The sequence below is a fragment of the Diabrotica undecimpunctata genome, chromosome 3, assembly GCF_040954645.1.
Source record: "Diabrotica undecimpunctata isolate CICGRU chromosome 3, icDiaUnde3, whole genome shotgun sequence".
Lineage (NCBI taxonomy): Eukaryota > Metazoa > Arthropoda > Insecta > Coleoptera > Chrysomelidae > Diabrotica > Diabrotica undecimpunctata.
The window spans coordinates 872,947-1,005,143 of record NC_092805.1 but is presented as its reverse complement, the minus strand read 5'-3'; the positions used below and the strand labels follow the sequence as shown (position 1 = coordinate 1,005,143).

The 132,197-nt window shown below is 33.0% G+C and overlaps 6 protein-coding genes across 6 annotated transcripts; 3 read left to right on the top strand and 3 right to left on the bottom strand.

Moving 5' to 3' along the window:
* Positions 1–22,443: 22,443 nt before the first annotated feature.
* Tsen54 (tRNA splicing endonuclease subunit 54) lies at positions 22,444–24,051 on the bottom strand. The gene is made up of 5 exons (XM_072525067.1): positions 23,873–24,051; positions 23,655–23,816; positions 23,435–23,582; positions 22,815–23,275; positions 22,444–22,746 (listed from the first exon to the last, which is right to left on the bottom strand). Exons 1-5 carry the CDS (start codon positions 23,896–23,898, stop codon positions 22,626–22,628), a joined length of 918 nt encoding a protein of 305 aa, XP_072381168.1. The 5' UTR covers positions 23,899–24,051; the 3' UTR covers positions 22,444–22,625.
* Positions 24,052–24,365: 314 nt separating this feature from the next.
* LOC140436340 (ribosomal L1 domain-containing protein 1) lies at positions 24,366–26,165 on the top strand. Its single transcript, XM_072525066.1, has 2 exons — positions 24,366–25,335; positions 25,608–26,165. The coding sequence occupies exons 1-2, from the start codon at positions 24,462–24,464 to the stop codon at positions 26,108–26,110; spliced, it is 1,377 nt and encodes a 458-aa protein (XP_072381167.1). The 5' UTR covers positions 24,366–24,461; the 3' UTR covers positions 26,111–26,165.
* Positions 26,166–27,362: 1,197 nt separating this feature from the next.
* On the bottom strand, positions 27,363–28,891 carry LOC140435448 (ankyrin repeat domain-containing protein 40-like). Its single transcript, XM_072524180.1, has 3 exons — positions 28,489–28,891; positions 27,980–28,272; positions 27,363–27,716 (listed from the first exon to the last, which is right to left on the bottom strand). The coding sequence occupies exons 1-3, from the start codon at positions 28,653–28,655 to the stop codon at positions 27,466–27,468; spliced, it is 711 nt and encodes a 236-aa protein (XP_072380281.1). The 5' UTR covers positions 28,656–28,891; the 3' UTR covers positions 27,363–27,465.
* Positions 28,892–31,111: 2,220 nt separating this feature from the next.
* On the top strand, positions 31,112–31,849 carry LOC140437929 (uncharacterized). The gene has a single exon (XM_072527715.1). The coding sequence runs from the start codon at positions 31,112–31,114 to the stop codon at positions 31,847–31,849; it is 738 nt and encodes a 245-aa protein (XP_072383816.1).
* Positions 31,850–44,536: 12,687 nt separating this feature from the next.
* LOC140436339 (uncharacterized) lies at positions 44,537–117,597 on the bottom strand. The gene is made up of 2 exons (XM_072525065.1): positions 117,331–117,597; positions 44,537–45,150 (listed from the first exon to the last, which is right to left on the bottom strand). Exon 2 carries the CDS (start codon positions 45,148–45,150, stop codon positions 44,542–44,544), a length of 609 nt encoding a protein of 202 aa, XP_072381166.1. The 5' UTR covers positions 117,331–117,597; the 3' UTR covers positions 44,537–44,541.
* LOC140435447 (SUN domain-containing protein 2-like) lies at positions 65,724–66,690 on the top strand. The gene has a single exon (XM_072524179.1). The coding sequence runs from the start codon at positions 65,794–65,796 to the stop codon at positions 66,610–66,612; it is 819 nt and encodes a 272-aa protein (XP_072380280.1). The 5' UTR covers positions 65,724–65,793; the 3' UTR covers positions 66,613–66,690.
* Positions 117,598–132,197: the final 14,600 nt, after the last annotated feature.

Here is a 132,197-nt window from a genome sequence, read left to right as displayed (position 1 = left end):
AGGAATGTTAGGTAGCATTTCTTTATAAAGTTGAATTCTTATAGGAGATTTAAGAAATACTTTTTTGACACTGGATATCATGGTATTTACAAGAGGAAACTTTTTTCGTATTTCCTCTGCAACTCTGTTTAATCCATGCGCTACACAAGTAACATGTATTAAATCTGGGAAAAATATTTTTAAATTTTGTCCTGCTGTCACCATATAAGGAGCAGCATCCGATAAAATAAGCAGTAATTTATTAGAAGGAATAGTTGTCGGAAGAAAAAAAGTTGCTAATGTTTCTTGTATAAAACGCGAAATTGTTAAAGCATTTGTTTTCTCAAGTTGCTGGCATGAAATAAGATGAGATTTTGGTAAGGTATTTTCTTTAAGAACACCAATCAATAAATGAGCAATATACTTTCCTGAGGAATCAGTGGTTTCATCTACAGATATGTAAAAATAATTATTTGCAATTTCTTCCTTAATATTAATTAACACCGACGAGTATAGCCCGTTCACATTATTTCTTCTTAGAGACCGATCACTTGGAACATTAAGTTTGCAATATTTTTTTAGAAACGAACTAAAATTTACATTTACTAATTTTGAAAGCGGTATGTTTGCAGACACTAATGCGCGACACAAGTCTTCATTAAAAGTTTCTTGCTCATCTAATTTTTTTGAAGTAGATTGGAAACATTTAGCCATTGAAGTTTGATGTTTTCCTCCTATTTTTCCTTTTTTTGCAATGTGTGAAGCAGTTCTCACATGTTGGTCTATCTGAAATTTCTTCTCACATGCTATCTATAAATAAAAATAAAAACCTTTATTTTAACCCAACCTTTAAAATATAAAAATATACAAGGTGTGGGGTATTAACAAACAAATGTACTATTACAAATTAATAGTACTTAATTAACAGAACTATTCCTTCGGTAACTCTGGCGAGAAAATGGACTTTTCCTCATTGGTGCAAATAATTATTAAAATTTAAATGGTTGCAATAAACAATCAAAAACAATTTATAGGTTTAGGTAAAACTAGGTAAAAACTTACCGCTGGGTCTAATTACCAGGGTTTGCACTACAAAACAACGAACGAAATCAATTCAATATGCGTGCATGGGTTCCCGTGCCGGGTTGCGTCTTTTCTTTTCAACGACTGGTGCTCTTCTCTCTCAAAGGGACGCATTCCACGAGCCCGATGGCGGTACTTATAGGGATCGTAGGAATACAGGGAGGACAAATGTATTGATTAATTTATACAACCATATTTGAATTTAAACATTCTCCCCCCTTTAAAGGCCATAAGGTCTTTAAAAAACAAAACGAATTCCAAATACTATCATTACTTAAACAACTAAAACGATAATTAATACAAACAATTCCTATACAAATCTTACACAAATATTCAAAACTTAAACTACAATAAAAAAAATTAAAATTAAAATGGTGGTTTCGTCGCGGTTATATTGACAAAAGCCGAACAAAACAAAATTAATAAAAACGTTGTAAAGCGGCCAAAAAAGTTTCCGAGGTCAAATCACTAGCTACTTCAAGATTTAAAGCCTTTGTAGCGCAACATACAAATAGACACAAATAGGGCTTTTGAGTTCTAACTCCCCTGTAACGAGACATGGTTATCGAAAACGGTCCACCATAATCTAATCCACAAATCGAAAAGGGTTTAATGGCACCGAGACGAAATTTAGGCAAATTACCCATAGGGGGTTGTAAGTTTTTAGGATATTGTTTCCAACATCTAATACATTTGGACAATACCGAATTAACGGCTTGTTTAGAAGACATTATCCAAAACCTTTGACTAACCAAAAACTGAGTACTCTTAAATCCAGCATGTAAATACTTCTCATGATAATGACGAACTAGAAGAGTAGTAAGGCGAGATTTTTTTGGTAACAAAAACGGGTGTTTTGCTTCATACGATAACGAAGACTGAGATAGACGACCACCTACTCTTAAACACTGAGTACTATCATCTAAAAATACTCCCAACTTACGAAATTGTTTTGGAAAAGAATTTGATTGAAGATGTTCTTCAAAATACTTTTCTTGTGTAAATCTGACGAGGATAATCAACGAGTCTTCTAATTCTACGAAAGTCAAGGGTCCTGACCGGTTCGACCTTTTATAACGAGAGTTGTGCGCGAATCGCAACATAAAAGCCAAAATTCTTTGGATCGAGGTAAAAGACGATTTATTTTTCAGCAAACAAGACAGAAAATGTTCCTCACGAGTAGAAACAAACACTAAAGCTTTCTTTATCTCTTCCAAAGAGGATTTTTCCTGCAATGAGGGAGGAACCTCTGGAAAAATTAATGGAATATTATACAAAAACGAAGGACCTGTTAACCAGTCTAATTTTGATAGAAAAGCTGCCGGTAGCATGCCTCGCGAAGGCGCATCGGCTGCATTATTTCGAGATTCGATATAATGCCAAGAATAATTTTGACTATGGGACTGGATATACGAAATGCGATTTGCGACGAAAGTTTTGAATCTCGAATGGGAGCTTTTAATCCAGTGCAATACGATTTGAGAATCTAGCCAAGCATATACATTTTGAAATATTATATGCTTCCACGACTCTAACACAAACGACATAAGTTTTACCAAATGAACAGCAGCTAACAATTCTAATCGAGGTATAGTAATCTGTTTTATAGGAGCTACTTTCGATTTGGCACACAGTAAATTAACTTGAACTAGGTTACGAGTATCAATACTACGAATATAAACGACACAAGCATATCCCTTTTCACTAGCATCGGCAAATCCATGAAGCTCTAAGATGGGACATGAGGAAATATTCAAAAAACGAGGAATTTCGAACTGTGAAATAAGAGATAGTTCGCTCTTATATTGTTCCCATACCCGAATTATTTCCGAAGGAGGACAATCATCCCATTTAAGACCGGTTGCCCAAAGTTGTTGGATTAAATGTTTAATGAAAAAGGTAATAGGTGTTAAGTAACCACAAGGATCATAAATTCGAGCTAATTCGGACAAAAACGATCTTTTGGTACAAGGGACGTCTTGCAATTTGACTGAAAATTGAAAGACGTCGGACTGTGCAATCCACTTCAAACCAAGGATTTTTAATGAAGGACCATTTGCTTCTGGATCAAAATTAATGGAGTGAGGATTAATATGGGATTCAGGAAATTGCGACAACAATTTGGATTCATTCGAACACCATTTCCGTAATTCAAAGCCTCCTAACTTTAACAAAGCGACTAATTCGTCAACTAAAGTTTGTGCTTCTTCGAAAGTCGAAGCACCAAAAACAAAATCATCAATATACGAAGCATGACGAATAAGCGAGACGGCTTTAGGAAAACGAGAGCCTTCGTCTAATGCTAATTGTTGGAGAGTTCTTAAAGCGAGATACGGCGAAGATACTATTCCAAAAGTAACAGTTAATAAACGATATTCCTGAATTTCCTCAGCGCTAGAAAATCTCCATAACACGCGTTGATAATCCGTGTGTTCAGGAGCGACTAAAATATTACGATACATCTGACGAATGTCCGCACACAGCGCAAAACGATTAAGTCTAAAATTCAACAACAGCGAGACTATGTTCTGTTGCAGCTTAGGACCGACCAGTAAATAGTCGTTTAAAGATTTACCGCGACTGGGACTTTTCTGAGACGCATTATATACAACTCGAATTTTACTTGAAACACTATCTGGTTTCACAACGCAATGATGTGGAATATAATACTTTCCCCTTTTCTTTTCGGCATTAGGGACTAACTCCATATGACCTAAATCAAGATACTCCTGCATATGAAAAGAATATTCTTTTTTCAAACTTGGTTGAGATAAGCGTCGTTCTAATGATAGCAATCTATTTAAAGCAATATCATAGCTATCTTGCAAACAAGGTGGCGATTCACGAAAAGGCAAAGACACAACATATTTACCCGAGACGTCCCGATTATGCGTTTCCAGATAAATGTTCTCACACAGAACGTCTTCTGGTTCTGAAACTGGCTTTTCCGGTACGTTTTCCAGTTCCCAAAATTTCGTTAACGAAGAATTTAGTGGGTCTTCAATATTTAAAAGACAAACAAGCGAAGTCGACGAAAGGTTAGGTGTGCTAGTAGGTCCTAACAAAAATATAACCAAAAACGGTATTTAGGGCATCTGGTTGTCCCGCTTTACCTTCAATTTTACCTTCTAACAACACCTTCGAAAATATGCTACAACCAATTAACAAATCTATAGATTGACTACAGTTAAATTCGGGATCGGCTAACTTCAAATTTTTAATATAATTCCACGTCGATATGTCAATTTTGGTGCTCGGCAAATCCGAGCAAACCCGATCTGTAATAATAGCCTCCAAGTGAAACACCGGTGACTCCTGATGACGAGGTTGGATAGAAAAACTTATTTGACCTTGATTCAGTTTCGTTTGCATCGAATTGAGTCCGTTAACTTCAAATGAACAAGGAGTTTTAGGCCAACCTAATCTACTGGCAGCTTTACGACTAATGAACGAACTCATTGAACCTGAATCTAGCAGACATCTCAAGGGCTGTTTACACCCCTTACTATCAATCGCGTGAACTAAAACGGTACCGAGCAAAATTTCCTTTTTTGTCTCGTTTTTCTTCCCTATAAAACTAGCAGCACAATGTGATATTTCAGGCGAATTTTGTTCGACTCCCGATGCCCCTGGATTATTAGTATTTTCTATGGACGACTGACTATTGGAACGATTTCTATCAAAGTGTAACAAACTATTATGAAGGTGACTATTACATTTACTACATTTAAAGGCCTTTGGACACGACTTGACAGAATGATTAGCCTGATTAAGACACCTAAAACACGAGGAAGATTCTTTACAAAATTGGTATCTTTCTTTTGGAGATTTTTTCAAAAACAACGAGCAATGGTTAAGAAAATGACTTTGTTTACATAAAGCACAACATATTGACGACGAATTTGTAACAAAGAATGAACTACTATTATGCCTTGACTCATTGGAATGTTTATAATTACACTTTGACTCCGTATAAGTTGGAGCCCTCGACGATTTCTTAGATTCACTTAAGCTACTATTCAAATTATCGTAAGCAATGTACTGAGTTTCAATAAACTCTACCAATTTTTGAAATGACGGGATTTTATTCGATTTATTTTCTAACTCAAATAACTTTACTGAATCCGCGTCTAATTTCGACAAAAGTAAATTAAACATAATAAAATCCCAATGTTCTGTCGGAAGACCTAATGTTTTCAATGCGGCTAAATTTTCTAAAAACGTATCTACTAATTTAGCCAGATTTTTCGAATTAACTACCGATATTTTCTGTACGCCCAAGATCGCATCCCAATGCGCGGTCGCACAACGACGAACATTTGTGTACCGTTTAACAATTAGATCGTAAGCAATTTGATAATTATCGCTATTTATTGACAAATTACGAATCAAACTAAGTGGAGTCCCTTCTAAACATCCTTTCAAATACTTAAACTTTTCTACGTCTGCTAGGCCTGCGTTATTATGTACAACCGAATTATATAAGTCTAAAAACGAACTAAACTCCTTAAAATCACCCTTAAATTTAGGCAGCTCTATTTTAGGCAAGCGAATATTAGATTGTGGAACTACTACTGATCTAAACGGTTCTGGAGTTTCAAATTGTGGCTCAGATAATTCCGCACTAAATAGTTTTATTTTATAAAATTGTTCCAAAAATAATTCCCGAACATTTTCTTCAACCCTCGTATCCGCGTCTGGTACAGAAAGAATATTACTAATAATATTAGTGTGATGTTTTAAGAACTCTTCGCGAATCGAATCTAATTCTTCTAGTCTAATTTTAAATAAAGGGCGAATAGAAACGTCTGAAAGGGCCTTAAAACCTAAATCGAAAATTAACTGAATATCATTTAACGCAGTTTTTCTTAAAAATTTGAGCTTCCTATTCTTTTCTTCAAGTTTTTCCATTTTAAATTCCTATCAAGTTCCAATAATATTATACAAACGAAAATGTACAAAATGTGGTCTAAAACCCCGAAATTACCAATTTGTAATTCGATACTTTATTAAAACGACGATAATTCCCTTCTAAAAAGTCCCATATGGTCGACTTTACAAAAAGGTCATAAATTATTCTCGAGCCCCGACAAGAGACGCAAACTTAAGATAAGAACCCTCAAAACGATAAAAAATACGACGAGACGAAACCAACCATTCAAATTTAAATATAACAAAAAATATTTTTTCAATAAATGAGTTCAAATCCGGCTAGATAGGCCAATGTGGGGTATTAACAAACAAATGTACTATTACAAATTAATAGTACTTAATTAACAGAACTATTCCTTCGGTAACTCTGGCGAGAAAATGGACTTTTCCTCATTGGTGCAAATAATTATTAAAATTTAAATGGTTGCAATAAACAATCAAAAACAATTTATAGGTTTAGGTAAAACTAGGTAAAAACTTACCGCTGGGTCTAATTACCAGGGTTTGCACTACAAAACAACGAACGAAATCAATTCAATATGCGTGCATGGGTTCCCGTGCCGGGTTGCGTCTTTTCTTTTCAACGACTGGTGCTCTTCTCTCTCAAAGGGACGCATTCCACGAGCCCGATGGCGGTACTTATAGGGATCGTAGGAATACAGGGAGGACAAATGTATTGATTAATTTATACAACCATATTTGAATTTAAACACAAGGTGTTTTTGGTTAATCAAATAACTGGTTTGGAAAAAAAACACTCGCTAAGTGTTTTAAATGCAGTATTAATCCACAAATTAGTTTTTGTTACTAACCATTAGTACATCATATAACTTATTTTAAAATTCAACAAAAGTTTTTTTTTGTTAATTCAATTACAATAAAAATAATTGTGTTTTAGAATAGCTGACTTCATAAAAAAAAGTAAAGGTGAAAAATTTTTCTAAATACACACCATTGTATTGTACCATGGACAATTTTTTCTCACTAAAGGAAGCTATTTTTCATTTAAAAACAACCTACGAGTACTAAATTTCAAGTAAATACGTTTATTGGTTTTAAAGTTATTGTTGTTATTAACTAAAAGAATTTAATTTTTTTTAATTTTAACACCCTGTATCTCGAAAAGTAAATAAGTTTGACTCCTCATTAACCATATCGTTTTGTTCAATTTTTCGAGAAGTATCTACAGTCAAACGTTGTAAGTGTCATTTGGAAACACCCTGTATGTATGAAATATTAGATATTTAATAGAAAATATTAGATACTTACAATTTTGCCACAGACTGAACAGTAGATTTTTCCCATATCCATAGACAGCTCTTTATAAGGTTTAATCCAAGTTGAAGCACTGGTTGTTTTAGGCATTATAAAATCACAATCTTCCTTTTTGTTACGCACAACGAGTGTTTACGCTTTGAATATCAAAACAAAAATGATTTACAAATCTGAGCATCAAATTAGAAATGTTTAGGTACCTAATTCAATAAACTGGGAGATTTTGGAAAATCCCTAAATTAGGAACAAAACTATTAGCCTTTTACCTGCTGTTAAGATACAATAAATTGTAGATAGATTTGGGGATTAGATCATAAAATGCAAATGAGCGAACCCTTAGCGATTATCCAATAACTGAATGCCTCGGTGACCGAGACTTTCTAAGAATGTTGAGGGCTACTTAAATTAATCTTCTTTGAAATTGTAAATGTTTTGTACCTGTAGAGATTACGTACTTAGATCATTTCTTGATTAAAATGACTACAAAATTTTATACAAGAATTGAAATAAATTGGTATGTTTAAAAATTTTCAAATACAGTATAAAAATCTGAACTTTTATGCACTTTATGCAAACTTTTATACAAATATGCCAAAATATGAAATATTTGCATAAAATATGCACAATATGCAATATGCATGCATATTTGCCGAAGTCTATATATATATATATATATATATATATATATATATATATATATATATATATATATATATATATATATATATATATAAACTATTGTACACTTTTATGTTTGTTATACAAACTTGTTTCATTTGTTTAAATTTATGTGTTTCGCATTATTTCGAAATTATTTTATAAAACGATCATTTCGATCTATATATTGGTACGGTATTCTATAGGTTCAATGATGAAGTGAACTAACTTTACTTAATTCAAAAACTCACTTAATTACAAATATCACTGTTACTAAAGTAAATTCAACTTCAAGCTACGGGCGATGTAAACAAATGCACGCTGGAAACACGCGTTTGTTCAGGGCCGGACTACTAAATTAAAGATACAATATAAAACAGACAACTTTGACAGATACAGATTATAGTAGGGGAGACCGGGGAGAGTTCGGACACAGGGAGACATCGGACACATTTGAATTTCGCACATTTTTGAAGATGCACTGTTGTCATTTGGTAAACACAACCTTATTTGTACATAATTATAGGTTATGTATTGACAGCTGTGATTTCGGTCGTAGTCACAGAGTTATCTATTGTGAAGTGTTTTGTCGAGTTTTGTTCTAAAAATATCGGTGCAATCCAGAAGATATATTTTAAAATACATAGACTTACCACGTATAAAACTTTGGTGCTGTAATCTACTATACTTATTTCATTAATTTGCGTTTATGTTGTTGCAATATTTAGGTAAGTTTTTTTATAAACCCATTGTATTACCAATGTTTGCATTAGGGGAGAGTTCGGACACAGTGTCCGAACTCTCCCCTGTGTGTCCGAAGTCTCCCCTGATCTGTAGTTATTCTATTTTTCTCTTACAGCTCATAATGCCCCGTACATATACAAGGGTAACAGAACGACAATTTTCTGCAGACACTATGAAAAATGCCACATCAGAGGTGCTTGACGGCAAATTGAGCATTCGGAATAGCGCCAAAACCTACGGCGTTCCTAAATCTAGTCTTCTAGATTACATAAAGAAAGCTAGAGCTGTGGGTATAGACAACGTAACATTCTCTCCAAATTTCAAGCAATCTCAAGTGTTTACCGATATAATGGAAAAAATGCTTGAAAAATATTTATTAGATTGTTCTTCCATGTTTCATGGACTAACGCCTAAAGCTGCAAGACGTTTAGCTTTTGAATTTGCCAAGAAAAACCATGTTAAAATGCCTACTACATGGAGCGAAAATGAAGAAGCTGGAACAGACTGGTTTTCAGGTTTCATGAAACGTCATCCTGTACTATCTATTAGAACACCTGAAGCCACTAGTCTCGCTAGAATGACGAGTTTTAACAAAGTTACTGTTGAGACGTTTCAAAATAAATTAGAAGAAGTTTTACGTCGTCATTCTTTTGGATCTTCAGCGATTTTCAATTTAGATGAAGTGAGTCAATTAACAATTTTGTTTAGTTATTTTGATAATTAATATCACTTATTTTTTAGACTGGGGTTACTACAGTTCAGCGTGTACCTAAAATAATTGGAAGAAAAGGTCAACATCAAATAGGGCAGGTGACCTCACGTGAACGTGGAGAATTAGTTACACAAGTGGGCATAATTTCTGCTGATGGAAAAGCATTGCCTCCTATATGGGTATTCCCACGGCAACGTTTTGATGAAAACCGCATGATGAAAGGGGTTCCTCAAGTTGCTTTAGGATTAGTATCTCCTTCAGGATGGATGACAAGTGATAATTTTTTGAAAGTACTTAAACATGTTGTCAAAAATACACTCTGCTCTGATACTAATAAAATTTTACTAATCATGGATAACCACGAGTCCCATCTCTCAGTGGAGGGACTTGATTACTGCAAAGAAAATGGAATTACTGTTTTGACACTACCACCTCATACTTCTAATAAGTTACAACCTTTGGACCGAACAGTGTTTGGTCCTTTCAAAAAGTTTTTTAATGATGGTGCTAATTCCTGGATGTTGTCTAATCCTGGTCAGACACTTTCTATATATGACTTGCCTGCTATTTGTTCTTCTGCTTGGGACAGAGCTGCCAATCCAGTTAATATTAAAAGTGGTTTCAAGTGTACAGGTATTTGGCCTTTTGACAGGAATATATTCGGAGAAGAAGAGTTCTTATCTTCTTACGTGACAGATAGACCAATGCCTACTACAGAACCGGAACTCGGAAAAAGAGATTTTGATAGCTTGTCCAAACCGGGGCCAAGCAAAGTTTTAGTTTCTCCGAGTCACTCAACTTCTCCAAACATCATTTCTCCAGAAATGGTTAGACCGTTTCCCAAGGCGCCAGAACGTAAAACATCAAATAGAGGGAGGCCTAAGGGCAAATGTATCATTGCCACGGATACTCCAGAAAAAGACGAAATTGCCAACAGGAAACTAAAACGATCTGTTACAAGGAAAGTAAATCCTAAAAAAAGACAGAAAGTCACTAAAAAAATTGTTGAAACATCTTCTTCTTCTTCCTCTGAAGACATAATGAGCAATGAAAAATCCTCTGACTTCATAGAGCAAGATGACGAAGTGGATACAGAAGAAACAAATATTGCAAATGGTCAGTTTATAATTGCCAGAGTTTATGGAAAAACACCAGCTACATTTCGGCACTATGTTGCAGAAATTCAGGAAAAACAGATAAAAGGATACGACGTAAAATTTTATAAAAAACATGCCACTTCTAATCGGTTTATCTCCACTGAAGAAGATGCTTTTGTTATATTTGAAGACATAAAATGTATTTTACCGAAGCCCTTGAAAGATACACGTCAAAGATATGAAAATATGATCTATTTTAATACAGATTTAGAAGATTATTCATTGCATTAATTTTTTAATATCTAAACATGTCTATTTTTTTTAAATACATTTTTATAAGTAACATATGTTGTACTGTCCGAAGTCTCCCAGTACTGTCCGAAGTCTCCCAGTTCCTAGTCCGAAGTCTCCCCGTTTCTGGGGAGACTTCGGACAAATGACCCCCTGCAATATTTTTTTATTTTTGTTGTTAATTTATTGATTTGATATATTCTGCTCTTGATTGGTTATGCCTGAACCTTGGAAGCTTAAGTTAACTACTTTAAAAGGTAAATATATCAATACACTTTTCTAATAAAAATTAATTTTTAAAAATGGTCCGAACTCTCCCCGGTCTCCCCTACACCAATTTTTTAAATATAAAAATGATTTACAAGATCGAGAGCTATTAACCAGAAAATAAAGTATGTATGCAGAAAAAAGAACGTTTACAAAATTACCGTATTTGCGTTATTAACTTTCAGAATCTGATGTACGTCTGTCATCATTAATGTTAATAATGAGAGGCTCAATTTGGGCTTCCAATAAATTGTCCAACTCACACATTTTTGGCTCTACTTCTTCTTTTACATGTCTGACGCAGTTTTTCCATTTTCCATGGTTACAGTAGATACATCTTCATGGAATAAATTTTTATGTCAGCAAATTTAAATGTTGTGTTATTGGCAGCAACATAATTCTTGAATTGCGCCCATACAAGCTCTATTGGATTGAGTTCGCAGTGGTACGGTGGCAACCTTAACACTATTCTATTTGTGCTTATTACTAGTTCATCTATTATGTACTTATTATATTCGTCTTTGTTTTTTAACGATTTCTAAAAGTTGCACTTTTAACAGCGTTTCTTCAAATGGAATGTTTTTTGAGCGAAGCCAATTTTGAATATCTGCCTTTTTTGTAGCAATAATGGGAATTTTTTCCAATTTTTTGAAATGATAAGCGGCATTGTGCATCACAATGTTGGTAAAATCTTTTGGAACCAACTTTCAAATAACTTCCTATCCATCTTTTCATGGTAGTCTCCACTTTTGCTCGATTCAAAATCCCACAGTGCATCTGAAACAAAACCATTCTCATTAGATCTCAAAGATTATCAATCTTTTACCTTTTCCTAAAAGTGATATAAAAGATAATAATAAAAAAAGATTTTTTAAGCCTGTCGACAGCCAATCCAAAAATGCACGTCTTAGTAGCAAACTGTTTCTTTCACGTTTTTGAAATTTAAAATTTAATTTTCGCAAGAGTTTGTAAAACGTGGTTCTCTTAAAATTTGGTAAGTCATTATCATTATTTATATCTCTTAGGACTTTGTCAATTGTAGGAACTTCATTACGGAAGAACTATTGATGAACTTTTCTTCTTATAGCTGACTTATCAAAATTATCTGCAGCATTCATTGATTTTGAACGATTTTGATTTGTTTTGGGTGCAGATAATGTGTGGGTACTTTTATACTCTTTAATGACATTGAAGACACTTTTCGAACAACTTTATCTGCAACCTTTTGTTGAATGCCCGTTAACGCTATAGTATAATTATCTACTAATTCACATTTATATGTATTAACCATTATTTCTTTGGTTCTTATATCTATGTGATTCTTTTTAGCTCTTTTCCTAGGAGGACTTGGTGATAACAGTTGCCCATTTTCATCTGCAAATTCCGTATTAGACATTTTTTATAAATGTAATTATTATACTTTTTCCAACTAAAATAAAGTGAGCATTTTCAAAATTTACTCTTACAGTAAAGGATCCAATATAAGGTCTACCTGCATCGATGTGTTTAATGGATAAAAATTATAAAATAGAAGGGGTGCCGGTATAATTTTGTCCTGACTATAATTAATTAATAATTAAAAAATGACTTTGTTTTATTTGTAACAAATTTTTCATCGGTTCTTGATGTGCTGGGGCTTTCATCATCTCCAACGTCTTCCCGACCACCTTATACCACTCGTAAACACTTGTGTTTTTCATAGCATGTTTACCATATGCCTTAGTTAACATTTCACACAGTTTGTTACACTTTATTGTATTTTTTACGGAAAATTTAATACAAATTCTTTGATCCATTTTTTTAAATAAATAAAAATTGCCGAGGTCATAAAAACCGTCGAACTTTAGTGGCTGCCACAGACAAGGTAAACAATTAATACAGCTGCAAATTTTGTCATACTTTAAGAGCATGCATCATCATCATCCAGCCTTTATTTATCACGTCCACTGCTTGACATATGCCTCCTTTAAACTACTCCATTCTTTACGATTTTGTGTTCTTTGTACCCAATTTTTAGTGATACGCCTGATGTCGTCAGCCCAACGTGTAGGTGGTCTTCCTCTACTACGTTTGTCTGCTCTTGCCCTCCAATTTGTAATTTTGCTCGTCCATCGTGTCATGCATTCTCGCTAGATGGCCTGACCAGTTCCATTTCAGTTCCGCTACACGTTCCACAACGTCAGCAATACTCGTCCTTCTTCGCATATCTTCGTTTCTTATTCGGTCCCGCAACGTCACTCCCAGCATAGACCATTCCATTCGTTTCTGAGCTACTCTCAATTTCGAAGCCGTAGTCTTGGTTAAACTCATAGTTTCCTCCCCATAGGTCATGACCGGTAATACGCATCGGTCAAATACTTTTCTTTTGAGGCTAATTGGTGTGTTGGCCCTAACTGTGTCTCGCAGTTTTCCAAAGGCTGACCACGCTAAATGGATTTCGCATGTTTGGTTATCCCTGCTGATTCTTATTTTATGACCCAAATACGTATATTTCTCCACCAGTTCTACCACTTTTTCTTGAATAGTTCAATGGTTATTTGGGAGCATATTTGTCATGAACTTAGTTTTGGTCAAGTTCATTCTAAAGCCCACTTCATTTAACATATCTGTGACTTCTCCTAAATTATCTGTGATAAGGACAATGTCATCTGCGAAACGGAGATGGTTAAGCTTTTCGCCTTCTACTGTTACTCTTCTGTGGTCCCAATTGACCATCTTAAACGCATACTCTAATAATTTCGGTGACAATGTATCTCCTTGCCTTATCCCACGTTTTATTTTTATTGGTCGATTTTTATCATGTATCTTAACAGTCATAGTGGCATTTTTCTAAATATTGTAAATAAGTTCTCTATACCTATGGTCAATCCTGCTGTCATTCATTGCTTCTATAAGGCTGTCTATTGTGATCGTGTCGAACGCTTTATGAAAGTCTATGAAAATGAAGACAAGAGGTTTGTTGTAATCTATAGATTTTTCAATGAATGTCTACTGTATAGAGGCGATAGTTGGTACCATAATTTGATCGGAATCCTGCCTGCTCTCTCCTAGTGAAGAGCTTGTATATTTGGTTCAACAGGCTAATTGGTCTCTAATTTTCTAGGTCCGTTATATCTCTTTTTTTACGTAAAAGGATGGTTACAGCATTGTTCCATTCTTTGGGCACACCTCTCTTTGCTGCAAATATAGATTAAATAGTTTCCTTAATTTATTTAATAGCATATTTCCTCCATCTACGATAGCTTCTATTACAATTCCATCCTCTCCTGGTGCTTTGTTATTTTACATTTTTCTTAAAGCTTGTCGAATCTCATCTACCTTTATCTCTGGCATTAGTTCGGAACCTTGATTCATGATCTTCTTTAAAATGGCTGTTTGTACTCCTGTTTTATCTTCCCGTCTACTTCCGTATAATTCCTCGTAAAACGTTTAATATTATCGGTTTTAAATTTCCTTAAATCTCTACCGATTGCCTTCGAAACAGTTTTATTCATTTCTCTTAGAGTGTGGCTGTCTTCATTCTTATCGCTTCATTTGTTTTCTTTGATCCTGCAGCGTTTCAGTATATGAACTTATTTTACTATCTGATTTTCTTTTAGGACAGTGCACTCGGTGACTTACTTGTAAAGCGTTTATGATGCAATTATTCAAGTCGTTAAGATCGTTCTCGGAGGTTTCATGTAGTAGCTTATTATTGATATGTGCCTGATATTGGTTGATATCTAATGGGGGTGTCCAGATGAGATGTTCCTTTCTCTTTTTATGTTGATTTGGATTTTCGCTCGTATCATTCTGTGGTCACTGCTTGTGGTGAACTCGTTGAGTACTGTTACATCTTGAATTATTTGTTTATTGTCACTTATGATGTAGTCGATTTCGTTCCTCGTGCTACTGAGCGGCATGTATACCAGCATAATAAAAAAAAATTTGACGATTGGATTCTCTAAAGCCGCGAAATTTAAAAATTCCGGGTGTTTTTTGAACACGCCGGGTATGTTAGTCTTAGGTCGAAACCCCACCGCGCAACTGTTTGAAACTACGGTCTGAAACCGATTGTACTCGCAACTGTTTTTTTTTAATGAGAAACAAGTATTTCACTAGTTTTCAACCATTATTTTAAAACATGTATGTATACCTTAATGTCACGTCGCCAACTAGTTTTTCCATATATAACAGATTGAAATGATCGTTTAAAAGGTAACAACTAACCTACATGTTACCCGTTTTATTGGTGGTGATGCTGTAAACCATTTTTTGTGATATCTCTTATAATATCAAGGAGTACCTAATTACCGCACTGTGTAGAATTTAGATACGGTTTACTACTAACAGTCAATTTAATAATTGTATACCTCTAGACTACAAAGAATACAGTTACGAAAGCTTTAACGAGATAGCTAGTTAGATATATGATAATTACGCTACTTTTGAAAAGAAAATAGTAAATTTTGCAAAGGACGATTATGTAACCATTAGATATAGTGTTTTTTGATATCGTTTATATGTGTGTATTAACTAAAAATCGCTAATACACTTGTCAAAATTAGGAACGACTTTGAAAATTACAATCGGTACGCCCACTTGATGCGCAGAAAAATTACCGGAAATTATCTTAGAGAAGTGAACTAAGTTTAAAAATAGTAGTCTAGTCGCGGTGTTCATCCATCTCTTTCTCTCCGAATACTTTCTCTGTCTGATCTTAAAATTTCGAAAAGTCATTCCTAGTCTTGACGAGTAATACTTAGTTAATAACTTTGTTTTTATAATTACTTTTGCTCTTTTTGGAGCCGGCCGTACACGTTGATCAATTTTGATGCTTCTGTATTTAAATTTTTTGTTTTTTTTTTTCTACGTTTCATCCAGTAATATTCATTTTTTGGCTAAATCTGGTGAATGCAATACGTTGTCAATCGAGTGTATCGCCATTGGTGTAATTTTGACTGTACAGCTTACATTATAAGCAAACAAGACAAGAAATAGTAAATTCAAGAATATTGGTCATAACCAATAACAAAATCTTTGGTTATACCCATTTTTACATCTTCTTTTTAGGGTGCCTGTCGCTTCCGGACGTTGGCGATCATTCTGGCTATGTTGACTTTGTTGGTTACTATACAGAATGACTGTGTTGAGGTTTTTCTATCCCATGCTCTTAGGTTAGCAAGCTAGGATATTCTTCTTCGCCCCGGGGCCCTTTTTCCTTCAATTTTATCTTGCAAAATGCACTAGAGTAGCTTATATCTGCCTTGATTTCTCATTATATGTCCCAAGTACTGCAGCTTACGGCCCTTCACGATGTTGACCAAATCCGCGGTTGTGTATATCGTCCATAGTACTTCTTCATTGGTGACTTTGTCCATGGTATCTTCAGGATCCTTCTATATTACCATAGCTCAAAAGCCTGAAGTTTTGCTAGAGTTTCTGGCTTTAATACTGTGAGACACGTACAATTCTCATTTGGTTCACATACAGATTTTTTTCCAGTTATGTTTTCCTTGCTGATGATCATTAGCTTGGTTTTGCTGGTGTTTAGATCCAGTCCATATGTTCTACTTGTTTCCGTTGTTTTGTTCATTAAGTTTTGCAGCCCTTCTATGGTATTGAAAACACTATTGTATCATCTGCATACCTGAGGTTATTGAGCTTGACTTCATTTATTGAGATAGGATCTAGTATAGATCCTGGTAGGATTTCGCGACCTGAATTTTCTTCAATGGTGGGTTCTTGTATTGTTCTAAGGCCGTGGAAAGTTTCTTCAAGTATTCTTCGCATACTTTCTTTTTATCTTCTTTGGTTATGGCAAGATTGCCTTCATCATCTGTATTTTTCCGCTGTTGCATTTTCGTAACTTTCCAGCTATTTCCTTCACCTTTCGATGACCATTGAAGTTATCATATCGACTCTGATACTCCTCTATTTCTTGACATTGTTCTGTTTTTTGTTTCTCTTTGGCTTCTCTTATCTTTCTTCTGACGATGGTATGCATTCTCTTATATTCTTGGAGATTTTCTTTGTTTTTTTTTCTCTGCTCCATAAGTTCAAGTATTTCATCGGTCGTCTTGGTCGTCTCTTGTCTGATGTTTAGACTTTTCTGTATAGTTCCTGCATTTTAGCACCTTCGTATTGAGGTCTTCACTCACCTTCAGTCGAACATTGGGATCTTTCAGTTTTCTAACATCATACTTCATCGACTTACTTGTTATCTTCTTCATTCTGACTTTGAAAATACCTACAACTGGTACATGATCAGAATTTATGTCTGTCCCCGGGTATGTTTTGACAGATGTACAGCTGTTCCTATACCTCTTATTTACTAGCATGTAATCAATCTGATTTCTTACAATTCTTTCCATAGAATCCTGCGGAGATTTCCAGGTATACATTTTTCTTGGGTGTAGCTTAAACCACATGTTCATTATTACTAATTGATTTGCTTCCGCAAAAATCTCCAATATATCTCCCCGATCGTTCCGGTTTCCTAGTCCAAATGGTCCAACTGCAGATGATGTTTTGCTGGTCCCAACTTTGGCGTTGAAGTCACCAATGACAATTGTTAGGTCTTGCTGTTTCAACCTTTTCACGACTTGATTAATGCTATGGTATAGCTATTTTTACATAATTTGTACAAAAATCCTTTTTGAGAACGGTTTCTGGAGTGGAAATCGAAGCGTCAAATATTAGTTAATTAAAAATATGATTTTCATCACAACCAATAATTGTGGCTTAACCCCATGAAAATATAATATTTAACAAATACTGATTTCGAAAATTAACCAGTTGGTTGAGATCAACCAACAACAAACAAACAACTTGACAATTTACAGTTTCTGTAAGCATAGCTTGCTCTGTGACTGACTGACTCTAACTAAAAATTTGTACCCTAATCCACGAACCCAATGGACATGTTTCTGACTGATCATGTATCGCTTAGAAAAACTCCGCGAACATCAAACTTTCTGTCAAAGTTACATATTTTTAACACCTAGATCGCTTAAAATGCAGTACGCATGCGCATTAGTCAGAAACCAGTCATGAATTTGTCTCCGTGAACAAGGCTTATCAGGTGCGCATAGTTTTCAATTCTGTGACAGTTTACGTCGAATTAGAGTTTAAAATCTTCCAAAAGTTTATTTTTAACATTACACGAATTATAATAAACTAAAAATTTTTAGTTAATACGCACAATCGTTAATTATTTTTGCTCTTCAACTCGCAACAAACACAGTTTGCTCACAAATTTTAATCGATTGCTTTTAAACCAACGTTGCGATGAAGAGTATTAAATAATTTTATTATTACCAAAGTATATTTACCAAATAGCCAAATAGAATGCATTTATAGTTTTAAATGAAAGAAGATACACATTTGTTATCATTTTCTTATCGTCTACTTCGTTTTCTCTTTCTCGTTTTGCTTTTAATCAGTTCTGTATTAAAGTACTGTTGACAAAAATGATTTCCGTTACTAAAATCGTAATTTTTATAAAATGCGACAATCTTAATCATTTAAAACTGTGAATGTTGCGTATAGTATGCGTTCGAGTAAATTTGAAGATACTTTATAAATAATATTTATGAAGTTACTATAATTATCGTAGTATGCTCTAAAATTCATTAGTATTTATAATCAGTGGGGCACAGAAGATCAACGAAATCAGACGATATGTTACCAAACAAAAAATATCTACATATTTTCCAAAAAAAAACTGTCATATTCACGATAAACAACTAATAGCTCATGTGTTGTTGGGAAGTATAGTATTTTTCACAGTAAAATCATTTCACGTCACAACTTATACAAACTAACGTCACTTACGGAGTTGCTCAATCTTTCATAGGCGTAAACATGGTAAAGAAAAATGTAATCGTGATTATGTTGGCAATTTTAGAATTATATTGAGTAAATAATAGTAAATATACAAAAACATGTATTATTAAAAATATAAATTTTATGCAACAATTGTTCAAGTTTAATAATTTCAAAATAATTCTTCTAATCGTACGCCGGTGATACGGGTGTAAACGAAACTCAAATGACATTTGAATGTGTGGCCAGAATGCCGACAGCATTGTCGATAATTTTATTTACAATCTTGTAGTAAGAATTCTGTTTGTTTCCTTTCATTTATGTCTCAATTTGATTCGGATTATGTAATTTTAATAAACTCTAATCATAAAGTATAACCTGCCACGTCCGGATCAATTTTCAAGTTGTATTTCTGTTCTTATAAACAAAAATTAAACGTTTATAAACTTAATACATACATACTGTATGCTCCATACTAAAAACAAAAGGTTACAAAACTTACACATTAGTTTTTGAAAAAATTAGTTATTTTTTGCTGTTTTCCACACTGTACACGTTTTTTTGAAGCCATGTCTCTAATCCTTTTTAAGAGCATCACGTCACTTGCACAAGTATTTTCTTGACTTTCAACGTAGCGTAGCAGAGCTTCGAACGACTTGAATGCTTTGGAGTGGCTCATTACGACCGGATTTTTGTCAGTGCTTTCATCCCCTTCGTTGTCTGAGTATATATATATCCTTCTTGCACACCATGTTCAATATATCGCCCTATGTTAATTCGTTCTGTTTGTCTGGACTCAACCGCTTGTTAACATCGTCTTCCTTCATTTTTTCACATCCCCGCAGGTTCTTTACCAGTTCAGCGATCTCTTCTTCGTTGAAAGTTTCATTGGTACCTGCTTCTGGTTTTTCTCCCGTCCACTCATCAGATGTTTTGTGGTCTAACAGCTTCCTCCATGACCTTACCATTGTTGTTGAATTTATGTCATCCCATGCTTGTGCCACCGACATCACCACATCCAACATGCCCACTTTTTTAGAGTCTCTGTAACGTTTTCTCGTTCATCAGTAACTTTCGTCAATAGACAAGTTTTATAGATTCTATAACACCTTGGTCCATAGGCTGACAGAGGATGTCACATTTGGGGGCAAAAAAGACACTTTATTTCGCCATCTTTTAGTTCTTCTGGGTCGGGATGAGAGGGTGCGTTGTCCAACACCTGACTGCCTTTCTCAGTAGATTATTTTTTGCTGAATGTTTTTCAACCTTTGGTACAAATTGATTGTGAAACCACTCATTGAATAGAAGACTGTTCATCCAATCACTCTTTTGATGACGGTATAAAACTTGCAGGGAAGAAAAGTCTCTAAAGTTTTTGAAAGCCCTAGGTTTTTTTGACTTTCCGATAAATCCTAGAGAGAGTTTATGAGATCCTGTAGCGTTGCTGCAGAGTAAAATTGTCACTCTTTTCTTTTTCTTGAATCCTGGTGCACTGTCTTCTTGTTTTGAGGCCAGAGGATAGGTCGGCAGCATTTTATAATTGAGACCTGTTTCGTCACAATTGTAAAGCTGGTTTCCGGTACTAGTAAGCTGTGCAAGGTCTTTTTGAAGACTTCGACAACTTCTGGGCCAGCAGACAGTTTCTCACCACATATCTGTAGTTTCCGCACACCGTACCGATTTTTCCAACTCCAACCATCCTTTTTACTTGCCTTGAAATCATTATCATCTCCAATTTCTTTGTTGAAGTGTACCACTTTTTCTTTTAATATAGGCCCTGAGATTGGTAATCCCTGCCCCCTCCTTTTGGATAACCAAAGATACAAACACTCATTGAAATGGTTGTTAGGACCGTTTTTCATAATTTTCAGTTTCTTTATCCCAGTTGTTTAAATCTGCGATGAGCACCATTTTTCAATTTTGTTTCTAGATTTTTTCCAGTCACTCACAGTGCTAGTCCCTACACCCATGTCAACAGCAATCTTCTTAGCCGTTTCACCAGCATCTAGCCTGTTGAACGCATAAAACTTTTCTTTCCATTGTTACACATTTTTCTTCCTTTTCTCGGCCATATCATATTACCACAAAAACGATGGACAAACAACGATCAACGAGAACTGAGAGAAAACACAGACCCACAGTCGGAGAAAGTCAAAACGGTAGAGAGTCATTTAAGGTCATATACTACGCTAGAAATACACCCTTTCATAGAGAACTACATAGGCGCGGAGCCGTTCATATCTTCGAAAAATTTGTTCCGCGGACTGTCCGGATGTGGCGGGTTAGACTATATATACATATTAAATATAGCTTAATAGCTTTAAAAACTAATTATTGTTGTGTATTGTGATTGTCTTTGAAAAATGCCAAAACAACTGAATAGTCGCTGTAGAGAGCTGGTGGCTAATTATACATTTTTATGTGATCTTTTATTATGAATTAAACATATCTCGTTTTTTACATTGTTGAAAAGTGAAGAAAACGTTTTGAAAACGTGATTATTTTCTTCATTTTAAAAATCCAATTGGCTAGTTTATTCTTAAATAGTGGCCATTTTGAAACTTGCTCAATTATTAACTGTTCTGATGTTTTGACAACGCTGTGGGGTTCTGACGTTATAAATCTTGAATGACGTGAATTGATTTTTGTGTGAAAAATTCTATGATTACACCATTTTAAAAATATAAAATATCTCCAAATAAAAATTCACTTAGTGCATGTATTAAGACGGTTATACCTTTGTTATATATTTATTTGTTGATAAAAGCAAGAAACTAAGATCATTTTAATTGATGACAGATTTGAAAGTCCCGCCAAATATCAGTCTTGTATTTGGAAAGCTAATAGTAAAATCTGTCTGTTTATTAAGCCAAAAATTCGTTATTTCACTGTCAATGTCGATATGTTCAAAAAAATTTACACATTTAACATTTTCATGTAAACATTCATTTTACACATCTATGAACATGTTGATTTTGAAAAAAAGTACTTAAAAATGAATCTCTTGCTCATAGTGTTGTTGTAGTTTAAGCAATATGTTGTTTTTTATGTTTATATTGAATAAAAGGTATTGAAATAAACAAACATTTTGTAATTCTTGTTTTATTGCAACTTGTTACATTACAAACATTGTGTACTGAACTAATCATCTTAAAGACATCTCCAGTGTGATTTGTGGGAACTAAAATAGAACTCTTTAGTTAATCATCTTGTCATCTAATCATAATTCTAACACACAAGCTTATGTTTTGCATTATTACATTTACTCCAGTAAATGACCATTTTGGAGTGTGATTTTCATTGTTATGAGATTTGCATTAAAATTTGGATTCAGGTTCTTCTTACCCTCGTTGAGACAGGTTTCGTCGTAATTAATTATGGAATTAGGTTGGATATCTTTCAAGGTATCCTGGAGATTATCAAAATATAAATTCACAGACTCGTGAGAAACACCTGCACAGGCCCTCTTGATATTTTCACAGAGCCTCTGCGTTAGGGCATTCTTATGTCAAAATAAAAAAGAATGGACCCAGTAAATTGTTCTTAAATAGTCTCATTTTAATGCCTTGAATGAAAAAAGGGGATAGAAAAAGAGCAAAAAACACTATCAATAATATTAATTGGTTAGAACACATATACAGATACAGTAAACTGAATAATTTACTATTATAATAAATTGAAGTTTTCATTGTGTATATTCATTTGAAATATTAGTCCCGGAAATGTCCCTTTTTTATTTTTGAGTAAGTAGGTACACTCTTCATCTCACACTTATTTTTTCTTCAAAGATGTGGTAAATAAACTTGGCCCATTCTATAAAATGCTATATTGTCACCACTGCAAATGGCATATAATTCTGGTTTAGTTGAGTTTTTATTTGTACAGTTTATGGCATCTGATTCACTAAAAAGCAAAAAGGTTGGTATTTATTGTCTAAATTCTACTCAAACAACAAAAAATGTAGAACTTACCATATATACAAGTTAAAATCCCATTCAACTCGACTGCTGTTATTTTTTATAAATACACAATAATCTGGACTGGTTTCTAAAGCCTCTTTGGAACTATACTGCTTTGGACAACTATTTCTCAAATTCTCGAATATTCTTCTAATATATTCAACTGCTCTTTCGTCAGTTTCAGAATCATCCGACTCTTCTGACCTAATTCTTTTCTCTTGTACCTGATCATTTTCATCTTCTAATTTTCTTTTCCTGGTATCTGCGTCACAGATATTTGAATTTTCTTTTGGCATTTTTCCGTTATTTCTTTTCCTTACAATTTCAGTATATCTTATTACCCTGTTACCTTGTAGGACAAGTTTTTTATAAGCCTGGTATTTGGTTAGGGTCATATTTGGTACATTTAGAACTATATCAAAGCATTCTTGAACAGTCAGTGGGACATTGTTCACAAAAACTTCCATTTTATTCTACAAATCAAGTCATTGATTTTAATATACAACATATTATCAAAAATGTAAAGAATTTTAAACTAGTGTATGGACCAGAGAAAAACATTTTAGGAGTTAATTTAAAAAAGGTCTTCTGAATAATAACTAGCTGTACTAGACTTTGTTTTCATATCATACCATTTCAACTAAGTATAACATTTCTTCAGGATACACATAAATTCCACTTTTATCTTGGTAACCAAAGGTCTCTAAAAGTCCTTTTACAACTTTCTCTACTTTGGCTAGCTTAAGAGATGCAACCCATTCAGCTTTGGCTCTAGCACATCTAAAACAGTACACAGAAATAACAAATTTCTTATATGGTTAATTATGAGTTGGTGATACCTTTTTTAGTTACCTTTTGTCTACTTTTTTGTGTTTTAATGCAAATTCTAAAACTTGCAAGTTTTTTGTTACTAGTTCCTGCCTTTCCGCGGAGGTATCCTTAAAGAACTGCTTGGGACCAAGAAAATTTATTTTAGTTAAAGGATGTTTGTGATCATTTACTATAACTTTAGCCCTGAAAATCATATAGTTATCAATCGTTTATAAATAAAGTATTTATTTGCAGCTTACTCTTCTTCTATAGTAAGATCGTACATTGTAATATCTATTTAATATTAACTTATTTTTTTTATTTTAATAATATTTAATGCATTAGTGATGGTAATATGTGCTAGCTAGACAAAATTAAAAATTAGAAAATATTGTGTAAATTTAAGCCATAAGTAGGGTTATGTTATGATAACCTCTACTTCTACTTTCACAGAATATTGACAGGATGAAAAAAATGTGATAGGTAACGGGAAAAACCTTAAAATAAAATAAATTTATATTAATCCTAATATTAAAATTCATATATTTTGTGTAATTAAAAATTTTTAACCTATTTGATGAACGATTTAAATAAAATTTAATTAAAAAACCAGCAAATTATTTTATCTTTTTAACTATTATTTCAGAACCTGTAATAAATTATAAATATCTCCGCCTATGCAACTTAAAAACAATATACATTATTTACGATCCTGTGAAGTAATTAAGGTGTCATTTGAGATTCTTCTTCTTCTTCTTTCGTTCATACAACGATTATGAAACCATAACCTAATATTTTACATGCTTCTTTTATAGTTAATTGTTGGTGCAATTCCTTGTTTTTATAAACATGGTAAAAGTAAAGAAACCCTCGTCACACGCGTCTAATCAGATTAAAAAAGTTACTAAGGTAAAAAGTGACAATAAAATAAGCAAGAAACCAAGAGATGAAAAATTAAAGAAGTTACAAAAATTCCTTTTGGAAGAAAAGTTTAATATAAATGTTCAGGATGTGGAGAATGCCGTATCCGGTGCTATTAAGTTACATTTAAATAATCCTAAGATTAAGAACCAATTGTTTAACGAAGATAAGTTTGCAATAAACTTAAAGCTAAACTGTCACAGAATTCCTAGAGGATATCCAAAAATATTAAGAGTTCCCTTAAAACATTCTCTATTAAGTCCCGAAGATGATGTTTGCCTTATTGTGTCTGAAATTAAAGGTATAGGTAACAAAGAGCATGACAAACATGTTGATCACTATGAAAAACTTCTAGCAGAGAAGAATGTCACCAACATTAAGAAAATAATGACTGTACATGAGCTGAACACTGAACACGAAACTTTTGAGCAAAAAATCAGACTTGCAGATTTATACGATGCATTTTTAGTGTGTGGAAAAGTTAGTGGCAAAGTTGTACATAAATGCGGCAAAATCTTTTACAAAAAGAGGAAAGTTCCAACATCGATTAATCTTAAAGCTACGAAATTAAAAGAACATATTGATAGAAACTTATCAAAATCATTTCTTCATCTCCATTTAAAGGGTGATACTTATAATCTTCAGTTTGGGCACAGTAAGATGAGTGTAGCAGAAATTATAGATAACTTTATATCTTCAATGGAATATTTACAGAGGGAATTTCCTGGAGGATTTGAAAATATTAAGGGATTACATGTATGTACACCAAGAAGTACATCTATTCCTGTATATGTATCTGCAAGTGAGTATTTATTTAAAAGTGTATGAATGTTACAGCTTCATACATTATTCTAGAAATTGTATAGGGTAAATGAAGTTTACCCTTTGATAAGTTTGTTTACATCATGCATCTGTGTTTAAATTAATTGTGTATATGTTTTGAACAATTTTAAATTTATGCTGAACATTATGACTACAGTATTTTATTTGCATTACTGTATATAGTCATGTTGTGTTAAGTAGAATTGGCAACTATAACAATGCATTTTTTGATTTGTAATTTTTGTGTTACAGAGAATCCAAAGGATCTTCAAGATGTCAGAGTAAAGACTACTAACAAATATGTACCTAAGGCAGTTCAAGATGAATTAACAACACTTCCTAATGCTCAGGTTCTTGTTAAACCAAGTGGACAAATTATTGTTGTAAATGTGAAGGATGAAGAAGAAGATGATGATAAAGAAGAAGATAATGATATAGAAGAAGATGATGATGCAGAAGGTGATGATAAAATAACCTTAAAAGATATTCTAGATGATATCAAGAATAGCAAACATGTGCAAAAGGATAATGAACAAGACGAATCAAGGAAGAAATTAAAAAGCAGGAAAAAAGCTAAGAAAAACCTACCGAGTGACTGGAAAGAAGAAATATTAGATTCAGAGGATGTATCTGTTGAACCTTTGATTAAAAAGAAAAAACAGAAAAGTGCTGAACCTGAAAATCTTGACAAGAAAAACTTAAATGTGAAAGTTCATAGTAAAAATAAAAATAAGGTAAAGAGGAAGAAAGCGTAATTTTTTTTATTATGACATAAATAATTTGTAAGAATATAATAAATAGTTTATGGTTGTTGTTGTTTTTCTTTTAAGTTTAAGTTTCTTTTAAATCAAGATTTGTTAACTTTTGTTACCTAATTCATTGGCAAATTGAGTGCACTACATTATTGGACTATGATAACTGTAAGAACCTCTGAAGGTCTGTGGTTTCTTGGTATAATAAAGTTGGTTGAATATGTTTTCTGGAACAATATTGTTTTTTGTGCTTATTAGTGGCATGACAGCCACTAACTATGATATTTGTTTTTAATTTCATTCAACCTTGCCATGTTTTTCTTATATAATTATGCCAGTACTAATGATGAAAACAGATGATATTTCAGTGCTTTTAGAAATAACATCTTAATTTTGGAGGTAAGTTTTTCCCAGTATATATCCACCTTTCTGTCGTATCAGTGACTTTATTTTATTATACACAAACATTCAAGATATTTTTATCTAGATATGACTGTCTGTTTTTCAATGTGCCTCAATAAGTTGTAGTTCCATCCTTTTGTGGTCTTCCTATTGGTGAACTGTCTTTACTACACTATTTGTTGTCATCCTGATGATATGATCGTTCAATTCCATTCTTCTCTTTCTTATCCAGTACTTAATGTTCTCCACTTTGCACCTCTGCATATCTATAGTTCTGTCTCACAGCGTTAGTATCAATGCTAAGGGTTTTAATCTCTGCTATTTTTAGCACTTTTGTTCTCTGTGCCAGGTACTCTTTCTGCGGCATATGTCATTATTGGTCTGATAATTATGTAAATTCTGGCTTTCACTTCATCTTGCATTTACGTTTCAAGCTTTTCAGAGCTAGATAGTGTAATTCCCAGATATTGAAACTCTTAGGTTCAATAGAGGGCTCAGATAATCTTATAGTCTTATATCATTGCCAGCTTCAATTGGGATATCTCTCTTGCATAAAAAAGTCTATAAAATTCTTTAATTTGACCCTATCAAATGCCTTCTTTAAGTCCATGAAACATAAATATGCCAGTTTGTTGTATTCTTCTTGCACTTACCTTTCAAGATAATTTTACTAATATTTTGAGATTTCTGTAGCATTTCAACTGTTCCAGTGTTCCAGATGGTTCTCTATGTATATATCTGAATGAGGACTTCATTGCTGGGTGTAACAGATGATAAATCTCCTAATTTATAGCTTTACACAAGAAGTGAATTCACATCATTATTGATATCAAAGGATGCAAAGAAAAACAAATTAAAAATATAAACATATATTCAAAAATTTCAAAATACAATGAATGGATAACAACAGTCAGATCAAAATATAACAATAATTAAATATGAATTGCATAAAAGATTTACTCTCGATGTAAAGGTGACGTAAGCACAACTTCCAATAAGTGATGTGATCGTAGCCTTTTAACGTCATTGTCATTCCTTAATCTGATATTTGGAAGTTTTCTTACTCTCTCTACTTGACTTTCAAGAATTCCCAGTTCTTGGCAGCATACTCTCAGCAAATTTGCATAGGTCAGGTTTGATTTAATGATTTCAATTTCTATAAAATCTGGGTCTGAAGATGAAAATATCTTAACTGGTAACACTAAAACTAAATTAATCATATTGAAACTTTATTTGGTATTAAATAGAATAATTTAGCACTTTGACATACCCCATACTGCTACAAACTAAACCCAATTGAACTTGTAGGAGTTTTGTAGCAAAGAAAAATACACAATGTGAGATATTCATAAATACTTTGGATAGGTACTAAGACATAAACATTTAAAAGTTATTCCCACAATGAAGTGAATATTTCAGCCGAATAAATGATTATATTTACAGTACAAATAAAAATTAAACAAAAACTACCTTCTTCCTCTGATGAAGATGTTGGAACTGGTGCATTCCTACAGTCTGTAGTTTTTTGTTTTTTATGACCTGTTCCAAGATCAACACTTAACGGAGGATTCTTCAAATAATTTGGTACATAATTCAGTCCATCATCAGATGATTTATCTTTGGAATTTAAGTCAACATAGTAAGGACTTACTTCTTGAGGAGTTTGTCCTTTGGAGTTTCTTACATCTCCATTTGCACCGTGATCAATAAGAAGTTTTATCAGATGATTGTTTCCTCTCTTGTAAGCCCAATGAAGGGCTGTCCTAAAAAATATTTTTTTTTAGGCTTTTGAGACGAAATTCCATGAGAAATAATCAAAGACCGAAAAACGATGTACCATTTCAAAACACAGACAGTGAAAATGTAATTTTTTTGAAAAGTGCATTGTCAGCTTATATACAGACTTGATAAGTTATGCAAAGTTACCTATTGAACACATTAAAATACAGTCATGTCTTGTAGTTAGTTAAAAATATTACCATCCGTTCATATTGTTTTGAGAATTTACGTTGATTTTTTGAGATAACAGTAGGTTAACTGATTCTACATCTCCAATACTAACAGCTTCCCTTAGTTTTTCTTCTAGTATATTTGCCATCTTTATCGAATCGCCTGATAAACCCACTTTAAAAATTGTCATGTACATTTACTAGTTTTTCTTTGATTTCTCTTTTATACATAAACATACATACAATATATACATATCTACATTAATAATAGAAAAAGAGAACAGAAAAACGTTAAGGTTATGTCATTGTTTTATACATCGGTTTTATATCAATCAAATATGTAATCAATCAAGATTTATCAATGAAAATGAATAAAAAATTCATTGGTTTTACAGAATTAAAAAAACCCCTTTTATTTATTGTATCATTGTGTATCTGACCTATAATCCTATAAAATACGCCAATTCATTGGTGTCATTTTTATTAAATCTGAATCATAGATAAAGAATATAATATTACTGAATAACAAGTCATTTAGTTAATGCGATGATCAACAGGTGGCGGTATGTGTACTGAAGAAATTCAAATCTGGTTAGCTCAGGGAAATAAGCTTTTGTTTTGACTTTGATTTATTTTGACTTTTTTTAAATCCAGGTTATTAAGGAATAAAGAAGATTAAAGAAAGGCTTTACGTTTACTGCAAATATTTCGGCGTTATTTTTTAATTACTTATATGATCATCCGTGGCTTTACACAGCATATTTTGTTTGCTGGTTAGCACATCCCAATCGCCATAACTTTCTTGAGAGGTGGATAGGCAGACGAGGAAAAATTGTTTGGCCACCGCGAACACCGGAATTCTCCAAAATTGATTTTTTCATGTGGGGCTATATAGAAGACCTTGTATACCAGAAATCTCCAACAACGCAAGATGATATGAAAAATAGAATAAGAGAAGCTTTTAATAAAATTGACTTACAAATGTTAAGAAATGTGGCTCGGTCATTTGAATATATCGGTTACAAACTTGTATAGACGTTGAAGGTGGACATTTTGAATATTTACTTTAGACTTATTTCTTTAATATCATATTAATTGTTACATTCATCATATTATTATGGTTTATATTTTTTTGTTAGTTATTTATTGAATAAAAATAATTTTGTTATATTATCACTCAATATTCTACTTACAAAAATTGAAATATTCCCAAAATTTAAAGAAAATTTAAAATGTTTTAAAAAATGAGTTTACGTATAGGGAATGCTATATAAAAATGAAAGAGAAATTATTTAAAAAAATTGAGAAAATCGTAATTTTGTTTTGTAGTTCACTCTGTATACAAACTTTAGTCAGTGATTTCAATTAAACTTAATTTAAAAACTACCATATATTGTTTACTTTATTATATAAAATAAATAATTGTTTATGCATTACTTCTGTACTTATATACATGGTGTTGCTTTCATAGGGATTTCGAAATAAAAATGGTCATAACTTGGTAAAAATGAAATCTGTAGAGTAATGCAAAGCCCAATATTATAATAACAAGAGGGTGTTCCATTTAAAAAATTGTATGTTCGCTTAGTTATTAATCATCCTGTAGAATTCCACATATTTTCCAGTGTTTGGAGAACATCATTGGCTACATTTTTTCTAGTTTTTTTTTGGATATCTTGTACCACAATGGAATTATCGCCCGATGTCGTACTAAAACCTCATCCTGTATATAGAGGAGAAGAGGGAGACTTGATCATATTATGGGAGACTTGATCACTCTTTAAAATTTCAGTAAATAAACAGCCTAGAATTATAAAACCGGCAACATAGCGTAGCTGTTAGTATGGCAGTAGATCCCATCAAATCCCATGTCACGATACACTCAACTAAATCCCATGTATAATTTAGTTTTCGTTAGAATACACAACGAAGAGCAAGTGTTCATTACAATTATTTTGTCCCTACCTAGAAATGTTTTCAGAATTATTTCAAGTTGATTTTCTTTACTATTTGTTTAGGTGAGTGTTTCGTATAATTTTTATTTAACACCATAATCATTTAGTTTACGTTTTACCATTTTGCATAGTTTGCAGTGAGTTTTAGTTTGTTGTCATATTTTTATAGACTAAAATGTTAAAATGGCCTCTTATGGAAGACTTGATTCCTTCTGGAAGATATGATCTCGGGATCAAGTCTCCCAGAAACTTCTTATAGATGAATGTTTTTTATTTTATAGATATGCCACGTGAATACAAAAGGAGGGAAGGATCCAAGAAAAGAACAACAGTCTACAGCCAGAGGTTAAAAGAAGCTGTTTAGACGTTATTAATAACGATACGTCTCTCAAGGAAATGCCAATCGTTTTCAAATAAATATTCTGACATTAAAACGATACGTTTGCAGACAACGATCCAAAAATGTTGAAATATCCTTCTCTCCTGATTACAAGAAGGCTAAAATATTTACAAATGCAGAGTAAAATATGTTTAAAAATTATTTAGATGTTGCCAACAAATTACACCATCGCCTTACAAGAAAACAAGCAAAAGAATATGCGTACGAGTTTGCCGTAAGAAATAGTAAAAAAATACCTGCTTCGTGGAATATACAGAAGCAAGCCAGTTACGACTAGTTATACGGATTTCTGAAGAGCATGAAGACCTTATCACTACGCTCTCCGGAAGCAACTAGTCTTTCTAGAGCAACTAGTTTCAACAGAAATAATGTATCAAAATTTTTTGGAAATTTAAAGACAGTTCTTGAAAACCATGGAATTGGACCAGAAGTAATTTGGAGCGTGGACGAAACTGGACTTTCCACTGTCCATGAAGGTGAAAAGCACGTTGGTAAAATTACGTCAGGGCAACGTGAAGCAACAATAACTGTTTGTTGTGTAATCAATTCAATTGGAAACCATATACCGCCTTTTATGGTTTTCCCTCGAAAACTTTGGCAAGATCGCATCATTGATAATAGCCCACCAGGGACCACCGGCGTAGTTTATGAAAGTGGATGGATGACTGCTTCTAATTTTGTCAAATTTTTGGAACATTTTCAAAAACATGTAAAGGTGACTACCGACAATAAATGTTTAATCATAATGGACAATCATAATAGCCACGTTACTCTCGAAGCCATAACGTATGCCAAAGAACACGGAATAATTCTTCTTAACATACCACCACACACGTCGCATAAGCTCCAGGCGTTAGACAAGAGTGTATTTCGCCCTCTCAAGAGTTTCTATAATACTGCCTGTGATGATTGGATGTTGACCCACCCAGGAAGGACAATTACAATATACGAAGTTGAAGGATGCTTAGCTTACGCTTTCCCGTTAGCATTTACTCCACATAATATTGAAAGCGGATTCAGAGTTACGGGTATATGACCTTTTAATTCCAATATTTTTACCAATGAAGGTTTTATGTCGGCGTATGTTACTGATGGCGAAGATCCGAAAAATAATTTCACTTTATCTCAGTTTGATGTTGCAACACCAGTAATAGATAACAATAACGAACCCTCCACTTCTACTGGCACTTTCACCACCCCTGAAATAATTAGACCATCTTTCTCAACTGGATCGATTTCACATAATCAACAACTACGACGAACACTAATAAAGGACAAAAACCAGCCTTCTACTTCTACTGGTACTTTTACCACACCTCAAATATTTAGATCACATCCTGTAAATGGAGATACTTCACAAAATGATCAGCTACAACAAACATCAATGGAGCACAATAACCAGCCTTTCACTTCTGCCACTTTTAGTAGCCCAGAAATGATCAGACTCATCCTAAAGTCGGGCCCAGGACTTAAAAAAGGGTAGAAAGCGAGCAACTACGAAAATTCTCACAGCTACATCAGAAAAACTTGCGCTTGAAGCTAAAGTTAGAGCTAAAAAAGAAAAAAATTAGAAAATGAGCAAAAGGCCAAAGTAAGAGCACTTAAAAAATAACTGAACAAAACTTAAGGATTTGAGGGAATCTTCAAGTTTGGGGGGCATTGTGACATTATGCTACCTTCGTCAGAGTCTGAATATGATCCTAATGATGAAATGCAAGTAGAGACAGATACTGAATGTGAATCAGAAGCAGAAGGTGACGAGTTTTAATTAAGTGTGCAAGATTGGGTAATTGTAAGCTTTATCTCCGAAAGAACCTTAGTCCATCGTTACGTAGGATAGATAACGGGAAGAAAGAACGAGGATTTTAAAATCAAATTTACCCAAAAAAGAGATGACAAAACCTTTAAGTGGCCAGAAAAAAAGACATGGGTGAAGTCGCACGTGATCAAATTTTAAAAAAGTTACCAAGCCCGACTTTTAGGAGCTACAGTAAGCGCATAGGATGTTTTGTCTTTCCTAAATCACTGAGAATGTTTAATATTCAACAATATTTTTTTTTTCACTTTTATAACTTCTTGAATATAATTTTCTGCCAGAAAGTATTTCTATTTTTAATAATATTATTTGTTATGTCATGATTAAGTAAAGTTAGTTTTCATCCAAATTTTGGTTTTATTTTAATATTGTAAATCTGGGAAGGTATAATCAAGTCACCCATACACAAGGATCAAGTCTCCCGAAGTACGGGGAGACATGATTAGTTTTTCTCTATTACTAGATTCTACAAAAACTCGTTATTTATTAGCAGTATATTTTTCGGGTGTATAACACCCAAAACTTTGATAAATTTGTAATGTTCCACTAAATTATCAAGGTTCTAGATCGGGTATAAAAAAAGTTATCTGAAAAAATGTAACGGTGGGATCAAGTCATCCCTTCTCCCCTATATATATATATATATATATATATATATATATATATATATATATATATATATATATATATATATATATGTATATGTTGATACGAAATACGAAATGTTAACGAATTTTTGAGGAAAACAATAACGAAACATTTTTTTTTCAATATTTAATAAATACAAAAATAAATATTACAATATTACAACGTATCGAAAATATTTACAACAGTTACTTTTTATGTCGTACACTATAAAGGCAATAAATTACTAGAATATTTTTACTTATTTAGAAATATTCAAATCGTTCCGTTATAAAATTGGCAGAATCGAAATTCCAACACCCATTTAAACAAGTTTATATAAAAGTATAAGTAACTTAACGCAATAACCTAGTTAATATTTTTTTAAAATGTGTAGTTTATTGAACACACAGACTTATCTCACAGTTCCAAATTCCACATAATTCTAGCTAAAATATTGCTCTGAAATATATAAAATTCACTATCATATTCCGTTATAATGGAAACCGGAATTGACTTTCTCTTTTTTAATGAAATTTCCTATGTTATCATTTTATTTTAAGATATGCTTAAGTTTTGTATAAAGAATTAGGCATCTGTGAAGGCGCAAAACCTTCTACTTGAGCCTATACAAGTTCGCAGTGGCAGAAAGATAGTATAGTTGCGGTAACATATTGTAGCACGCTTTAATGCGGCACTTGATTTCTACGACGAGGAAACCCCCGATGGAGTACAATAAAAGTTTTTTCACCTCTGCTCATTTGAACTTGCTTGGTAAGGCAATGAGGCCGTAAACTGCAGGATTCACGTTTTTTAGAAGGAATTTGATGTTATGGGAGAATTTACGGGCCGAATTGAACACAACAGAATTTTTGTAAGATAAGAAATTCATCATACAAAGATTTATGCCCAGTTAGATTATTTTTGAAATTAATGGAAAAAAGGGGACCAAAGATTTTATCAGACAGACTTTTTCTTACAGTTCACCTAACTGAAAGAATGGATTTTTGTTCAAAAACTGTCCACTTGGAATCAATACCGTATCTAAGTGGACAAAAATGATAGCTGAAAAAATTGGAATAGATCTTATCGAATATCATTCGAGAGAATATTATTTACTTCTGGTTTTATTCAATGTTCCCTTTGGCAATTTTCGCTTATGACATTTTGACAAAATCACTGTCACTGATTTAACTGTCAAAATTTAAATCGGGAAAATTGCCAGGCAACAAAAATTTCTCTCTTATTATATACAAAAATTTTTAAGAATATTTTTTTGATAATAGTACAAATCTATCGCCTATATAGAAGCATACATGTCGACGTGAACTCCCGATTTAAATTCCCAATTGTCTGTATTTATTTTTTTTAGATCTCTAATTATTGTAGATCTGATTTACATATAAATTTAATAAAACCTCTCGTAACAGATGCTGTGTTTACGTCGAATGATGATTCACAAGATTCGAATCGCGAAATTAATTCAAAGGTAGCGGTACAAATGAGCATTAAGGAGTATTTTAATCTGAAATCTGATATTGAATTTCAATTAGAAATAGTTTTTACAGTTTGAGATGACATTTTTATGTACACTTTAATTAAAATAAACCAACATCGCAATGTAGAGATGCCTGGTGTTTTCTGTTTTCCCACATTTCAACGGTGCTTGAATTTATCATAGAAAAATTCAATTACAAGATTATTTGAGTAAATAAAAGTTTATAAAATAAAAGTACAGTCTTTCTTTTATGATTAAATTTCTAAAGTTTGAATGTTGTTAAAATCAATGATGTATTGAATGACATTAAAGTTTTTCATTCTATAAATTTCCTTTGTGTTAAATATTGAAACCTACAATTCAAAGGACTCTATAATAATTCATTACTGTAACCTGTTCTTCTCTAACAGCAGATTATTATACCTCAGGTATTGAGGAAGGTACTATAATTTAGATAAAATTTTGTTTGATAATTTAATTAACCTTAACAAATATTGTATTGATTAGCATTTCGAAATAAGCAGTATTTCAGTTAAAGCATAGATATTTAAATAAAAGTTAGTTTTTAAAACACTTTCTTTGAATCCTTATGCCCGGATTACACAAGGCTAGTTTTTCAAGCTAGGATAGCAAGCTAGATATCCCGGTATCCTAGCCTAAGTTACTGTCGTAATAGATCAACAAATCCACTCACAATCATAAATATTTCTAAAAAAAAAAACAATGTTCGACTGAAACAAAACTGTGTCAAATTGCATTGGATGAATTAACAGAAGCTTTATAGGAAAAACGCGTTTGGACAAGACCATGGACTTTAAAAAGGAATGAACGTGAACAATGAAGACTTAAAAGAGTATATCAGTATTTTACGAATGATGTTAGATGTGTTTGATATTCTGTTGAGTCTTGTGATGCCAAAAATTAAACGACACCATACTATTATGAGAGAGGCTTTACCAGCAAGAGTAAAATTCGAGATCACTTTAGATTTTCTTTCATCCGGCATTAGTTACAGAAGACAGTCACTTTTATCGGGTTTCAAAGTGTTCCATATCTAAATTCATTCCAGAGGTATGTGAATAAATCTTCAAATCATTGAAAGAAAACATAAAGGTTAGTACTATTAACTTTATATTTGTATTGATCACAAAATTACAAATAAGATAATAAAAATAGCCTAATTAGCCAGTAGCTAGTACTATTGTGAGATCAATAGAGCAAGAAATCGACTGAAAATGCTAAAAAAAGCAATGTTTGACTGAAAGAGTTACTTCGGAAAATGTGTCAAATTGCATTGGATGAATTAACAGAAGCTTTATAGGAAAAACGCCTTTGGACAAGACCATGGACTTTAAAAAGGAATAAACGTGGATCATCCGCACTGGTTTTAGAAGAACTTTGCAATGAAGACTTAAAAGAGTATATCAGTATTTGACGAATAATGCTAGATGTGTTTGATATTTTGTTGAGTCTTGTGATGCCAAACATTTAACGACGCCATACTATTATGAGAGAGGCTTTACCAGCAAGAGTAAAGTTGGAGATCACTTTAGATTTTCTTTCATCCGGCATTAGTTAGAGAAGACGACTTTTATCAGGTTTCAAAGTGTTCCATATCTAAATTCATACCAGAGGTATGTGAAGAAATCTTCAAGGCATTGAAAGAAAACATAAAGGTTAGTACTAATATTGACTTTATATTTGTATTGATCACAAAATTACAAATAAGATAATAAAAATAGCCTAATTAGCCAGTAGCTAGTACTATTGTGAGATCAATAGAGCAAGAAATCCACTGAAAATGCTAAAAAAAGCAATGTTCGACTGAAACAGTTACTTCGGAAACTGTGTCAAATTGCATTGGATGAATTAACAGAAGCTTTATAGGAAAAACGCGTTTAGACAAGACCATGGACTTTAAAAAGGAATAAACGTGGATCATCCGCACTGGTTTTAGAAGAACTTCTCAATGAAGACTTAAAAGAGTATATCAGTATGTTACGAACGACGCCAGATGTGTTTGATATTCTGTTGAGTCTTGTGATGCCAAAAATTCAACGACACCATACTGTTATGAGAGAGGCTTTACCAGCAAGAGTAAAGTTGGAGATCACTTTAGATTTTCTTCCATTTGGCATTAGTTACAGAAGACTAAGTTACTTTTATCGGGTTTCAAGGTGATCCATATCTAAATTTACAATTACAATATCATAGATCAAATTTATTTTTTCTTGAACAAGATATTGTAAGTATTGAAGATTTGCTTTTCGATGTGATATCAAATTCTGATTTTGATCAAATTATTTTTAGTTTACATATAGTATAATATGAAAATTCATATATTAAACAAAGAGATATACATTTAAATAAATTTAATATTCTATTAGAACAAAACAGTATACACACTTTAGATAACCTAAATAGAAATAATGACATGTTAGATGTTAGCGACAGTTGTCAATCTATCAAATAGACATTTAAATGCAACGGAGAATTTAATACTGTCAAAGGGTCTAAACTTTGCTGTTACTCAGCCATCAATTCCTAAATTAATCTCGTCGACTGGATTTTGTCGTTGATAATTATTAGCTTAATTTTCTGTAATTATTGACAGATCCAATTCTGCTGATGTAAGTGGCAATGGTATAGTATTAATTGTTGTATGTGAATCTAAAAAGGCGTCTGGTATATGTGGTGTTTACGTAGTTTAGATCTTCCATGCGAAATTGAGATAATATGGCATTGATTTTGCCCCGAGCCATAATAACTCGTGCAGTAGATAACATTTTCAGTTGGCGATTCACAAAAGTTCCAAAAATATCATGCTCATTTTCTAGTGGTGTAGAATGCTCATCCATAGATGTACCTACTATTTAAAGCATTCTTTATCGACTTTATTTCCCTAACCAAAGATGCCACTTCTGAAATTTTTTTCTTTTTCGGAGTTGGGGCTGACATTTTATCGTTTGATTTACTAGTAGATTTCGCAGTTGGCGTCGCAGACTCGTTGCGTTATGGTTTATTACCTGTCGCAGATGTAGATGGTCGTGATGAACAATTTTCAGAATTTGAAACGACTTCACTGTTATCACTATTGTCATTGCAGCTGTTGTCTGTAAAATTATGGTAAACAGCTATAACTATTTCCATCTTAAAATCTAAAAAAACCACCAAAAAGCAGATTCTTATTTTCCTATGTCTTTAACTTGGTCTAAAAAGAGTGGTTTTCAATTTGCTTCACCTAAAACTGGCTGCATCATATTCCCAAAGACACCAAAGCAGATAAAGTAATTATCTACTTTAAAATTTGGGAATCAGAGACTTAAATATGTAAAAACAATTAAATATATATGTTTAATATCTGATCAAGCTCTTACCTGGAGGAATCACACTAAATATATTTTAGCAATATTAACTGAAATATTTAATGAAATATACTAGGCAGGAAAAGTACCAGTAGAGTGGCTCAAATCGGAGTTCGTAACATTGCCCAAAAAACCAGGAGCAAAAGTTTGTGAAGACTATAGGACCATAAACCTAATAAGCGATCTGCTGAAGATGTCTTTAAAAGTCATCCACAGAAGAATTTACCGGAAATGCGAGGAACAAATTGCGCCCAATCAGTTTGGATTTGTGAACGCCGTTGGTACGAGAGAACCTTTATTTAGCATACAGGTACTGTTTCAGAAATATATAGATGTCAGCCGAAATGTTTTTGCATGCCTGATTGACTACAAGAAGGCTTTCGATAGAGTCAGGCATGAACAATTGATGAAAGTGCTGAAGAGGACAGGGATTGACGGAAGAGAACTAAAAATAACAGTAAACCTGTATTGGAATCAATCAGCGGTGCTCCGAATAGATGGAGAATATAGAGATCAGGTCAATATCTTAAGGAGAGTGAGACAGGCGTGCATAATTTCACCACTGATATTCAATCTGTACTCGGAGCATCTTTTTGAAGAGGCTCTAAAAGGTATTGATGAAGGCATCTCAATAAATGGAGTCAAGCTCAATAACCTGCAGTATGCAGATGATACAATAGTGTTTCCAATACTATAGAAGGGCTGCAAAACTTACTAAACAAAATAACGGAAACAAGTTGAATATATGGACTGGATATAAACACCAGCAAAACCAAGCTAATGATCATCAGCAAGGAAAACATAACTGGAGCAAATCTGTATGTGAACCAAATGAGAATTGAACGTGTCTTACAGTATAACTACTTGGGAACTACAATCAATGAGTCGTGGGACAATACCCAAGAGATTAAATGTCGCATCCGAAAGGCAAAAAGTGCATTCTTGACTATGAGCTCTGTGTTCAAGAGCCATGACCTCGCCCTAGAAACAAAAATAAGGCTCCTTAAATGTTACGTGTACTGAGTGCTTCTGTACGGAGTAGAAATTTGGACATTAAAGGCGAAAACTCAGGCTTTTAAGCTATGGTTATACAGAAGGATCCTGAAGATACCATGGACAGACATAGTCACCAATGAAGAAGTACTACGGAGGATGAACGCAACCGTGGATTTGGTCAACATCGTGAAGGGCCGTAAGCTGCAGTACTTGGGACATATAATGAGAAATCATGGCAGGTACGAGCTACTCCGATGCATTTTGCAAGGTAAAATTGAAGGAAAAAGTGCCCCAGGACGAAGAAGAATATCCTCGCTTGAGAGCATGGTATAGAAAGACCTCAACACAGCTATTCAGTATAGAAACCAACAAAGTAATCATAACCAGAATGATCGCTAACGTTCGGAACGGACAGGCACACTTCTTCTTAAAGTTCCATCTCCTATCGGAGGTTGGATATCATAACAGCTATGGTCACTTTGTTGGCTGCTGCTCTGAAAAGTTGTAGTGAACTACAGTTAAACCATTCTCTAAGGTTCTTCAGCCAGGAGATGCGTCTTCTTCCTATGCTTCTTCTTCCTTGGATCCTTCCTTGCATAATAATTCTCAGCAGCTCATATTTTTCTCCTCTGGTTATGTGACCCAAATATTCTAATTTTCTTCTTTTTATGCTGTTTATAATTTCTAACTCCTTATTTAGACGTCGTAGTACCTCAGCATTGGTAATCCTTTGAACCCACTGAATTTTTAATATTCTTCTGTAACACCACATTTCGAACGCTTCTATTTTCCTTATGTGTTTTTTCTTCAATGTCCAAGCTTCCATTCCGTATAGTAAGATAGAAAATATGTAACATCTTAGAGCCCCCAATCTGAGATGCAACTGAAGGTCTCTGTTGGTAAGCATTGTCTTCATTTTCACAAATGCTTGCCTTGCAGTTTCGATTCGGACTTTGATTTCTCTGCTTTGGTCATTTTTGTCATCAACCCAGGTTCCCAGATATTTATATGTCTCTACTATTTCTATTTGGGTTTGCTCTATCAATAATCTTTCATTTCCATGTTGCGTTTTTGAGACAATCATAAATTTAGTTTTTCTCTTATTTATTTTTAGTCCGTATCTAATGCAATAATCGTTAATTCTATTTACCAATTCTTGTAGCGATTCCAGGGTGTCTGCCATTATAACGGTGTCATCAGCGAATCTTATGTTATTTACTATTCTTCCGTTTACAGAGATTCCATCACCCAGATCCGCTATCGCTTCCTGGAATATGGCTTCACTGTACACGTTAAACAGTAATGGTGACAAAACACAGCCCTGTCTTACTCCTCTCTTTATATCTATATTTTCGGACTTTTGTTCTTCTATCTTTATATTGGCCTTTTGATTCCAATACAGACTGATAATGATTCGTAAGTCTCGTCTGTCTATATCTTTGTTTCTCAGTATTTCTATTAGTTTTTCATGTCGGACCCTGTCGAATGCCTTCTCGAAGTCGATGAAACAGGAATAAATATCTAGGTTCATATCTAAGCATCTTTGAGAGAGGACATTAAAAGCAAACAATGCCTCTCTCGTTCCCAAACCCTTGCGGAACCCAAACTGAGTATCATCCATATCATCTTCTAGTTTTCTATATAATCTTCCATGAATCACCTTTAGAAATATTTTATAAATATTTTGACACACAGGCACACTATGAAGAAAAATATATCAAAAAGGACTAAACTTCTTGAAATGTCGTTCTGGTACGAACTAGGGAGTGGATGGTAGAACTATACTCACATTATATAAAAATCTCATCCGCTCCAAGATCCATTATGAATACCATGCTTACCTACCCATCTGCACTAAATTTTGAAGCCTCCGAAATCTATCTCAGCAAGATTACAACTCACTCACCTTGGTTAATATTTCTCGTCTTATAAATTTGGATCTATTGTTAGAAAATAAGAAAGAAATCAATCATCATCTAATTAATTCTAAACCTCAAATCTTAATTTCTCACTTTTCCTCCTTCAAACAATTATTTACCGATGAATCTAAGACGGAATATTGTTGATTTTTTTTTAATTTCTTGTAGTTTTTGGCTTTTGTAGTAGTATATCGATAATATCATTCCATTTACGTTGATTTTATAAGGATTTTTGTCATTTTTATGATTTTATTAACTTTAATTCATTGTATATATTCTTATACTAACATACCTTGAGGAATAGTACTAATTAAAGATTTACCATTTTATATTATTACTAGCGGACCAACTCGACATCGAGTTTTTTAAATGAAATTTTTGTTTTGCGAGAAAAATTAAGAGATCAATACAAACAAGCAAGAATATACATAACATTCATCAATAATAATGCAAGTAAAAAGTGTATTAAATACCACGAAATATTTCGTCGAAAACAATGTTTTTTGTTACAATGTTATCATTTAGGAGTTAATTTTGCATGCTGATCACGAATCCGGTGTCAGATTTGCTCTATCTTGACGTTTTATGCGCGTTTCAGGTCACTTCCGGTGTCAGATCGCAACCGGAAGTACATATTTAGATTCGTCTCAACGAGACCTTTCGATCCATATATACATTGTGGGGTCTAAAACTTAAAGTAAATTTTAACTTCCGGTCATCTCAAAACCGGAAGGTAATTTTTGTACCAAAAGTATATCTTGACAATCTCATACGTAATACTAATAATATTCCGAAAAAATATTTTAATTATCTAATATGGTTTTTGAGTAAAGTGGTGGACAAGAAAAGGGCTTAGCGTTTTAGTATATAAGATGTTGAAACAGAAACAACTTTACTACTTTTTGATTTTCCCACAGCCCGTTTTTACGTATATAGAAGTAATTAAAATAAATTAAATAAAATACTTAACCAAATATTGACACTACCTTGTGAGAATCGATTACTATTATTAATTAGTGATATAGTGTCAATTAAAGTTCATTCTTCCGCAAGTGTAAGTGCCTAAAATATATATATTTATTTAGGTAAACTCCTAAAAACTATTTCATTACTGTAAGAATACTACATATCGTGTAAAGACAACGAAAAATTTTTCATTATAAAAATTATAATCAGTAAATAAATTGGGTGTTGGAGTTTGCTATTTTCATTCATAAAATTGTATAGTTACTCCATCTAAAAAATAATATTTTATGTGTAGAATGTTATTAATCACGTATGAAAATTTAAAAAATATACAATGGGTGTAATAACATGGAACCAATACAAATAAACATGTACAGATGACGGTACTTTCAGCAGACATCTACGATAAAATGAAGAGACTGAAGGATATTTGAACGGAAGAGATAGAAAATATGAAGATGGAAATACAAGAAGAAAAGAGCAAGATAGTAATAAGAAATATTAAAGACTAAACACAGAATAACAAACATAGAAATCAAGAAGACGGAATTGAAAATAATAGAATTATATGATTACCGACGGACCAAAATTTCTAATGATGGAAAATAAAGTTATATATACCAAAAAGACAAATGAAGGCAACTAGCATAGATTATATATTAAATAAAACATGAAAATAATGAATTAAATACAAGATTTTAACATATGGTTTTTTATAAAACAATGGTCCCATCTATTATATTACGAATGAACCATTTACATTATAGAAAAAAGAAGAAACACAAGTAAAATCTATGGAAATGAAATATATATGAATATATGCAAGAATTATTCGAAGATGTAGCCCGAAGTCCGACGGAAATTAAGCGGATTAAAGATGGGAAATCACCAGGACCTGATGAGCTGCCTGGTGAAATTTTAAATTTATTAGAGGCACACCAAATCACAGCTTTTACGAAACTATTCAACTACATCTTTATTACCAAAAGACTGCTACTATCAAAATTCATTCCACTTCCTAAAAAGCCAACGCTAGAAAATGGGAAGAACATAGAGTAATTAGTTTGAAGAGCCATGCACGTAAAGTACTCCTTACTGTCATTCACTCGCGCATAAAAACCAAATTAGAAGAACACCTGAGTGAAGTTCAATTTGGATTCAGAGCAGCACTCGTAAGGAGGAAAGCACTTTTTAGTTTGCAAGTTCTAATATAGAGAGCCAGGGATGTCAACTGCGATGTGTATGCATGTTTCATTGATTTCGATAAGGCATTTGATATAGTCCCACATCTATGTGATCTATGAAACTAATCGATATCCTAAAAACATCGATGGTAAGGATATAAGACTGATCTCAAACTTATATCTCCAACAAAAAGCAACACAGTGTTGCTGGCAGATAGTGCGCGGGGGCTCCAAGGGATGATAAATAACGTTGTAGAAACATTTAACAAATACGGCCTAAAACTAAATTGCAAGAAGACAAAAATAATGATCATTAGTAAGAACACCAACATAAACGCCCAAATTACCATAGGCGATACACCGTTAGAAATAGTGGAAAAAAATATTCTATTTTCATCCTCACATTTAGAGGAAAAAGAAGGAAATGAAATACCTTAGACGAATTGCTGGGAAAAAGAAAATGCATAGATACGAAAATAAAGAAATTAGACAACATGTAAATCAAGAACGTCCACCAGAATAAAATTGGGAGAAATCAGTTGGGTTTGTACCGACATCTAGTAAGTAAAAATCAGACCAATTTAACTAAGAAGATAGTAGATGACGGCCCAAGAAAAATAGATTAAATAGAATTAACGGAATTGGACAAAACGTGACCATTAAATAAATGGGAGCAATGCGAGAAATGGGAAAAAATAATAAAATAAACAATCTAACACTAAAAGGCATAAAGATTTACTCGAAGAAGAAAATAAATGTATTAGTTTCGCATTTTGCGTTACGTTTTCTTAATTTGATACAGATGAGAAGAATAACATTGTAATTTAACATTTTGAGCTCCAGTTTCCAACCCATAAACGATTGGTCAATGTTTTTATATTTAAGAAGAAGATAAAAATAATAATAGTTTCTTATGAACATTCTTGTAACTTAACACGTTCGCTACCAAGCGACTCATCATATATGAGCCACATCGATTTTTCCAAGAGACCAGTGTCTCATCCTTCACTCCGGGGATCGTACTGCACATACCGGCAATTTAAGGGAACTAAATATTCATATCCAGTTTTATATAAATTACAAAGAGGTAAAGGTTTTTTTCAAATATTTGACATAACGTATACATGGTCTATAAGGACGAAACTTAAGTAACTGCTTGTTAGCGAACGTGTTAATATACTATATACTCTTCTGTAAGAATAACAATAATTATTATGAAAATCACATAAAAATATTATTTTTTAAAAAGAAATATACAAGTGCTCCATCCATCTCATTTATCATCAAATTTTAAACAAAATATTTGTTATTAAATTAAATAAATATCTTATATCACACACTTTCGTTCAAAGATTCGACTTCAAGGATACACATTCTGCAATACGTCATTATAGAGCGAGTTGTAGGAGTCCCTTAAAACGTAGATGTCTTCAGGTTTTCCATTAAAAGCAAAACTTCCTGGTAATTTGTGTATCGGGGAATCAGTCAACGGTTTCTTCGTGGGTTTTTGCGGTTTGGGCGTCACGGTGTAGGTGGGGAACTGAGTCGGAGCTGGCGTAGGGAAGCCGCCGAAGTTTCCAGACCACTGGTAAATAGCGTTCGGTTTACCGTTGGACACAAAGGAGACGGGCACGTTCAAGAACTGAGATACCTGTGGCGTCATTGGTTGAGAAACGTATCCTAATCCTGAGACGAACATGTAAGGCTGTGGTGGTATTCTAATGTAGTAAATCGGGGAATTATATTGGTGTTTTCTTGAAGGTATGGCTCTACTCAAGGGATTTTCTCCTAAAGCCAAGGACATGTAGTTGTCGTTTTCTAGTTCAAGATTGTTGTAGTCTACATCGGGCTGCATGTAGTCTAAGTAGCCTAGGGATTTTCCTTTGCGTGCGTTACTGCTTTCGACTGGATAGCATTGTATCCATTTGACTATTAGGAATGCTGTGAGTGTATGTAAAATCAGCTTCATCTGAAACAAAGATGATAATTAGTTTTTGGAAAAACTTACGTTAAATACAAAAACAGTATTAAAACATTATTAAACGTATAGTTTCAAGAACAAAATATGATTGACTCACTAGACTGAAATGTCAGTTGGTAGTTCAGATTTCTTTCCTAAGTATATGTGTATGTGAAAGATATGGCATGTAATCAAGTCCATCGGCCACAGAATGTTTTACTTACATTTAAAGATATTTTTTTGTTCTTGTTTGTTTTTATTTTTTAGATATATGAATAAGTGACTGAAGTTATACTAATTTATATTTCTACTTTTACATCAATTATAAAATTTGATGATTAGCGACAAGACCTGTGTCTAGCCGTGGACAAAAGAATCGTAGACCTATATAGAGCATTCGAGGAAATAATCTTAGACCTATGTGCAGCACTGGAGGAAAGAATCGTAGGCCTATGTAGAGTACTGGACAAAAAATCTGGGTCGATCACTAGACGAAAGAATGCAAGCTTATATGTAGCAGTGTATAAAATATTAAGTTCCCCTGTCAAGCAGTGGACGTTCAATAAGTAAATAGAAGAACGTGACATGAGACGAAAAATAGATCAGCTGACGAAAAGAAGAAATGACTCGACTTCACGTCAGTGAGCGTGACGTCACTCGAACACCTGAGCAGGTGTAAACATCAAAGGATGCCGCTTTTTTCCACGGTCGGTAAAATTTTCCCAGCCCCAACCGCCGCAACATCTACGAAGATAATATTCTATTTCAACAAGTGTGCGAATTAATTTAGTAGATTTTTCTAAATATTTGTTGCAGCCAAAAAAATATGGTTACAATCTCCGTAAAAACTTTGTAGTATTTTCGGTTTACCCCGTATATTTATTAAAACACCGAAAAACATTCTTAATCTTTTTGGGTCTCTAAGGTTGGTAATGTAAGCATTTTCGAGTCTGTTTATAATAATTTAAATTGTTCTTTCGATAGATCTTGATTCCACCTAGATATTTACGCTAGAAATAAACAACAATTTTTCCACTGATGCATACAAGAGAATGATTTTTGAGGATGAAATCACTCCTCGATCCGCCAGAGCAGTCAATTTCATTGTTTGAGTCCGGGTTTGGTCATTCAGTTTTCTGATATTTGGGTAGAGAGTAGACTTACGATATCGTATGTTAATAAGAAACTTTTGACTTAGGTATTCTCTTCTATAGTCCAAAGGATTTTCTAGTATGTTTTAACTTTAAATGAACAAAGTTTCTGTATTGATAACATCAATGATTTATGGAATAACCTAAAAATTTTTCATTATTTTGCATATTGTGTTTCTTCTTTTCATTTGCCTTCTTCGTTCGTATGATTTTTAGAACTCTCTGACGACTGAACTATTAATAAAAATACATTTTTATTAGGTATTAGGTCAGTTTGAATACTATTTAAGAAAAAAATATATTTATAAACACGTTGTAAATATAAAAAGGTTCTGAAACAATTTTCCTGTGGTATGTCTAAGTTAAATATAAAAATAACATAATTTAATTCATTGTCAGTGTCTTTTAACAATATTGTTATTGATTATAAATCATTGTTTTAATTACTTTAAATAAACCAAAAGGTAAATTTATGATCCACGATTTTATAATAAATTACATCATTATTCTCGGGTTACTACAGATATTTAAAATTGATGTCATTTTTACACATTTCAATGATTTTGTCGTATTTGCATTTATATTTTAAAACGAAAATAATTAGTAAGACCTTTACCGTTTATTGACCAAATAAATTCTAAGATATTTATTTTGTGTGGCACTGATTTCTAGTTAATTGCTTCCACATTGCTCAATTTTATTTGATGAATTAACTATTATAACTTTGTCATTGAGGTTTTGTTGAGTACTATTTTTAGCAATTTAGATTTTTGGGTATTAAGTTTTTATTAAGAATATCTCTTAATATCCTGATGTATACATGAACTCGTATAGCGTTTTACTGGTTATAAAAGATGGGCTTTTTGAAGTTTGTACAACTCTTCCAAGGAGTACGAGATCGATAAAAATAGTGCAGATACATATATATCTCTGTATTAAATTTTTTAATAATACATTATCGAATTAATTTCCCGGTAGTTAGGACATCTATTTTTATTTTTACATGACTGTAGCTTCAAGCGTTGTTTGTGAGAGAACTGTTCATTCTACACAAAAACTGCTAATAAACATTTTTGTTTAAAATTATCACATTTTTTATTTAAATCAGTTTTTTTCTACGGTGATGTCCCAAAATTAATATTCTCTGCAAAATTCAGCTTGTTTGTATGATTTTTAGAGATTCAGTGGCATTTTCGTCTTTGACGACTGGAGTATAACATTTCCTATATATTTAACATTAACTTTCAAATTTAATAAAACATTCCATCTATTCCGTTCGTAAGTTGTGCCGCACATGCTCTTCCTCGACGGTTGTCGGAAACGCGAAAAGAGATTCAAGTAGATATCTAATCAATATTCATCCACAGTTGCACTTATGAAAATTGTATGGGAAGTTAACGAACCCACTATGAATAAACACGGATGAATCGGTTGAGAACTACTACCTAAAAACACTTTCCGGGAAATTGTAAGAATATTTGCTTTAAGTAGTCGGTTGACTGAATAAATCGCAAGCAGCGATTCGTTTGTCAATATTATTTTGAAGGTTTTGTTTAAAGAGTCTATTTAAACATAACACTAAAGGACAAATATTAATTCAGCATGACCGCGCATTATTAAGATGCTATTATGTATTGTTTGATTATTATAAGGAGTTTTTGGGGATATAAAATTACATCAGAACCTCAATAACGCGAATTTCAAGGGAAATGCAAAAATTCATTACATATTTTGTCAAATCATTTGACCTTCTTCTCTAAACTTTTTGTATTTGACGGTGAATGGAATTGGTACTATACCTATCTACATATTGATGGATTTATTTTAAAAACTTTCTTTTAGGTCAATAAAGGAAAAAAGCTGAAAAAATCATACAGGTTTCTAAAGGCTCTAAAAGATATATGAGGGATAGCTAATAACAAATCCTTGAAGATGTACAACTGATTTTGCTTTGTTTTTTTAAACAATCATAAAAATTGAAAAAAAATTTTTAGAGAAAAATAGTTTAAATCATGTACTTATTTCTTTAATGGTCTGTAGAAATAAAAAGGGTCAATTAGCTCCACTTTATATTAATTATAAATCTCAAAAACTGTGCAATACTTTCACTAAAAATGGGCCTTTAAATGCACGATATAATAGGTCAGCTTCAGGGTGGTTTGATTATCAAGTTTTTGAGGACTGGTTTTTACAACTACTACTTCCAATATTAAAACGATAAGAGGGCCGAAAGACAATCATAAGCTACAATATAAGTTCACATTTCAATTAGCAGGTCATTCAAGAATGTGAAGCTAAGGATATTCGTTTTATAGCATTACCAACTAATACCACGCATTTGCTCCAGCCACTAGACGTAGCATTTTTCCACCCTATGAAGGAGAAATTGCGAAAAATCTTGAACACATGAAAGACAAGTAGTCACAGTAGCAGACTTTCTTCTATACCAAAAAATGAGTTTCCCAATCTTTGAAAAAAATCTAATTAACCAATTAGAAATCTGGATTTACAAAGATTTGAATTTTTCTTTTAGATCACCATGAAGTATCAGATCGTTAATGTAACCGTATTGTAACAGCAGATGCCCAAATATCTGAGATTGTTGGCAATAGTTTTATTAAACATTTAACAAATATAATATTGTTTTAAAGCTATTTTCTTGTGGTATTTTAAATTGTGGTTAAATAGTAATAACAATTATAAGAACCGAAACTATCAAAGGAAATATGGAGCTACATAAGAGGTCAAAGAACGGAGGTAAAGAAACTAATAAAACCAAAACACATAAAAAAACACACTAAAACAATAGTAGTCAGCAAAGAACCAACCAGATGTAAAATAGAAATTGATGGCATCAGTATTGAATAAGTAATGGAAATAAAATATCTGGGAATTACACTGTCCAGCAGTGGAGATCTGGACAAAGAAGTGAGAGATCAAGTAAAAAATGCAAATAGACTGGCTGGATGCCTTACTAACACTATATGAGGAACAGACTCATTAACACTGAGATACAAGTCAAGAATTTATAAGGCCAGTGTAAGACCAATAATGACATATGTCTCAGAATCAAGACCCGACACAGCCACAACACAAAGGCTACTGTTAACGGCAGTGATGAGAGTACTGAGAAGAATTACAGGAAATACGCTGCGAGATCGAATGAAAAGAAAAGACATTAGAAGAAAATGTAGCGTACATTATATAAATGAATGGACACAAAATAGAAAAAAAAACGGGTGTGGCAGTCCAGTGGGACTGCCGGTAGAAGTTATACTTCTATACACGCGTTCGCCGTTAAAAATTTATATAGGAGTCAATCTGCACAATTATTACATGTGTAATGCTATAGGTAAGAGAGAGCAGAAAAAAAAAGAATTAGTTATATAGGTATATAGTGCATCGTTTGCTGTATATAAACATTTGACCTTTAATAGGAGTATAGTAAATAAAGGATTGTATCAATATTTTAATGAAAATATATATTTTTATTTTTATATAAAATATGTATAAAAGGAGTTGAATGCAAAAAAAAATTTACACATACTCTGCAGTAAAATTCATTGTTTATTTTGTTATTAATATAAAAATTACAATACAATAAATACACTGCAACATAATTTAATATAATAATACAATATAAATTAAAATGTAATATTCATAAGTATTTAAAACTGCCAATATACATAACTTACTTTACGAAGATAAAAATAAAAAACCAACAACTCGGATTATGTTGTAAATTTTCATTTTATTTTAAAATTTATTTTTTTTGCGTATATTACATATATTTAATAAGATTAAAGTGAGGTTTTTAAATAATATTTCAAAAATAAAAAAGTAAATTCATAATGGGGATTCGAACTCACAACCACCAGCGTATGAACCAAACACGTAAAGGATTTGCCAATTAGACATGACACTAACGGATTTCAAAATTGACAGTTCTCGGTAAAACAGTGATTATTTTGAAATACAAAAGCCTGAAATAATTATAAACGTTTAATTTTAAATAATACAAAACATATCACATAAATAATAATATTAATACATATTATATTATATATAATATTATATATATATACAATATTATATATATAATATTAAATATATATACAAAAGGAACATTTTTATTCTGGAGAGAGAAAGAGCGAGAAAATATATCTCCTGTCTCTCTCTTACTCATTATCTTACATATGTAATGGTTTCACAGATTCACTCTTATGCAAATTTCCAACACCGACCGTGCGTATAGAAGTATAACTTCAAAAAAAGAATGGAGTAACGATATAAACAGAATGGGGGAGACCCGTGTCGTCGAAATAGAGCAAGAGATAAGTCACCAATCGGTAAAAGAAGTATCGAACGACCGCACAAAAGATTGAGTGACAACCTTTCATAGAGATATTATTCCGCCAATGAATAAGCAGAATTGCTTATAAAGAGGAAGAAGAAACTACCAAAGGAAGGCAAATAAGAAGAAAAAATGTTTGAATATGGAACCAGGAAAAAGTATAAGCAGTAGTGACTTTAACAATGATATTGCCACTGCTGTAAATACAAAAAGGATGATACACATCAGCCTGGAACCTCTGACAATCAACAAAAAACGCTAGAGAAATAGTTCAGATGACCCAGATTCTGTTAGTGAGGATGAATACGAACCTAAATGTATGAAAAGTAACGATAGTTCATGGGATGAACATCTTTCTCGTGTTAAAAACGAACATTCTTCAGGAGAAGATTTTTTAGTACCCAAAGTAGTAGATAAGTCAGTGGGAAAGTACACAGTCGTACAATTCGAAGAAAAATATTTTCTTAGTCAACTCACCAATGTCTTCAAAACAGGAACAATGGTTAATGTAATGAAACGTGTTGAAAAACAATGGAAGTGGCCTAAAAAAAAGGATGAAGTATTTTACAAAAACGACGGAATTATGATGCTCATAAAGGCTCTAGTGCAAAGTGGAAAGCGAGCTTTGTTTGACATTCCAGAATTAAATGATACCTATCCTTGAATAATCCCTAGGTGGTTTATAAAGTTTAGTAATAGTTCTTAGCTACTAACTAAATTACCTACCTACATAATCTTGAGTATTTTTAAAACCTTAAAAACTTTAAAGATTTTTTTTAATTTTCTTCCTCTTTACTTACCTAATACCCTATTTATCTGGGATAAGTGAATATTCTCTTAGAACAAGTGAGAGCCTCACTCAGATTTAACTCGATAATTATAATGAATTAGACGTTCATAAAAATCGTTTCAATCTGCATTTCCGCTTCCTATAGCTCCCGGTATATATTGTACCAATAAAATGTAACTGTATATACAAGTAGAACAATTACATTTTTTTCACATTACCTCAAAGCTTATAATAAACCGTATGTGAAATATAACCAGATGAAAAACGAAACATATGTAACGCTACGTATAACCATTATTAACAAAATGTGAGTACAGAAGTACTTCACAGGTAGTACTTCAAACAATAGAAATTACAGTTTATTAAAATGTTGCATTATACGCTGTGAAATCTCTTACGTGCTTAAACTACCAGAATGGAGCATTTGTTTTATTATAGCAGGTGGAGATCGCCAGATTACACTTGCGTAGAATTCAATTTCACTTTGGGCGAATTAGTTTATATACCTTTATGTCTATTATTTTGCTTTATTACGCAGATTCATAAGCGTGGCTAGTTATTTTTAGTCTGGGTTCCAATGCTGAAAATTGCACCCTACATCCCCCATTTACTTTTGTTTTTAATTTTCAGCAATGATATTTTTATATATGAAAAAGAGTTTACAATTTTTTGAAATAATTTTGCTTACTGCATAAATATATTTTTTTTATTCTTCCAAATTTAAGTCGATGTTTTAGTCGTCAAATTTACCATTTAATGACTAAATTATTTGGTCTAAAAGCAGATTAAATACAAAGAGTTTCCCTTTTTTTATAGTTGATTGTAAATGCATTTGCTGCCTGGCAAAGTTCAAATGAGCAAAGGCGAAAAAACTTTTTTTGTGCTCCATCGGGGGTTTCCTCGTCGTACCTTCGGATGATTTTTAATAGTTCTTCGGTGGATAATGCTTTTGAGCTGAGTTTTCTTTTTTCTTGAACACTTTGAAGCTGCCTCCGCTTGGTATCTATGGCCAATCTTGCACATTTGAAATTTGATATATCTGTGAAAGAGTTTTTTTATGCCGTACTCTGTAAAATATTTTTCTTGTACCATTTTTGCTGTAGTAATACACATTGACTTTACAGAAGACTCCTCATAGTCTTTGCCATTGCCTTTTTTCTTGTAAAGGCATAATCTTTGAGAACTTTTGCTAGTTCCGTTATGGTAGTACATCTTTCAAGCGTAAAATTTCTCACCCGTAGGAACTCCGAAAATTTGGTCCAAATAGAGCTTTTGGACCTCTGCGTGTTCAATGGGACATTTTCCGAAATCAATTTTTTTATTTCTTTACCTGACTGATTTTTCATCATCCAAATCTTGATTTTTTGTCTGAATTCATTATATCTGTCCAAAATTGATTACGCCTCAATAACGTTTGTCAAACTGACAACAATATAATTACCAGACACCTTCGTGACGGATCTGTCATAATTTTGTAGATGATAGATCAAGGACAGGAAGGAGTTTTGTCAGTAGGAAACGTGGCGTTGCCATGACGTTTTATCAGTTAAAAATAGTTTAGTGAAATAGTCACCATTATAGCATTATTATCTAATCTAGTAGCAACTGTACGTTTTCTCGGAGTAGGAATGTCAATTTGAAGCTTATAACAAGTGTCTTTTACTTAGAAATAAATATTATAAAATATAGATGGTTCAATCCTTAGTTATTCCAAAGCAAGGTTAAGTTTGAAACTTCTTCTATAGCCTCACAAATTTATATGTCTGGTGATTGAAGTTACTTACTAACTTTGAAAGCCACTTGCATAATCGTACGTAGAAGAATTTTATTTGATATAGTATCCATTTACCTTTAGCTCCAGCTATTGCATCAGTTGCGTCCTCAACTTTCTCTTCAATGACTTCTATAATTACTTCAAGCTGCTCTTTGATTACAGTAACTGCCTCAGCACGACAAGCCCATTGTGTTTCAGATAAAGATTTCAAAGTTTTTATCTTATTTTGTAAACTTTAAAATCTCTCCATAAAAAAGCATGCTTTTTTAGACTGCCTTCCATATAAGAATAAATCAATTGTGTTACACCAAAAAACACAAAGTCTTTAGATTTTCAATATGATTAGTGCAAGAGGCTACCAATGCTAAATTAAGACAATGAGCAAAGGAGTGAATGAACATAATACATATTAGTATTTTTCTCTTTACATCTTTTCTGTACATAGTTAAGTTTTTTGACATCGCGGAAGCTCCGTCAAAGCATACAGCTTCAACTCCTCCCACGAAAGATTTATATTATGCAAAGCAGAATTTACTGTTTTAAAAATGGTTTCTGCATCGGTTAAATTTAAACGTTTCAATGCGCTATCCTTTCAACTTTCAACTGAAAACGTACTACCTTTTTATGATTTTTAACTTATTTATTACAAAAGTTCAACTTTTTGGATATACTAAGATATGGAGAATATCATTGCCTACATTTTTTTTTTCTGCATCCAAGAAATAAAAATTTTCCTCGACGAGAAGAAAATTGATGTTATGCTTGTATCAGAAGCTCATCTAACAGACAAAAACTATATCAAAATTCCAAAATACATTGTCTACTACACAAAACATCCAAATGACAAGGCACACGGTGGCACAGCTATTATTATCAAATCTAATATAAAACACCATGAGTTAAATAAGCTCAGTGAAAAGTACCTGCAATCAACTAGCATTGTCATCGAAGACTGGCTAGGCAACCTTACATTATCTGCGGTCTACTGTCCTCCTGGTCAACCAATCAACGAAAACAACTTTAGCACCTATTTCAGTTCTCTTGGACACAAATTCATAGCAGGAGGAGACTTTAACTGTAAACATCATCACTGGGGCTCTAGGTTAATTACAACAAGGGGTAGACAACTGCTGAAGTCAATAACAGGAAACAACCTACAATACATATCTACAGGAGAACCAACTTATTGGCCTACAGATCCAAATAAAACACCAGATCTCTTAGACTTCTGTGTGATTAAAGGTATCTCTCTTAACTATTTAGCAATAGAATCATGCTGGGACCTCTCTTCAGACCATTCTCCCATTCTAATTGACCTAGACTCCAAAATCATACTCAGAAATAAGCCTCCAGTCCTAACCAATAATCAAACAAATTGGAAAATATTCCGAAGCGCACTAGCAGAACAAATACCAACGAACTTGCCACTTAAAACAGAATTACAAATTGAAAATGCGGTACAACAACTTACTACCTCCATACAAAAGGCAGGTTGGATTTCTACTCCTGAACAAACAACATGGAAGGAAAGCATAAACTGTTCGCAAAGTGCAAAAAACCTGATCGATGAGAAAAGAAAACTTAGGAAAAAGTGGCAAAACACACACGCTCCTATTGACAAACAAAATTTAAACAGAATTACCAGAAGACTCAAAAATCTATTAAAAGAAGAGAAAAACAGGGGGATCCAAACTTACTTAGAAAATTTGACTCCGTCCAAAGACACCAATTATTCTCTATGGAAGGCGACGAGAAAGGTAAAAGGTCCACAAGACGCCATACCTCCTCTAAAAAATGTCAAAGGTAAATGGGCAAGAACAGACACAGAAAAATCTGAGACATTCGCTGAACATCTTTCTACAGTATTTAGTCCATTTAACAGAGTAGTGCCATTAGAACAAGAAGAACCATTTAATTCTTTTCTTAAGGCTCCATATCAAATGGATCTACCAATCACCAAGTTTAATATTAAAGAAGTAAAACAGATAATAAAGAATGAGATACAACCCAATAAGGCTCCGGGATTCGACCTCATAACGGGTAAGATCCTCCAGGAACTAACCAATGACTGTTACAGAATAATCACTATGATCTTCAATGCCATGCTTAGTCTGCATTACTTCCCTCTGCAATGGAAAGTGGCACAGATTATACTCATTCAAAAACCTGGTAAAGATCCAAAAGATGTCAACTCATACCGACCGATTAGTCTACTCCCAGTCATTTCTAAGGTCTTCGAAAAACTTCTACTACGAAAAATCAAACCAATATTGGACGAAAAGTGTCTCATACCTGACCATCAATTCGGTTTTCGTAACCAACATGGTACAATAGAACAAGTTCACAGACTATACACAACAATAAGAAGTAGTCTCGAGAACAAGCAATATTGTACTGCAGCCTTTCTAGACGCCTCTCAAGCTTTTGACAAGGTGTGGCATACAGGACTTCTGTACAAATTAAAGAAAAATTTACCTTACCCTTACTTTAAACTGCTTCAATCATACCTTACAGAAAGGAGATATCTGGTAAAATATAGTGAAGCCTATACAAAACTCTACCCCATCCTGTCTGGTGTACCTCAGGGTAGTGTGCTCGGACCGATTCTGTACCTGATATATACGGCTGACTTGCCAATAAGCAATAACCTAACGCTTGCAACATTCGCAGATGATACTGCTTTCTTGGCCTCTCATAGCAACCCAATAATAGCATCAGAGAGACTGCAACTACATCTGAACAAAACAAATGAACGGCTTAAACTCTGGAGAATTAGAGTAAACCCCTCAAAATCTACACAAATTACATTCACTCTAAGAAGAGGTACATGTCCACAAGTTAACCTAAATGGACACCCTTTGCCCCAAAAGCATGACGTAAAATACTTAGGTATTCACCTTGACAAACGTCTAACTTGGACCAAACATATATGGACGAAAAGGCTTCAATTGGGAATTTTATACAGAAAACTTTACTGGATGTTGGGAAAAAACTCTCACCTATCGATTGACAACAAGCTACTGATATACAATACAATAATAAAACCCATTTGGACATATGGCTCACAGCTCTGGGGTTCAGCTAGCAAATCTAATATTATGATAATACAAAGATTCCAATCCAAAACTCTGAGAACAATCGCTAATGCACCTTGGTATATCCAGAATGATGCAATACATAGAGATCTTCAGGTACTAACAGTCTCTGAATAGTGCAAAAAAACTTCTGAACAATATCAAAACAGGTTGCGGGCGCATCCTAATACCCTGGCACACAATCTTCTCAACAACCAACAAGCGAAGAGATTGAAGCGACATGACCCCTTGGACTTACCTCACCTATCCTGACAGAGCCTACAGCAGTGGGAGTTACGCCTTCAACAACACCCAGCCATTGTGATCAGTGCCGCTTTTAGTGCTCGCGTATCAGTGTATGTGCGCATCCTACCGGTAAAAAGCCAATTTGTGTCGTGATGATTTGGTCACTGGACCTTACATCTCTCTGTCATGTAAAGACAAAAAATTTTACTTATTGTTTTCACTGCAAAACAGATTGTAAAAATCTTAAATGTTAATAAAAAAAAAAAAAAAAACATTTTTTCTAATTAAGTTTTTTGGATATTCTATACCATAATGGAATTATCAACCGATGTCGCACTAAAAACTCACCCTGTATAATAATATATACTAAGTGACACGCATAACGAAGAGGCGGTCACCGTGTATACATTTTTAATTCCTTTTAGTCTTTAACATTACTCTAATTATTGTAAAACAATGGTTGACGAAAACGGTAACCATACGAGATAAAACATCTTATCCATTCCTGAGATATCTGCACTTCAATTTCATGTTAATTTATTACGGGAATAATTAGTATCAACAATGCCCAATTAAGCAATAACAAAAACCGGGAAAAGTAGATCATTAAGTTCTGATTCCGTTTCATTAAGCTCTAGATCAGGGCCGTTTCAGTAATTAAAATAAACGATTATAAGGATAGTTTTGTTTTTATTAAGTTATGGTATTTTTAACACAAAATTTGACAAAAAATGTTTATTTAATTATTAGGGAACTTGTTAGATTTGTCGTCTTTTGCCTAACTTCAGTTTTTCTGTTAATCTGTATAATAAAAGTTTTTTCATTATTTTTGACATCCTTGGTGGTAGATTTGTAAGAACTAACTTGTATTCTGATTTTCCTGGCTTGGCAATCATAATCATCTGAGCGTATTTTGATTGCTTTGGGAAATATTCAATGCTTTGATTGCTTTGTGAGAATGGTGCCGATTTCTGACAAATCAAAGCAATTTTGGATTTTTTAAGAACAGCAATTAAAGAAAAACTATTTAACTGTCATTAAAAATTGTTTAGTATGATTTTTATTGTGTTGGCGTTTCTAAAAAAATTATACGATGAATGCTATATTAGATTGAATTGAGAACGGTTCTGTCTGAATCATTTTTAAATAATCAATTTTTACGATCGTTGTAGTAGGTTTAAGTATAATTGCGATATTATCTTTATTATGCATTAATGAATAAAATTATCAGATTTCATTTTTCCTAAGCCAGATAAAATTTTAATTCAACCTTTGAACCTCAAATTATATGAACTCCCAAGAAAAATCTAAAGTATTATATAATTATTGATGAGTATCTTCAATAGTGATGCGATTCGTAATTTAACGAGAAAAAACTACAATAAAACATCATTGACATATTAAAATAATACATTTTTTTGTAAAAATGACCTAATTAGAGAAGATAGGAGGGAATAATATTAAGAATTGTGCAAATACTATAATTTGTGTACTGATGACGAAAAAATTCAATAGTACGTACTATATGCATGTGGATTACAAGAATGCTTTATTAGCGAATTATATCCGAGGAGAAGCATACACGCGCTTTCAACTTAATAGCAACTATGGAGTGCTCCAATGGATGAGTACTAACACCAACACTGTGATACATAGAAATCCACAAGCCAAGTAGCCAAAATGTCTGGGTTCATATGCATTATGCCCTATAGTAGATAGAAACACTGTTCCTGAAAGAAGACCTACCCATTAACTCTTCCAACACCAACTTAGTTACCGAATAGACTAAAAGCTGCTGGGATTAAGTGGGCTGAGTTTGTTTGGGAGGGAACTAATTAACACTTCTTTTTCATGTGCCATCTCCTCTAAGAAGGTTGGCAACCATCATGGCAATTCGCACTTTCGATAACGCTGCTCTAAAGAGGTCAGCAGAAGTGCAGTTAAACCAAGCTCTCAAATTGTTTAACCAGTAGATGCGTCTTCTTCCGCGACTCCTTCTACCCTGTATTCCTCTTTAAACCTCTTTAAAACTCCCTAAAACCTCTTTATCTTTTCCTATTCTTCTCAACACCTTGACATTCGTGACTCTATCCACCCAACTTATTCTTAATATCCTTCTGTAGGCCCATAACTCGAAGGCTTCTAATCTGTCCGAAACATTTTTCTTTAATGTCCAACCCTCCAACCCATAAAATAATACGGAGAACACGTAGCATCTCAGAAGTCTTACCTTTAAAGACATTGAATTGTCCCTGCTGCAGAGTACTTTTTTCAGTTTGTTGAAAGAATTTCTTGCCTGTCCTATTCTTGCCTTAATCTCTCCTGTGTACTCGTTATTTTCGTTAATTATTGTACCCAAATATTTATATTTTTCAACTTTTTTAATTTGTTCTCCATGTGTTGTTATGTTTTCTTGGCGCTGTTGGGCTTGTGTAACTACCATAAATTGTGTCTTTTTTGTGTTTAGGGACAGTCCGTTTTCTTCACTGACTTTTACCTCTCTGTCAACCATTTGATGTAAATCCTTTGATTAGCACTAGTGAGGTTAAATATCTCGGAGTAACTTTGAATTCTACGCTCGCAGAGAAAATTGATATTAATGTCACTAACAGGCCTAAGCAATTATTCTAGAGTTGCCAAATAGCCATAGGTAAAATCTAGACTATTATAGATGTGTAAAAAATATAGATGAGCATTTGAACTGGTCTGAAAATACGTCCTTTGAAGAAAGTTATACTAACATAACAGAAAATATACGCAAAATAGCGCAGGAAGAATTATTCATTACATGTTTAAATAAATTATCGAATATTGAATTTAATTCAAATAAGATTTTAGTAAGTTTTGACATAAATAGTTTATTTACAAATGTGCCAATAGATTAGACTTTAAATATAATCAAAACAAAATTAAAGAATGGTGATACCTTTCCAACTAGAACAATACTAAATGTATCAGCTATAATGGAGTTATTCACATTATGTACTGATAATACATATTTTCAACTAAATAATGAATTCTATAAACATAATTTTGATCTAGCAATGGGCTCTAGTTTATCTCCATTATTAGCTACTATATTTATGGAATTGCTATTTTTATTGGGAATAAGCCACAATTTAACTTTAAAATAAGTTTTTTTGACGTTTCGATTTCAAATTCGGAAATCATTCTCAAAATACAAAATATTAATAAACAAAAAAATATTTGTTTTTTGTTACTTGCTTAAACGTTCTTCTAATAATTTAATTTTATCTGACTCATTTATATTGACAATTCAAACATATATTATACATTTTAAAGTAGACGACTTTAAAATGATATTGCCTATATTGCTATGACTTTAAAATGATATTACCAATATTGCTGAGTTTCTGGGACGACTTTATTGGAAGATATTTCATTCGATTACATGAAATCAACTTTAACTTGAGAATATCTGCCAGTAAAAATCATAGCATGTGATTCGTCTTTAAAAAGACAACCGCATACCAATGATGACACTTAAATTCTCCTGTTAGTGATCTAATAGTAAATCATAAAAACTTCACATTCACAGGAAGATGAAGAAGAAATTATTGAAGAGAGTAAAAATCATCTTGGATCATCTTTTGGTAACTAAAAACAAAAATCATAAATGCCGCATGGTAGTTGATTACTCTTAAACAATAAATATATTAAAATTACTTGATGCTTATTCTTTGCAGAATATCGATTCGTAGTGTCTAAGATATTAAAATATAACATTTTAGCTCACTTGATTTAAAATTCGAGTATCATCAAATACTAATTCAGGAATCTGACAAACCATTTACAACTTTCTAGGCAATGAATGCCTCTACCAATTCCGTTGTATTCCTTTTGGGGTTACCTGTGTAGTATTATGTTTTCAGAGAGCCATTGATTCTACCATTAAAAAAGAAAATCTACAGGGTGTTAACGCTTATTTAGATGACGTAACAGTTGGTGGTGTGAATCAAAAGAGCCATGATTTAAATTTAATATAATAGATAGGCTTTGGGATAGCGAAAATGGGTTTGATGATGATGATGATGATACTGTCGATCCAGATTTCTTACCTGATGAACAACTTATACATATGTACATATGATGAGTCTGATACTGAGGATTCTGAAGACACTAATATAGTTAATAGCACTGTAGAGGAGGAGCCTCCAAAAACTCTGGTTTACTCCAAGGGCAAAGGTATACTTATTATACAATCAATTTGTGATCAAAAATACTAGATGTTTTTTTTATTTTTAGATATTATATGGAGACAAAAAAATTTTAACTTATCCTAACAGCAACTGAAATTTAGAGGAAATCAGACTCTTTCAAACTATATTATACAACTAGAAAGTATATATGAATATTTTAATTTATCCTTCATATATAGCCTTTTACACAAAATTGTGGAGGAGTCAAATTTATATGCCATACAGCAGAATCCTAACAAACCACTGAATATTACACGAAGAAAAATAAAAAAAGTTTATTGGAATTATAATATATGTATATATCCTTGTTTATTTGCACAATACAAGGGTATATTGGTCAGAAGAAATTGATTGTGAGAAAATAAAAAGTGCTATGTTAGACAGCAGGTACGAAAAACTCAGACAATTTTTACATTTCAATAATAACGAGAATGTTTTATCCCGTAACAATCGAAACTACGATAGAGTTTATAAAATTAGACCAATAATTGATCACCTCAATGAAGCATTTTCAAACGAAATTCCATTGGAACAATATTTGTCCGTCAATGAGCAAAGTTCTACCAAAGTTAGGCACTACATGAAGCACTACCTACCAAACAAGCCACATAAATGGGGTTTTAAATTTTTCGTCTTATGCACTAGCTCTGGATATGCGTATCGTATAAAATTATATACCGGACGAGAGAATGATCAAAAAACGAGACCTACTTTTGAACCTGAACTTGTGGTGAGATTGGCTAGAATTATTCCTAGGAATATGAGTCACAGGTTTTATTTTGACAATTATTACTCTTCTATATCCCTCCTTGTATATCTTTCCAAACAAGGTATTTACATTTTATGAACTGTAAGAAGGAATAGGATTCCAAATGTACGCTTCCGGATGAAAGGGCTATGAAAAATGAAGAAACATGAACTAGTGTAGAGGTTGTTGGTACTTGCGATGGTGTGAAAATAAGTAGCTTAGTATGAAAAGATAACAAATTAGCCACGTTTCTATCGACTTTCGCTGACGAAGTTCCTAAAACTACTTCCAAGAGATATGACAAGAAAGAAAAGAGAACAAAAAAGTAAGTTGTCCATATCTTGTACAAGAATACAACCGTCATATAGGCGGTGTTGATTTGTTGGATAGCAATATGGGACGAAATAAAATTATTCTAAGAAGTGAAAAATGGTATTTTAGAATATTTTACCATCTACTAGATCTAGCCGTTGCTAACAGTTGGATTCTTTACAAGAATTCAACTGAACATAGAACTGGCGCGAAGTATAAAGTTACACACGCTCAGTTTAGGACACAACTGAACTAAAGAATATCTTTATTTTCCCGTTTTTTAATTAAAATTGATAAATAATTTACAGAGATATTTGCAAAAAAGCAGTTTTTTTGCACTAATTTATAAATTTTATTAATTTTTTTATTAACAAAATAAAATGGTATTAATACATTTAAACATCCAGGAATTACCATCTTTTAGATTTGTGCGAAATTTCCCCCTGATCAGTCAAATATTTTATGTTATTTAATTTGTTTATCCCTGAGGCTAATTATTTAAACTATTGAGCTTGCCCTATGCATGATGCTAGACACATTCAGCAAATTTCATAGGTTTTTTTAAGACTTAGACTATCTCAGAAGTTAAATGCATATTGAGTTTTCATCGAAATTATTTACAAAATAAACGTTTGAAAAAGGGGTATGTTTTTACTTATAAACAATTGTAATAACTTCTATATTTTTCAAGCTACAGATTTGTACGTACAACCATTGGATAGCTGCTATAAAAGCTCACATTAAAAAATAAAAAACCTTCTATGACCAATAGGAACGAAGTTAGTGACTATTTTTAAAAAAATCATATCTCCATTGTTCATAAACATTAAGAAGTAAAATTTGCACAAATTTTGAATGAAAATCTAAACTTCATATTGAAACTTATAGCTATAAAATTTATCTAAGTTTTCGAAAGGACGGTACTTTCGAAAGATCGACATAGGAAAGTGGAGAGGATATCAGTTTCAGCTCCGTTTTTTTTTTCGGCATCGGAACTTCAAATTGCAACACGTAGGAAAAATTTACATTATCTCGGCTTTCTTTGCAGCTGCAAGCCTCTTTTTTTTATTCTGGGGTAGCTCGTCGAAATATGAATAACTACATAGTTTTCACTGGCCGGAAAATATGGGAAAACTCGGAAACATTGAGTCCATTTGAAATTCACCCTAAATACTTACCTTTTTTTAATTTGCTCGAATAGTCTGTCGCAGTATTAATATTGATCACATAATTTTCACCCCCCATAAATCTCGGAAAATCCCGGAAAATCAACATATTTTTTTTCATTTTATATCAATGATGTAATAATACTTATATATTTTATAAATTAAATTTCAGGTAATTTTTTACACATTATATTATTATATTCCTTATATTAATTATAATTGTTTGTATTTTTATAATTAACAATATTGATTTTTATTCTATTTTTCTTACAAATATGATATACAATATTAATCTAATCTGCCTTACTTCTTTGATAAAATAAGTTTTATCATTTCATTTTTTCTTCAATTGCCTTATTAAATTTTGCAATGTTTATTGAACTTTACTTTTTTTATTTTCTTTACATACATTGGTTGAAAAGTTAAAATTTGGTTCATTTATTCGACTTTACTGTCAGGTCTGAACCTTTTTGTTGCAGGTTGTTTGTCTTCACTGATTAAGTCAGTCTTTCCATACATTAACATATTAATGGGCGATCTTAATGCCAAGGTGGATCAAGGTAAGGTAGGAGAACAAGTAGGAAAATATGGGCTTGGAAACAGAACTGACAGAGGAGATAGATTGATTCAATTTTGCCAAAGTGAAGACTTCGTAATAACAAATACCTTTTTTAAATTACCTCCTCGACGGTTATATACATGGACATCTCCACAACATACCAAAGAAAAAATAGTGAGAAATCAAATAGACTACATTATGATAGCAAGGAGGTATCATAATGCTGTTAAATGTACTAAGACGTACCCAGGAGCTGATATAGGCTCAGATCATAACCCGGTAGTTACTGTGATGGAGGCGAGACCAAAAAAGATTAGAAGACCACACAGAAAGTCACTAGATTTAAATAAACTTAGAAACAAAAATATACGACAAGAAACAGGAGAAGAAATAAATGATAACCTCCGTTCAGTGCAGCAACAAATTAACGATACAAACAACGTTAACCAAAAATTAAAGTACCTACATAAATACAGCTATACAAACAGCAGGAAAGAAACATCTTACAAAAACAACAACAAAGAATAAGGGGTGGATGACACAAGATATACTAGACTTGATGGAACAAAGAAGAAAGATGAAGAATTACCCAGACAAATACAAAGAAATAAATAAACACATAAAAAAGAAAATAAAAGAAGCCAAAGAGGAGTGGATTAAAGAACAATGTGAAGAAATGGAAACCTATGAGAAAAAGTACGATGCGTTCAATATGCACAAAAAGTAAAAGAGATAACAGAAAGCATAAAGAAAGGCCAAATAGGTAAACTTAAAGACAAAGATGGAAATCTTATTGTAGATCTAGACAATAAAATAAAAAGATGGACAGAATACCTAAATGAATTATTTGAAGACGATAGAAACAACTTAACTCAGATAATCAATGCAACTGGGCCAGACATATTGAAAGAAGAAGTAGAATACGCAATAAGAAACGCTAAAAATGGAAAAGCAAATGAACCTGATGAAATTCCTACAGAACTGTTGAAGCTTTTGAATGATAAATCCGTAACCATAATATTAAATTTTGCAGCGAGGAGCTAAAACAGTTTCCCCTCCACTTTCCTATGTCGATCTTTCGAAAGTAACTTCGTTTCGAAAGGTTTTAAGTTTTGAAAAATTGGATGAATTTTATAGCTATAAAATTCAATATAAAGTTTAGATTTTCATTCAAAATTTGTGCAAATTTTACTTCTTAATGTTTATAAACAATGGAGATATAATTAACAAAAAAATTGTCGCTAACTTCGTTCCTATTGTTCGTAGAAGGTTTATTTTTTTTGTTAAGTGTGAGTTTTTTTACCAGCTATCTAATGGTTGTACGTACAAGTCTGTAGCTTGAAAAATATAGAAGTTATTACAATTGTTTATGAGTAAAAAACATACCCCTTTTTCAAACGTTTATTTTGTAAATAATTTCGATGAAAACTCAATATTCATTTAACTTCTGAGATAGTATAAGTCTTAAACAATCCTATTAAATTTATTAAATGTGTCTAGCATCATTCATAGGGCAAGATCAATGGTTTAAATAATTAGCCTCAGGGATAAACAAATTAAATAACTTATAAAATATTTGACTGATCGGGCTGAAATTTCGCACAAATTTAAAGGACGGTAATTTCTCAATGTTGAAATGTATTAATAACATTTTATTTTGTTAATAAAAAAATTAATTAAACTTATAAATTAGGGCAAAAAAACTGCTTTTTTGCAAACATCTCCGTAAATTATTTATCAATTTTAATTGAAAAAACGGGAAAATAAAGATATTCTTGATATAAAAAAATGGTATAAATATTGTTTATTTAAATTATAAGGGAAAAAACTTATAGATAAAAAATCAAATTCTGACCATAAATTATTGTTTAAAAAAAACGCAAGGTAAAAATAGGAGTATCTTTTTATCTATTCGTCATCTAGTAACCCCCACCTATGTCTTAAAAGCTTCAGATATCTGCGAAACATTTTGCCGTGAAATCGATGATTTTTGTATAACCAGACTGGGCTATTATGTTTGTAAAAGTTTGCTCTTTAATTTGGATGCATATGGGAACTGATAGCGATAAAGTTAGTTTTTTAGTATTCCTCTTTTAAAAGGTGACGGAGATAAGATAATAAACGTCAAGAAAATAACAGTATTTGTGAAGCAGATTTTATAACTGTCAAAATAACAGCAGTTATGGCAACAGCTTGATCGTAAAATTCAAAATGTCATTTATTTTACAATAATTATTAAATACTAAAATTAACAACAAATGATTAATTCTCGGGGAGTTTGCAGCACATCCAGAGCCAGGACAAATACTTGGTTAAAATACGTGGTGGGCCTCTGTTTACTTGTTTCATTGTACATTATAATTTTTTTAATACACAACGGACAGCAGATACGGACTTTAGCAGAAGAAGTTGCCGTTTTAAAGCACGAAATAAACAATATATTTGACGAAAACCGAATTTATGCAATTGAGAATACCTTGAACAGCGTTAAAAGACAACAAGAGTATTTAGAAAGAAACATAAAATCTTTGATAAGTGAAGAATTAGAAACTTTTAGTGCCGATAAAACTGGACAGGTGGATTATGCGTTGGAAGCCTCGGGTGGAAAAATAGTTAAGTTGTCTCCTGATACACACAACTTCAATCTAGCAACAACGGTATTTGGCATAACCCTTTGCGAAGGCTCTCATGGTCCTCGAGCGATGTTGCAAGCGGATATGTCGCCAGGACACTGTTGGGCGATAAAAGGATCTTACGGAGGTGCTGTGGTTAAGCTGATAGGAAAAGTACATATAACTGCATTTACGCTTGAACACATTTCTAGACATATGTCTCCTACTAACGAAGTAACGTCTGCTCCTAGAGATTTTGAGGTTTGGGGTCTCAGAGATGATTTGGAGAGAGAGGAGTATCTCGGTCGATTTAGTTACGAGTTAAATGGACAATTATTTCAAACTTTTCATGTAGACAGCTCCAATAATTATGAATATGTGGAGTTTATTATATTGACCAATCACTACCATCCAGTTTTTACTTGTATATACAGATTTAGAGTGCATGGTATTCTGAAGGTATAGATTTGAAAAATTAAGCGACTTTATATTAATTTTGTATTATATGTACATTTTTCTTTATAATTATAGTTTTTAATTTTATTTTAGTTTTTGTTATTGGTAGCATTTTTACTGTGGTTTGTCACTCATTCATCTCGGTCTCTGGTTAGTGGATATTTGGGACATGATATTCAACTGGCAGTTAGAGTCCATTTCCATTCATCTTTTTATTATTTATCCTTGAAGTTCCTTACATTCATGGCTTTACGAATTTCCTCGTTCCAAGTTCTTATTATCCCCGTTTGTTTTCTATGATGTAGTATCCATATGAGTGCATGTTTAGGTAACCTGTTCTCGTTCATTCTCTATACGTGTCCGTACCAGATAAGTTGTTTTCTTTCGATAACAGTAATAAATGTCTCCTGAAATCTTATTTGTCCTTCGATATTTTCATCTTCTCTGTTCTTGATATTCTGATCGATCTTCTAAATGTATCCATTTCGGTAGCTTTTATTATTTATTTATGTATAAAATCAGTTAAAAATGGCAGAATGCTCTAGGATCTGGTTTTCCATATTAAGAGAGGAAATAGAAAAAAATACCACTATTAGTAAGACAATAACATATCGTGGACACATCATTTATGTTTTAAAATAACAAACATAAATGCTGTTAATATTGGGAGTAAACTAAATGTAAGACCAAATACTTAACATGACGGGATGGTATTTTGAGGTTTTTTTTTCCTGGTTTTTTCCTCATGATTTACTATGGAGTCACTAAAAGGAGAATTTTACTGTCAACATTGCAAGTGGTTCCACGTACGTAGTTGTATCATTGTTTTAAAGACAAAGCACGTGCTATGGTTATAGAGACAGCAAATAGAAAATCAAATTACAGAAATCGGTTGAAATATTGGACAAAACCAAGTCAGAAAAAAGAAATCATTGGTTTGATCATGGGTGCAAAATGGTCACAAATAAAAACAAACGCAGCATATCAAAAAACCCTCGAAGGTTGTACCTATATAGCCATATTCTTGGCTTTGTATCCTCTGGTATAGATGAAGATTTTATAAGTCTATTGATTATTATCCGTAGGGTAACTGCTGTGGGATCTTTTTTAAATCTTTTATATACCACAGGATCTAAAAGATTTTGTATTTTCGTTTTGTAGTCGGTTGTCTTCATTAAGACGGTGGCGTTTCCCTTGTCTGCTGGTAAAATTACAACGTATTTGTCTGCATTTAACGATTTTATGGCACGGATTTCTTGGTGACTTAGGTTATTTTTCGGTGTCTTAGCTTTATGCAAAATTCTCCCTGATTCTGTCCTTATTTGTTCAGCTTTTTCGTTGGTAAGTTGCGAATCGCAGACTCGATATTAGCGATGATATCTTCTTTGGGTATAACTTTAGGTGCAATCGCAAAATTTCCCCCTTTGGCTAGCAACGATGGTTCGGCCGGAGTTAAAATCTTATCTGGAAGGTTGACCACTGTCCTTTCTGTGTTTTGTTTTGATTCTACCTCCTTATATTTGGTTAAGAGTTCGTATTTGTTTTTCTGGCGTTCAGTTTTCCTTTCAAGTTCATTTTCCATTTTTTGTAACAAATGGATTCAATATTATTCCAATCTGCATATCTTAACCTACTGCTCAACAAAACAATTATTCACAAAGAAATTATGAAGATAAAGTGGAAATAAATTAGGCATAGGTTAAGGAAAACTGCATGTGTAATCAAGAAAGCTGTCAGATTGAAATTCACAACCCCAATACCCCTTTTTCGTTACGTCCATGTAGACAAATAAGCTGCAATGTATCTTTTACGCATTACGTCACATTTTCACACCATAAAGAAACGCATTTCAACATCGTCGGCAGCCGCCGATCAAAATTCACGCGTCTACATAACTTGTCCTGAAGTTATCTATCATAGTGATTAGATTTATTATAAATAGAGAGAGTAATTGGGAAGCCTCTGGCGTTTGGCCATCGTAAAAACATCCTCGAACAGGAACTAAGAAGTATTTTAACTTGGCGTGAAGTTAATTTATATTAATATTATTAATAGAGGCAGTCTGAAATGTAAATTACTTTATCATAAAAATCAATGAAACGTGCTGAAAATTAAATAAAAAATGGGAGTGTGTAGAAAAAGGGTAGTAAAAGCGATTTGAGGTCATTTTAAAACAGCGCGACGCGGTGCGGCGTTTAAATGAATAAGTAAACGAAATCCGTATATATGTTTCTCATTAATTACACTGGTTTGCAAAAAAATTTCTCCATATAGTTTTCATGCATGTTAACGTTATTTTTGGTGCTCTAAACGCGGAATTTACCATTGGAATAAATACAGCACATATAGGCTAGTAAATGACCGTAAAATACGGAGATACTCTGTAATATATTAGATTAGATTAGTTGTAATTAGAACAATATGATTGAATACCTTGTCTCCACTGATTTTTATGGAAATTTGGATTTAGGTTATGTTATACCTACCCTCCAGTTCAAAATTGGACTTGCCGTTGGTTGCTTTTAATTTTTTAGGGATGAAAACCACCCCCATTAAAAAAAATCATATAATTGTAAATTCAAGCAATTTGGAATTATTTAATTATACAGTGGTCTTAAATTTAGTTAATTTCTTTACTGTTTTAATTTTTTACCACATAATTTCTACCCTTATAAAAACCACCCCTTGTGAAGAAATTCAAATAGTTGTAATATTTTTTTTAATCAGAATGTTATCAATTTATTTTATTTCAACTTAAAAAACAACCCTTATTAGTTTGTAAGGATGGGTGAAAGTATGCCTGGACCTTAAAGGTCGTGGCATATTATCGTGCACGTTGCGTTTCCAGCACATAGCGTTTAGTTTCCGAAAAATATAATTTAAATGGTTTTAAATATGCACACTGTCCGGGACATAGGTCGTAACCGGTTGGTAAGGATAATGCGCATTAGATGTCCGTCGTTCTCCCCTTGTTGTTTAATTAGGAACTTGTTTGATTTTGATATAGAGTATTTAAAAAAATAATTTTCGAGGCTATTTTGTCATTTATGCATGTGTTTTTATTGCTTTGTGACAATTAATCACGGAAGTGATAAACAAGTAGGACTTTTGTACGGAAGTGATACCTCTTCTTTTTAAAAATACTTTTTGGTTTGATATGTATGGCTTCGTTAAATGTAGTATTTTGTTTTTTAACTGAAGGTGAAATTAAATTTAAAACATATTTAAACTGAATCCTATTCATTCTAAAATAATTGTTAAACCTATTAATTATTATTAAATTCCTATACAAACAGCCTCGAAAATTATTTTTTTTAAATACTCTGTATCAAAATCAAACAAAGACCTAAATAAACAACAAGGGGAAAACGACGGGTATCTAATTAACATTATCCTTACAAACCGGTTACGACTCGTTACGCAGCCGTCGGCATCAGTAAAATATTGTGTTCGAATATACTGAACAAGTGTCTGAAACGCAATGTCCCGGACAGTGTGCGTTATTCATATTTAAAACCATTTAAATTATATTTTTCGGAAACGATATGTGCTGGAAACGCAACGTGCACGATAATATGCCACGACCTTAACTCCCACGCCGACAGTGTGTGGGCACACGGGTTTCATCAAGGGTATCGACGACGCACGAGTGACGGCGGTGGTGGTATTTCGTTATTAAATGAAATATGGTTGGGCCATAGAATAACCGAACACACATGTGTTCGGTTGTTCTCTGGTTGGGCACCGAGGTCGGCGAGGTCTGCTTACGGTAGAGGTACAGAATACACCACTCACAAAGAAGCGAAACGAAGGGCTTTTTCACAATCAAAATTTTTACACAACCTACAAAAACCGAAGTTTATTTCGAATTTACGTGCAAGATTTTCGTGTTGAGAAGTGTTGCTTAATAGTAAAAAAAGAATAATACTGAAATAAACTCATTTTGATGACTGCACGCAAAGGACGATTTTCTTGCTGAAAACCCTCAAGTAGGTACGGCTGCCCCTATCGATAGATTGTACAAAGTTAGACCATTACTGGACTTTTTCAATACTGCATAGTGTATACTTACTGAAGCTTCAAACTACTTTGATTTTAATATTATATTGCTGTATGATGTTCCATATTTGGCACCAAAAAAATTTTTTTTGTCAATAAAGTTTTCCTCGTAGCTAGATTGTTTTTAATATTTTTACGTAAAAATAGAATTAAAATTCTTATCCGAGAATTTATTTTTGACAAAAAACAAAATTGCATGCAGTAAAGGGTTAATATTGGTGGAAAGTTTTTATATTGTCGTCAATTGCATGTCGCATTGCATTGCAACAGCTAAACATACCACGGTTTTAACAATTACTTTAATATGTTTTCTAAAATAATGAAAAATTTATAAACGACCAAATGTCATTATATATAATTAAATTTCTAACTACTGACTGCATTTATTTCACTTTTTTCACAGTCCAACTTCGTAAGTCATGCACTAAAATCTTTTTGCATGGTCATTCGCTCGAATGTGAAAGTCTCTGATCCAGTTCTCAGTAACAACAACGAGAAAAAATTAATTCGTAAAGTCATATTTAACCAACAATTTAATAATTCAATTATCACATTATTTCTGACAAAACACGTCCAAATTTTAGGCAGCGCGGAGTGAAATTATTTACTTAGCGATATCTGTATGCATACCTGACAGCAGTCAGTATCATTTCACTTAACTCGTCTTGATATTTTACATTAGTGAATGGTAACATCATCGCGGAATTTTAAAACAAACACAGAGTCGGATTATTTGATAAATATATTTTAAAAGAGGGTGGAAACACTTTAAGAGAAAACCGTTCAAGTATAATAATCAAACGAATTTATAGCGAAGAAATTTCTAAAGAGAGGTCAACAAGCAATAGAAAAATATATATGTAGATAAGTTCGGAACGAAACAAAAAGAATTTAAGGCACACAATTTAGCCACCCAGAGGAAAGTTGATTAGAAAATTAAAAATTTAATTAAATTAACAAAAAAGACATTTTGCTTAAAGATAATAAAACAAATGAATTGAACATAAATCAAAGCTGGTACCAATACGTATCCCCAATACATAACCAATTTCAACTGATGGATATTCTGATTCTTCTTCTTCTTAAAGTGCCCTCTCCACAATGGAGGTTGGCTACTACAATTTTAAAATCTTCTCTATCTTCAGCTGTTCTTATTAGCTGTTCAAAATTTAGCCCTGTCCATTGTCGGATGTTTCTGAGCCACGATAGTCTTTTCCTTCCTAGGCCTCTCTTTCCCTCGATTTTTCCTTTCACTATAAGTTGGGCATATTAGTACTTATTATTTCTCAGTATGTGGCCTAGGTATGATGTTTTTCTAACTTTTACTGTGTTAAAAAGTTCTCTTTCCTTGCCTATTCTATGCAGCACTTCTTCGTTTGAGGTATGCGATGTCCATGAAATTTTGAGCATTCTCCGGTAGATCCACATTTCAAAGGCCTCCAATTTATTTACGGTTGATGTTTTTAGGGTCCACGTTTCAACTGCATATAGAAGAGTCGACCAGACGTAGCATTTTGATAAACGTAGTCGAATTTCGAGTTTTATTCGAGAATCACAAAGCGGTTTTTTTATTTTTTCGAAAGATTTTCTGACCTGTTCTATTCTCGATCTTATTCTCGATCTCGATTTAGGCTGCTATCGATCCAACATCCCAGGTACTTAAATCTATTGACCTGTTCTAAAATGTGCCCATTTATTGTGCAAGGTTGAGGTACGTTTTGGTTTTTTTGGATTGACATCACTTCGGTTTTTTTAATGTTTATTTTCATACCAAATTGCTCACAGGTCGAGTTGGTCTTGTCGATGAGTCGTTGTAGACCTACGTCGGAATCCGCAATTAACACTGTATCATCGGCGTATCTGATACTGTTGATATTTACGCCATTCACCTTGACTTCATCCTTGGAATCCTCCAATGCTTCTTTAAATAGAAACTCGGAGTAAAGATTAAACAGCAGAGGCGACAGAACACATCCTTGTCTAACTCCCCTCCTAATTTCTACTTCTGCGGATGTGGAACCTTCGATCCTAACTCTGGCGTTTTGGTTCCAGTACAAGTTTTTTAAGAATTTGATGTCTTTTCCATCTAAACCGACTTCTTGCAAACGTTCTAATAGTTTACAAAAACCTAATTACTCGATTAATGAGAACATGAAAAAATACAGAAAAAATGGAAATGACAGACTTACAAACCGAAAAGAAATGTAGGACGAAAGGGTGAATCAAAGTAGTTTGATTAATATTTTAATTCTGTCATGGTGTTTCTATGCTATCTCGTAAACTATATTTCGGCGCCACAGTTTCAAGTTCTCGAATAATTGATGTCTTGTGTATTTAGTCCATCTAAAAATTATGTATTACTTTTGCCATATAAGCAGTTTTGTATTATAAACACATACTGCGTAGTTTCTGTCTGGAATTACCTGTTAAAATGTTTATATTAGAGTAATATTTTTACTTTTCGTCCACTTTTGTGGAGATGTGGAGTCCGCAGATTTTTACAAAATTTTAGCATATAATTGTACCTTAAAAAGTGGCCTGTAGCTATTTTTTTACCCCGCTAGGTGCCAATGTGCCTGAGAGATTCCCATCGAAAAGGTCAAAAATAGCTCTTTTTACCCTATATTTGAAAACCTATATCTCCAATCTGGTGGACTGATTTTAGTTCTTAAGATATCATTATTTTTGTTATAAATGTCAGCTTATGGATGAAATAATCTACAAAAACGCAAAAGATAAGTTTTATTTTAAGGGTCAAGAAGAACGAAAGGAAAACTTAACAAAATTTTATTTTATAATAAATTTTCAATTAATTGTCAAAATTTAATTAAATCAGGAAAAACATTATAAAAACCAGTATATTAAAGAATTTTTAAGTACCTTTCAAAAGAGCATTAGTAAATTAAAATCCATTCAGTAAATTCGAAGATACGGCTGTTTAGATATAACTAGTTCGAAAATCTTATTTTTTATCACTGATAGTACTTTTCCTAACGATCTTAAATTGAGAACTATCACTTTACTTCTTCTTCTTTATTTTGTATAGACATGACTTTGTTTGTTTTTCAATGTGCTTCCAGTAAGGTGTGGTTCCATCGTTTTCGTGGTCTTCCCACTGATCGTCTTCCTATTGGGGAACCGTCTCTTGAAATCTCTACTACTCTATTTATTGTCATTCGGCTTATATGGTCGTTTCATTCTACTTTTTCTACTATTTCTTACCCAGTTCTTAATGTTCTCCACCTTGCATCTATGCCGTATATCTGTACTTCTAGCTCTGTCCCATAGTATCTTACCATCAATGTTTCTAAGCGTTGTCATCTCTGCTGACATATTTTTTGTCATCTCTGTGTCAGGTCTTTATATTGTTTCAGTCAAGCAGCCTGCGGCTCTATTTGCTCTATTCACTTGACCTTTCACTTCAGTTTCGACCTTTCCGTGGCTAGATAATGTGATGCCTAGATATTTAAACCCCATCAATTGTTCCATTACCTGACCTTCTAGCTCTAATTTACATCTGAGTAAAGTTGCTGTTTTATACATGCATTTTGTCTTTTTTGGGGAAACTAACATGTTCAATTTTTTGGCGGTTATGTTAAATTGGTGCAGTCTACGTTGTAAATCATCTTCATTTTGAGAGAGTAGTATTGCGTCGTCTGCATAACAGATTATTTTAAGTTGTTTTTCTCCGATTTGGTATCCTTTTTTAGTTCTTACCTTTTTTATTATTTGATCCATAATCAGGTTAAACAAGGATTCAGGGAATCTCCCTGTCTTATCCCATTGCCAGCTTCAATAGAGTCGGTTAGTTCTTCTTCTACTTTTACTTTTATTGTGTGTTTTGGTAGATATTTTCGATCGATTTAATTATTCCAAGAGGTATCTCTCTTGCGTACAGTAAGTGGATAACGTCTTTTAATTTGACCCGGTCAAATGCCTTCTTAACGTCCACGAAACATAGATACGCTGGTTTACTGATCGTAGATATTTCTAGATTACCATAATCAACTTTGTTCAATACGAACCATGGAGCGTCTGTTATAGAACGTAACACTTTGGATTGAAATCTTTCCATTATGGATAAGTTGGATTTTTGCTGTACCCCATAGAAACCTAGCTGGATCCCATAGGTCCAGACGAGTTTAAGTATTGTATTGTATACTAACAGTTTGTTACGAATGGACAATTTCCATGTTCTACCCAGTATCCAATAATTTTTACGAAATTTTAGTTCAACATCTATATTAGACGATTGCGACATTTTCTAGAGATAATATGTTGTGATTTAGATTTGTTGATATTTATGTGCCTTCTCTTTGTCTACTTTTCAATGTCCTTTATATGTCTTTGAACATGTCCCTAATATAGCAGTGTCGTCTGCGAATTTTGTAGTCGTTACATTTTCGTTTGTTGATATTGGGTGCATAAAATCGTTTTAACCATCAAACAGTATTATTAGGGTATAAATATATAGTATTTTCAATTAAAAATCAATTCTTTCGCCATAACTTTGAGTCTAAACAACCTAAAGCATTGTTTGAAGTTTAAGTAATATATTTTGTTAGTTTCATAAAATATTAAAAACTTAATAAAGACTATTTCAAGTATTTTGCAGAAAAAATTTACTTAAAATAAAAAAAAAGGTGAAAAGTATTTCTAGTCCGTCAGTACTGTGAATATAAAGCCATTTTGCTTAAAAATTGCTTCGACCAATCCTTTTTTCAATATAGTAAATATCGGTGAATATTATAAGTCCTTTTAAATTTCCTAAAATCTAAATTTTTGTCACTTTCTAAAAGTTTACAATTTAGGCAAGGCCAGAGCCAAGAAATTTAATAAGTAGATATTGTTATATAGTACATAAAACTACCTAAATTTTTATGCAATATAAGATTGTCAGGAAAAAGTGCTATTAGTTTACAAATTATGAAAAATGCGATTTTCGAAAAACTGGATATTTTTAAACAGCTGTATCTTTGAATTTACTAAATAAATTGTAATTTTATAATGCTCATTTGAAAGGTATTTAAAAATACTTTTAATTTATCTATTTGCATAATTTTTTCTCCGTTTGACCTAAAATCCCTTCCCATTGTGCCGTCAGAGCTTAGGTAGTCCATTTCTTGAGTACGAATCGATCTATTTTACTGAAACTTTTCACAGTTCATCCTTATAGTATTGTTTCGTGATTGAACGAAGATATTGAACAACAAATAAAGTTCAAAGTTTTTTAATAAGTTTGAATACATTTTCGTCTCATATTTTTTAATATTTTTCTGATTCTCATCGTTTTTAAAACATTTTTTTCGTATAAAACAAGAACGAGTCGACCGATTGAAAATATATTCCTTCATCTACGAAATAATACTATACAGATACACTGTGCAAAGTTTCAGCAAAATCTGTCATTTAGTTCTCGAGAAAACGCACTAACGCACGAAAATAACGTTTCGAGAAAAATGCGTTTGAAGTTTTTAACCGAGAGCGCTCGTACCTACTGCGCGATATTCAAATATCTGTACTCCGGTAATATTGCTTGAATTTATTTCAAATCGTCTGTGAATACTTTTGAAGTCCTACACTTTCATATAATATAAAAAAATAATTTTTTGATAATACAAGACCTATGTAACCACTTAATTTATGAACCAAAAAGTATTTTAGTCGAAAAATTGTTCCCTCATTACTCATGGTTGGTTTTTAAATAATAAATTAATTAATGTTTCTTGAAAAATCGCCCTCGTGACAGCAATTTATTTAAATACTAGTTTGTTGTTTTCTGTACCAATTGTTAGCTGTAATTAATAAATACAGTTTTTTTACTTTATTATTATTATTTTTTTATGATTTTATTTTATTGACTAATTTTTTGTATTATGTAGGTAAGCATGTTAATTTTAATTGTTTGGCTTATGTAAGAATTTGATATAGTTTGAGTCCTTTATAAATCTTTCTTTCTTTATCTTCCCCTGTAAAAAAATCTGAAATCCAGATCTGTACGAAAGTATTATCACGAAAGCGGATTTTCAACAAAATTTCGCGTTTTAATTCGATTTAACGGTTTTTAAGCACGACGTTGGCCATCATCATCCACTCATAAAATAAATAATTCGAAACGAATCACACAAGAATAAGAATGTATGTAGAGCATCTCATTTGGGTTAAGTGGATAATAAAATAATTGTTCTGCTAATAAAATTATATTATTTTACCTATAAAATCGGAAGAGCTTACTGCTTGGACATTAACAAGTTATTTAGAATATATGCCAAGTTAATAAAACAAATCGAAAAAAATATATAGAAATAAAAATTCCGTGTGGTCGATTTTATTGACTGTTTACTACTATCAATAAATATAATTTCCAAGTGAATTTAACTATCAATTATTTTTCTTATGGTGTCTATATTACGGATGTTGGACACTAATATGGCTATTTTGGCTTCGTTAACTATTGCCCTAAAAAGTCCGGTAGGGGTCAAGCTAAACCATTTTTGTAAGTTTTGAAGATAAGATATTCTTCTTGTTCCTAGACCTCTTATACAGTCTATCTGGGAAAAAAATATTGATTTCACGTTAAAATTGTGTACAGATATTTGAAGGTTCTAAAAAGTAGCTAGTTCTGAGTTGCAGCTAATGAAAAATCCGCGAAGGCGTAGATTTTGCTTTGCTTCTGTTTTAAACAATGTTACAAATTAAAAAAGTCATTTTTTGCATATCAAATATTTCTTATGCATTTTAAAGAAAAATGGTTCAAACAAAAATTATAGATCTTAAAAAGTTCCTCAATTTAAGAGTTTCTAAATTAAAATACATAAATAATTCACCAAGATCGTTGCAAAAACCCTTAATTTTGCAGTTATTTATAAATGTAAATAATATAATAATATAATATAGTATAATATAATATAACTACTTAACTTTTAAAGAAACACAAACCAGTTCCCTGGTGGAATACACAATGTGAGGCCGCTATTCAATCAAATGAACAATTTGAAACCGATGATAAAAAAAGTACAAAAATATTTATCTATTAACGGAGTACAAAAAATGTAGAGCTGAAGCAAGAAGAATCATAAAAAAGCAAACAAGAATCGTCACAGGAATACATATCTAGCATTAACAGCAACACAAATTTATCATCGGTTTGAAAAAAAGTTAAAAAAATCATAGGATAGCACCCTGAGCAACAAATTGTAAGTCTAGAAAAATCAGGGACATTACTAACTGATCCACACGATATAATACATGAACTAGCTGATACCTATCAAAAATTCTCATCCAGCCAAAATTACAGTAACGAGTTCTTAACTTAAAAACAACAGTAGGAGACAGTACCTATTACAATTTCCGACGAATTTAGTTCTATTAATACGCCTGTTAGTTATGGGAAGTTCCAAGAAGCACTTAATAGCATGAAAGAAACTTCACCAAGTCCAGACGACATACCAATATAATTTATTAAAAAACTTCCCGTAGAAGCAAAAGAGTTTCTACTCCACATTCTGAAAAAAAAAAAACAAAATTTGTTTAAAATCCGTAAACTAATTTTCGAAACCAAATCCAGATTTTTGCTTTATTCAGTGCCTTCTAAGTATTGCAAGGCAAAACAGACGTTGACAAAGATGTTATTAGAGACATGGGGAATCTAAAAATTGCATTCGACAACATATCTCCTCAACTAAGCAAAAATCCTTAGCGAATTGGTTTCTAGTACTCGTACAGAGTATATCGGAATAAAAGGAAAAAGACAGTTAAGATTTGATTTCACGTATAGTGCATCTGTGTATTCGCTTATATGTATTTCGCCCAAAAATTGCCGTTCTGAAGAGCCCTTTTAGGGCGAAATACGTATAAGCGGATACATAGGCACAGTATACGTAAAATTAAATCTTAACTGTCTTTTTCCTTTTATTCCGATATACTCTGTACGAGTACTAGAAACCAATTCGCTAAGGATTTTTGCTTAGTTGAGGAGATATGTTGTGAAATGCAATTTTTAGATTCCCCATGTCTCTAATAACATCTTTATAAACGTCTGTTTTGCCTTGCAATTTTTAAAAGGCATAGATTAAAGCAAAAATCTGAATTTGGTTTCGAAAATTAGTTTACGGATTTTAATATTAGATGTCGCTATTTGCGTCCATACGAAGCCATGTTAGAGTTGCTTCTTAAGACAAAAAATATTCATTTTCACATTCAGAGCGACCGTGAATTTCCGTTCTGAAGAGCCCTTTTAGGGCGAAATACGTATAAGCGGATACACAGACGCACTATACGTGAAATCAAATCTTAACTGTCTTTTTCCTTTCCTAAAATTTGTTTAATTTACCAATGTTTGTATTTTGAGAACGATTTCCGAAGTGGAAATTGAAACGTCAATAAACTTACTTTCACCTTTTTTTGTGGCTTCATCAACTAGCCTCTAACGTCCACTGCTGAATATAGGCCTCTCGCATGCTTTTCCACTTAGTCCGATTTTGCGCCATCTGAATCCAATTTGTAGTCACTCTTTTTATGTCATCTGTCCATCTCGTTGAGGGTCCACCTTTATTTCTCTTAGCTTGTATTCGGGGTCTCCATTCCAAAATTCTTTTTGTCCACCGGTCATCAACTGATCTTGCTACATGACCTGCCCAGTTCCACTTTAGTGTTGTTATCCTTTCAATAACGTCTGCTACTCCTGATCTTTTGCGTATAGTAGCATTGGGTATTCTATCACGTAGAGAAATCCCTAACATTATTTTCTCCATTGCCCTTTCCGCAACTTGTAGTTTACTCACTGTTGTTCTTGTGAGTGTTTCTGCGACGTAGGTCATCACTGTCAAAATACACCGATCAAATACTTTTCTTTTTAGACACATTGGAATCTTAGACCTAAAAATATCCTTTATCTTTCCAAATGCAGCCCAAGCGAGGTTTATTCTTCTTTTTAGCTCGATTGTTTGGTTGTCTCGACTTATTGTGATCTTATGGCCCAAGTATTTATAGGAGTCAACTGGCTTAATATCTTTTTCTTCTACTGAGATGTTTTTGTTGTGAACTAAATTTGTCATAAATTGTGTTTTTGAAAAATTTATTTTAAGACCAACTCTTTTTGTGGCAGTATGGAGATTCCCATTTAAATAGTAATTACTTTAACATGCCACAAGCAAATAGCTTCAGAACAATATAGAGAAGTTGTATTCTTAATTTAATTTCCTTTAATTATTTTGGCTTTGTAGGGTGAATTTTGGATTTCACAATATACATCTTCAATAACTATCTCAATATTTTCTCCCTCGACTTTTATTTGGCTTAATCTTCACGGTTTGCCACTACGTTTTGTTTACGTTAATCAACATTAATGCGTTTAAATATTTAACAATCATACATCTATAAGAAAAACATGTGTCACTAATAGCCAGAAAATTGACCCCGAAATGTTAACAAAGACAATTAAAAGATTCAAAAATGTGCCTACTTTCTACGAACAATCTTCGCTATCAATTGGTCTCGAGATGTCGTGGATGATTAAACATATTTCAAGCTTCGTTAAAACAGTACCGCTAATAGAACATTATAAGTTACGCACAGAAACAAACATTTTCTAAGGTATTTTGAAAGATCATTCAATTAAAGGGAACTTCAGCGATATTTTATATAATTTTTACAAATATTTAATGTTTAAGTTTACTCTAAGCTTTAATTTAAATGGCCCGCTGGGCTGAGAAAATTGGTAGCAAATTCTCCAAAAATTTGAAGCACTGTAGAAAACAAGCAAAAATACGGTTTTAATTGATAATGTATTTTGCATTCATTTAGAGAAATATACAATTATTAGACTAATTACTATTACTAATTAGACTAGAATTATTAACTTATAATTGAATCGGTAAGAAGAGAAAGCGGATATGTCCATAAATTGGCATTTTTGACATTTTGACAGAAATCCATTATAAGTCTGACGACGTGCCGTTTGGTATAGAAACCGGACATATCCTCATACTAATAATGCTTTTATGTGTATTAGAAATTGTGGTATTGTGGAAAAACGGGATAATTCCTGGTCATGTCCACTTTTTTTACAAAAGCTGTAACGCATATTTATTCGTCCCAATATACATTTGTTATTCGTCACTATGGAGGGTGTATAAGATGATAATCTCGAATTAATAATTAATAAAGGCGAACTCCAGAGTGTTGGAAGGCTGTTATCAATGAGAAAAACAAGACAATCTGGACAACAGTATACTGATTATAAAAGTCGTACTATTCCAAGCAAAACGATTGGAGAACCATGCAGGTATATTGTTATAACCTCAAATTTTGTTAAATAGTTAATTCCTACTAGACTTATTACATAGTAGATGTAAAAAGAAATGCTTTCTTGCGATTTCTCGTGAATGTAGAGAAGACATTTTTACAAAATTTTATAAATTAGAAAACAAAATGCTCAAGACGCTTATCTTCAGTCCCTTATTAAAATATTGACAGTTGCCCAACGGCGTCCAAAACACTGAAGATAACAGGAAAAACCACATAAACACTCATTTTCGTACAGAGTGACAACAAGTACAGGAGTTTATTCTGTTTGTAAATCTGCATTTTTAAGTCTGCATGCTATAACGAAACACAGAGTAGATCGGTTGATAGAGCTTTTATAAAAAGGACAAGTACCTGTGGACATGAGAGGTAAACAAAAACCAGCTAGTGCAAAACCTGAAGAAATAGTCAATTGTATAAGAGCCTATATTTAGTCATTTCCTGTCAAACTAGCACGTGACACTGGACGCGAAGTGAAATATTTGAACGAGAAACTAAATATAAAAATAATGCATTCGTTATTTTCGGAAAAATTTCCAGATGTCCCAATTCTTCTTCTTAAAGTGCCTATCCGTTCCGGATGTTGGCGATCATCACGGCTATCTTTACTTTGTTTATTGCAGCGCGGAACAGTTCAGTGGTAGTATGTCCCAGTTAAATATTAATTTTATAGAGCTGTCTTCACCGACTTCTATCAGTTACGCTTCGGCAGGCCTCAGATTGATACCTGCAGCAAATGCGAAGAACTAGATTTAAAAATAAAGTCCCAATATTTGAATGATAATGCTAAGAGGGTAGCAATAGCTGAAAAGATGGTGCATGTACGTCGATCAAAAAAGTTTTTTGCTAAAATGAATGAGTTAGAGGCCCTTACCAAGGTGGTCCATCGATAGGAGGAATATGCATTGACTATATGCAAAATTTATATCTACCAGTAACACCTATCCAAGATATTTACCTAATTCAACTTACAGTCAGTGTGTTTAACATACACGATCTTAAAACTGGTAAAAGCTGCTTCTACGTATATCACGAAGGATTAAGAAAAAAGAGCCCTAACGAGATGTGTTCCTTCATAATGGATTATATTAAAACATATGTATCTGAGGAAGTAAAACACTTTCACATTTTCTCTGATGGAGCTGGAGGTCAAAACAAAAACCACACAGTTTTAAGGTTCGCCAGAGTCTTAACAGATCTCAGAAGATTTGAAACGGTGAACCAGTACTACCCTATTCGTGGTCACTCGTTTATGCCTTATGACGATATCTTTCCTGTAGCAAGCAGAATAATAAAAAAGGCTGATAGGATTTACACATTAAAAGAGTATGCAGAACTTATTATAGCTGCTAATACTAAAAGAAGTTTCACTGTCTATCTGACCGAGAATGATAATAGTACTATCAAATGAGTCCTGATGGACTAGATACTACAAAAGAAATGTTTTATCACATGGATCTCTAGGTAGAAAGATGTTTACGCCTGTTTTATCGACTATGAGAAAGCATTCGATACTATCAAACATGACAAACTCATAGAACTATCACATCTTACAGGACTTGACACTAAGGACATCCAGATTATAAAAAATCTATATTGGAATAAAACAGCCCACATGAAGAATGGACATATGGTGAGTGAAAACGTAACCATTTCGAGATGGATTAGACAGGGCTGTATTCTTTCGCCACTACTTTTCAACCTGCACACGGAACAAAAATTTCTAGAGGCACTGGAAGAGTACAACGAGGGCATCAAGATTAATGGCTTACCAATAAATAATTTTTATGATATGCAGATGATACTGTTATACTGGCCGATAACATCGAAGATTTACAGATAATGCTAAATAGAGTAAATACAACTGGCAACCAATTTGGACTGAAGATCAATAGAAAGAAAACTAAATTTATGGTGATCAGTAAAAAGAACATTTAACATATCGTCCTGAATATTAAAGATGAACGTATTGAAAGAGTACACCGATTTAAATATCAGAGATATACAGTAAATAATAAGTGGGACCCAGACGTAGAGATTAATATCCGAATTGAAATAGCAAGATCCAAATTCATCAAAATTAGAAAGCTCTTAAGCAACCGCCACCTAAGCGTTAACCTCCGATGGCGCGCCACGAAATGCTACGTACTCTCTACGCTACTTTACGGAGTTGAAGGGTGGACGTTAACAACAGCAACTATAAAGAAGTTAGCGGCTTTAGAAATGTGGCTGTATCGACGCATACTGAGAATACCTTGGACAGACAGAGTGACCAACACAGAGGTATTAAGACGAATGGGTAAAGAGGTGGAATTGTTAACAACTGTTAAAAGGAGGAAAGCGTCATACCTGGGCCATGTGTTCCGTAATGATAAGTACAGTCTACTACAGCTTATTGTGGAAGGCAAGATTGAAGGGAGAAGAGGTTTGGACAGAAAGAAGAAATCCTGGCTGAGAAACTTGAGAGAATGGTTTCAAATACAAGAAGCTGCGAACATAATACATGCGGCACAAAACAGAGAAACCTATCGTTTGATGGTCGCCAACCTTCAGTAGAAGACGGCACATAAAGAAGAAGAATCTCTAGGTAGGCATATTCCAAAAGAACAAAAAGTTTCTTCTTCTATCAGCAAGTTCATGCATTTTTCTTGTAACTCTCAGGCAAAAGGTCAAATTTTTGCTCATGAATTTATTGATGGAATTGTTCACCATACATTTGATGTTTCTACATGCACCAAAGTAGAGTCACTACCTGTTAACTTAGCCTATCCTCAAGTCAGAGTTCCGATTAAGAAAAAGAAATTAAAACATCTAGTGAAATTTTACACCCTGCTTGGATGAGAACATTCCTGGATGCAAGATATTTTATGATTCCTTATTTACATGGCCAACTGCAGAAGGTGAAGATGAATAAGAAAAACTTTGATTTATTCCTTTTTGTCTTGGTATTTTTTGTTGTATTTTTTATATCATAATAAATAATCCTAAAATAATAATGTTGTCTAAAAACCAGATATGTCCAATAAATAAATATTTATTTTCTGTCCTTTGATAGTTGCCTTCATGGACAAAATCATAAAAGCCCAAAGAGTAATGGAAAGACAAATGTTGCACATAAGACTAATGGATAAAAAGAGAAACAAGTGGATAAGAGAGAAAACATTTGAGAGATTTGCCGGACACAATATAAGACAAAAAGAAGACCGATGGAACAAAATTCTTATAAGTTGGAGACCGTGGGAATATAAACGAAGCAGAGGAAGGCTCCAAATGAGATGGGCAGATGATATCAAGAAGCACGTGGGCTCTAGGTGGATGACTGTAGCGACAGACAGAGAAGAATGGAAAATGATTGGTGAGGCCTATGTCCAAAGATGGACCGAAGAAGGCTAATTAGATAGATAGTTGCCTTCATTAAATTTTGTATCAATATTTATCAGTAATGGATTGCTCTATACAGTGGTAATTAAAATTGTGTTAAATACTGGATAGTTTTCAATAGACGAAGTTCTTCCTTATTTACCACTAACTTGATTTTTGATAAGTCACAGCATATAATTTTTCTGCTTTTATTGGGCAGGTCATCTAACCTGCACAATAATTAAGAAGTTTATACCATTTGCCTTCTGATTTAAAATTCCAAATAGAGTGATAAAAATTATGTGAAGCTATTTCTTTTATTAATTCTTACCTCAACGAAAAAATTCTTTCGCGCAGAATACTGTTTAAATTTTTATTAGCCCCTTAGTAATTTTCCAATAAAATTCACTTTTCAATTAAGGCACACGACTGCGTAATCGGTATTTTACATAATTATCAGCTTTCTCAGCCAGGAAGAGCCAAGTCGATCGATCGCATAGTTGCGTTGAAACTGAAAACCTTCTTTTAGCAATATCGCATGGTATTATTAGTTCAATCTCGGTTCTTCAGATGAAAACTACATTTTTGAATTATCTCGGGCGCTACCATATTAGGACACACGCCCAATGGCGTTGATAATGATGAGATTGATTGATGCAATAGCCAGTGGTGGCCCAAAGGGACATTAATAATTTTTGTTGCTACAAAAGGGTTTATTTTTAAATATACCATATCTAATCAGCAAAAATTGTAAATTGTTAGTAATTAAAACTAATTACATATTATGAATTACAAAACATATTATTTAATACAAAAAAATGACTAAAAAAGACTGTCGTGGTGTACTCCTATAATTAGCTACTCAAACAATTGCATTGTGTTACTTTAAAAAATTTTAAATTTTACAAAGTACAATTATTAAATTATTATGCATTGCATTAATGAAATATGAAGTGAGGCAGTAGTTGCTATAAAAACACTGAAATAAGAAATTAGAAAATCACGCAGAGAAGACCAAATAACAGCTGAAGCAATATAAATCTGAAAAAGCACTTGAAAAACCAAAAAATTACTTGGCGCTATTTTTCAGTTGGAATATCTAGGGATAGTCAATAGAAAAGGCATACGATATCGTGGGTATCGAAATTTTTACTGCCTAATGGTTTTTTATTGACATTTAAGCAAAAAATGCGACTTTTTTTATTCATTTAAATATTGTGAAAAAACTACGCATTGTGGATAAAAATGTTAAACAGACTTTCTTGAAAATACTTACTCTTTAAAATGAGATTTTCTAAATTAAAAAATGTTTATAAACAAAAAAGTTACTTGGCTGTTTGGATGCAAGCATAATGATGATGAGGCAATTAAGTATTTGATGCACACTCTGGCTCAAGAACAAATACAAAAATCAAAAAAGCCCCGGGGAGAGCGGTATTGTGGCAGAGAACATAAAATATGGAGGAAAGGCCTTAATAAACCAACTTGGTGAGCTAAAACTAGAAGTATGGGATGCCGAAGAAATGCCTCAAGAATGCAATAAGTCGATCATCATTCCTATACACAAAAAGGGAGATAGAACTGAATGCGCAAACTATAGAGGAATATCCTTATAAGAGGTAATATATAAAGTGCTCGCCATAATAATTAAAAAACGATTAGAAATATATATCGAGAAGGAGAATACCAGGAAGGATTTCGGAAAGGAAGATCAACAACCGATCAAATTTTTATGCTAAAACAAATCCTGATCAATTGCTATGAATACAACATTTCAGCACAAGTATTTTTTATTGAATACAAAGCCACCTACGATACAATAGACAGAAACAAATTAATAGAAACGCTAAAAGAATTCCAAGCGCCAGAAAAAATAGTAAGATTGGTAAAAATGACAATTAGATAAACCATTTGTGCTGTGAAATGCAACGGTACAGTCTCAGAAGAATTCGAAGTAAAAAAAGATGTTCGCCAAGGCGACCTGTTGTCTACATTGCTATTCAATATATTTCCAGAAAAAATTGTAAGCGATATGGGACAAATAGGTCCGGAACTATTTTATACAAGGAGCACCAATGCTTAACATACGCTGATGGTTCTCATTGCAAGAAATGGAAAAGAACAATTAAATATAGCAAAAAGACTGATTCGGGAAACCTCTAAAATGGGACTGAAAGTTAATATTAATAAAACGAAATATATGCCATAAATAAACACCGGGGATCCTTTAAATTGGAGGTGGAGGATGGATCAGTTGTAGAATTTGAGAAGGTGGATAAATATATGTACTTAGGTACCCTTATTGATTAGGCATGTAAGGAAGAAACTGAAATTAACCTGAGATTGGCCAAGAGCAACAGGTGTGCTGGAGCCATGAGCAAAATAATTAAGGCCAAAGATATATCTCGTAATACAAAAATAAGACTATACAAAACTATAATTAGACCCACAATGCTATACGCTGCCGAGACATGGACTATAAACAAAACCATACAGAATAAATTGGAAGCATGGGAAAGAAAGATACTTCGCAGAATGTTTGGTAAAAAAGTAGTAGAGGGGAATGGAGAAGACGAACTAATGGAGAAGTGTACCAGTTTTATGCTAACCCTACAATAACAAAAGTGGTGAAAAAACGTTGACTAGAATGGCTCGGGCATCTAGAAAGAACGAAAGATAATAGACTAGTCAAGAATATTGCTTGGAGAGTACCTGAGGGCAAAAAAAGAGAGGAAGACCAAGAAAGAAATAGAGAGATGTAGTGATGGAAGATGTCAGAGAGATGGGAATCAGAGATTGGAAGCTGATAGCTAAGAACAGAAAACGATGGAAATTATCCATCCAGCAATGGGCCTAAAAGTCCTGTTAACGCGGTACATATATTAAAATGAATGAAATAAGTTGCTTTTTTTTGCTTAAATGTTAATAAAAAACCATGGCGCAGTAAAAATTCCGATACCCACGAGGTGGTACGCCTTTTCTATTGGCTACCCTCAGATATTCCAGTTGAAAAGTAGCGCCCAGTAATTTTTCGATTGTCAAGTGCTTTTTCAGCTTCCTTTCCTGGGGTATATAATATTCTTCCAATTGAATTAAAAAGTATTCAAAACGAAAACTTTAAAAAACTTCAAATGGGGATAAAAAAATCTAGAGGCTATGTGAATAAATATATAGCATAATAGGCGAGCGGTTTACCCCTATAAGCAGAGCATCACCCGATTAAAATTCTTTTTGCATTTCGATTTAGATGAAGGACTTACAGTTTTGACTCTATTTTTATCTAAACTGTATGACCCTCAAAATAAGTTTAAAAAATATCATGAATCCATAAATGAATTAAGATATAATATTGCATTAAAAAAAATGCATCTAATGAAAAATTACCACCTTCGAAACCAGCATTATTACAACATTACTTAAGAGCAAAGTGGCAAATAAATGAATGGATTCAAGCAAAAAACAATATTATTTCATCTCTTGATCCATTAACCCATGGTTAGACAATGGAAAATAATTGTTTCGATTTTAATTATTTTGAAGGCGAAACTAATTTAGATATGTTACAAAAGTATTTCTGCTCATGTACCGGAAAATGTTCTACGAAAAATTGTAATTGTATTTCCTATAATTTAGAATGCTGCGCAGTATGTGCATGTACACCAGAGAATTGTAAAAATGTTAAAGACGACTCTATTGAAGACAATGAAATCAGCTTATTAGATGGAAATCCTGTTGCTGTTGACGAAAATTTTCAAATTATTGACAATGAAAACGATGTATAATTAATATTATATTTTAATTTTATTATATTTTTCAATAAAAATTAATTATATATTGCTTAATGTATTTCACTGTAATAAAACATTCAATAATATATTCACCACGTATATTAAAAGAAAAATTACATTATTATAGCATTGTAAAAAATTAATTTTAATTGTTTTAATTATAATATGTCTATATAAAAATAATTAGAAATATCTTTTTTTTAATAAATTGTACGTAATATTTGTATTGAATTAATTTTTTAAATTTAAACAAATATTTCTACGCGCCGCACGCCTGTATCGCCGCAACCGCTGTACACACTTAGCGGTAGACTGCTCGAAAGTCATATTCGAAATATTTGGGTCCACGTTTTTAGCAAGATTGAAAAAAATTATCCTTGTCAAAATATTCTAACTTGTACTCGACGGTTTAAAGATTTTAAAGCTATTTGTAGAATTGCAATTCATTTAGTAGTTTTTTAGAAAAAAAATCCCAAAAATCTCTAATTAAGGCATTTTTTCAACAAAAAAATGCAAATAACTCGAAAAGAAAGCATTTTTCGAAAAATTATCAAGAGAGAAAAAGTGTTTACTTTGATGAGTTACACCTAAAAAAAATTAATTCCGAAGCAATTCGGTGAAATTGCTTTTTTGTATAAGTTATTTGTTAATAACAATTGCCGGCCACTTGTAAAAATTTAAAAAAAATAATTTTCATCTTGGAAAAATATATAGAATCGAATAAAAAGGTTTGATGCATTAGAAGTGCAAAAAGAATTTTAGTCGGTATACTCTGTTTCTAAGCGTCTTTTGAGGGGTAAACCGCTCGCCTATAAATATTAAGCTTTTTATCTTTGTAGGGATTTTATATTGTATGTTATAAATGTATATCATTTTTGGTAAATAAATAAATACATTGATTTACGACAAATAAATAATATTCATTTTGAAAAATAAAATTGTTTCTTTGAGTTTGTTAAAGAATACTAACACTAGGGCCGGCCTTAACCAATTCAGCCGATACGAATTTTTTCTGAGGGTGTTTATTTTAGTGTTACAGCTATGGCTTTTTTTACATCAACCGTACAATTTTTTACTGTAACTAAAATTATTGTCTTTCCCAGAAAATAAAGTCAATACGAAATTACCACAAGGTCGTAGTTTCAGAATATTTTCACGTATAATGTGTACAGCTGTATGAAAACTTACAAATAAAACGATGTACCACCTACTTTTCTATTAACGATAATCGTCCACAACGGTCCTGTAAAGCAATATACGTGCAGCATACAACAATGTATAGATGTTAAAAAATCAAGCGTGAAATACTTGATTAAAACATTTGAGGTTTTTTGTGGACGTTCGAAAAATTCTTAACGATGGAGCTCTTTTTCTTAGATCTTCCGACGGCCTTCCAGCAGACGAGTACTATGACAAACAGTTATTCTTTAATATTGTGCGTACTTACTCAAGTTTTACCATAAAGCAGTGGTGTAGTAAAATATTTTGACAATATAATGACAGTATTAGATTTTTGTTTCGATACAGGGCAGCGGCAAGTCGCTTATACGTATTTCGACTTCTTTAGGTCTCATCAGAGCGGTATATGCCACTGCTCTCGAAACAAAATCTATCCCGTCGTAGACCAATAATTATCGAAATAACTATTTGCAGACGTAACAACGCCATCTACTAACAACAAGAGAAATTATATGATTTCGTACCTGGCGAAACTGAATTCAAATTTTTACCACTGTGCCTTCTACAACTTTCAAAGCAAGTTTCGCCAGGTAGGAAATCGTATGATTTCTCTTGTTATAAATACAATACTTCTATCCGATCAAGACGAAACGTATGTAAATAAAGACTTTTATGTAGGTTAAATCAGGGTAATATGGCAAACAAAAAAGTTAAGCCGTGTAGAAGACAAGACATTGCTTATTTAAACGAAATAAAAATACACTTCTTTTAGAAAATATATTGGAAACAACTTAACAGTGTCATAGTTTTTTAAGACATTACAAATGTTTAAAAAAAAACAATATTTATTTTTATTAAATTCGTCACTTCATCGATGCACAAGGATGATATGGCGAAGACACTTGGGGTGAAATTGTGAACTCACTTCTCTTGCTTTTTCCCACATATATCACACAAGGATTCATATTTTGAATAGTTTTCTTGCAGCTAAAGTTGGCAGCTAATAAATTTGATCCAATCCACGTCATTTTAAGTGTAACTGTACTTTTAACCACACGCTATACAACAATAATCTTTATTATCCACGTCGTCATTATCGTCTTGCAAGTGGATATCCAGCGATGAGTCGGATTCGGTGTCAGTGGTATTCACTTTTCGTTTCTTAAATTGCTTGGTTTTGGTATTTAGTCTCTTTGTATATAGTCTCTTTGGTGACTATTTTTTTTTGACCTTTCTTTTAGCATTTGGTCTATGTTGGTCAGTGAGTCAGACAAATTTACCAGTAATGATCTATTTTCTATACTACATAAGGTTTACCAAGCACTAAACAATCATTTCACAAAAAATAATGTTTTCATTATTTTTTGTTAGAGTCCAGGTCTCTGAACCATATATTAGGACTGGGCGTATTATTGTTTTGTAGAGTTTTATTTTTGTATTTCTCGATATAATTGTGGATTGTGGATTTATTATATATTGAACCAGTGGTTGTGATTTGTGACATACGTATTACTTTTTCCAGAGAAAGATTGAACAGTATACAGGAGAGAAGGTTTCCCTGGAGTAGCCCGTTATTTGTTTTAAAAGGTTTAGACCTTTTTTTCAGATAGGAAACAACTAGTTAGAGCAAATTATACTGTCTCTAGTTACAAAAGCATTGTATATGAAGTACCACAAGGTTCAGTATTGGGTCCTCTACTTTTCCTTATCTTTATGAAGAACATCACTGATTTAAAAATCAAGGGAAAAATAGTTCCTTTTGCTGATGATACCAGTATCACCTGGAGGAACTCTTATATTGCAACTTCATGCAACTTCTGATCTACTTAAATAAAAACCTTATTTGGCTCTAATTTACTCTCTTTTAACAAGGATAAGACACTAGCATTATATATGGACCTATAAAGGAGCTCTTTAATCCTTGCTTCTTAATAACAGCCAGACCAGTATCGTTGATTCTGTAAAATTTCTTGGTATTTTTATAGACAGTATCCTTAAGTCGCTGGAGAAATGAAAGCAAAACAAAATATATGGAGTGCACAAAATTGAATGAACATGAGAATCTGAAGGTAGACAACCATACCTACAAATATTCCTCCACTTTTTCTTACCTAGGCTCAATAATAAATGACAAAAACAACATCAGTCAAGAAATACAAGCACGGATTCTAAGCGGTAATAAGTGCTTTTATGCATACAAAGACTTAATGAAAAGTCAGTTACTGAATCCTGAGTCTATGCTTAGAATCTACAAAACAGTAATTAGACCAATGGTCACATATGGATGTGAAACGTGGACTCTCTCAACCACTGATGAAAATCAACTGAGAATATTTGAGCAAAATACTAAGGAAGATATTTGGACCAACGCAATGCAGCGATGGTTTGTGGAAAATTAAAATGAACCACGAGCTGGATGAACTAATGCAGAGCGCAGATATTGTAAAGTCACAAAGACTAAACTGGCTTGGTCACCTAGAAAGAATGCCAGATAGTCGAGCTGTAAAAGTAGTTTAGAGATGGAAGCCCCAAGGAAACAGAACAAGAGGAAGGCCCCGTAAAAGATGACGTAGAGAGGGATCTTAAAACCATGAACATCAGGCAGTGGCGAAGGAAAGTATCCGACAGGGTAGAATGGAAGAACATTATTAAGCAGGCCAAGACTCACAAAGGGAAGTAGCGCCATTAGAAGAAGAAGAAGATCCTTAAGTCCCTTCATATCGATTTGTTAAGTGAGAAACTAGCCTCAGCCTGCTATGCAATAAGATCTGTTTCGAAGGAAATCAATTTAGCATCTTCGAAAAAAACATATTTTGTCTTGTTCGAGTCTCATCTTCCATATGATCTTCCTTTTTGGGGTTCTGGAACAGCAGCCCAATCTGATGTTATTTTTAAATTACAAAAAAGAACAATACGGTATTTTTTTGGGCTCAGCAGAAAAACACATTGCAGAAGCTACTTAAAAAATCACGGGATTTAAACGCTTACACTAATAATGTAAATACCTACATGTTTTTCCAGCAAGACCTAATCATGACTACTCCACCAGAAATTCAATCTTTGATGTTTATTTACAGATCCCGTCCACTGAGTTAGTAAAGAAATTTATATTATAGGTACTCGGCAAAAAAATTATACAACCATCTCGCTTTGCAACTTAAATATGCAACATCTTTTCCCAAGTTCCGTATAATGACAAAAGCCTACCTATCTGAAAGACCATAATATTATTTAGTAGAAGGGTTTCTTAACGAATAACTAACAAATTACAATATCTTTATGTATAAGTAAGTAAAGTAGTTTTATATACACTTTTTTGTTCATAAGGTCAATTAGAAAAATGGAGTGATATAAATAAAGATTTATTTTTACTTCGTATTTTTATACAGATGAACCGAAAGAAAGAAATTCTTTAAAAAAAAAAAAAAAAGAAAATAAACAAAAATTATAAAATTAACAATCTAAAATTTCTATTCCTGCTCAATTTCTAATATCCCGAAAAGAAAAATTAATAGTGTGTGGGTCCACCTCTGTGTCGCCTTAGTGCTCTAACTCTATTTGGAAGACCTCTTATTAAATTATTGATGAACTGCTGCGGTATACGTTCCCAAATCGCGCGTAATGTATTGGCCAACTGATCTAAGGTTTTGTCTGGGAAGGAGCCTGTTTTGTTGCCTAGACATTTCAGCCCAAACATGTTCAATGTAATTCATATCAGGTGAACACGGTGGCCACTCCATTCTTGTAATGCCATGAGCTTCTATACACTCATTGACAATTCTTGCACGGTGAGGGCGAGCATTATCATCAATCAGAACAAATTGTTGGCTTATTGCACCAAAAAATTGAACAACTATTGGTACTATGACTCTGTCTCGATATCGTGTAGCAGTCATTGTCTCATTAATTAAGACGACTAAGTCCATGCGACCGTCAAAACATATGTCTCCCCACACGCAAACGGATCCACCTCCAAAAAGAGTGGTTGGGACTCTCAGATTTTCATTGTAACGCTGTCCTCCTTGCCTCCACACAAATATTCGGCCATTATTCGTGTACAAACGAAATCTGGACTCGTCAGTAAAGAGACAATTCCTCCAATTTTCGAAATTCTACTGATAGTGTTCCATCGCCCAGCGATATCTGCATGCACGCTGCTCCCTAGTTAGTCGTGTCCAGTAGCATGCCTGAAGATACTGTTAATTCTGGAAGCCGTGAATGTTGGGTTTCTTCTTGCCGTCAGAACTACAAAACGGTCTTGCCGACGAGTTGTAGATCGTTTTCTTCCTCCTCCATGCCTGTATGTTGCAGATCCAGCTGCTACATACCGATTCCATGCACGACTTATCACACTTTGCGATACATTTAGTCTCATAACAACCTCTTGTTGAGTTATGCCTTGTTGGATCCAACAAACTAATTGCTCGAGCTGCACTAGTTCTAAACGTCTTTGCGGCATAATGTTTTTGTGATAAATAAATTTCTTGACATATTGACAACTGATAAAGCCAATACAAGCACTTTTATACGAATAATATATTCATGTTTGGAACAACATGTTTCTCTTTGTACGACATAAGGGCCGATAAGAATAGGGAGAAAGAAACCACATGCAAAAAATATTGGCAATAAAGATAGCATACCTATAGAGTATAGTGAAGGCCATTATTTTAAAAATAGTTTTATATGTTAATTTTAGGAATTTTAAAATTATCCACTTTAATTTTTGAGTAGTGTATTATATTTTTGGTTTCAATGCAGCAACTTTAACAACTTACTAGTAACTAAGGTTTTATTATGCAATTATGCAATTTGCAATTTATTTAAACTTTGCAATGGATTATTTATTTTGTTATCTTTTATTTTGTGATATTGACGATTTATGTAATTTTAGTAAATTTTAAATTGTTTTTGTTATTTTTCTGTCTTTTTGTAAGCTTTGTCCATAAAATTGTACAATTTTCAATTGACAATAAAGCGTATTTCTATTCTATTCTCTCTCTTTTTTTTTTCATAATATTGTATTGTGTATATTTTTGGTAGCCAAGTCCTCTCCGGTCATTTTTATTTCCTGCTTTTCGCTAGACTTTTTTCAACTCAATCCAATTCTTTCATATTCCGTCGTGTCTCTTCGCCAGCTATTACCTTCCTTTTTTTCTTTTTTCTTTAGGTTTGTACTCGAGTACAGTAAGTACTTCGATTCAGTAAGCAATTCTGTAATTATTTATGCCTTTAAGTTTCACTATCAAACAACTATAATTTTTATTAACATTACATTAAACTCACATATCATTCTCTTTTCATCATCGTGTACAGGCAATTAACAAATTAGAGCATCTGACAGCTCTTCATATTCTCTAACAAGTTTATTAAGGTGGAGAAAGTAATCGTCACGAAAGTTGAAAGACATTAAAAGTATCGCGATATGAAAGCTCATCTGGTAATGGCACACGAATTGAGAAATAAATAAGAAAAAGCTTATCGTTTTTTATATAAATGAATTAACCACATCACGAATAATGTCTCGGTTTAAATTATCTGTATTGGATAATCATATTTATGATTATTTTTATAATTGAATGGGAGTGGACCATTCATATCTTATTAATGTAAATATGTAGTCACTGCTAAGTAGACTTTAATCAAAATATAATAACTATTTTCATTAACATCGTATGCTGCTTTACTAAATAAAAAGTATTTCACATTCGAAGTGAATTAATATCGTTAGTTTAACAACGCTAAAAACTGTTTACCATGCAAATTTTGAATCTAGATTTAAATATGGTTTAACTGTTTTTAGAGTATGTAAAGACATAGATTGGGTATTTGTAATTAAAAAAAATTGTTATGATTATACTTGCATTGAAATACAGTACGATCGTGTTAATCCGAACGGAATCGCGGAAACGGGTTGTTCGGATGATTGCATCGTTCGGAAATTACCTATGACTTTTTTTTATTGGGAGAAGAAAAACTGCAAATACACAATGAAATCCACTACTTTTAATAGAAGATATTTTTACTGCTTTAAAATATATATAAATAATCAGTTAGAATTTGATTCTGAAACATCACATTTACTATCTTGGAGTACACCTTACGAAATTTTTAGAGTTAAAAGACTCACATATGGAACAAAACCAGCTTGTTCTATTTTTCAGTGTATAGTGGAGAAAGTTTTGCAGGGATGTCGGGGCACAGTCAATTATTTAGATCACGTAGTAGTTATAAGGAAAGATAACAAAGAACATTTAGAGAACTTGGCAGAGGTTCTTGAGATACTTTTAAAAGCAGGATTTAGATTAAATTTGAGTAAATGTGAATTTGCTAAAGATTGTATTTTTATTTAGGACATAAAATTTCAAATAGGGGGCTGGAAACGGATAATAATAAAGTAGAAGCAATTGTGAAACTGCCAAAACCAAAGAATTTGACAGAGTTAAGATCATTTCTTGGTATGATAAAGTATTATCCTAAATTTATTTCAAATTTGGCATATAGGGTGAATTAATTATATAAACCTCTAGAAAAAAATAGCAAATATTTATGGACAGATAATTGTCAAAATTCATTTGATGCTATTAAGAAGGAGATAAGGAGAAGGAGAAACCTATTAGACTAGTTTGTGATAGTAAGGTGCTGCATTATTGCATGTATTGCCAGATAAATCACAACGACCAGTTTGCTTTATATCAAGGATCTTAAATAAGGCAGAGAGAAATTATGCAATGGTTCATAAAGAAGCCTTAGCAATTGTTTGGACAGTACAGAAGCTTTACTATTACTTAGCAGGTAGAAAGTTTGAAATCTTAAGTGATCATAAGCCCCTGCAGGCACTTTTTGGTGAGTTTAAAAGTCTCCTCAAAATGGTCTCAGCAACGTCTCACCGTTGGTCATTGTTTCTGTCAGGATTTGATTATGTTTTTAAATTTATTAAAGGAGCTCACAATGTGCAGGCAGATGCTTTGAGTCGACTTCCTCTAGAGAAAACAGTAAGCGAAAAAGAGGAAGATATTGTTATAGAAGGGTTGGCTCCAATCGATACCCTCAAGATAAGGGTAGAAACCAGGACATATCCGGTGTTAGGTCGTTTGTTTAACCATATTAGGTATGGATTCCCGAAGACAGTAGATGAAATAATAAAACCCTTTTTAAATAGAAAAGAAAAACTATCTGTGGAGAATTGGGTGATTATGTGGGGATTTCAAATAGTAGTGTCAACAAAGTTACGAAAACAATTGCTGTTAGAGTTGCACAATACACATGAAGGAATTTCCAAGATGAAAGCAAATGCACGAGCTTATTTTTGGTGGCCAATTTCAGATACAGATATTGAATCTTATGTAAATAATTGTAAAATTTGTTTAGGGTTTAGAGCAGAACCAAGTAAAGCTAAGTTAATATCATGTGAAAAGGAAACATGTATGTTTGAGAGGGTGTATGCTGATTTTCTGGGTCCCAAAAGGAATTAAATGATTTTGATAATCATTGATACTTTTACAAAATGGTCAGAAGCATTTATCATGAATAATTTGACCACTGGGAGACTATTGAAAAATTTAGAGATTGTTTTGCTCGTTTTGGTTTATCTAAAGTAGTTGGCTATAATGGCCCTCAATTTTTATCAGGTGAATTTTCAATTTTTACATAATAATGGTATTAAACACTCTACATCACCACCATATCATCCAGCAACAAATGTGTTTGCAGACAATTTTGTTAAGACATTTAAAAATGCCGCCTTGAAAGGAGTGAAAGATGATTACAACTGTAATAATTTTTACAAACTATATTCAGTAAGTTATTGTTCCATTATAGAAATTCAGTACACTGTACTACAACAGGTGTATCACCCTCTAGTCTTGTATTTAAAGATAAAGTTAAAACCCGATTAGATTTGTTATGGACATGTAGCGAGAATCAAAATTCTAAAATAATTGATAATAAATTAAATAATAAAGATGAATTAAAACTTTTCAAGGGGGAGATAAAGTCCTTTGTAGAGATTATCGTTATCCTAATCGTAAAACATGGGCAAAAGCAATAATAGATGAACTTTTAGGTGACAGGATATATTTGTGTAAGTTAACACAGAAGGGTTTAATTTGGAAAAGACATTGAGACCAGATTTTGCGATATCTGATTCTAACTACGATAGTCTCAATGAAACCATTGTAACTGATATAAATAATAATAATAATAATAATAATGCGCATAAACCACCTGACTAAAGAAGACAAAATGCGCACCTGGATGAGTAAACCTCTGCATGGGCGACATCTCAATGAGATCAGCCAAGAATATGTCGACAATACAGCGTCGAACTATTGGTTGACATCAGGAAAGATGTTTCCCGAGACTGAGGGTTTCCTACTTGCCATTCAGGATCAGGTTATTCCAACTAAAAATTACCTGAAATATATTGTTAAAGATCCTCAAGTCCAAAATGACAAATGCCGATATGGATGCCAAGCCCAAGAAACCATCCAACATCTTACCGGTGGCTGCCAGGCATTTGTCGGTACTGATTATAAAGAACGCCATGACTCAGTAGGAAAGATTATCCACCAAGAACTAGCTGACAAACTGGGACTTCTCCAAACCGACCATCTTCCTTATTATCGATACGTCCCTGATAGAATGCTTGAAAATGACAACTACAAGCTATACTGGGACCGCACTGTGCTTACAGACCAACCAGTGGCCCATAATAGACCCGATCTCATACTAGTTAATAAAATTACTAGGCAAACAACACTTATTGATGTGGCGATACCCAACACCAATAATTTACGTGTTAAATACAACGAAAAGATCGCCAAGTATAGAGATCTAGAAATACAAATCAGGAGACAATGGAGAATGGAAAGTACCCAGACGATACCCATTATTCTTTCTACCACTGGAGTCATCCCGAAGAGCCTCCTAGAAAACATAAAAAAGCTGGGTCTAAACGAACATCTATATAAGATTATGCAGAAAGCTGTGTTACTTTCGACGTCCAGATGCGTACGAAAATTTTTGGAAGATACACCGACATACCAAGTCACCTAGGACTCGATAACATGGAAAGAGTCCCACCAGAGCTCAATCCTTTTGATACCGTAGGTATCTGGGATGAGTGAATTTCCCCTTAGAGGGAGTGTGAGCCGTATGGCTAAATCTGGATAATAATAATACAATTAATGTGGGAGCCTCCTGTGGGAGTTTTTTGTCAGTTCTTCTATCAGGCGCGGCCCCCTGCGAATGGGGGATGCTCTCTGGGTATTCTTAGAACCGATACCCAGAGGGTAGCAGGGATATAGCTGACAAACTGGGACTTCTCCAAACCGACCATCTTCCTTATTATCAATACGTCCCCGATAGAATGCTTGAAAATGACAACTACAAGCTATACTGGGACCACACTGTGCTTACAGACCAACCAGTGGCCCATAATAGACCCAATCTCATAATAGTTAATAAAATTACTAGGCAAACAACACTTATTGATGTGGCGATACCCAACACCAATAATTTACGTTTTAAATACAACGAAAAGATAGCCAAGTACAGAGATCTAGAAATACAAATCAGGAGACAATGGAGAATGGAAAGTACCCAGACGATACCTATTATTCTTTCTACCACTGGAGTCATCCCGAAGAGCCTCCTAGAAAACATTAAAAAAGCTGGGTCTAAATGAACATCTATATAAGATTATGCAGAAAGCTGTGTTACTTTCGACGTCCAGATACGTACGAAAATTTTTGGGAGATACACCGACATACCAAGTCACCTAAGACTCGATAACATGGAAAGAGTCCCACCAGAGCTTAATCCTTTTGATACCGGAGGTATCTGGGATAAGTGAATTTTCCCCTTAGAGGGAGTGTGAGCCGTATGGCTAAATCTGGATACAATTAATAATACAATTAGTACCAGTGTTGGACCCCTCTCAGCTGTAAGAGAAGGGAAAGTGTTAAAACAAAGTGATATTGAAGCGAGAAATTTTGAAGAGTCTGGTAATGAAGTAGCAAGTGAAGCAGTGGTTAGTTAGGTTAATGAGAAACCAGAGATCAAAGGAAGTGTGACAGCAGTTCCAAGCAGACCAAAAAGAAATGTAAAACCACCTGTACGTTTAAACTTATAGTAGGGAGGTATTTTAGTATATTATAACGGGTATAGAAAAAAGAAGAAGAAGAAAGTCAAGCAACACATTTAATGTCAATTGTCAATGAAAAAAGGTTTATAATTATTATATCCCTGTTAGTTAAAAATACAAGTTATTAAAGCTATAAAACTATGTTTGATCTTTTATATTCTTCGCCCGCATCACACTACTTGTACTATCTTATTATAATTTAAATCAAAATAGTTGTTTCGCTTTATTACATATTGTTTAAAGTTTAACATAAAGAATTAATTAATATGATTTTGACGACTTCTAATATATGGTTAATATGTGTAATAATATTCAGTAAAGGAATCGCTATAACCCAGCAACCGGTAGTTCTTGTTTGAAAAAAATGTGAAATATCGCAAATTCCTCAGTTTCTAGATATCCCGGGCAAGGTGACTCAATTACCTACTTAGTTTTTTACAGCGGGAAATCGTGACAACAATCTGCAGAAAGACAATGTTAGAACCAAGAGTACCGTTGTTCAATTGCTAAATGATTATTGGCTTATTGAGCTTATAAATTTCAAACAAAATCGTGGATAAGGTCCATTAAATAATTACCATTCAGCAGTAATTCTTAAACATTGGCAGGTTTTCATTGGATTAACCGAAGGCGTGGTTTGGTGATCGATTTATTGACAAAAACGAGGAGACTGAAAGTGATATAAAAACGTAAATCTATAAAGATTTATGCTCTTAAAACTTCGACAAAAAAATTCAAAAAATTGTTTGATGTAATTAAATAATAATATTATTATATTTTACCAAAATTCCGTGAGATTTATTTCATTGTAGAAAAGTCCCTTGACGAAAAAGAAGAAGTAATAAAGAAGTCTAGAATTTTCGAGATGTCATCGAAAAATCCTTAAATATCTGGAACGTCAGAAAAAATATACAAACAGATGTTGTTGACAGTATATATAACAGTTGTATTTGAGTATTTTGAAGTTTATAATTGTCATTGAGTTATTCTCTTCTATTGTCATTGAGTCTATTCATTTTACCACAGGAGCAATATGGGCTATCAGTGATACCTATGCTGTGTTTGTATGCAGAAGTGAGTGCGTGGTTTGATCTTATTCTGTTTATTGTTTTTATAAATAACCTATTTGTGGTTGGCGAGTTCTAAAGTTTATTCCAGTTGTACTTTGGTTGTATAAACGTTGTCATCTTTTTTTGCAATTTTTTTTACTGCTATTACCTATGTCTGTTACTGGTAGAAGTATGTTGTTTACATTATGTTTGGTTAAGGCTGCAGATTTAGCTAACTTTTCGACTTCTTTATTTCCTAATATTCCAGAGTGTCCTTTTACCCAACAAATAATAATCGAGCTACCTGCAGAAATAATATCATAATGTAACCTCTTTATTTCTATCTCAATATGGTTTAGGTTTTTTGTGGTTTTGATAGAAGTGAGTTTGTCCACAATACTTCTACAATCGGTCAGAATGATATAATTATTCATACCAATAGAGGCTATATATTTTAATGCAAAAAATAACGCTGATAGTTCGGCAGTATATCTTGAAGCTTCATTGAGCAATCGACATGATTCTTTGTAATCAGAATTCCAGTGATATATTGCACAACCCGTTTTATTTTGAATTTTAGAGCCGTCAGTAAAAATATATTGAAATGCAGACCACTTATCTTTAATTATTTTGTTGATCATACTTCCTGGAAGGTTTGAATCCATATAATATGTTTCTATTACCTTGGAGAAGAGGGGTAAAGAAATTTTCAAATTTCTTTACCCCTCTTTTTGCTTTTGTTCTCAGATGGTGCCATAACGTCTGTATTGTTAAAAGAGTTTGAGTAATAAATTTGAGTTATTTTATTATTACTATCTTTGGCAAAAAATATTACATTTAGAGCTTCTTACTGAGTCGTTCTGATGAGTCCTAAAAATACGAATTACGTATAAGCGAATAATTGTAGAGGCTTTACACTTGAAATCAAAACTGTATTTTCTATACACATAATAATGTGTAACGTAAAAAAGAACACGCTTAATTTGTTTATTTAGACGAAACGTGGATTTTTGCTAAAGATGGAATAAAACGGATTCGGTGATACAAGAGTATACAATCCATAAAACACACCGATACTGAAAGTGACATATGAAGGGTCAGGCGGAAAAACGATGAATGTCTTTTCGGAAGCATTTTCGGTAAAATGAAAACAGAGGTTACATATTGAAAAACTACCTAACTGCAGTTCAAAAACCAATTGTTTGGTAAAATATGTATGTACTCTAAAAGGTATACACATGTGCTTTAATAAAATTTGTAGAGTGTTATAGTGAGTAGGGGTATTTAAAATGAGCAATTTTGGGTCAATTTGACATGCCAACTATGCAATTTTAAAAACATGTTACAAACAAAAAATATCTGTTAAATCTTCTTCATCCAGAAGATTATCCAGGTAGAAGTCTTCACTGTTTTCTTCATTGGCTTAAGATGTAGGTAGCTTATCATAAAAAGTCCTGTCATCTGGGTTGATCAAAAATCGTTTAAGATGTAGCAGGTCACTGAATTTGTGTTAAGAAATCGGGATTGGGTCTTTGTAAATGTTTTCAAAATTTCCTCTTGGTGGAGCAGGTTTTGGTTTTCCACTGTTTGAGCTTAAGTACGTACCGCAGAATGTGTTTAGATAAAAAACTTCTGTGGGATGAACTGCTTAGACTTTTTCACAACGTATTGTTATGGCAGAAAAAGGGAATTTCTGTTGCATTGGTGCCAATTACTTGGTCCAGGCACTGAAAAGGTTTTTTTTACAGTCAATCACAGCGAATTGTGAAAACTTTTTCTGCTGTGCTTGATATCCTCTCTCCATTCATTGGGTAATTTAACGTAGGAATTTTTGTTTATGTATCTCATGTTTTATCGTACTCAGAATAGGGAAAAATACTGCAATGCTGTCGAAATAATGTTTTTCAGTCACGAGATAATGGAGGTAGCAAATCACAGTATAGTTTTTTGTTTTGTCTCAGTAACAATTGTAAAAAGTTTGTAATTGGCGAATTTTATCAGGCAACAATTTTTCCACAAAAATGTTAAGAATAGAACATACATCATCCGATCCCTTACGAGTAACTGTTTCATAGTATGTGTAGAAGGCTGCATCTCTACTAGATATAATGTAAATATTCTAGCTGTAGAAACTCAGTTGCCTTCTGTAATAGACATTAATATTTAAATGCGAATAAGCCACAATTAAAGGTTAAAGTACGTTTATTGACGTTTCAATTTCTACTTCGGAAATTGAAACGTCTATAAACGTACTTTAACCTTTAATTGTGTCTTATTCCCATTTAAATATTAATTACTTTAAAATGCCACAAGGAAACAGCTTCAGTGTAATAGACATCATGAGTAGTGATGTTAGGAGTTAAAAGATTTTTTTGGAAATCCATAGTAATAGCTGCTACAGTGTCTTTAGTAATTTTTTCGGATTTCTTATTAACTGAATAAAACTTTTGAGCTTTTTTAAAGTGAAGTTTGTATTCTGTTTCCAGAAGCTTTTGAGCTTTTTTAAAGTGAAGTTTGTATTCTGTTTCCAGAATCTTGAATTTTTTTGTATCAATTTTTCTGGAGCAAGGAGAGCTTTATGCCCGTTTCTAGCCCAGCTTACCAAAAATTCAAAAGTCTCACATGTACTACTTTTGGGGAAATCCGAAAGATATGTTGAATTCATTGTTAAACATTGATAGATTTGTGTCGTAGTACACAGCGTTTTCAGGGTAGTAGTCATTGTATATCTTGCTCAATTGTCAAGCCTGTTTGAGAGAACAGTGTGATTTGCGTCCTTCTAAAGATTTTATAAAGTTGGTCAGTAATATATAATTATCTTCTGAAGGTTTATGTGGTCGGTTTGAATGTTTTTTCCTTCCATCTTTTAGGCTACAACCATAATCAAGTAGCATTTCTGAATACTAAAACTTTCTAGAAGCAATTTCAAATAGAGAAATGAAAACTTTGAAGCAAACAGTCGCATCCTGTATGGCTCCATCAACTTTTGCTTTAAAATGGTACGATGCATGTTTTTCACGATTATAAACACCTGGGTTCGAGCACGGTTTACGCTTTTGCACGAAAATCACAACAATCAGTCCTAAAAGAAAGGAATTTTGTTCATTGTGAGTCTCCAGATTATTAAAATATGAAATCAATGTTTTTCTTTCACATTCGATAATTTTATCAAAACATTTGAATCGAGTAAGCTATCGGTCTGGAGCTCTTTCGTGTGTTGACATCCTCAATTTCTTCATCACGTCGTTCATTCTTCCCATTTTTTTCTTTTTTTTTTTTTCGTAGATTTTGTTGATATCTAACCTACTTCATCACTACTTTTACCCACCCAAATCGCAGTCCAAATACTCCTAATAAAACAAATATTATCTAAAAAACACTGAAGCATCCAACAAAGCTCAGGAACTTGAACAAAATACAACAACAAACAGAATGATAGTGGCCGCCACGAATTAAATATTATATCAAGCCCTAGCATTTTGTATATATAACGAGCTTGCAAAAGGAACTATCATCTTTTTTTCCCTTGCGCTCGCGACCTTTATCATTTTTCCCTCTTGCGTCCAATATTTTGATATCCAATGGTCCAATACGGAGATGTTTGTGAATTTTTTGAAAGAAGGAGCCTATCAATAGGAGAACAAATTCCTTGACGGTACACAAAAAATGGTTAACGAACGAAAAAACTTCATTTCCTCAGGATTCTTTTAAGCTGAAATTACTACAGTTAGCTAAAAGGAATGAAAAACCAAAAAATTTTATAGTAGAAGAGATTATACATAGTTTTGAACATAACGTACTAACACTGCACCAATGTACCATTGTGAATTCAATCCAATTGAACATATTTTGGGGAATATCCAAAACTTACTACGATAATTGTGTTGGACGTAACGGTTAAAGTGGCGCAGCAGTTTTGGAAACATGCCAAGAAGCATTGAATACTGCTTCTTCTTAATTTGAGAAAAAAACTGTGCGGAAATTTAAAAAGTTAATAGAAGCATGTTAAATACATAAATATCACATCGAAGCAATCAACCCAGTAATCATTTATAATATAAATGAAGATACCGATGACATTGATTATGGGTATATATCTAATTCTTGATTACACTGTAAGATAGTATATTTTCATTTTCTTATTAAGAAAAATATTTGAATGTTCTACTGTTATATTATTTTATCAGTAAATGCTTACTACCACTACAATTTAGAAACGATAAAATTTGTAATTTTAATAAAACCGTATGTTTACTGGTCTGGTCTTCGACAGCGCTTTTAATATTGGGGGAATTTGCTATTAACTTTCTCGGAACACGGACTGAAAGCTTTGACTTAAAACTTTCATCCCTAATCGAAAATAGTTTCAAATTCATGAAATATGTTTTACGGAAATACGTAAATATACGGATTGTGAGTTTTAACCATTACAATATACAAGTGTAGTTTCTTACCTTGCTCTACAATGGATTCCTATTTTTTGCAGCCCACTATATTAATCAATTGATATATTTATATATTTATCATATCTAATTAGTAAAAGGGAACCAGTTAGACGTCTAAGCTCTTTGCATTTTCCATAAATTTATGTTTTCCGTAATGCTCTACTAATTATAAAAAGGTTATCGCTGGCGCCGAACGGCGCTGCCAACCTGTTAACATCAAAAATCCATAATTTGCACTTGTGGTGCGCTTTCATTAATATTAAACAAGCGCAGGGACACGAAAAGATGTAATTAATACCCCCGGTGGCACTTTTCCTTGATTTATCCTTCTCGTGTTCCAATCTATGGTTGTTAATTCTATTTTTTCGGAATTATGTAGCATATAATAATTCAATTTACACTTGAATACATGCTACCTACTGAGCCTTATTAAACTGGTCCATTAGACGTATCAGACGGGATAGCTACTGATACTTAATCGTTTATGGTTTTATTTAATTAATTTTCTGCGAAAATAACATAATAAACACGCTGACGATGTCTAATATAATAAGTTGTACAACTTGCTGTAAAAAACAGATCAACTGATAATTCCTAGTGCAAAACTTGTTTTTAGCGTATTTCATTCAAATTATTGGTTATGTACATACAGGGTGAGTTTTTAGTGCGACATCGATCGATAATTCCATTCTGGTATTGAATATCCAGAAGAACTTAAGATATAAAAAAAATCCAGGCAATGATATGTGGAATTCTACAGGGTGATTAACATCTACGTGGTATAGAAAACATACAATTTTTTAAATGGGACAACCTATATTTTTTCTTAAATTTGTATTCTTCTTATAATTCTGTTTCTTATACAGATAACGACATTGTTTTGTTAACCATAAGAATTAAGATTTATTGCAATTCCATCTCTAGAGTATATTTATTATAATGCTCTAAAACTAATTTTTTGGTTATTTTTAGCCTTGATAGCAATAAAAATAAATAAGTAAGTAAATAAATAATATGCTTTATTGTCACTGAAAATTGTATAAATTTTATGGACAAAGCTTATAACAATAAGACAAGAAAGAAGAAAAAAAATCAAAATAAGAATCGTTTGTACTTTTAAATAAAAAAAAAAAACAGTAAAATTCTTCCAAACTTAAACATCAAAAATACTACCTAATTTAGAACCTACAAACTTCGTAAAATGTACCTAACAATAAAAATAAAAAAATAGGAAAGCAGATTAAGGAATTAAGGGCTAACATATTCAAGCTCCTAGTGCTAAACAGTAACCAAATCTGTCATACAGATTTCTTCTCATATTTTGGAGTAGGGCTGGTGTAATGCTTGCAGAGAAATGAAATATTTTTGCCCTTAATTCGACTAGGTTTGTGGCCCTTTCAAACTGATGCCTATAAATGTTTTCTTCAAAAAAACCCCAAAAAAAGATAATTAGGCGCTAAGTCACAGGATCTAGCGGGCCATTTAATTGTACAACGTGTACTTATCAGTCGATCAGGAAACGTTTAATTGAGGAAGTCAATAGTTTCTTTAGAGTTGTGAGCCGAATACCCATCCTGTTGGAAAAAAACCTCCTGAAAATTAAAGGGAAGGCGTCGAACTGCCGGAATGATCTCATTCTGTAATAGTTGTAAATATTTGGGCCGGTTTAGGTTTCCATCGATAAAAAATGGACCGAAAATATGGTCGCCTAACATCCCAGTCCAAACATTTAACTGTTGCGGATGCTGCGTTCGCACTGCAACACTGAGGTGCTTATTTTTTCGAGAATAATACCTTGCAACTGATGAATTGTGTTTTTTATGTAATGAAAAAGAAGATTCGTCAGAAAATAAAATATTTTTTAAAAAGTGTACATTTTCATTCCGTTTATCTAGCATAACTTTTTTGTTTTTGTTTTGGTTTTATGCAATTTTAGAAGGTTACGGGACAGATTCCTACTTTTTCAAGGCAAGTAATGTCTTTTTTTATGTAATTTTTTTTATATGCGCTTTTATATGGAACGTATTCACCGTATAAAACGAGATCTTACTGTATTATAAAGCTAGAAGCGACAAGCATTAAAATATTTGGATTCAATAAAGTCGAAGTAGATGGATTCTTTAAAAATCTGTAAAGTGCCATAACCAAACATCGTTTTCAGCCGTCTCATAATTACAATATGGATGAGATTCGCATAACGACGGTTTAGAAAACAGAAAAAATTATAGCGCCTAAGGGATCAAAACAATTGGGAGCAGTAACGTCATGGAAAAGAGGTGAAAACGTCACGGTTATCTGTGCTACGAGTGCTTCAGGATCATTCATTTCGCCTCTTTTTATTTTCCGTTGACAACGTCAATCGCCACAGTTAGAAAAAGATGGTCTAGCAGGAGCTGTATATACATGTTCTCATAACAATTGACCAAATGAATGCATATACATTAAATTGCTGCTGAAAAACATTTTCTCTTGATTATGGACAACCACAATAGGCATGCTTTCCCATCCACCACATTCATCACACCGCTTACAGCCTCTGGATGTAACTTTTTTGGGCCGCTTAACAAGGAATGCAAAATGTTGATATAATACAAAAATATGGTAAAAATTACACCATACGGAATTGCAGGACTATCCATCAAAGCTTATTCCAGAGTAGCAAGCTTAGACAAAGCAATATCTGGCTTTAAGGACACAGAAATTTTTTCCATGAACTCTGCTATATTTTCAGAAGAATATATTGTTACCGTGGATAAAAATCAGATCCAAGTTGATGAATAAGCAAGTTTCGTTGCTGTTGCTCCATCTTAACAGCCTAGCTACTGGTAACTCTGACCCACTTCCATTTACATCTCGTGATACTGGTGACTTTGACATACTTCCGTCTGCATCTTATAATATTCAATGGAAACTGAAAGTGCCTAGTTTTATACTGATCCAATCTACCCTAACGACAAATATTGAACAAGAGCAGTCATGTGATGTTATGCTCCCTGCAGTGAATATTGTATCTGCATCCAGTGATTTACAACAAGACTAACTTACTGTGAACTCTGCTACAACGTTTTCATCCACAGCAAATATTTCGCAAGAGCTGTCTATCCATACTAAATGATTCGCAAGCGAAGGCATTAATAGCTTTTCCCATGACTGCAGAAAAATTAGAATTTGCCAAAATTCTATCAACAAAGAAAGAAAATATACCCCAGAAAAAGAAAAAAAAAAAAACGAAAGAAGATAACCAACAAAAAAGCGAAAAGAGTAAAAAGAAAATTTTTGAGAATGAAAGTGACACGTCTGAAGAAGAAGACGTTGAATTTTCTTTTTTTTTAATGCATATTTTTAATCTACTCCTAAACAGTACATTGAGTAATCAGTAAACGTGATGATAATATTGACTTGATTTGGGTACCGTTCAGCGGCAGTCCTTCATTTTCACCTATGTAACCAGATTTTCTCTAAGTTAGAGAGGCTAAGAGGCCAAGTCCTCTTAAGTCTTCGTTTCTCCACTGGTGGTTTATATAGTTCACTGATAATTCGGCTGTGGTGCGTTGAATTAAGAATTTTAGCCTTGTTGGCGTGAAGTGATATGACATCTTTTACGGTTGGTGCTCCTAGGTCATTGTGGATGGTTGCATTGCTCACATACCAAGGGGCGTTAGCTATCATACGCAGTGTTTTTTAGTGGAAGGTATTCAACATTTTTGTGTTTGAAGGCTGGTCAGAGCCCGAGAGTTCTACGCAAGAAGTAGATATTGGTTTTAGTATGACTTTGTAAAGCAGTAGTTATTTCTCCAATGACAGTTGTGACTTTCTGCCAAGTAACCAATTCATTTGTTTAAATTTTATATTGAGCTGAGTTTTTTTGGATATAGAACATAGACCAAGATATGAGAAATATGGAAATACGTGCTTGGCGGAGGAAGGCGATGGATAGGGACGACTGGAGAAAAATTCTTGGGGAGGCTAGGACCCACACAGGATTGTAAAGCCAAAATGATTATGATGAGTTTTTTTGGCGTTAATATGTTGCTTCTAGGTTGGATTTTGGTCCAAATGGAACCCAAAATATTTCACAACATCTCTAGCAGGAATGGGACCATTTTTTAGACTAATTTATGGACAAGTACGTCTTCTTATTGTAAATGTGATTTGGGCCAATTTTTCCAAATTTTTAGGGTATTTCACAATAACCCATTTTCACTTTATTGATTTGGTGTAGAAAAAATATGCAACATATGCATAGCATATTTCACAACTGTGAAACAGCACTCCTTAAAATAACTGATGACATTTTGAGAGAAAGAGATGTGGGTAAGGTTACCATTTTAGTTTTGATCGATTTATTTAAGGCATTCGACACTCTCAATCATTCATTACTCTGTGCAATTTTGAAGTCAATCGGCTTTTCCATGGATGCATTGAATATGGTTAGTGTCCTCTGATGCAAGTCGTACTTGCATCACAGGAAACAGAGCGTCAAAGTAGACGAAGGAAGCTCTAATTTTCTAAACATTTTGTCAGGGGTACCTCGGGGCTCAATCTTAGGTCCAATCTTATTTACCTAATATTGGTACCTCCTTGAATACTTGTAAATTTCATCTCTATGCAGATGATACACAAATTTAACACTCATTTTACCCGTTTGACAGAGCAGGTGCCATTGAGATTTTTAATCAAGATATTAAATAATTAATTGCTTGGGCAAGAAACCATGCATTAAATATAAATTCTAAAAAAACTAATCTGGTGTTTTTTTGGTCCAAACAGGGTGTGTTTGGAGATGAGTAGCATCATTGAAATAGTTGTTGATAATGAAATCATTAAACCTGCGATTAGTGCAAAAATCTAGGTTTAACTTTAGATAATCAACTCAAATTTACAAAACATATTAACACCTGTGTGAGTAAAGCATTTTTTAGTCTAAGAACAATTTATCATAATCACCGCTGTCTGTCATACAAAGTAAAAAGAATACTGTGCGAAAGTTTAGTATTATCAAAATTTAACTATGGAGATGTTGTGTATGGGCCTTGTATTAGTTCAGATAACAGGAGATGAATTCAGGTGGTTCAAAATTCATGTCTTCGTCTGATCTGTGGTGTAAGAAGACACCAGCCTATTTCTCACAAATTATAAATTAAAACATGTAAAATGGTTGAGTATGGAAAAGAGAAGATTTCTACATGCTGCTTGTCTTTTTCACAAAATTATCAAAAACGCTCTACCCAGCATATCTTTTTAAAAAAAGTATATACAGAACTGACATACATAATGTCAATACAAGATACAAAAATACAATTACAGCTCCGCCACATCGTACAGAACAATTCAAAAATTCATTAATATATCAGATATCATAAGTATATAATGGATTAGCTAAAGAATTAAAATTAAAATCGATTATATGTTTTAAGAAATCTCTTAAATCTAAATTGCTAAGTGAGTAACACATGTGCAACTATTAATTTGATGACCTGGTATGAAGTATGTATAAACTGTGTGATAGTTTTTGAACAATATTTAAATGCTAAATGTTTCTATTGGTTATGGTTTTTAATTGGTTGTTATAGAATATGCAAAAAAATATATTATATTTTTTTTTCTTTTGCTTAAGATTAAAAGCAGAGGTACTGATTTCTTGAAATCAGCACCAACTGATCTTCTGCATTTTTTCTTTCTTATTGTATTTTATGCATATATAATTTATATATTTCGTGTATTGTATGAATTTGAAGGAAAAATAAAGACCTTTATTATTATTATTATTATTATATCTTTTTTACCGTTTTAAATCATCTTTTTTTACTAATACTGTGGTTATTTTATGCACTTATAAAATAAATTAAATTACTATTTAGTTACTTTTAATTGCATTTTTAATATCTTCCTTATGGCTACAATAAAAGATATTTAAATTTATTTATACCGAGGGAAGTTTTTGCCGGAACTTCGGAAAAATCCAGCCATGTGCAAGATTATTAGTTAATATATACCCATAAAACGAAAAGGTATTTGTTTCTTGCAGGAATTCAGTTTAGTTATTAAGAATTAAGTACCGAAAATGCGATTTCCTCCAAGTTTTAATTTCCATTAAAAAGATACATACGTATTTGTAATAAAATTTCGATTTTTTTAATGAGTTAAACAAGTTTCAAAACGGCGTATTCTAGAAACAATGAAATTAAATTTTTAAAAATACAAAATAAGACAAAACTCTTAAAATTTCAGATCGATCCAAAAGTTAGTTTAAAAATTATTTAAATTGTCAATTCCTAAGATATTTATAAGAATAATTATAAATTGACAGGTTATCACAGTTACGTATAGTCCAGGAAATGAAACATTTCACCTCGCAATTTTTTCGTCCTGCGTGGATTGACTTGAAATTTTAACAGAAGGTAGGTAATAGCCTAAGGATCAAAATCTTTATCGAACCAAAGTGCGCCAAAGCCTTGGGGGTGGTTGCCACCCCATCTTGGGGGTGAAATTTTTTTTTTCACGTTTTAACTACAGGTTTCGATTAAAAAAGTGATTCTAAATAAAAAATGTTCTATACATTTTTTTTGTAAAACAAATGTTTTTCAAGTTATTCGCGATTGAAAGTAACAACTTTTAGACGAAAAAATCGACGTTTTTAATCGATTTTTTGCGAATAACTCGAAAATGGTGCATTTTATCAAAAAAATTGTGGAGAACAAATTTGTAGCTTCTAAAAAGACAAATACAATTCATTTTTTAAAATGTTTTTGCGATATAATAGGAACCGAAATACGGCCTATCAATGTTCAGCGGTTTTCTTCAAATGCCAAATTTGAAAGAAGTCAAATATCGGGAAAATGATGCATTTTTGGAAGAAAACTCATGGAACCTTTTTTAAAGAGCATAAATAGACCTATCATAAAAAAAGACTCTAGCTCAAAAATTGAGTGAGTTATGATGAAAATAAGGTCAATACCTTATTTTTTACGAAAAAATCTATGAAAACAACCCCCGAACAACCCCCATAATTAAAATCGATCTTCACTCTTCTGCAATTCTCTTTGTACATGTATTGTTAATATTTCCAAGAAGTTTGACCCATTTAAAATGCTTAGTTTTAGAAAAAGTACAGCTTAAAGCGAGAAACGATTTACAATTTCATATTTTTTACCCTTCTTTTTTTAAATATCCCCGAAAATACTGAATATATGAAAAAAATAAAAATGTACTAAATTGTAGCTTTTTTAATGACTAAAATTTTCCTTTATTTAGATTTGTTGTGCAATGAATATTTAGCGAAATATAGCCGTTTAAAGCATCGATTTACGATCAAGCACCATCTTTTTCGAGCAATTTAAACTCACCCCATTTAAAAACCAAGGGTTCCAAAACGATTTAATTCACAGATCCTTGTAGCTCTTAAAAACCTCTACAAAATCGTTATTGAAGAAACACTCTATCGTTAAAAATGAAGGAAATACGTTAAAAAAACCAATTAATTTTTTTTTCGGAAAATTCCATTAGTATAGTACAGTACATTTCGAAGCATAATAATCTACAAAACCGGTATATTAGGTAGTGGGGCGTTATACATTCGAAATTTTAAGCGTTCTTATTTTGAAATCCCATACAACAGAATAAAATATCTGCTCATATTATGTCTACGTGTGTGAGTGTATATTTCGTTGGTTCCTCGTCAGTGTTTTTTCAAGTTTAAAAGAAGTAGGCGCGTTGATTTTTAAGGGTTGAAAATTTATGAAATTGTATTTTAAAGTATAAAAAAATCACTATTTAACTAATCCAAACCAAATTTCACTCATCTTAAGATTTGTAATGGTATTTTACAATTTTTGAAAATTAGGGGTAGTTTTCACCCCTAAGAACAATCAGGGTTCATCGGCATGACATAAACTATAAAGCAGAGGGTGAGTTGAGCTTAAATCCAAATTTGTATCCAAATCGATCCAAGGCGAAATCATTTTTTTAGAATTAGTAGTTTTTTTACATTAATCTCTAACAAGGGTTGCTTTTTAAGGGTTGAAATATGACGGAACTCTATTCAAAAGTATAAAATAATCATTATTTAACTAATTCAAACCAAATCTTACCCATATTCAGGTTTAATATGTTATTTTATAATTTTTGGCAATTAGGGGTAGTTTTCACCCCTAAAACCCTCCAGCGCACTTCGGTTCGATATAGATTTTGATCCTTGGGCTATCACCTACCTTCTGTTAAAATTTCAACTCAATCCATGCAGGACGAAAAAATTGCGAGGTTTTAACTTTTTTCGAGCTTCATTTCCTGAACTATTATTAGAAAGATAAGAGGTAAATTTATGTGAGTCAGTAAAATTAGGAGATAACTTAAAGTCAAAAATTAAATCGGCCTTGGAAATAATGGTCAATTAACTTATAAATAAAAATAAATAAAAATAAAATATGTTTTTGAAATTTTGACAGTTAAGAATGAAGGTTTTTCGTTTTTGTCTATCCTTGAGTCATCAGAGACGAAAATGCCCCTTAACCTCTAAAAATTATACGAACAAGCTGAATTTTGCCAAGAATATTAATTTTTGGGACCCTAAAAAAATGCAAAAAAGTTTATTACTTTTACCCCGGGGCTTCCGTCTAAAACCTCTCTCGTAAGGGGGTAAAAACGCAAAAAAATCGATTTACCAAGAATCTGTACGCCGTAAAGAAAAATTTTTCAAATAAAAAATGTAGCTGAGATAATTCTAAACAAAAATTTGTATTAGCACTTTTTGTGTAGAATGAACTGTTCTCACAGAAATAACAATTGAAGTGACCGTCGATTTTGAATGTCAGTTACATAATAGGATACACATGGGTCACACAAGAAGTAAAATCTTCTTCAGATAGTCAGAAGGATTTGTATATTTTGAGTAAGACATACCCTGAGCTAAAAACTCTATATAGACAAAAAAAATATCAGAAGAAAGTTCTTGTTGAGGACACAATGGAGAAGTTTTATTTTAACAAAATCTATGAATCCTCTAACGAAAAGAAAACCACATGGACTGTTATAAATGAACTTAATGTAAAACAAAATAATCATAAAAATATCTGTCTAAAAGTAGATGATTCTAGGATTACAGATTCAGATATAATATCAAACAAATTTAATGATTACTTTATAGATGAACCAGTAGATATAATTAGTAAAATAATTAAACCAAATTTAAATTTTCAGTATTCCAACGATTTTGTTCAAAATAGTTTGTTTTTATCTTATGTAACAGAGGAAGATATCTTAGACATAATAAAATATAAAATTAAAAACAAAGCATCGTGTGGTTTTGATGAAATATCAGGTATAGTAATTAAGAAAATTGCGTCTCAGATTTTGACACCACTTGCTCACATTATCAATGCTTCTTTCAATAATGGTGTTTTTCCCAGTATACTAAAACTTCTATCATTTCACCGGTATTAAAACAAGGTGATCCTGAATGAATGTCAAATTTTCGACCATTGTCTGTTCCATCTGTGATATCTAGATTATTGAATATGCAATGCTAAAACATTTATTATTTTTAGATATCAATCAAATTATTACAAAGCATCAACATTGATTTCGAAATAAATTTTCTACTTCCACAGCCATTAACAGTTTCTATGAGGAAGTCTTGATCTTAATTGAAAACAGTGAAAATTTAACTGCCATTTTTTGTGACCTCAGTCGTGCTTTTGATTGTGAGCAACACGATGTACTCCTCGATAGATTGTACATATATGGTGTTAGGGGAGTTGCCCATAGTTGGTTTGGTTCATATCTGAAAGACCGGCACCAAATAGTTAGAGTGAAAAATAACTTCAAGATTTCAATGTCTGATCCGATTGTTAATAAGGATTTAGTACCACAAGGCTCCATATTGGGCCCGATATTATTTATTTTGTATATTAATGAACTAACGTATGTAATGTCTGATGCATTTGTATCAGTTTATGCGGATGACTGAACAATGCTATATCGCGATACAGACATAAATTTTTTACAAGATAAAATAACAAACTCACTGAAGACCTTCTCTGATTGGTCCAGTAATCAGTCGCTCCTGTTCAATGTTCACAAAACTAAATTTTTATCATTTACATCCCGTTCAAATTCTACTAAACCTGATTTAATGGTGTTAATTTTCCATCAATGGTGAGGATATTTTGAGTTGTAGTGATGTGAAGTTTTTAGGAGCGACTTTCGACTCTCATTTATTTTTTAAGACTCATTGTTGGAATGTATGTAAAAAGATCAATTCTAAATGTTATCAATTAAAAAACAGCTTCATATTTTTTATTTTGCTGAGGTACAATCGACAGAGAGTTACGGTATAACTGTCTGGGGTGGCTTTTATAGTATAAAGGACGTTTTCAAGACCCAAAAGCGTATTGTCAGATGTATTGCAGGTGTTTCGTATGGTTGGTCTTGTAAAAAAATATTTAGAGATTTAAATATATTAAAAGTGTATAGAATTTACATTTTGGAATTATTGATACTAATTCATAAAAATAAAAAAACTTTTTTATGTAACAATGATATTTACTCACACAACACAAGAAATAAGAGACAGTTTGTAGTACCCTATCGACATTTAGAAATAAGTAGGAAGTCATCTACTGTCTCTGGTTTACTACTGTATAATCAACTTCCTCAAAAATTTAAAAACATTCATTCAACTACAGCTTTTAAAAACCAAGTCAAAGAGTACCTAGTGACCATGTGTCCTTATACATTAGGTGAATATTACGAGAGTGTATCTGTGAATGCCCAAGCTGCAACATAACCAAATTTAATATTATTTTAATTATTTGTCTATATTTTACTTTGTTATGTATTTTAATGTTTTAAATATTTTTAATGTATTGTTTCCATTTTTTTTTTGTAATGTTTAATATTTATAATTTTAGTTTTGACTTGCAGTAAACCTTGTTGTAACTTACAATCAAATAAACTATCTATCTATCTATCTATAGTATGGAATTTTAGTTTTGAGTTTTGGCCACAAATGTGAGGCATTTGAAATGTGCTTAAAAAACACTGGATTTAAACTTTCACATAACAAACAATCTAAAACATTAAAATTTTTTTTTTTTCAATTAACCTAGTACATTTTTTAAAAGGACCAAACATCTACTATAAAATATACCCAAAACCGTCTTCTTAGAGGCATTTTTCGTGAAGTACAATCTTTTGAACTGTAAAGGATTAATTTCTGCGTTTTTTATTCATATTTCAAAAGTCTCATCGTTGTAGCCACAACACAAAATTAAAATTTCATGTCATACGTTTTAAAGACTGATGTCTAAAAATGGAAATTATTCTACTACTGGTCAATGAAAGTGATCAATTTTATTAATTTTACGAGAATCATAAAAAATAGCAAAAATAGTGCCATGTTAATTTTTATTAACACCTTTATGAAAATTCAGTTTATTCTTGACAAAATACAAAAACTAAATACGAAAGCTGCATTCTTTGCCTTTAAAACACATCTTGATTTTTGTCGATAGGACATTTGGATCAAAAAATATAGAATTTTAACCGTCAAGCTGATACAAATTTTATTGAACATTGATTTTGCGCGCCTAACTGACATGCAAAATCGACGGTCACTTCAAGCGTTATTTCTAAGAGAACGGTTTATTCTACTCAAAAAATGGTTATAAACATTTTTGTTAAAAATTATCTCAGCTACATTTTTTATTTGAAACATTTTTTTTACGGTGTACAAATTAGTAAATCGATTTTGGGGGTAAAAGTGGTAAACTTTTTTGCATTTTTTTGGGATACCAAAATTAATATTGTCTGCAAAATTCAGCTGGTTCGTATGATTTGTAGGGGTCAACTTTTTGACAACTAGACTATATACAGAAAACGCCTGAAAAATCTATTGACAATTTAAGAAAAATAGATTAAGTGCTATCAATTTAATGGACATTAAACGAAATTCAAAAAACCAACTACCGAATAGAATAAAAGAAAACTACACCCTAAGTTTGACGCACAAGTCCTTATCTAAAAGTTGTTCTTTTTTCTTGGAATTTTAGTTTCCCAAATATCTTTAATTTACAGAAAAAACTTGTCACCAAAACTAAAAATTGTAGGTACTAACTACAACACAGCAATATAAAAATGACCATTTTTTCAACATTAAACATAAAAAGCAAGGGAGAAAAAATCTAAGATGAAAATCATACAATTTAGTACATCCCATTTTTTACACTAATTACTAAGAAAATGAACTGAAAAAGACCGAATTCTTTGCAGGTTTTCTTTCTATAGTTATAATACATTAAGTGAAAAACTGATCAGACACTTAGATTATTTCAAATTGTCCCACTATGATTATTTTTTACGTATTTTTCTAAACTATAGATTAAAAAAAATCCACCAACCTTTAAATATTCAAGAAATAGCACTCTCCTGCAACAACGTCCAGCCGGTACGCAACTGAAAACTTCCTGGTCTTTATTTTACCGACAAGTGTTACTGAAACAATCGATCCGTCGCTGAAGTGTTACTGAAATGAGTGAAAAGACGGCCTTGCCCGACCTTGCACCGTTCTTGTATCGCGAGTACAGAATGCGCTCAAGATCTCGTGGTAGCGGGCTCGCGAAGACCTGATGAAAGGATGATAACGGACCGCGTTGCAACGACGTCAAGACAATGTGAAGCAATGAGGAATTTTGTTACATCTTATAACCGATACGATAAGGTTCTGTGGACGCCTAAATGGAGGGGTATTAAGTAGTTGTTCGTGAAGATGATACTATAATTTTGTCCTTTCGTTACTTTTAACGCATATGATATTTTGGATACAAGAACGTGACGTTCCTGTATAAAAATAAATTCGTATATGCAAGGCACACTATTTTAAGATCAATGTTTCAAAAAAATACATCTTTATATAGAGACGTAATTCATATTCGTACGTGAAATAGCCATGTAGACATATTTAAACGTCCCGGTCACCATGTTGTATAACGTGACATTTTGGTTTGACATTGTCATTGTAAAGTTTAGTTAGGCCGATATTTTACAAATACTTTTGGTAAAATTAACTTATTCAGACTAAATGATAAATTCTCAATCAGGAAGTAAATCTATTATAAATATACTAGTGATTTTGCTCGTCGCATGCGATGGGTGATGACATGACAATGAGCATTTGACATCTACAGTCACTCATTAACTCACAAAATGAAAACGGCCGTGGTTCTTAGTGAGTGCCGACAGAAGTAAATACTTCTTATATGGCGTTATTACTCTGGGGGTTAATGAAATTCTGCGTAAGCTTATTAGTAAATTGTTAATATTTTTTATAATAAAACCACACATTTAAGTTTTTTAAAATTAAAATAATCTTAATTTTTTTTTTTAATTTCGTTTAATGATTTAAGTAATTTGACAGAAATTGTTACATACCTTACTCAAAGTCTAAACGACGGCAAAGTTTCGCTAGGCATTTTTCTCGATGTTCATAAAGCCTTCGACCAAGTTGGGCATGCTAGACTGGTCAATAAACTACTAAACATCGGCCTGCCATTTCCATTCGTTAGACTTATCCATTCATATGTCACTCAACGTAAAATCACGGTAAAGATGCGAGGTCATTTCTCAGCCTCTTTTACTCCCACAGCGGGAGTTTCACAAGGTTCCCTGTTGACACCTATACTATACACCATATACAACAGCGACTTCCCGAACCCAAGAAACACTCGCACCCGTACTTAGGTTTGTTCAAAATCACCTTGACCTATTCGAGAGGTATTGCGTGAAATGAAGATGAAAATGAAATGAACACCTAACTATAATAAAACTCAAATGATTCTCTTTAGACACCCCAATTTAAGCAGATTCACTACATACAATATAGCGAAAAGAATCGACCTCAGACTCTGGGGCGACCGGCTCCAACTCCGTAACCAGATGGAGTACCTCTGTGTGGTGTTCACAGAAATACTTAGCTGGAGGACCGATCTGGCTGCAACCTGTAACAAGATTAGGACCAGAGTCGGTTTACTCAATGCCCTCTGTGGTAAGTTCGGACGGACGCAACCACGTCCACTTATACACACATACAAAACATTTATCAGGCCGGTGATTCAATATAGCTCTAATCTTTATATCATGTTCAATCGCTGCCTCCTCACACAATAGCTGTGAGATTGGAATGGGGAATCTTGCGTAGAGTAAACAACAAACGGCACGACTACCCCTCCGCCCCATTCATCAACTGCCGAATATTGAGCCCATCAATGAGAGGCTCTCCTCTTTAAGCAGGAGTTATACAATCAAAACCATCCATAGCCAAAACTTCAGAAATATCAATAAAACTACCTGCTCATCCTTCGGCAATGTATTCAACAGACACCCTAAATGCAAACTCCCATTTCTACTCACTAAATTGCTGACCCTTACCAACAACGAACTCCCTGATGAATACATTGATATCCTAAAGGCAACTTCACTCTATTATAGCCGTAACTAGTAAATTGCTCACTTCGAGCTTGCTACGACGGGAAGAAATCGATTTTTTGTGGTTTCCCGATCCCATTGCACAATTATACCTGTCTATTGTTGAGGCCACAGCTGCCCTCTCCGGGATTCATAACTTTATATACTTCTAATTAAATTCAGTCATAATTCATAACCATATAATTTTTTACTAATAAAATTCTGAAAAGGACCGTTTTGGCTCAACAACCCTTTCACCACTGACCACCCTGGATTCCACCTCCTCCGCAGGACAACAGCCACCGTAGCGTACCACCAGTGAGCACAAAGCAGCGCCAGATGCAACAAAAAACAAACCAGTCTTGAAGAGATGCTCTACCTAAAACAGGACAACTAAATCATCAACAAAGAGAATCCACAAATAGCAAAGAACAGCGAGAGAATGAAGCTAAGTCACAGGCTTGTCTCGTTTTGACTCCCATAAAGGGTCTCCTATACCCTGGGATCCCTTTGCCAGAACTCTGCCCCGTTTTACAAACCTAGACTCTTGGCTGGAATCTTTTACCTTTAAAAATTCGTTTTTCTTTCATTACCGATGGATAAGTGGCCATAGTATTCCAGGCCCTTTCTTTCCTCTTGGTGAGACTAGCCTTTCATATAGATAGATGCCTTGAGTACAGATAAGTAGTATAATAATGAATTAGAGAAACGATTTTTTTTATTTTTATTTACTTTACTGCTTTTAATAACGTAGTTACATAGCAAGAGTGGTACAATTAAATACCAAACGTACTTCTTCTTCTTCAGAAGAAAAAAAATAACGAACAAAACTTTACAATGACTACAATCAAGATCAGTTAAGTGTTGCATTTGAATGGGAGTTAGGTCTGATTTAATGGGTAAATTTCGATAGGATGAACTTTTCTTTAATATGTTAACGGAAGCTTCAGTTAAAGAAAGGTAAATTTTAAATGGTCGAGACTTTTCGTTGATTTTACTTAAACGGATGCTGATGCTAATGAATTTACTTATTTTAGAGTCTAAGGACGCTAAAATATTAGATGCACGTTTCATATCAGCACAAGCGTCTCATTCAGGCAATCAAATATATAATAACTTAAAGTTTCTGTCTGCAAATCTTCAAATGATAATGAAGTTTTGAGATGATTTTAAATAAACGCCACTCTTTGCTGCAGTTTTTTATTATCATCTCTAAGTATCCTAATGTGATTTACACAGCTTGCAATAGTTGCTGTGTGAGAAGACAATGTTATTATTAATGTTGAGAGAAAAACTGTATGTCCAAATATTTGAAATCCAACGCAAAAACCAGAAAAGGGTAAACGAGATCAATCAGTAGGTTCTTATGGTCTTGCAAACCCCAACAAACCAGAACAGAGACTGGTTAAATTCTGTGAAGACATGAGACAATCAGTTAAAACTCCTCATATAGAATTCCCAGATGACACCTGGAAAGCCCTATTTGATATTGGCCATAATCCTAATAGATTACAGATTTTTAAATGAACGTTTCAGGAATGCTATCAGAAGATTCACCATCCTAGTAGGAACTGATTTTAGATCAGGTCATCAACTTATAAATACGCTAAAATGAATAAAAAAAAAAACAACTAAATATCCTCAAAAAATATCAGCGGCAAAAGCAAAAAACCAACAAACTCACTCACTCACACTTACTAATCAGTTATATTTACAGAAAAATTTTAATTCAGAGATCTCAATTAGAATTATAGGCTTCTTTAAGATATGGCTTCTCCTTCTAAGAATGGGGTTGAGTTCCGTGATTGTCCTTGGGGAGTTGTTCCGTGGGGAGCCAAACCTGGAACCAAACAATAAGCTTCTTGGATAACAAACGATTTCTTCCAGAATTGTTGGACTTTCTTAAACGTGTGGTGGTAAGCTGTACGTAGGTCCTCAGCTAGTACAGGTATAATTGTGCAATGAGATTGGGCAACCACAGAAAACCAATCTCGCCCTGCCGTTTGTCTATTAAATTAGCGACTTTTAAAGAGTGTGTCGAGAGAATAAACTTTTTAGTTTTGTAGTGTAGTTGGTATTTTGTGTTTGTATTGCGAATGGGGCTGACGAGTAAGTTGAATTCGTTGTGGATTTAGGTAAATGGTTGGTTGACTGTATTGCTGTAAGTCGACGTCGAGATTATGGACCCGTACATGAGGTAGAAACTCTTGTTCCAGACATGAGTAACGCCATTTATTTTGTCTAAAAAGACATTAAAAAAGAACCATAGACATGAAGTGTATTGAAGACTTTAAGTCCGTATTGAATTCGTGAATAGAAGTTTGGTTGGAGTTGATGAAGACTGGTTGATGGAGCTTTTCTTATGAGACTTCTGGGAGGAAGCTGGGAGGTACAAGCTGGAGATTTGTTTTCTTGTTTGCAATTGGAACAAATAATGTTATTTTGGCTCCATTCAGTTATCTCGAGCAGTATTTTAGACGAACGGGAATAACATTGTTAGGAACGGGAATCATAGGAATCTCGCAGTGCAACCTTTATCCGTTCTTCTTCTTCTTCTCGTGCCACTCCTAGCGGAGATTGGAAATCATCATGGCCACTGCGACTTTGTTAGCAGCGGGCCTAAAAAGTCCAATCGAACTACACCCGAACCATTCACGTAGATTACGAAGCCACGATATTTTTCTTCTTCCCACACTTCTTTTGCCCTTAATTTTGCCCTGCATGATATTTCTTAAAAGTTCGTACTTTTCACCTCTCACAATGTGCCCCAAGTATTCCATCTTTCTAGTTTTTATCTCATTTAGAATTTCGCATCTTTTGTCTAAAGTTTGGAGTACTTGCGTGTTAGTGACGCGGTCCATCCATGATATTCTGAGAATGCGCCTATAGCACCACATCTCGAAAGCTTCGATGTTTTTTGTGGTCAACTGTTTTAGTGTCCAAGCCTCTACTCCATACAACAGGGTAGAAAAGACATAACACCGCAGCATTCGTATTCGTAACTTTATATTGATATCACGATTGCAAAAGAGTTTGCGCATTCTATTAAAGACTGATCTAGCGATTTCTATTCTACATCTAATCTCTTTTGTTTGATCAGTATCGTCTGTGATCCAAGCACCTAGATATTTATAACAGGACACACGCTCAATCGTTGTATTGTCTATTACAAGATTAGCTCTGATGTTCTTTGATTTCGTGATTACCATAAATTTAGTTTTTTTCAAATTAATTTTCAAGCCGTAACTGTTACAGTATATATTAAGACTTTGAACGAGATGTTGTAGTTCTACTAGCGTTCCCGTTAGGAGAACCGTATCGTCAGCATACCTTATATTGTTGATCGTCTCACCATTTATTATCAGACCAAGATCTTCTTCCTCGAGTGCTTGTTCACAGATAGCTTCACTATACAGATTAAATAAAAGTGGCGACAAGATGCATCCCTGCCGAACTCCTCGACGGATTTGAATTTCTTCTGTTAGCCTACCCTCAACCTTCACATTTGCTGTTTAATTCCAATATAGGTTGCATATAATTCGAATATCTCGGCTGTCTATATTTTTCTTTATTAGAACTTGTCTTAGTGGTTCATGTTGTACTTTGTCAAAGGCCTTTTCGAAATCAATAAAGCAGGTGTAAATTTCTTGGTTCATGTCTAAGCATCTCTGTGAGAGAACGTTCATTGCAAACAGAGCTTTATCCGTTGAGAGTCCCTAAAGATGCTGATAAAATATGTGGGATTATTATTGGAACATCCAATAATTTGATCGACTTTGGTAAATGGAAATGTGGTTTCGGATAGGTTATCCTCGATGTCTTTTTGACAGAAGTTTTTGTCCATATCGTTAAATCTTAATACGAAATTGGTCTGAAAATGCCTAGAAGCAAGCTTTGAGTAGTTTGTGACATTATCCTATGGGTTATAGAGATACTACAGTTTATCGTAGTTTTGCCTGAAAGTTGAGAATATCGGTGGATTAACGCGTGCTAATACCCTCTGCCTTTTGATAGGAGAAGACGTTTATTTAGTCAATGTTATTTGGAAGAAGGTCATTCGCTGATAATATTTACAAAAATATTGGCTGCTGACCAATGCTTGTGGGGATTTCTTCAACCTAGCCTACCTAGCTTACCTAGCATTCGTATACAAATAACAGTCAATTTATAAATAAAAGAATGAAAAAAAAAACAAGTATTTTTGAAATCTGTAAAATATTGAATTCCTAGCTGAGCGTGTTCGAATTACAAAGTCGTCCTTAGAGCTATGATCAAATTTATAAAGTACCACTAATAAAGAGGAATCGCATTGGTGAAAATTACAAAAATTTTCTTTAGAAGTTCCAAAAACTTCGAAAGTTCTTCACAAAAACATCCAAAAGACGGCGCATTAGACTTATTAGACACAAAAAACACATTAAAAAGAGGTATGTCGCTTCAACATCATCCGGATCGTACCGGACCATATTGTTGATAATTTCAACAGCCAAATAATATCTGAATAGAGTATACTTTTTTTACTTTAAATAATTTCCTACAAATACTACAATATGAAATCGTTGCTCGTTATTAAATCTATTAAAACCTTTAATAACATATTAAAGAATTTTTAATAAGTCTATAATAGTCCCAACAAGCTTTCAGTCTTATTATAAAGCTATTAGAGTAACGTTGGCTTTGGGCGAGCAATCTTTTTTCAATTTTATAAATATTTAAGGCACATAAATAAGGATTCTCGAGAAATATGGCAAATGATTTAAATTATAGATACATAAGCGGGTGTAGACGATGTTTTTTTAAATGTAATTTAACAAAAAAAATGTTTTCCACACCAATTTATTTCACCTAGTTCTGTTTATAAATTGAAGGTTGATGGTTGGAGTTCAAAAGTTAAACAAAACTTGACTAATTCGATGGTTATTTCATTTTTTGCATAAGTTAAGTTAAAATTAAAATATGAAGTCTTCTTTGAAAGCATAGAAACTGTCAGAAATTAGATACCTATACACTTTAGTAAACTTAACTATAGATATATAGTCCATATAGCCAGATAGCCAAGCGGACTAGGCGGCCGATTCTCATTCGCTTCACTGTCGAATGGTTCAGTGTTCAGTGGATGTGGGTTCGAGCCCCAACTCGGTGTACAGAAAAATAAAAAAGGCTAACACAGGAGTTTAAAATTCTAGATGAATCTGCGGCTTAGACTAGAATATGCTGGTGTTTGATCGGCCTATGGTGGAGCAGTACGGCAAGAGATAAGGGCTTGCGGCTCGGTGATACTCCTCCATAGATCCCTACTAGAAGGGCGTGGCGCCTAAATACCGGTGTATATATAGCTATAGAAACACACACACACACAATTTTGGCCTAGGCCCTCAAATAAGAGCGAGAAATACGGCAAGAGCAACAAAGTGTAAACTTTATAAAACAATAATACGCCCAGTGCTCATTTACGGTTCTAAAACATGGGCAATGACGACCCGAGATAAAAAGTTATTACGAATCATTGAAAAAAAAGTATTGAGGACCATATATGGTGGAGTTAACAAAGATGGTTTGTGGAGAGGCGATCATCATCATCATCATCATCCAGCCTTAAGAGTCCACTGCTGAACATAGGCCTCTTCCTCATGTTTCCAACCCCGTCTATCTTGCGCCGCTCTCATCCAGTTTTTATTGAGTCTTCTTAAATCGTCAGTCAATCTTGTAGGTGGTCGACCGACGCTTCTCTTGTCTTCCCTTGGCCTCCATTCCAATAACCTCTTTGTCCATCGCCCATCTGTCATTCTGGCTATGTGTCCTGCCCATCTCCATTTTAGTCTGGCTATCTTCTCGATGATGTCAGTCACTCCGGTTCTTCTCCTGATGTCTTCGTTGGTTATTCTGTCTCGCAGAGTTATTCCTAACATGGACCGCTCCATTCTTCTCTGCGTGACTCTCAGTTTGGTAGCTGCTGCTTTTGTTAAGGTAAGTGTTTCTGCTCCGTACGTCAAGACTGGGAGGACGCACTGATCAAATACCTTTCTCTTTAGGCATGTGGGCAGCTCAATTTTAAAAGTTTCTCTCAGTTTTCCAAATGCTGCCCACCCAAGGCCGATTCTTCTCTTCAGTTCATGAGTCTGGTTATCCCTGCCAATCATAATTTCATGTCCCAGGTATTTATATCTATCTACGAGTTCTATTTCTTTTCCACCAATACTGATGTTCTGGTTGGGTACCAAATTGGTCATGATTTTTGTTTTCGAGATATTTATATTTAAACCTACACTTTCTGTAGCCACAACGAGTTCCTGTACCATCTCTCTTGCCATACCTAGATCTTCAGCTATTATAAGTATATCATCGGCGAAACGTAAGTTGTTTAGATATTCTCCATCTATTTTTATTCCCTTTGTCATCCAATCCAAATTCTTAAAAGCATGTTCTAGCACCGTATTAAAAAGTTTAGGTGACATTGGGTCTCCTTGTCTAACCCCCCGTTCTATTTTTATGCGATTACTGTTAGTATGTAATCTGACAGTGGTTGTTGCCTGCAGATATATTTTGTATAATAATTTAGTATATCTATAATCTAGCCTGCATTCTTTAAGCGCCTGTAATATTTTGCTTAGCTCAACTGTGTCAAAGGCTTTGTGAAAATCGATAAATATTAGAACTAGAGGTTTATTGTATTCCACTGCTTTCTCTATTAGGGTTTTTATACTTTGTAGATGGTCATTTGTTCCGTAACTTTTTCGGAATCCTGCCTGTTCCCTTGGTTGATAAGTCTCTAATTTTCTTTCCATTCTCTTAACTAGTATTCGCGTAAACAACTTATATATATATGGCTGAGGAGGCTAATCGGTCTGTAATTCTCTAAATTTGCTTTATCTCCTGCTTTGTGTAATAGAATCATAGTAGCGTTGTTCCAGTCTGTTGGAATATTGGCGCTGTGAAGGCAGATATTGAAAAGTTGTTTAATTTTTTCAAGTAATACATCCCCTCCAATTTTTAGTGCTTCTGATACTATTCCATCTTCACCCGGGGTTCGATTATTTTTTATTTTCTTCAGGGCTTCTTTGATTTCTGATTTTGTTATATCGGGCATTAAATCTGATCCTTGGTTTAATACCCCAGTTTTTAGTGTAATTGGAGGTTCCGTATTGTTATCTTTTTTTCTTGATCTATATAACTCTGTGTAGAACTCTTCGACTATTCTTAATATTTCATCTCTGTTCGTTGTTTCTTCTCCAGTGCTGTTTCTCAGTTTGTTAATTTCTATTTTCCCCTTTTGTACGCTCATCTTCAAAACTTTCATGTTCTTATTTTGCTCTATTGCCTGTTTTGTTTTTTCTACATTGTAGTATCTTATGTCTTTTCTTATTGCCTTTGTGATCGTCTTATTTATTTGATTTATCGCTTCTTTGCTTGTAGTGTTATCTCCTTTCATTTGTCGCCTTAGTTCTATAAGGGTTTTCGTGGGTTGACTCAGTTTTTCATCTTTTTTGCTTGTCGGACAATATTTAGTTTGAGCCTGTTGTATTGTGTTGACTATTTGTTTGTTCAATATATTGATGTCTGCTGTTGTGGTATCTTTCAATGAATTACCAATATATTTTTCGAACTCCTGAATGTTAGTTGGTTTTGTCCATTTCTTTGGTTGTTTCTTATTTATCATTTTGAGTCTTTCTTTTTCGGTTGATATCGTTATTTTAGCTCTTACTAACCTATGATCACTGCTTGTACTGAACTGGTTTAGCACATTTACGTCTTTAAATAATTCTTTTTTGTTTGTTAAGAAATAGTCGATTTCGTTCCTTGTTTTTCCATCAGGACTTTCCCATGTCCATCTTCTGTGTTTTTTCTTTTTAAAGAAGCTGTTCATTTGATAAAGATTGTTTTCCAAAAGGAAAGTCAGTAGTTGTTTGCCTCTATCATTTCTGCCTTCGCTTCCAAAATTTCCCAATATTATTTCAGAGGGGTCTTCATTAGTGCCTATTTTGGCGTTGAAATCACCACCTATTATTAAGAAGTGGCCAGGATTTTCCTTGATTGCACAAGATATTTGGTCGTAGAATATTTGGACTTCTTCGTCTGGATGTCCTGTAGTAGGGGCGTACACTTGAATGAACTTTAGGATATATCTGGCGTTTGTTTTGATGTTTAAGTAGACCACTCTTGTTGAGATTTGGTTTATTGACACAATTCTGTTAGAAATTCTTTTGTGAATAAAGAAGCCGACGCCTCCGACTGTCGATTCCTCTTCTCCTTTGTAATAAAATAAATGGCCTGATGGGAGTGAGGTAAGACTCTCTCCCTTTTTTCTAACTTCGCTGATACCTACAATATCCCAGTTCACTTTTGAGAGTTCTTCCTCCATTTCTTCGAATCTTTCTTCGGTAGAGAGTGACCGAGCATTATATGTGGCGATGTTGAGGTTTATCTTTTTGACGCACATTGAATAGGGTTGGTTTACAGTGGTCGGGTTTTTGGCATTTAAACACCGTGCTTGCCTAGCATGTTGGTGAGTATTCATATGGAGAGGCGATATGAACTCTATACACTTTTTGGTGTATTTAAATAACTAAATTACCTAACTTTGTTCATTAATCTTTGACAAAAAATAACCAAGATACTTTGAAAACTAGGAATAAAGTAAAAGAAACATTAAAATATCATTACACACACACACACACATATATATATATATATATATATATATATATATATATATATATATATTCCTTGTTTAGTTTATCATTACCAGGTTAAAACCATGGCGGAAGTAATAATATCTTTATTTAACACCAAACTAAATGCATGTTCTCAGCGATGGCGATATTTAAACCAGAACACGCTAGTTTCATTACCCATAACTAATTGTCAATTTCGATTTTTATGTCTATTGGTACCGAGAGTATGGATCAAATCAATAAACAGTGAGGTCAAGCGGCCCGTGGACATACCCGAAGAATTCCTGCTTGTCTAATGATCACAAATTATAGTGATATCCGATTGTTGTTCGATTCGTAAGCAGAAAATTATATAGCTATTCGATTCTGATGAATTGAAAGTAGATACCGGGAAAAATTCGTGAAAACAAATCCTCTTTTTAATGGCTTTTACTGCTTAATTTTCGTACGATTGATTGATCTACTTATAACATTCGTGTTTTTATGGCTATGTTAGGAAAATATATGTGCATCACAAATGACTGTTTCCGTTTTAGGAAAGTTGTTTAATTACTATTTTCCTTTACAAATTACTCACGATGTAAATAAATCATTGTATAAATGAAATTAAGACGTTTTAGTAGGATTGTCGCCAAAAAGAGGCAGTACCCAATCTTCTTCTTTCATGACTACTCTAATATTATTTACAGCTGTTCTAAAAGTTCGTTTGTGGTGCAACCAAATTATTCTCGTTAGTTTCCTATCCAAGACATTCTTTTGCGGCCCGGGTCCATAAGTTTTCCTTAGTTCAACTTTAAGTATTTCCTTGAATTATACTTTGTAGAAAAGTAGAAATGTCCCTTCATGCATTTTGGTCAAAATGTTCTAGTTTTCTCTTTTTTATATTATTTTAGTATTAATTTGGGCTTTTTATTCTATTGACGTAGTATTTTTTATTTTTAATTATGTCGGTCTAACGGTGGACATTTAACCTTTTTTTATTCCCATGGAAGACTGATATAACGATGATTAAACAAATTCGTCATTTTTTTAAAAATTTAATAAAAATTTTCGAGTTGTGCCCAGTCTTTCATCCAGTATGTATCGATTCGGATTTATCGAAAACTAACACGTTATATATAGACAAAAGTTTTGTGGGTAATTAGTGTTGTTTATAAATAATATTGACTGTAAACTTAAAACAAAAAGGAATTTTCCGTTTCATTACGATGAAGGAAGAAGATCTCCCGGATGAGGAGAGATTAGGCAATATAAATATTAAAAATACTTTATAAAAATACAACAAATAACGCTGTTATTAATAAGAAGCCACCCAAAAAATTGTTCAACCTGCAAAAAGTCCATCTTTATTCCAATAAAGTATATATCTTCATCGAAAAACCAAATAAGGAGGAGAATTTAGGTAAAATTCATCCAATGCAGGTAGGTCACACTTTACATAAGGTTCTTGCTGTCAAAAATGTAACAACACAACTATAGCTAGTGTGGATAAGAATGGGGTACGAGTCAAGTAAAAGTCAATAAAAGATGACAATAAATTAATTAAAGACGAACGTGTACACGAACATATAACTGCATTTATTCCTAATAATTTATTGCAAAGAAAGGTCCACACATTATAAGAAATGTTGATAGAACTTTCAATAATAAATACCTTTTTGAAAATCTTATGGCAAATGATATTATTGACTTATGAATTCAATATACTACCTACATTGTTTTTCTTAATAGTGTATCATGCGCAGTCGAGCCATATATACATAAAGTTATCCAGTGGTATGTGTCTTGAACATGCACATATAGCAAAACATTGTCCCAGCACACAGACTCTCTGCCTTAATTGTACAAAAGAAAAAGGCGACAAACATGAATGTAGGGATCCGCAAGATAGTTTTTGCAAACATTGTAAAAGTGATCAACATAAATCTATTACTAAAAATTGTCCTAGATTCATTGAGCAGAACAAAATTAAAAATGTATGGTTGAGCATAAATTTAACCTTTTTAGAAGCAAAAACTAATCTTCGATATAACACTACTGCGGCTTTAAATACAAATAATAGATTTGCCGTTTTGGATACACAAAGCATGGATAATTTTTCTCCTCTTACTCAAATAAAAACATACCAACAATATCAAAAAACCTAGAGTTTCCTCCACGAATCCAACTATTCCACAACAGAATATGTTTCATTATGAAACAACCACTGTTTCTATTCATCCTTTTTCACAAACTACGGACACAAGTAGCTCGGCCAAAAGAAAGAACAACGTCTTCTTCCGTAGAAACCCCAATGTTTCCTTTCCCATTTGGGCTCTATAAACCTTTACCTTCATTTGACAAATCTAACCTTGATTTTTTTTTTTATTTAAATTAATGTGTCTTGGCTGCAATGACCATTGACACAATAACTTTGAAATTAATTCTAATGAATTTGGGAGTATGTTTTTTAACATTTTTCAAAGTGTCTTGGATGATATTAATTCTTTTGAGGAGCTTAAAAACATTAATATTGATCTTATTCGCAATAAAATAGGTCATTTTTTGGGAAATGGCTAATAAAGGAAATATTAAATTAAAAATTTTGCCATGGAATGATCAATCACCAGTTTCTAATAAGTTAAGTTTATTGAAAGTTTTAGATGAACATCAAATTAATATAGCTTTATTATACGAAACTTGCTTTAGGCCTGACAGACAGATTTCTTTTCGTGGTTATAATATTGTACGTAAAGATAGGGATGACGGTTACGCCGGTGTAACAATCCTAATAAAAAAATCTTTTTCAGCCGCTCAGACTGGGAAAATATATTACGCACACTTTAATAATCCAGATATTATAGGATATTATATCCACACCATGAGATGTAAGGTTCATTAAAATAAATCCTAACGTAACCGGGAATATTAAAATTTTTTGAAATAATTGTGAAAAACAGATTGGAATGGTGATTCGAAAATACCAATGCTTTTTCTGAAAGTCAGTACGGTTTTAAAATAAACTATGGGGCTGTTGGTCAACTGGTTACAGATATACAGCTACGTCTTCCTCGAAATGACTACCAAGCTTCATTATTTCTTGATATAAAAGGAGCTTATACTAGTGTAGACTGGTCTATACACCATAGTCAAACTCTACATAAATAGATCAGTAGCAGTCAGAAAAGATAACGGCATCATATCTGAATATTATTTGGCAACAAAGGGTTTACCACAAGGATCGGTTTTATCGCCACTGCTTTTTAATATACATCATATATACACATGATTTACACGATATTTTAGCTAATGCAAATGTTATTCAGTACGCTGATGATTTCGTCTTTTATACACATGCAAGAAGTTATTATAAAAGTTTAAAAAGTTTGAACGCAGAAGTTTCCAGAGCATAAGAGATCTAGGTTTTGATTTACCTCTACATAAATGTCATAAATAACACAATTTTTCCATTTGCACCACCATAAAACTGAATGACATTAATTCTTCTCCAACCAACCAAATAAAATATCTCGGAATCGCCCTAGACAAAAAACTAACTTTTACAACACACATAGAAGACATTGTACAAAAATGTAGTAGGGCATTAAACTTCTTAAAATGTAATATGGGGACATGGTGAGACCAGAGGCCCAAACAGCCTTGACTTTTTATAAATCATATATAAGATCCATTATAGATGATAGTATATATAGCTGTGCAAATAATACATTCCTTGAAAAATTGGATACTTTACAAAATAAAGCTGTACGACGCTGCATGAGTGCAATGAAATCAACTCCAATTGAACCATTAAAAGTAGAAACTGTGTAAACTTGGTTAGAGTTGAGAAGACAATTATTAGCAGAAAAAATGAGAATCAAGTATAAAGTAAAAAATTCTTCGTTTATTCACAAAATCTCCACTCTAAATATTCAAGACTTTATAGGATCATACTGGACAAACAGAAACTCACCTCTATTACGTGAAGGATTTAGAAACACACTAGACTTCACTCCTACAATAATTAAAGTTTACATAGATGTTTTATTGTTGAATAATCGGGTGATGATACCTAGATACTCTAAATTAACATATCTTAATAATGAAATAATATATCAGATATTAAACAAATACCAAATGTATCCAGCTTTTAC

Bases quoted from the DNA above. Each gene is read 5' to 3' on its own strand.
- Tsen54 (XM_072525067.1), bottom strand. From the start codon at position 23,898: ATGTACGATCTTACTATAGAAGAAGA. The intron at 23,817-23,872 runs GTAAGCTGCAAA...TATGATTTTCAG, and splicing joins GATCTTACTATAGAAGAAGA to GGCTAAAGTTATAGTAAATG. The intron at 23,583-23,654 runs GTAACTAAAAAA...GTACTGTTTTAG, and splicing joins CACAAAAAAGTAGACAAAAG to ATGTGCTAGAGCCAAAGCTG.
- LOC140435448 (XM_072524180.1), bottom strand. From the start codon at position 28,655: ATGTACATGACAATTTTTAAAGTGGGTTTATCAGGCGATTCGATAAAG. The intron at 28,273-28,488 runs GTAATATTTTTA...AATATTTTTTAG, and splicing joins CAAAACAATATGAACGGATG to GACAGCCCTTCATTGGGCTT. The intron at 27,717-27,979 runs GTAGTTTTTGTT...TGATTAATTTAG, and splicing joins ATCTTCATCAGAGGAAGAAG to TTTTAGTGTTACCAGTTAAG.
- LOC140435447 (XM_072524179.1), top strand. From the start codon at position 65,794: ATGATTAATTCTCGGGGAGTTTGCAGCACATCCAGAGCCAGGACAAAT.
- LOC140436339 (XM_072525065.1), bottom strand. From the start codon at position 45,150: ATGAAGCTGATTTTACATACACTCACAGCATTCCTAATAGTCAAATGG.
- LOC140436340 (XM_072525066.1), top strand. From the start codon at position 24,462: ATGGTAAAAGTAAAGAAACCCTCGTCACACGCGTCTAATCAGATTAAA. The intron at 25,336-25,607 runs GTGAGTATTTAT...TTTGTGTTACAG, and splicing joins TCCTGTATATGTATCTGCAA to AGAATCCAAAGGATCTTCAA.
- LOC140437929 (XM_072527715.1), top strand. From the start codon at position 31,112: ATGAAGACCTTATCACTACGCTCTCCGGAAGCAACTAGTCTTTCTAGA.